At 41.3% G+C, this 113,498-nt stretch overlaps 2 protein-coding genes across 2 annotated transcripts; one reads left to right on the plus strand and one right to left on the minus strand.

Annotated features, from left to right (window-relative positions):
* Positions 1-3,522: 3,522 nt before the first annotated feature.
* GLCAK (glucuronokinase G) lies at positions 3,523-13,477 on the plus strand. Its single transcript, XM_087389605.1, has 6 exons — positions 3,523-3,757; positions 3,859-4,008; positions 12,173-12,361; positions 12,467-12,583; positions 12,672-12,832; positions 12,929-13,477. The coding sequence occupies exons 1-6, from the start codon at positions 3,548-3,550 to the stop codon at positions 13,218-13,220; spliced, it is 1,119 nt and encodes a 372-aa protein (XP_087245731.1). The 5' UTR covers positions 3,523-3,547; the 3' UTR covers positions 13,221-13,477.
* A 30,045-nt stretch (positions 13,478-43,522) lies between these two features.
* On the minus strand, positions 43,523-79,439 carry LOC147891448 (protein phosphatase inhibitor 2-like). The gene is made up of 4 exons (XM_087389778.1): positions 79,218-79,439; positions 62,453-62,568; positions 62,177-62,356; positions 43,523-44,308 (listed from the first exon to the last, which is right to left on the minus strand). Exons 1-4 carry the CDS (start codon positions 79,244-79,246, stop codon positions 44,052-44,054), a joined length of 582 nt encoding a protein of 193 aa, XP_087245904.1. The 5' UTR covers positions 79,247-79,439; the 3' UTR covers positions 43,523-44,051.
* Between the last annotated feature and the right edge of the window lie 34,059 nt (positions 79,440-113,498).

Consider the following 113,498-nt stretch of genomic DNA (forward strand, 5'->3'; position numbering starts at 1 on the left):
GGGCACCAGTGCCATTCTCCCCATGCAATGTCCTGATTTAAAATTTATGCGTCACAAAAGGGAGATCCCATTGCAATGTCACGATTCAAAATCTTGGCTTTGCAAAGGGAAAATGGCACCAATGCCATTCTCCCATTGCAATATCTTGATTCAAAATTTGGCTTCACAAAGGGTCCCATTGCAATGTCCTGATATTAAATTTTGGGTTTGCAAAGGGAGCATGGCACTAGTGGCATTCTTCCAATGCAAAGTCCCGAGTCAAAATTTTGACTTCACAAAGGAATAACGGCACCAGACTGTTCTCCCCTTATGAAGCCAAATTTTTTTTCTCAAGTCGATGCATGGGGAGAATGGCACTAGTGCCATTCCCCTTTGCAAAGAGAAAATTTTGAATCAGGACATCGCAATGCTAGAATGGCACTAGTGCGATTCTCCCATCTCAAAGACAAAAGTTTGAATTGTGACATTACAGTGGGAGAATGGCACCAATGCCATTCTCCGATTGCAAAGCAAAAATTTAGGACATTGTAATAACGGGAGAATGGCACTAGTGCCACTCTCCCTTTGAAAATTTGGAATTTTGAGAGATTTATAATGGGAGAATGGCACCTAGGTCCATTCTCCCATTGCATTGTTGTAATTCAAAAGATTGGCTCCCTCATTTTATGAAGCTAGAATTTGCACACTTGAACGTCATTAGACTAGGCTTGTGAATCCCTTTGGCTATAATCTATCACTTTCTTATTTTCCATAATTGAAATGACATGGAATGGCTACTGGATGTGGGGATAAGGGTAAGATGTTGGTGGGGAATGAAGTGGTTGCAACAAGTTCAGTTTGTGTAATCGATGCAAATGGGTACTTTAGTGGTGTGAAGATCGGGGTAGATAATGTATCAGTGATAGCGGAGAAGGGATATGCCTCACAAGAGTTGCACGATGGTTCTAGAGAGACACAACAAGTGATATTGGAAGTGTATAAGAAGATGGAAATCCTGTGTGAGGTCAACATTACACTTAATCAACGTGTTTATCAGACCCTATCCACATCCACATTTGGTAGGATTTAAAAATCAAACTTAAAAAATGTAGCGCTTGCTAAGACAAGTCACAAGGAACTTTTGACCAATCTCTATATAGCCAAAAAAAAGGATTTGCTAGATTATTTACTAGAAAGAAATACACATATCAAGTAAAATTCTATACTAGAGAAAGTGAGAGTGTCTCTTTATAGTTTACTTAGAGAATATTTCACTATATTAGGATAAAAAATTTATCTACATAGGGATTTCTTAAGAGAATGTTGCTATATGGAGAAAATTTCACTATATGGGAAAGACAATCACTATATAGAGAGTCCTTATGAGAATTTTACTATATAGATATAGTTTCACTATATAGAGACAAAATTTATGAGAAATTTTCACTATATGATAGAATTTACAAGAACGTTTCACTATTTGCAAATAAATCTATAACGACCCTTTGGAACTTTATATGCCAAAAACATGTAATGACAGGAACCTAGCCAAATGCCTCCTCTTGCAATCTTTCTATAACAACCCTCAATGTCTATGATTTGTGAACAAAACATGCGAAAAACTTGTATCCCCAAGTGCTCATTGAATAAGATTATCCCTAGTAGGAATATGGAGCCTTGAAACAAAATGATATGTTAATGCCAACTTCACGAAATGAAAAATAGGTTGATGGTATTCTTGGTTAGACCAATTTATCTATGAGATGAATTGTAGAAACTATCATCAATTGATGCACTATGCCTGCACTCTGTTTTCTATTTTAGGCATGTCCATAAGTTGGTACTTCTTCAACTCATTCAATGAGCTTTCTCCCATCCTCCTTTGGGAAAACAAATTATTAAAAACAACACCTTGATAAGAGAGAGCCTTCCAACCGCCTCAAAGAATTACATGGATGATTGTGAGTTATTATTATTGCTGCTTCCTTGTATTGTGAAATCCACTTATCATACCATTTTTTCAACTCTACTGTCAAATCATTATTTCCACATTGTGTAGAATTGTTTGATAGACAACTATTCCCAAGGATCAATGTCCATGCTACCCCACATCCTTGCATCATTTATTTTTTCATTAGAAGCCAAAGCTATCGAACATTGTAGTACATTACCCATAGCCATTGTCAAGCACACTTAGAATTAGTGAAAGGAGAGGATATTACGAGCAAATTCCTATTGATCCAATTCTTTCAAAAATGAGCCATCATATTTTTCCGTATAAAAAATTTCACAAACCTCTAGCTCGATACTTTTTTGAATATTGTTTGTAGGGCCTCCTAGCTACCTCTCTCTCATTACTTTGAATGTGAAGAATCAAACCAGGAGAGAAATTACAAGGCAAACACTGATCCTCTCCTTTTCCCAGTTCTAATTCATGTTACAATATGATGCCTAGGGTATATACGGAGCTCAAGTTTTGGAAGAGGCTATGGGTGATGCATTGCAATGTTGACAGCTTAATTCGGCTTCTAATGAAGAAATAAATGAATGTAGGGATGATGGTAGTAAGGAAATTGATCCTAAGGGATAGTTTTGTATCAACTAATTCTTCACAATGTGGATATAATGATCTGATTGGAGAATTGAAAAAATGGTATGATATGTGGATTTTACAATATAAGGAAGCAACAATAATAATAATTCACAACCATCCATTGAACTCTTTCTTGGAGAGCTCTTTCTTTCCAATGGTATGATACGTGGATTTTACATTACAAGGAAGCAAATGGCTTCTTACTAGGAGAAGGGAAGGGGATGACTCGAAGATCTATGAAGATGCTTAGATCTCTCCCTCTTGCTCTTATCTTCATGGCGAGGCTTCTTACTTTTCTTGACAGATTCACCACGAGAAAGGGATGAGAAATAGGAAGATCTCTTTCTATTGAACTCCTTATGAGCTGATGGGGAAAAATGCCGGTCATGATCTCCCTCACTTTGAGGATTCTCTAGCTTGTAAAATAGCAAATCCTTCGTGTCACGAGGGCGTGATTTTTGGAGCATGCATGTTGCCTTGCATGCGGGCAAGGCCTCGAGAAAGCAAGGAGCAAGGCCTGGGCTACTAGGTGTGCTAGAACCCCTACCCCTTGTGCCTTGGGGTAAAATTTTGTGGTTTGGACCAAGAGGGGGGGCAAAGAACCCTTAGGATCCAAAGTTGGTCATTAAGTTGGTCATTGGTGATGACCAACTAGGGGCAAATTTGAAGGTTCAAAGTGCAAATAAATCTTGGGTTGCCACGTGGCTAGCCCATGCATTTGATACAATGACATTACAAGATGTATGGAACACAATTGGATCACATCTTGGAGTAACATCCCAAACATAAACAATCGCTAGAACAACATTTGCATATTGGCGAGACCACTCCATTCTCGCCTAACACCAACCAACATTTTAACAAGCCTTAACGAGTCGAGATCATCTAGCATTCATATTTGAATATTAGTCGTCCATGGAATGATTTCCCTGAGGGGTGTTACGCTTATTATTATTATTTTTTGGGGGAGGAGCTATGGCGCAGCCGCAGGGCATCGTCATCCAGCACCGTGCCTTCGCTCGTGTTGGGCTTCTCGGCAACCCCAGCGATGCCTATTTCGGCAAGACCATCTCCTTCACGCTTGCAAATTTCTGGGCTTCCGTCACTCTCACCCCTTCCGAATTCCTTGTCATCCTCCCTCATCCCCGACACGATCCCATGCACTTCAGCTCCCTTCAGCACCTGGTGAGCTGCCTTTGTGGTTTCGCTCACGATCTGCGCATCCATTTGTTTTGCAACCCTTCGCGTGGATCTGCACGTGAACAACATTTTTTGTGGATCCCCAGGTGAATAGGGTGCGCGACGAGGGTTATTATGGTGGCATACGCTTGCTTATGGCTACTTGCAAGATGTTTTATCAATATTGTTTGTCCCATAATATCGCCCTGCATGCAGGCAATTTTAGTCTATCTTACGACACAAATATTCCTCGCCAGGTACGTAGTTGTCGCATTCCGTAGGATGGGGTTTTCTTCAAAGGTCTGGTTTAAATTCTCTTTATCAAGTAGCTTTAACATCATCGCGTGCAACTTTATTCTATGCGAAGACACAACTTCCTGCTCTTGTAAAATGTAAAACTGTTCTCATTTTCTGTCTGGGGTCTCCGTGCAACGTGGAACACCTCTCTTGCATTTTTCCTCCTATTTCCATTAAGCAATTATCCTTGCTTTCAATTTCTGTGCATATTAAAAAAGGCTGAACAAGCTGGTGTTGAAGAGCAGAGCTCTTTGTTTGGGGAAGACTTGTTATCTTGACGGTAAAAACATGATTACACCTTAATGTGGCGGCCTAATTGCAAGGACTCGCAATGTGACCCTTTTAGAGGCTCTAGGTAACAAGTTGGGCGTGCTCCTTCCTTGAAAGAGGGGGTTTGTGAAGCAATCCTAAAGGGTCTAGCGACTTTAAGAGGAAGACTAATAGTCTCGGGTGACAGATTCTAATCGTCTTGGAAAACAGGCAAGAACATTTGTAAATCAACTTTTGAAACATTTAGAGAGCTTGCCGCTCATCTGCCAGCCATAGGCTTTATACTTCTAGTCACTGGGTATAGACCATTCGGAGGTAGATAGCTCCTTATAGTAAGAACTTATGTCCCATACCATACCACAACCCGTCACCTGTGAATGTGACTTCATAAGCAGTTCCTAACTAATGTAGTGCATCCATGTATGGTAATATTCAAGCATTAATAGAAGTTTCCTTTTTCTGAAAAAAAAAGTAGTGCATCCAAGGCACATCCCATACCCCACCGAGCCTGGGCTTTTCTTGTCGCAACAGCAAGGAAGACTTCGATCAGATATGCAAGGAGCAGATGCTGTCCTTCATGTCCCCGAAGGAAGTATGTCAACCAAGGGTGACCCTGTTGAGTCCGTGGCCTGTAATTGTGAGCCAAGGTATCATTAGCTCAATATGCATTCTTTGAGCGACTGCCAACTTGTGACACATGGCATTAGGTGGGTGCATTTTTTGGTCATGTGATGGTTGCCATTCTAGCTTAGAGGTCACAGTAGACAGTCTCTGTGCAGGACAGTCTCATCGGTTCCTATGCTAGCTCAGGTCTCATCGTAGGTTATCAGCCTACCCTCCTGTTAGACCCAAGTTATGTCCATCTGGACGTAACATCGTTGCCCCCTCAAACAAAAGAATGTCGAAAGATAAACTGTTGAAATTGCTTTTATAGGGTTTCACTACCATTACCGGCATCAAACAGATATTCCTCTCAATTAATTTTAATCTTTTAGGTTCAAAAGATTGCAACAGCAGCAGGTGTAGGTGCACGACAGGCTTGCACAGCAGCAGCAGTATGGCAGCTGATGTCAGCATCCATAGGTAGGCAGAGTTGGCAGGTTGACTGACAGCAGACCCAGTCGGGCCAGTGTGTGGCAGATCTGCATTCCACAGACCCAATTGGCTAGAATCTGTTCGAAAGGCCTATAAAGGGGCCATTTTCCTCATGACAGGTGTCAGCCTCTGCATCTATCAGTTAAGCTCCAGCAGCCTCAGCCTCCAGAACAGCAGGAGGACCAGCAGCCCCCTTGGCATCAAATAAGGAGAGGGAGAAGAGGAAGAGTCTGCCTCTTCCCATTAAAACTACAGGACGGGGTAGCCCTTCATCTACAGTTGTCCTCACAGCCATTTGGGCAATTGTATCTTGGCCTATTGGCAAAAGAGTAATACAATTGTAAATACTCTCTATGGAGGGGGAGCGGTTGCAACCCAATCCTGCATTCATTGACTCACATATGCAAGCACAGGTGTTTGTATGTCTTTCAGTTCCATACATGCTTCCACACTGATAGTTAGATAACATGCTAGAGAGAGAGTTAGCTCCCTTGCCTGTTACATTGGTATTAGAGCTTCAAATTTTTTATCCTGAGTGTGAAGTACAGATCTGGGAGGGTTTATCACCACATGCTCCGACAAGTCAACCATGAGCAACAAGTCACCTTCCAACCATCCACACCAAGTGCAGCCCCACAAGAAAACCTCTCCCGTTGGAGGCAGTGGTGATTCCATCTGCCATGATGCTGCTGCCGGCACAATAGTTTGAGAACCAAAAGCATAGAGGTCAGGCTCTCACTGCCCAAGCTGGTTGCCAGCACGTGAGGTACTTTTGCAAGGCAAACTTGGCTTGCTCTAGCTCCCCCAGCTTTTACATCGCTTCCTTTCCCCCACTGCGTTTTCCTTCTCCTTGCTAGCAGAAGCAACTTTTGTTTTGATTCTGAAGACAGCAATCTTAGTGGTGAAGTTATTTCTAGGGGCTTGTGGGGTGGCTCCCTCGACTCCAATGGCCGTCTGGATCTTCGCCTACCCAAAGGATAAGCAGTAGGTGAAGATTGTCGTTGAGTCCCTTCAAGATAGAGTAGTGGTGGGCAGTACTGTCGGCATCATGCCCACCTAGAGCCAGCTTCGTGATTGGGTCAGATCACCATCTATGAGAGAGGTGTCTTTCTTCTCTAGTTGAGTTCCCGCGACACCACTTAAGCCCTTGTGGAGTAGAGTCCCATTTTCTTAACCCACGTTTGGTGTTCTTTGTACCTTGGTACCATGGTTTCACAATGGAGGATATGTTAGAAATCACGGTACAGCAGAAGCAAAAGAGATGAATACTTGCTAGAAAACAACTCAACAAAAGTGCAGCAACAAAGTAACAAAGGAGATGGCAAAACTGAACAAGTTCTTCCTTCTAGAATGAAGGGCAAAAGGCTGCAAGAGGAGCAGCTACAAAGTGCAGCAGTTGCTGCAATCTTCTTCCACCAACGGTGGGCTAGACAAGTCGCCTTCTCCCTGCTAAGTGCGCACTGTTGGAGCAGCTTTAGTGCTGAGAGGTTGAAGGCTTGAGTGCTATATGATAGTGCGGGGGAAGGGGGCTTTATATAATATAGGGGAGAGGCCACAGAGGGGTGGTGGATTGACCACCGACCATTGACCTTGGCCACCGACCATTGACCATGACCACCGACCATTGACATTGGCCACCGACCATTGACCTTGACCATTGATCATTGACCTTGACCACCGGCCATTGACCTTGGCCGTCGGCCATTGACCTTGACCACCGGCCATTGACCTTGACCACCGACCATTGACTTCAACCTTGGCCACCGACCATTGACTTTGACCGATCGGCGACCCCCTCTCAATCACTCCCCCTTCTAACTGCCTAAGCCCCTTGCCCTTCTCATAAATGGGGGGGCAAAACATGTGGGGCATTAACCACGAATTCTAATAGGATATGGATACAATACATCATTGACTTTGATCAGTCGGCGACCCCCTCTCAATCACTCCCCCTTCTAACTGCCTAAGCCCCTTGCCCTTCTCATAAATGGGGGGGCAAAACATGTGGGACATTAACCACGAATTCTAATAGGATATGGATACAATACATCATGTGCTGAGGTTCCCAATAACGCTTTGCTTCTCGAGAATTTCAAAGGAACATTAGGCCATTTTGTCCTCCATTGAAGACTGTTTTGGTATTTTGCTAGAGTCCTTGCCTATTGTTGTCTTAGTCCTTATGTTCTATGGCTGCGGGTGATTGTGGAGTATCCAAAGTCCTTGCCTGAGGAGATCCTTCTAAAGACCTTGGACTGGGACAAAGGGTTTGAGGTTTTCAAGCCTCCCAGCGCAACCCCTTATGTGTAGACAGATGGGACCCATGGCAAGAGCCTGCCCACGCGAGTGCCCATTAGGTCCCCTTCCACCAACAACCGTGTTTAGATCAACAGCAAGAATCGAGATGCCCCAGTCTGATAGATCGCTAGCAGTATCAGCTGTCGACCCCTTGGGTTTGAGCTATTCAATGGGGTTTGGCTCCCAGCGGACGAAAAAGACGAGACAAATGAGCTGCAAAAAAACTGTAGACTTCGAGCATGCCATCGGCATGTCGCATGATACCCCCTTGAGCCTTTGTTAGAGCAAATTGAAAAATATTGATTTGGGTTGCCCAAGGAAATCAGAGACTATTGCACCAAGACAAGGGTAACCAACTTGTCTCGGCTAATTGAAAATGATACCGCAGTTGATGCATTGTTGCTTGGAAAGACCAGCGGGTACAAGAGCAATAAATTTGATAGCTTTAAGAAAGCAGGGAAGCATTCCCGGTACAAGAGCAATAAATCTGATAGCTTTAAGAAAGCAGGGAAGCCAGGGAATGCTTCCAAGGTTCCATTCAATAAAGGGAAGACGTGTGATAGGCCCGTTTCTAAGACAGCCAAATCTAATTTTTGGAAACTCAAAAGGCCAGCGGTGCGCAGGTCTGAAGAGACGACTGTTGGTCTTGAGCTGGAACGGGAACTGCTGCTGTCTATCCTATCAATCATGCGATTTAGGTTGCACAAAGGAGCCGAGCCAATTCTGATTCAAGAAACGAAACATTGAGCTTATCCTCTCATGATGGGTGCGTCAAAAGCTTGCAGCCAAATGCATACGTTGCCGAATGCTTGTGATCAAGCTTCATCAAGCATGGAAGGAACTAAATTAATCAAACTCTCATGATGCTGTCGTTCAAGATGCAGCAAACAATCCGATGGGTCACGAGAATTTTCTTCAAAAAATTACGAGCAATTCCCAATTGACTGGAGTTGAAATGGATTGGCGGTTTGGTAGCTTCGAATTTTTGAAATCAGGCGACCCATTTACTGCATGGAAGAGGGGCACGTGGCAGGGGAATGCCCAAAACACAAGCTTAAAGGGAAAATGGTAGGGATGAGCTAAAAGGCAAGAAGCCTAAGCCTTTTGCAGGATTGATGCCTGATGTGATCAGCGACGAGCAGCCTAATGGTGATGCTACGGAGCTTTGCAAGGCATGGGGCAAAGTGAGAGATTAGATGTCATGATCTTCTTTGACCTAGGGGCTTGTGCAAACTTTCTCTCTCCAGGGTTGGGAGGCAAACCTGAAATCAGATGGGGCCTATGAGTGAGGCAAGCTTGGCTTGTCTTGGATTTAGCACTCCGGTCACCCCTAGTATTGGAAAGCTCCGCTTGCACATCCAAAGTAGGAAATTTATACTATGCATCTGAGATGATTTGCTGGGTATGCCTTGGTTTCACAAAGTTCATGCTTTGATGGATACATATAATTGGAAAATTACTCTGGAGCAAGACATGTGTACTTAAGGAAGAGTCAGTCCTTGTTGTATTTGTTTCAGCTATATGCTCAATAATGAAACATCGTATTTTTGCGTATTTAGTTTTTGCAAAGGATACCAAGTCTGACGATCGTAATCAGTTTGGAGAGTGTTTTTCCGACTCAATGCCAAGGTAATATTGTTGGCTGGTTACTTGTTAGTTTATTACCCTTTAATTTTATTGAAGGCCGGTTTCATGGTTCTGTTGTCGGGACATCGCCCACTTCCTCAAGGGGTTGAGTCTGTGGTTGCTTTGGTGAGGAGACATTACCATCGTCTTTAAGGAGGTGAGCAAGTATTGGTCGCTGCAATTGAATTTGCAGCAAGGAGAATTCAGCAAGTATGTCACTCAGTGACGAGGATTGGGATAGGGGACATGAGTCCTCTCAAGATGGGCAAGGGAGCTTCTGTTGATGATGATCAGAATGTTGATAGGCAGCCATATGGACCTATGCCATTGAATGGACAGCCATTAGTTGTGTCAAATGGACAGGGGGCACCAATGCAATAGTTTATTCATGGTCCTGATGTTGATTTGCATGGCCAAGGCAATGGTTTTTAGCATGCAAATCAGGGACAGCAAGTTCTTCCGCACCCCACAGTGCATCCATGATATTTTGGAGGTGGTTCAGTGTTTCAAGCAATGGATGGCTAAGTTGGGAATGGCCAAGGAATGCTTGGAAATTGCCCAACAGGTTTTCAGCCTGGAATGCAAGGTATGCAAGGGATTGTACTTGGGGCTATGTAGGCCTGAATGCAGAGAGTTATGAATGGACACACTGGCATGCAGCCATGAATGCAAAAGGGAATCCATGGCATTATGGGAGCTCCTGTAGGCATGCTTGGTATGCAGGGTATTGGGGCTGGTATAGCAAACCCTGCTATGGGTAATGGCAATGTTGATCATGCTTTTGTTGTCCATTGTGATGTATGTGGGAACAGCATTGGTGCAGTTCTCATGCAGAATGGACGGGTTGTTGAGAGGCAAGGAAACCTGATGCTGAAATATGTGCTTGAATGCAAGAGGGGATTCACTGCTACAATCCTGCCTTTGGCAAGCTGTTCATAGAAAGGAGAGATATGGTTAAGACATCCAAGGAAACGCTGCAGTTGCGTTCTATCTTTAATTTCATCAGGAAAAGCAAGCAAAGCTTTCAAAGCATGGTCCTGCATTTGCAAGGCGCCCTTGTGAATCTGGACACCAAGAAACTCAATAGTAGGTTGGCCTACCATGATCTTCTTCGCTGACAGGGCTAAACCTTTAGATTTGAGTAGATCATACACAACTTGCAGATGCTGAAGGTGAGAGGCTTCATCCTTACTGTACACAAGTATATCATCTATGTACACTAGATAGAATGAGTGATATGGACTGAAAACAGAGTCCATGAACTTTTGGAATTCTACAGGAGCAGTCTTCAGGCCAAAAGGTAACACATTCCATTCATAAAAGCCTTGAGGGACTACAAACACAGTACATGAAAAGAGTTGCTGGCTGTGGCTCTTGCTCTTTCTGCGTGGGAGCATTACTTGCTAGGGGCTGATTTCACTGTGCAGATAGATCACCAGAATTTGAGATATTTTCCTCACTCAGACTAGGTTGTTTGAGAAGCATATGCGTTGAGGATGCAATGAAGGACTAGTATGCAGCAAGGCTCTATGATCACTTGTTTGATGGATAGCAGCATTTGCATTATACTCTCAGAGATGGATTGCTTAAGATGCATGGCCATCTCTGGTGCTACAAGCAGGTGCAGCTGCATGGACTGCTTGAGATACCTGCATAGACCCTATAATCTGCAGAAAAGTTGCAGCAGCAGGCCTGAAAGCTTAAAATGGGTCAAAAACAGCTGCAAACTGTGGGAAAACCTCTAGCTACAGTTCAAAACTGTAGCAGAGGGAAGCTTTTGTACAGTTTTCAATGCCAGATTTCTGCAGATAGCAAAGCCCTCCCGAACGGCAGCAGCAATGCTCGAAAAGCTCAAATCTGCAAAAAGTCTACAAAAAATCCTATGAAATTTTCAAAGATAGAGGCGGTCTGCTTAGAGAAGGATGCAGCAGGTCCAGAACAGCAGGATTACCTCAGAAACAGGATGACCAGCTCCAAAAGGAGGCTAACTGATTCAGAACTGAGGCAGCCTGCCCTAGAGTAGCTTTCGGAGCTGCCCTGATGCAAAAAATGTAGGTGGGATATAAAAAACGGGCTGGGAACTGAGGTTCTTTGTGTCAAAATCAAAGATTCTCACAAAAGAAGTTGGCTTGGATGCTTGGGCAAGCACATGAAGGTGTGGGGAAGCAAGGGAAAACTGCTCTGATACCAAATGTGATAAGTGGAGATGGAGAGCGCCCAACAACGTGGTGCAAAAATGAAGTACACAAGGGCTGTCAACATGACAAAACTCTAAAACCCTAGGTAAACCCTAGGGTGACTTAAAACTCACTCAACCACTAATTGTGTTTAGGGGAAAAAACCTTAGAAGGAAAAAGTGCTTGGAACCATAGATCCACATGCTGTATAACTGTATATGGAATATATGTTCAAGGGTACTCATGACAATCAATGGGTCCACTTGCATATAAGTATCATTACAGATATCGTAATCAATCATATTGTTTATCACCTCTGAGCCCTAAGTAGATGTAATATCAGCTTTGGACAACTAGGCAATAAGCCTCTTTACATATTTCAAGACGGAAAATTGTAATTTGGTTTCATGTGAGTTAAGACCCTCAGAGTTAACATAAACAATTGGTTTGCAAAAATGTGAACTTGGTCTTTTTATAAAAATGTATTCTGAGCTGCGCTTTTTCCATGCTACAATAACTGCAATGCTAACTTTCCTTTGTAAATTTTAATTTTTGAAAAGCATAGCACCCCCATAACAAATTTGGCACAAGCACACTCTCCCTTAAAGAACATAAGAAACACCTTATTGTAGAATTTATAGGACGTAAATTGTCTTGGCAGGCTGGACTGTCTGGATCTAGTGCCATAGTATGTGCTGCTCTGAATTGTATATTGGAGTTTTACAACGTGGGCCACTTGGTGAAAGTGGATGACCGACCTACTTTAATACTAAGTACTGAGGAGGAGATTGGCATTACAGCAGGCTTGCAGGATCGGGTCGTGCAAGTTTATGGAGGTCTAGTTTACATGGTTTGTGTGCTGTCCTGTTTTCTTGAGATTTAATTTTTTTACTGTCAGCAATGCGCTTTAAAGGAATTGAACTGATCGTGATTTTTTATTTTTTTCGTTAAGCAGGACTTTGACAAAGACTACATGGAAAGTAGAGGGCACGGGATATACACACCAATGGATCCAGGATTACTTCCTGAGCTATATATTATCTATGCTGAGAATCCTAGCGACTCTGGCAAGGCTCGTGTGCACTGCATATCTTTGCCAAATCAAGATAGAAGATTTGCATTGAAGTTCCAACTCTCATCTGTGGATGCCAACCTTTCAGGTGCACAGTACAGTAAGGAAACGATGGATGGATGGGGATGATTCAATAAGGTCATGGATCAAAGAAGTGGCTGAATTGGCTGTTCGAGGTCGATTAGCTCTGGAAACTTCTGACCATTTGGCTCTTGCTCAATTGATGAAACGGAACTTTGAGTTGCGCAGGTACGGGGTTTTCTGTAGTTTTTTTGTTCAATATGCTTTATTCAATTGTGCTCTAATCATCATTTGTTGTCTTTTTTTTTCTGTTGCTTGTTATAGGCTTATGTTTGGAGATGAAGCTCTTGGAGAGGTTAATATCAAGATGGTTGAAGTGGCAGAGAGTGTTGGGGCAGCTTGCAAGTTCACTGGAAGTGGTGGTGCTGCAGTAGCTTTCTGCCCGGAGGGACCAGGTCAGGTGAGACAACTGGAAGAAGCATGCAAGGTAGCTGGTTTCACTATGGAGCTCGTTGATGTGGCTCCAGCTTCTATAAAGTTCTCTGATATATTACAATCAGATCCCTTGAAAAAAAATTCAAGGATGGACGTTAGTGATGAGGATGGAGCTGCATAAATGCTGGTCAGTCAAAGAGTTGACCTTGTAAAGAGTAGTCAACTTCATTTACTAATGAACTTCATTTACATTAGAAGAGACTGCTGAGCTCCTTTTTGCTGTCTAGTTGCTGGCGTGGTTGGCCTGGCAAGCTCTATTCCACTGCTACTTATTGTAACACATTACAGAATTTACAGAGTTCATTTTTTGTCTTGAAGTTGATATCTGACGATCACATTCAGTGACCATATCTTTTTTTCGGTGTGGGGCTGGCTGGCGGAGCCCATAGTTGGAACATGAAGCTGTTTATCATTTCCCTGGAAGAAAGGCTTTCTGCTTACACGTCTATAATAACTAAGACTAGCATGTCCTCAACTTTCTATAATGAAACAAACGAGTCGTCATATTTTGAGGAGTTGCCTGTGCAAGCAAAAAGGGATGATGCTATAGGCAAAGATGCACCAAGCAGCAGCAGCCCAGCTGGCTTGGGCGCTGGCCCTCCTGCAGGGCTTCTGCATTCAGGGCTGTTTCTTGGGCTATGCTGCACCCCTTCCTTGTATGTTCGAGTTTGGTGTGAGATTTTTCAATTATTAAAAAACCAAGCAGCTGCACTGGCCCTCCTGAGCGCCCCCCTGCTTCCTCTTGTGTGAGTGTGGTTGTGTGTGTGTGAGAAGAGAAAAGTATCTGCAAAAAGCATGCCCCTCGAGTAACAGCCTCCGACAGTCCCCAACACTAGAACAGGGCTTGCAAAAGCATTCAAGAAGGAACAATTGGAGGAAGGCCAAAATGTCGAGAAACCTTCCCATTCAGGTGGCCTTCTACAAGCAACCTTATAACACCTTATGATGCCCTCAAGTTTCTCTTATTAGGATTTAGTCACTAGACTTGTTAATAGTTACTTGTACTCTTATGTACATGCCACTCTTATGTTAGTCTTACGTCATACATAGAGGGTATGGCTGGTTTGTACTAACTATCTTGTACCAGGATAGAGTTTGCACTAACTTGAAATGTTATTAGGCACACACGAGTTGCACATAAAATGAAATTAAAAATATGTAAGGCTAAAAAACAATAAGCTCTCCACTTACGCATTTGAGTACTTCTACTAACAACACACAATAGGTACTTGTGACTGGGATACTTTTCATAGAAATCCACCCATACTTTTGAAATCCACTTGCATGACCTTAATCAAAAGTAAGTAGCTATGGCCAAACGAATGAGATGGGGTCTTAGTCAACACACAATACGTACTTGTGACTGGGATACTTTTCATAGAAATACACCCATACTTTTGAAATCCACTTGCATGACCTTAATCAAAAGTAGGTAGCTATGGCCAAACGAATGAGATGGGGTCTTAGTATTTCTATAGACTAAATGAGATGGTGACCTTAATCAAGAGTAGGAATTCCAATTAATGAAATGGTGACCTTAATCAAGAGTAGAGTATTTCTACTTAACAAAATGGTGACCTTATAGAGTCACACTATCACAATCTCTCGTGAAGGAGGAGCATTCTCACAACTCTTGACAAAGATCCGACAATTGCAATCCCTCACAAGTTTTATTCACTAGAGGTTGTAGGCATCCTTCATGATGTCAAAGTGTGGATTAGCAAATTAAATTTGACCAGACTCCTTTCCAATTAAAGAATTTTGGTAAGCTAAGATGTAGTAGTATCATCCTTTGAACCAAATCTTGAGGCATCACTAGAGCCCAATTAACTTCCTCCTCTTTGCCCTTTGAAAGTAAGGAAAAGTCCAACGTGCTCCTTCATAGAGCCTTGCATTCGATGACCTTTTTTGAGGTATGTCACTTAGCTTGATACCATTAAAGGTAACTTCTACCTTTGTCGAATTTTCACATCCTTGAGTTTTTTGGTGTTCTCTATGTCGCTATTCAAGATTAATACATTGGTAGTGAGCGGTCCATGTATATAGAAAAAGGAAACATTCGGTTACTTTTAAACTCCCCAAAAGGAACATTTAGGGCTTTTGCTATTCAGGATTAATACACTCAGCACCAGCTAGTGAGCGCTCCATGGATAGAAAAAGGAAACATCCAGTTACTTTTGAACTCCCCAAAAGGAATAAAAGGAAAGCTCAAAGGGTTTGATAGCACAATAGTCCAACCCCTAGATATAAAATTCAAGGCCAATGAAGAGGCATAACAAGTGTGGAGCCTTATATAAAGAAAGATCAAGGATATATATGAGAAGATTGTGCTAGAACGCCCAACAATTGTGGAGGCATTCCATGATGCCGAAAGCCTTACTGGGGATCTAGCTCTCAAAGTTCGAGCCTTTCTTTGTTTTCCCTTTGTTTGGATTAGGAATCTCATAGAGAAGATTGAGAGAGGAAGTTGCATGAGGAATGATATGATTTTAGAGAACTTAGAAAGAAGCTCATAGATTTGGAAACTACAAGAAGCAAGAAATGTTTTAAAAAAAACTAAGAAAGAAGAAAAAGGCACTCCCAAGTAGTTGTGTCTTCTTGTGTTGTCCATGATAAGAAGCTTTCCAAGCAATGGTTTTCCAAAAGAGTCAACTATGGTAAAAACTTCAAATTTGGTAGATCTCCTTTTCACAACTCTTGTGTTTAACATCCAAGATGTAAATGGACAACAATCCTTCCTGTCTCCTCTTTTCGCAAATTGTTTTGTCCAAGAAAATGACATTGTAGGTTTTTTGATGCATTTTAGTCGTCTTTTAATTGATGCCTTTGATAGTGGAAGGTTTTCTTAGGCTCCATACATGGGCTACAAGAAACTTTGGATACCTATATCGACTTTTGTTGGGTGCCTTTGCATTGAATCTTATTGCATTCCATTGCATCCATTTTTCCATGGCATCCATTTTTGTTTTACATTTGCTCTTGAACTTTGCCCTTGTTCATCTTTTTTACGTTCTCTCCATGAAAGATAGTAGATTGGGGGTAAATTCTCCATCCTTGTTGCCGAATTTTATTCTCTTGTTGATGGGGAAAAGGTCAAGCATATGTAAGCAACCCTACATGATAAATTGGTTAGAGAGAGAAATTGAAGTGATGTGGAATCTAACATGATAAGGCTAGTGGGTGTGCTACGAAATCATGTACTGGATGGGCTATCATAAAAGTCCTCCAAGAATTGATATCATGTAGCAAGTCCATGTAAGGTTGATTGAGATAATGCAAAGTTGTTAGTTTGCATCTCTATCTCTTTGCCATCTTGGTCTCATGAGACTCATCTGCCTTTGCATAGTCTTATAGTTTGGATTGATCTTATCCTCTATTTCATGCTTAGTTAAATGTTTGTCATTTCTCTCTTCTCTATTTGTTTTAGACCTCTCTATTTCACATGATCTCAAGCTATGCTTTTGCATGTCTTCTTTATCTAGCTATTCGTAGTCCTACAATAGAGTATCATAGTCTCTTTCACCTACATGACTTGTCTTGTAATTACTCGTTCTATATCTAGTTGAGGAGATTGCCTAAGAGTTAGTATGTCTTCAAGTTCTAGTACCAATGAGGTGTCTTCATAATCTCTTACTACAATAGTGAATTTTTTATAGATGAGGTATTGGGGTTGAATGCTCCATCCTGTCTCTCTCTAGAGTGTAACTTGTTTTACCATTGTTGGATTTATTAGACATGTCTTGCTTTGTCCCAAACTTAATTGAGATTATTAGACCCCTGACAAGTGATCAAGATTACCTTTTATTCAAGTTTCACTATAGGGACTTTGCCCTTAAGGTTTATTGTTATCTTGGCCACATTTTCTATCTGGTCTTCTAGTTTATGTGTTGTGCCTTCTTCTTCTATTGTGTGTGTCCTTTGGAATGAGTCCCCACGTTTGCAGTGGTTATCACATCAAGGTACTTCTATGCGCATCACATGAAACTTCACATTGGGGTCCACTTATCTCCTTTCAAAGTTGTTGTAGAGTAGCTTGATATGTCCTACTAGAGCTTGCACTTGGTCTTGACATGGACCTCCTCTTCACTAAAGAAACATGTAACCCTTACTTTTTCTTTGTCTTGGTCTCCATGTGGCCCTTGGTCCTAATCACCATGGTTCATGGAGCCTTGTTCCCTTCCTCAACCTTGGTTGGGGTATGGTCTCTTGTTCTAGCTTTCCATGCCACTTGATTAGCATCGATCATCCACAATGGTACCAACACTCCACGCTATCATGGCCATGTTTCACACACACTTTGCAATATTTTGTATGGCATTCCACTTAATGTGGGCGCACCATGTGAACATTTGTTGCACCATTTCTTACTCGTTCTTGGTCTTCCTCAAATGCCTATCTCTTGCAATGCTTTTTGAGTTGCATGGTTAATGTTTTTTTCTTTGCTTTAGGAGGCGGGTTGTCTTCTTCCTTGCTCTCCTCATTTCCTCTTATTTTGATTTTGTTTGACTATGCCACTCTTCTATAGGGTAATTTCTAAGAGGTTGTTCATAGTCCTTATTGGATTCACAATCTCTAGTGATCAAAGATCCATGAGTGTCTCGCTCAACAACCAAGTACGCATGGTCTTGTTGTTAGGTTACTTGCTTAGAGCTCTCATTCATAAAAAATATTCTTGGGTTGACACCCTTACTTTTCCCAGAAGTGGCCAATGGAGAATTGTTCGAACCATCTCTGCACCATTCTTACCAACGTGCAACGAAAGTAGTTCATATATTCTTAATTTGTCATACACCCCTTAATGGTGCACACTTGGAGGAAACTTTGCAAATGACTGTAAGAGTCTTCCTTTGCCTTGAAGTCCTAGAAAGTCACTTTGATGGGTTGATATGTGCCTTGGTATCTCGATCATAGTTTCTCCATATTTATGCCCTTCGTTCTTAATGGTTCCATCCTCCAATGTCTTGAGAGGCTTCATGAGGGTCTCAAACTTCTTGGTCTTGAAAGCCTATGCTAATGATCTAAGGCCTATTTTGAATTTGGACTATTATATTTGTCATCATTTACCCAATAAATTACCTTGTGACTAATATTTGCATGTCTATTGATGAGGAGATTTCCTAAGTTAAGTATGTCATCAAGATCATGCTAGCAAGGTCGTGTCCAGTGAGGTGTCTTCATAGCCGCTTACTATGTCATTGAATTAGTTTAAGTCAAGGAAATTTCCCAAGTATGTATTCATGTTCTTGTACCCACAAGGTATCTTCACAATCTCTTACTGTATAAATGAATTCTTTAGAGTTGATGTTAGTGGTGATACATTGTCCTCACACCATACCGACCTTATTAGCAAAGGCCTAGGGCAATGAGGACCATGAGCTACGTTAGGAGGTGCCACATTAAACTACTTTTCTAAGACTAGATGCGAGCCAATCCTAATCCTCTTTTTATTAAAGGCAGGCCAGGGATCATAGAAAAAGACAAGTAGCCTTAGAGCAACTGCAAGAAGAAAATGATGCTGAGACATCATTAGAAGGTGAAGTCTCTACTGTCGAGCACTTGAACCATAAGAGTTGGAGTATGCACCAAGCTAAGAATCATGTGAGATAAGAAAAATCGAGGCAAGACACGTATTTGACAAAGAGCATCATGCAAGATAAAATAACCAAGATAAGATGTGCAATTGACCAAGAGCGTCGTCAAGATAGGACAACAAAGATACATTTTTGAGTCAAGACACACATTTGATCAAGAGCCACGTGCAAAACCGAGCAACTACAGAAAAATTTGAAAGTTGACATGCAAGACTCGGCAACCAAACACAAAGTTTGAGGTCGAGCATGCACTTGACTAGAAGCATAGGCGCGTGAGACAATACAACTAAAGGTGTAGTCCAAATTCAAAATAGGCCTTAGATCATTAGCATAGGCTTTCAAGACCAAGAAGTTTGAGACCCTCATGAAGCCTCTCAAGACATTGGAGGATGGAACCATTAAGAACGAAGGGCATAAATATGGAGAAACTATGATCGAGATACCAAGGCACATATCAACCCATCAAAGTGACTTTCTAGGACTTCAAGGCAAAGGAAGACTCTTACAGTCATTTGCAAAGTTTCCTCCAAGTGTGCACCATTAAGGGGTGTATGACAAATTAAGAATATATGAACTACTTTCGTTGCACGTTGGTAAGAATGGTGCAGAGATGGTTCGAACAATTCTCCATTGGCCACTTCTGGGAAAAGTAAGGGTGTCAACCCAAGAATATTTTTTATGAATGAGAGCTCTAAGCAAGTAACCTAACAACAAGACCATGCGTACTTGGTTGTTGAGCGAGACACTCATGGATCTTTGATCACTAGAGATTGTGAATCCAATAAGGACTATGAACAACCTCTTAGAAATTACCCTATAGAAGAGTGGCATAGTCAAACAAAATCAAAATAAGAGGAAATGAGGAGAGCAAGGAAGAAGACAACCTGCCTCCTAAAGCAAAGAAAAAAACATTAACCATGCAACTCAAAAAGCATTGCAAGAGATAGGCATTTGAGGAAGACCAAGAACGAGTAAGAAATGGTGCAACAAATGTTCACATGGTGCGCCCACATTAAGTGGAATGCCATACAAAATATTGCAAAGTGTGTGTGAAACATGGCCATGATAGCATGGAGTGTTGGTACCATTGTGGATGATCGATGCTAATCAAGTGGCATGGAAAGCTAGAACAAGAGACCATACCCCAACCAAGGTTGAGGAAGGGAACAAGGCTCCATGAACCATGGTGATTAGGACCAAGGGCCACATGGAGACCAAGACAAAGAAAAAGTAAGGGTTACATGTTTCTTTAGTGAAGAGGAGGTCCATGTCAAGACCAAGTGCAAGCTCTAGTAGGACATATCAAGCTACTCTACAACAACTTTGAAAGGAGATAAGTGGACCCCAATGTGAAGTTTCATGTGATGCTCATAGAAGTACCTTGATGTGATAATCACTGCAAACGTGGGGACTCATTCCAAAGGACACACACAATAGAAGAAGAAGGCACAACACATAAACTAGAAGACCAGATAGAAAATGTGGCCAAGATAACAATAAACCTTAAGGGCAAAGTCCCTATAGTGAAACTTGAATAGAAGGTAATCTTGATCACTTGTCAGGGGTCTAATAATCTCAATTAAGTTTGGGACAAAGCAAGACATGTCTTACCAAGCTTTGTGCAAATCCCAAAACCAAGTCAAGGGAAAGGAGCCAAGCAAAGAGGCAACATAATTATGGGAAAGCTTCATAGACTTGAAGATCAACATAATACTAGAGGATCTATTACAACAACTAGCCCCTTATTGCTCTTGAGTTGTGATCCACACACACTAGTGATTGATTTACTTGTAAGCATGCTAGTATTGACACCCCATTGGTAGAGGATGCGATGCCGATTATCACGGATAGTTTGTGTGGTTCAGCTGAAGTGGAGGTAATTCCTTGTTGATACTAATGTTTCTATAGTTGTCGGTGTTATGTTTGATTATTCTATGTTAAGCACAATGATTTTGGGATTGATTGGTTTAATGATTCATTCAATTGATTTTCACTAATGTGATTGCGCAAGTGATGGAACATATGATAAGGATTGGAGACAATATAAGGATATCAATTGTGGTGTCACATGACACACATTATGTGGGAGCCACCTATCTAGAGGGAGGAGATTGTACCCAATCAATGGTCCCATCTTCTTACTATGATTTTGGCACTTCTATTTAACTAATGGTGTTTTTCAACTCAATGAGTTGAAAAAGACAAGAGTATAAGAGGCAAGACTACATGGGCACAAACTACAAGCTCTAAGCATTGCTACTCGTGTACTAAATGTGAAACTGTTACATAAATGCCATATTAGAGATACCATTTGGTGCCCAAACTCATAGTCTATAGACCACCAAATCCAATACATTGGCCCAAACCTATAATTCAGGTGTAAATTGTAGAGCTATCTAGTCTATTAGCCTTAATGCAAATATTGGCCATGCAATGCCTTCTTCATTTAATAGACATCAATCTAGTATGTTAGACCTATCTCTAACTGCCATAAAGATGTCGTTCAAGATCCAAACTTTGTGCATAAGTTTAAAGAGCTTCCCATAATTGATCCAAAATAAGTGTAAATTATATTTTACATAAAGGCTTGGCATAGAGCCTTGATGATGACCATATAGAAGGATAAATCAGAGAAGGGATTTGAAGAAAAGAGAGGCAAAGAAAAGTTGCTTACAAGGGCAAAGGAGCTTTTTTAGAGAGATCTGTCTTCACAAATGGTTGAAAAGCATAGTTTCATCCCTAAAAACAAGTAGAATTTGAGGGACATTTTGGAGCTACAAAGCCATCAAGAAAAAGTTCGGAAAAATATCAACATGAAGGCAAATGGATGTTGAAGAGGAGATTATAACTCTAGCTCAAATTCCACATTTTTGAGAGTGGGATAAGTCATGTCTTTTGGATGAATCAATCTACTTGCTACCTTCAAGAGAAATTTGCACACTTTGAGCCACTTTTAAAGGAATAGTTTAAGGTCTTCATGGATGATGTGTGTACAAATGTGCACACTCCATATAGACAAGCACCTGTATTACTTAATGAGGTGTTTGAACATTGTTTTTGTATAGTATATTCCTTAACTACCTCAAATGTAAATTCATAGTCACACACATAGTAGTCCTAGGTCACATAGTGTCCTAGATCACATATTATCTAGATATAACATCTCCATAGAGAAGTCCTAGGCCACATAATATTAATAAAAATTCTCCATATATGAATTTAAAACAAGGTTAGTGTAGAACTATCACCCTTGTAATTACAAATGTGTGTAAGTTTTCCTAGGTCACATAGAGAATGACAAGACTTTGTTACTATAGTTTGCTAATGTATCCAAAACTTTGTATGGATTTATAATTCAACTTGCGTGGACAAGTAAATATAAGTTGCATAAATTTTTAGAGTTGCAAAGTGGGACATCAAGTTCACATTCATATAAATGCCTTAGTTTGTGCCATTGGTACAATTTCTACCCATCCTAGAGATTAATTATGTGAGTAATAAAATAGAAGGCCTTGGGTGTGTATGTATACCTTAAAAATACTAGACATTATCTCCTTCCCAACCATTTCACATCCTATGTTGATCACCAATTGCTTCTCTACTTTGTGAATAAGCAATGTATTACACCTTTGTTTGTAATTCAATTTTAGGTGGCTATTTAAAGACAAAAGTAACATTATATAGCCAATCATATTTCCAGATTAGTCCAAGTGAAGCTCTTAAAGATGAACATGTGGCTGCCTATTCATGATGAGAATGCCTTGCTTTGGTTTAGGATATTGTATAACCTTTAAGTGAAGTTTGGCCCCCATTAGAATGTCCAAGACAAAAAAGTTTAATAAAAATCTAGGTTGTACTAGATTATAGCATGACCATCGTATGTATGGAGATTCTCCAGCATTTGAGGCCGTAGAAGAAGCGGTAGGAGTAGGTTTGACAAGTCCCCATAAGTTCTCCCGCATCAATGCAAATTTTACCTTCATTTGCCATGTATGGAAGCCCTTTCCATTGAACTTCTCAAGATTATATATGGTAGCCATGAGAGGGTCTAACCCAGATATTGGGCAGTGTCTATCTCTCTTACAAGGCAAAAATAACTGAAAGACTTCCAAAATATGAGCACTTAATGTAGCAAATAGTAGTGACTAGATTTCAAACAATGATGCTTCTTCTTACATGCTTCATAGAAGTGGATGAAATAAACATTTTCCAATCAAAACCAGGTCTAGCAAGTCAAAACAAAACTGAATCCACACTTGTACTGAAGTTATTGAAAGCTTCAAAAAACCAAAAATGCTAGAGTAGCATTTTATGTAGCATCATCTTCAAAAACTTGTCCAAAACTGTCAAAACTGAAATGCTGAACTTGGAGGGCTTGTAGCTCACTCTTCAAAGCAAGGAAAAGAGGGCTTTCTGAAGCAAAAGAAAGCTCATATACCAGAGAAGGTCCAGCACAGAGGTTGGACGAAATGGTGCGCACTTTTGCCCGGGAGAGTTGCTACAGGCTGAAACTGAATTTTGACGATTTCTCCCTCGTTACTGAACCAAATGACCTGAAAAATGGCTCAAAATCTTCGTCTTGAGGTCGCCCATCTACTCCTAAGAGGGCTCAGGCAATGGCGGAGTAGGCAGGGAGTATTGAGCAACAGAAGAAATTCGCTATTTGGAGAATGGCAGCCACCACAGACGTTTTTTTTTCAATTGCTTGCAGGTGGAAGTTCGCCCATACTAGAGGAGTTTCCAGCTCAGAGGGTTTGGGCAATGGCTGTTTGTAGATGGAGAACCAAGCTCTCAAAGATTTTGGGAAGAAAGAGGAAAATGGAGAAGAAGAAGATGAAGAAGAAGATGATGATGTGGCAGAAATGGGCTCAAGGGGGATCAAAGGGCTCTGATACCATGTTGGAATACTGAAAGGAAAGAGTAGAGTGGACACAAAATCAGAATACTTGCTTATAGAATGAAGAAGAAAGAGGTCCTTAAGTAGGCACCTCATACAAGGTCACTGACATCACTGATGACCTCAAAGCTCCACAATCATCTCCTCAATCTGCTCCTAGATTCTCTCAATCATCCTATGTGGCTCTCCACCACCTAACTGTGCTTGTGGGCACCTAACTGTGCCTCTAGCACTCACACATAAAAACATAAGGTGTGCCTGAGGCATACACCTTGAGATATCGCAACAGCTAATCGAAGCCATGCCCAAAAATTCCCAAATAGTTCTACTCAAAGTTAGCCCCTACGCTCACATGCAGTTTCACATCATCACATGTTTTGAAACCCGATCTTCCACAATTTTGTGAGCAAATTTTAGAGGCATTGGTTGGTTGTTGAGTGGGTATATTGCACATCATAGCATTTTTTGCACTCACATGCCACCATTGTAAAGCCTTATAGGCTATTTTTTTGGCATTTGTGCATGTCATTTTTATCCTTGTAAAGCCTTTTGGCTATTCCTAGCATCATTTTCCACACAAGCCTTGTAACATATTGGATAGATATATATTGTAGTTCTATCTTCACTGATAGTCAAATTTTAGTTGATACACATAGTGTTTTGCAGTTGATTCAGATAGTGATTTTCACAACACTTTGAATACATTTCTTGCATCATGTCTACCACTAGCAACCTCAATTTGGAGGCATCTGCTAAGTTAGACAACTCAAATTATGGCACATGGAAATATCAAATGGATACCATTCTTTTACTTCAAGACAAATGAGAGTATGTCGATGGGTCTACACACCTACACCAACGGTGTGCACACTTGGAATAGATCCTCCCATTGCCTATTGAGCATAGGCAAAATGAGACAAGAAAGACAATATGCATATCATTTGATCAAATAAAATGTGCAAGATGTCATGCTTGGACAACTTAACATAGTAAAGACATCAAAAGAAGCATGGGATATGTCTGCAACTCTTTACTAGTCTAAGAACACTTCCAAGATTCTCACACTCAGAAAACAAATCTACAAGAGTTTCCATAACAGTAATGAAACTGGTCATGCTTATGTACTCATGAGTGATCAAGGATTACAAACAATCAACTTATAGTAGCAGCAATAGGCAGGAGAGACTATGAATCCCACAGAAATGGTTCAAGGCATCTTGAATGGACTAGGAGAGGGATACAAGAATCTAGTCCAGAGTATTGCCATTCAAAGGCAAATTCATACACTAGAAGAGATGCAGTCAGTGTTACTTGGTGAAGAACTCAAAGGAGCTCAGGCCATTCAACCACAAAAAGGTCATTATAATGTGTAAGAATTCATTGTTCCAGATAGAGGTAAAGAAAGAGGTAGAGGCAAAGGAAGAGCATCTCAGAGAAGTGGTCAACATCATCATCATCAAAATCAGCATTAGCATCAGCATCAACATCCACATCAGCATCATCAACAACATCCAAGAGGAAATTATTCCAACAGAGGAAGATTTCAAGGAAGAAGAAATGCATCCACCAACATGTCAAGCATTTAGTGCAACTATTGTCATAAGTTTAGACACTATTAAAGAGATTGCCACAAGAAGCACTACAGCCAAGGAGTTTAACAATCAAGGGAATTTCCATGGAAGAGAAAAATCACCGCAGTGGAAATTCAAGTCACAGTCATTATGCTAATGAACCTCAGAATATGTACCTTGCAAGTGAGGATATGCATAATATTGAAACAGTATATTTTGACATTGTAAAAGGAGAATGCAGTTACCAAGTTAATCAAGCAGATCAAGATCCTTGGTATATCGACTGTGGTGCATCATCTCATATGACAAAGCATTAGGAATGGTTCACAGTGATGAAACCAGTAGAAGGACAAAAGAACATTATCTACACTGGAGATAACGCATTGAATCCAGTTCAAGGGAAAGGCATTGTCCCTATGAACAATTTCATTGGTATAAAGAATTCCTCAACTACAGTTTCTTGGAAAAGCTTGTGAAGTATGTTGCTTCGGTAAACAAAATAGAACCAACTCAAGAAGAGGTATTCTTGATTTGATACATACAGATGTATGTACTACCTTACTTTCATCAACGACTATAACAAATATTGTTGGGTCTACTTTTTGAAAGAGAAATCTGAAGTCTTTTCCATATTTCAAGAATTTAAAGCCATGGTTGAGAACTAGACATGCAAAAAGATCAAGCCATGAGGTCAGATAGAGGAGGACAATACATGTCTTTAGCATTCATGAAGTTTTGCAAACATACTGGCATTCAAAGACAATTCACATGTGGAGATACTCCTCAGCAGAATGCAATAGCTGAAAGGAAGAATGGGACTTTAGTAGATAGTGCTAGATCAATTCTTAACAAGAAGCATCTTTTTATTTAATATTGGATAGAAGCAATTGCTACTACAAATTACTTAATCGGCTTTTGACCGAACCGATTCAGGGTATGACACCTTATGAAGCATTCACTGGATACAAGCCACAGATTGGGGTTCTCCACATATTTGGTTGCATACCATATGCTCAGATACATGATGATCATTGTAAAAAGTTGGATGTGAAGTCACGTAAATGGGGTGTGTCATTTGTATGAGCAGAAACCTATTAGCAATTTTACCTGAGCGTGTTTTTCAAGATATTTTAAAAATGGTATTTCTTTAGGAAACATGGTTTTTACACTTTTATTTTCATAAGAACTAGATGATCGTTTTATCATAAATATATACAGAATAGTCACTTATTCACTTTCATATAACATAAATTTTCTTGTTCATAGACATCCTTTGTACCCATTTTATTACCCAAAAAGAGTGTTGAAAAATAATTTCTTTAAGAAACATCCCTCACAATCACTCTCAATGTAGTAGTATTATACATATATAATTACTTATTAAACACGCTTATGTCAATATGGCAAGATCTTTCTAGTGTTTTTATAGCATAAATAACAAGACATTTATGGATATGTTCTAAAAAAGTTAAAATTACTATAAATAAGTAGTAACAATTGGGCTTCTGTATCTACTCTCATAAGATATATGCAAGATTTTGTAAAATATTACCCCCTAGATGTGCTCAAAAGGATTTTTTTGGTCAATTCAAGTGGCTGAATGACTATATTTGGACATTGGATGTGAAAGTTATGTCACTTTTAAAGTGCTATCTAAGGTAGTTCTGCTAGCAAAATTATCTTAGTATACCTACTTTAAGGAGGTTTGCTAGTGAAACTACCTTAGATGGTTGGCTTCAATGAGGTTTCTTTGGAGTAATATGAACATAGGTTGAGAGAGGATTTTCAAAGTGAGCCCCCTATTAAGTAAAGTTATAAGAATGATCGTAAGGGAATATTCATAGAGAAATCTACTCTAAATGTGGGTTTCTTCAAAAGCCATCCCATTATGTTTTCACCATCCCCAAAGATTTATGTAAAGATTTGTGTATGAAATAGGCATTCCTATAATGCTTTGCATATTTCTAAGTGAAACTATGACTTCTTTCGATCCATTTTTACCATACTTTTATTTCCTTCGCTCAGATGCTCAAGATTTTGCTCGAAAAATGGTCATCCCCATGTAAATGCATCATGGTTGGCTACGGTGAAGGGAGTAAAGCATACAAGTTGTATGATCCCATCACCAGAAAGCTCATTATCTCCAAAGATATAATTTTTAATGAAGAATCAGAATGGAAAACATCAAATACAAAGGAGATAGTCACACCGATTACTCAGCCACCTACAGAAATGGTTGATGAAGAAGAGTAAGAATTGCTAGAGACACCTTGAGTAGAGCAACAACTCAGATGGTCTACTAGGGAAAGCAGACCACTAGCCAAATTGACATGCTCAGAAAGGCAAAGCAATTTAGATTGAAACCACTAACTATGCTCTTATGGCTACCATCATGGCTATAGAAGAGCCACTGTACTTTGAAAATGCAGTTGACAAATCAAAATGGCAAACTCCTATGAATGAGGAAATGGAAGATTTGTACAAAGACAATACTTGGGAATTATGTGACCTTCCACCAGGAAAGAAGGCAATTGCAAACAAATGGGTTCACGAAGTGAAGTATGATCTAGATGGAAGCATTAAAAGATACAAAGCTAGACTACTTTTGCAAAAGGATTTGCACATCAATATGGTCAAGACTATGATGAGACTTATGCTCTAGTATAGCAAAGATGGACTCCATAAGATTTTGATATCACTAGCGCTACACTCAGCAGATGGAATGTGTACCAGCTAGATGTCAAAAATTCTTTTCTCAATGGTTACCTAGACGAGGAAGTCTACATGCAGCAGCAACCAGCACGTTGTGTTGATGAACCACAAAAAGAGCATTAGGTTTTCCATCTCAACAAAAGTCTCTACGACTTAAAGCAAGCACCCAAAATTTGGTATAACAAAATCAACAAGTATTTTGCTAGTTTGGGATACATGAAGTCCAATGCAGATCATACTCTCTACTACAAAGTTCAAGGGGAAGACATCACTATTTCACTTTTGTATTTAGATGATTTGATTGTCAGGAAGCAACGATAGCTTCATCAGCAAGCTAAAACAAGAGTTCAACATGAAAGATCTTGGACTTATGCACTATTGTCTTGCAATTGAGTTCTGGAGAGACTCAAACAACACCTTCATGAGCCAGCAGAATATGTGGATAGTCTCCTGAAAAGGTTTCTTATGGCAGATTGCAGCCATTCCCATGGAATAAAGTTTGAAACTTACAAAAGATCCAGAAAAGCCTACAGTCAATGATAATTAATATCGACATAGCTCATTGGATCTTTATATATTTGACTATCACAAGGCCAGATATTTGTTATGCAGTAAGTTCACTTGCAGATTTTATGACAAATCTCATTGGAATGCAGCCAAAAGACTCTTGAGATACATTAGAGGTATAAGACAGTTTGGAATAGAATACAGAGGAAGTCATCTAAGGTTGCATGGATACTGTGATAGTGACTATGCCGGAGATCATGAGACTAGAAGATCCACACAAGGATATGCATTTTTCCTTGGTAAAGGTGCTAAATCATGGTTGTCAAACAAGAATCTGACTGTTTCTTTATCTTCAATAGAAGCAGAATATAGAGCACTCACAATAGGTGCATGTGAGGCTATATGGCTCAGAAGACTATTGTCAGAAATAGATTACTTTGATGAATCAAAGCCAACAACAATATATTATGATAACCAATTAGCTCAAGCCAAGAATCCAGTATATAACTCTAGGACAAAGCACTTTGATGTTAAAGAGTACTTCATTAGAGAAAGAGTGTTACTTGGTGACATCACATTGCAACATTGTGATAGCAAGAGAATGTTCCAGACATCTTTACCAAACCACTTGGGAAAGAGCTTTTTGAGAAGCACCGACAAGCTCTTGGCTTGACACAAAGGAAGGACAATCCCATTAAAGGGCTATGATGTAATGTAATGTTCATTCCTTCTTGGATTCCCCATAATCATCATATTGAGGGAAGGCCTACTTCATGATGTTGATCTTAAGGGAAGGTGCTGAGGATTCATCTCAACATCAGTTTGATATGTGCATATCACTAACCCAAAAGAGTGCTAAAAAGAAAAGGTTTGGAAATCCTAGCTATAAAGGGGCTTGTATATATTCTTTATTTTCAACGAAATCTAGTGTAGAGTTAGTCAATCAGCTCGTGCCTGCCTTAGGCTAGTTGTGTGCACCTCGTCATCTCCTCCCAGTACCGTGTTGGAATAAACAACAAGTTATGGTCCAATACCTAAGGATTGACTAGGTAATCTAGGGCCTGGGAAGGGTGAACCATATTCTCCCTAAGAATCTGCCACAACAACTCGATGGCACTCCTATCCTGGTGATCATCTTGCAGTTTGAAGAGGAGATAAGTTCAAAGAGTTATAGGAGTTGTAGGGAATGTGGTCATGCTTGTCGGAGGTACTGCTATAACTCCACCAAATTTTTGCTCTTATTTGGGCCTCTTATTTCAGTTGGCATCTCTCGAGGTCACTCGATGTTGGCCTTGTCACTTGTACGCACATTTTGCCTATGATGCTTGGTACCCAATTCATGTGTGGATGTCTTCTCAGTGTCTTCCCTAACTTTGATTGTTCCTAGGAGGTGCCCTTGCCACTCTCCCCCTTTAAAATCTCTAGACACTGGTTACTATGCTCCTCAGAGCTTGGTACTCATCTCAGAATGTTGCTCGTTGTCCTTGGTTCTAGGTGTTCTGACTCATCTAGTGGGTGCCAGAATGGAGTTTGGAAACTATCCCTCATCGAATGTGAGTCTGTGGTGTAGCATGCACAATTGGGCCAGAGCTTGTAGTGGGTTTGGCCTTTGATGACATCATTCAGGTACAATTCAAAGGTCTTGTCAAAGGTGGAGAACCAATCTACTTTGTGGCCATCTTCTAAGCCACATACTATCATGGCAAGTACCCCACACTCTTCTTCAACCTGGCAAACTCTAAAAGAAACCTACAGACTACTCAAAGGCCTTCATCAAATGGCTTGTTATAGCTACTGTTATTGAAGTAAGCTTCGCAACATTCGCTAGCTACAATGAACGAACTTGGGGCTACTAGCATCCTCATTTGAAACACTTCTTCCAATAGGCCAAAGCTTAGATGGACATGAACATCTTGAATGATCATGCTGTGATCTTCATTGTTGTAGGAGTCGAGAATCTCTTCTTCTAAGGTTTCATTCCAAATTTGCTCCCACGGTAGCTTCACAAACTTCAGGAGCTTATTGCTCCTCAAAATCCCTCTAACAATGTCGTTGCTAAAATCTATGATCGAGTGCAAAGGTGAGATATGGGAAGGTGCTCTGCACCTTTTTAGACAATCGTTGCCCAACACTCCTCCATAATCACCAACATTGTATAGGTCACAACAAATGAAAGTGGCGATGGAAGTGGTAAGAAGGCAATAAAAAATGAAGATGATGAGAGTAAGCAAATAGTAAGGGAGTGTAAGAGTAATTGATAGAGATGATGGAAAGGCAAAGTTAAGTGTAGATGACAATTAGCTAAAAATGGGCATCCCATTACTTGAGTGGTCGCATGATTCAATAGAAAAGCCCCTTTTTAGATATGACCAACAAAAATTAATGTCCCCATAATGTTCAAACTACCATGTGGTTGGTTGCAACGCTTCCCTTCTACTATCACCAAACAACTAACTGGCATTTGTGTCACAATCAACCAAGGCATTCACAATCAAGTGAATTGTACCTGAGTTTTGTGTGATTGAGGAACTTGTTTCTCGGTAAGGCTTTACTTTGCCCCCATTATACAACTCGGGGAATAGATTTCCTTTTGCAAATCCTCAAGCTGTACCTTCCCATTGGGAAAGACTTTAGTCAACTTGTAGGGCCTATTCCATCCAAGTTTAAAATTGGTTTTAAGGGATCTCAGCTGATCATTATACAATAATAAGAGCATACCTTTTTCCAAGTGCTTAGGCACAATATGCCTATCATGCCATGCTTTCCTTCTATGCTAAATCACTTATTGTGGCATAGGCATAGTTCATCCAAGTGGCTTAGTTGATGTAATCTCCCCTTTGATTGCCTCAAATTCATCTAAATTATTTTTGGTGGCCATGTGGAGACTTAAAACAATAAATTCAAAGGGAACTACAGCTTTCAATCTAAAAGCCATTCAAAAAGGTATTAGGGTAGTAATTACCTTATAGGCAATCCGGTAAGCCCAAAGCATAGCATGAAGTTTAGCATCCCAATCACTCTTGCGAGAGTGCTTTGTCACCATTACTACGAGCATAATAAGTGGTTGAAATTGTATGCATAATCTTGAATTCATCCTTCAGTAAATGCATAACTTCATTGAGAAAATGCGAGCCTTGATCACTGACAACCTATATGGGGCATCCATATCTACAAATTATATTCTTAAAGACAAACTTCATAGTGCTCTGACCCAAGTTATTATGGAGTGTCTTAGCTTCAACCCACTTAGTGGCATAATTAGTAGTAGCCACGATGGTATACTTATTCTATATAAATCTGGCACATTTGAAAGGACCAACAAAATCCAAAACCCATATTTGGAAGGCTTTCCATGAACGTGTAGGTTGTAATGGCATAGACTAATTTGGCAAACAGATGTCTAGTACGTTGGCAAATGTCACACTGTATACAATTAGTTTGAGCATCCTTAAATAAGGTTTCACACCATAAACCTGCCTGCAATACTTTTTTGGTGGTCAGTTCTCCTTGAAAATGTCCACCAATGGACCCGGGTGAGATTCTTGTAGAACTATAGCTCACTCATGTGGCAGCACCCATCGATAGAAAAGTCCATATACATATTGGTGGTGTAAATGCCCGCCAAATAAAGTGAATTTCCAAGCCTTCAAGGCTAATTGCCGGCTTGTCTCATGGCATATTGTAATCAACTACAAAGAGTTTGGCATGTAGAAGTTTAGTAATGACTCGTTAAGTATCTTCTAGATAGGGAGCCTAGACAAGCAGTCAACTCCTACATGAGTTTTCTCTTAAAATTGAATCCCTATAAAAGAAGCATTCAACACATGGGGAGTCCTCGAATGATAGTTTTCTTGATTAAATAAAGCAACGCCTGATGATCAACATAAAAAACAAAAGGGTTCCTAAGTAAATAATGCCTTAGCTTTTGCATGCTGAATATCTTGCCCAAAGCTTCTCCTTGGTGGTCCTGCAATTAGACTCACTGGAAGTCATGACATAACCAACTAGCATAATACATTAGATAATACAACCGACCATCTAGTTGAGATAAAATAATGCCTAATGCATATCCAAAAGCATCCACATGCACATGGAAAATGGCATCCCATCTAGGTTGCCTCGAAATGGATCTAGCTACTAAGCTTGTCTTTTCAAGTCATGAAAGACCACAGACAATTGAGTAGTCCATTCAAATTTGGCATTCTTTTTAGTCAATTCATGCAATGGAGTTGTTATCTTGGCAAAATCTTTAATTAAATGCCTGTAAAAACTAATGAAGCCAACAAATGAATGTAATCGAGTGAGATTCTTAGGCTCTCGCATTTGGTGAATAGCATGAAGTTTACCTGGTTCGGTGTATATACTATCTTGTGAAATGACATCCCAAGCAAAATACCAACTCAGACACAAAACACACTTTTAGCCGGATTGAGTGAAATACCATCTTATCTACATCTTTGAAATTCCTTTCCAAGTAGCAAAGATGATCTTTATTTGAAGAATAGACACAAAAATCATCAATAAATGGCAATGAATACACTTAGGTAGTCTCGAAAAGTTAATGGTGCATTTTTCAAATGAAAAGGCATCTCTCGGGTTGTATAAGCACCTCATTCTATAATAAAGGTAATTTTAGATTGATCTTCTAGAGCTACAGTAATCTACTTGTAGCCATTGTAACCATCCATAATAGAGTATATCTCATGGCCTGTAACTTGATCCAAGATCCCATCAATGAAAGGTATCGGAAATGAGTTGAGAACAGTGTGTGCATTTACACATACTCAGAGTTTACCAATTTTTTTCAGGGAAATAACCAATCACTACAGTCACAATAGCATAAATTAATCCATCATAAAGGAGTTGATCTAACTCATCTTTTACCTATTTAGCATATTTTGGATTCATTATGTACCCCTTTTGCCGAATTAGTTTAGCATCTGGCACCAAAGGTATTCTATGTTAATACAACTTACAAGGAACTCCCTGAAGCTCAATAGGGTTTCTGGAAAAAACATCCTTATACCTGGTGAATAGGTCTTTGACAAACTTAAGTTGCTCAAAACCATTGGTAGGATTGTCTTCTGTTCCAAGATTGAGTTCTTGGGTTAGTTCTAGCAGTAATTGCTCAGTTTTGAGTCATGTAATAGTCATTGGTATCTCAGCTAGCTCCCTTTCTCCTTCAATGTCTTTACTAGAGTTACTTGGAAATAAATCTTTTTGTTTAGAAATTATCTCGGCCTTCAATTTTTGCTTGATGTCAGTAGCCACGTGGAAAATATCAATCTTACCAATAGGAAGTATCTATAGCTCCATCAATCATGACTCCACATCTTGAGAGAATGGGTTTGTAACTTCTAAATTCTTAGGCCGATAACTGCTCAAAATCTTTTTAGGATTTTCAAGAATGCAAACATCTTGATTATTAATTTTGATTATCATTCTTATGTACCCCAATCATGTAGTACCTTTGCACTTTTAAGCCAAGGTCTCCCCAACAAAATAGGGTAGGCATGTTGCTCCATGGCGATTATAATAAAACCAACTATCTAATTAATGCCACCTATAGAAATGACTGAATACCTTTTGGCTCAACTGGTCTTTGATCTACCATCTGTACTTGGAAAGGAGATGGCTTGAATGACTTCAACTTTAGCCTCAACAATTTCTTCGAAAATAATGTTTACTCATGAATCACCATCTATGTCACACTTGGTATGGTCTATTGATCAATGATACTTCTTCATGCACCATGAGGGTGTTAATTACTGGTATAGTGAGTAAAGAGTCAACCTCCTTTGGTTGCTCTTCAGATTCTTTAATCTGCTGAGTGAAGAAATCACAAAAATACGGAGCTATCCAATCAATTCAACAAATGTTAAACTGGTTTTCATATTCTTGAATATTTCCCATACTCGGCTAGCTCTGTGCTAGAATCTGATGAAATGCTTGGTTCTTGTGCACTATTCTTAAACTTTGAAGATTCAAAGATTCGCCTGGTGCTTTGCCCTTCAAATCTTGGGTAAGTTTAGCAGCAAATTCCTTTTATGCCTTCCAATTAATGTCTTAAGCTGAGGGACCAATATCTGCAGAGGTTACAACAGGACCTTTCGGCCTTTCAACACTTGGGCATCAATTGCATTTGGTAGCTCGGGTTAACTGCTAAAAAATTTTGGATTCGCTTCTTTTTGTTCCATATCAGTTTTGAGGAACTTCAAATGTTCAACCCAAATTTGATAGTCAGAACGGAGATGATTTTCTCCACATCAAAAACATTTGATCTTGGATGGTTCTGTCTTCCCCCTACCATTCTTAGTCTTTTATTTTCTAGCTCAAGGCATGGTGGTTATCAATGGTGGTCACCTGGTTTGCTAATACTTGACAATTTTTACCATTGAACCAAAATTCGGATTCGTCATGCCCAAACTTGGCGCAAGTGTTGTAGTACTTCATTTTACATTCTTTCTCTAAGTGTCCATTCCTAGAACACTGATTACACCACTATTTATTATTGCTTGGTTTCCCTTGAATGCCCAATTCCTTTAGGGCCTTCTTTAGCTTGGTCTTGAGCTTATCTTTCTTTGACGGTGTTTCTTTCGTATCATTTCTAGCTTCTTTCTTCTTCGTCTTGCCTTTCAAGCCTTCACTATTTTCAAGAGCAATAGCTCAGTCAAGTAGTTCTTCATATGTCTTAGTCGCGTTAGCTATTTTTGGCTGATGCAAGTCCACCTGGGTGCATCTCATAATCAACCAAGCTCTCATAGACTTTGATCTGACACTGTAGTCAACCGAGCTTGCATGCTAGGTACGAAGTCCTGGATGGACTCTCATTTGTTTTGTTTTAGCTCGCTTAGCTTTGTGCGAACATCTTCTTCATTGATTTTCCTATCTGAGCCTCTATTGGTGGAAAGCTTCTAATATAGCATACCAATCAAGAAAATACCTAATTATTCTTCATCTATCATAGCACCATTTATATGGAAAACCCCACAAGAAACTTTAAAGATGACTATATGGGTCTACCTTTGAAATTTTGAAAATTTACCTTGATGTTGGAACTATTCTTGGACTTCTCTGTTCATTCCACAGGTGATTCCACTCTGTTTGCTCCATACCTAGAGTGAACAAGTCATCCACTCAAAAGAACAGGATCATTAAAACTCCATCTATCAAACCCACCTTCATGTGTGTGAGGTCGTTGTTGACCAACACGTAATCGGTATGGCCATAGGAATATTTTTAGGCCTTACAGGAACAGGTCTACTTACGCTAGTAGGCTGAATAGAATTTATGTCCACGGTGATAGGAACTCAAGAAAATTGCCTTAGCTGTTCACATTTACTCCTTAGGTACTCTTTGGCATCTTTCTCCATCTAAAGATGCTCGCTGTTGCAATCCATTAAGTGCAAAATGTGCGTGCTTGGGGTACAAACAGTGTCAAAAAGAAAACTGAGAGGTCGGGATTGCTATTGAAGGGGAAATTGTATGATGATGGGAGAATCAAGTTACTACAATTGGGATCTTAATACCACATTGAGTATATCATAGACAAATAGAAAAGGAAACCACACTTGTATATCAACGAAGCTGCCTCGGCTTGCCATGCACAGTCTGTAATAACAAGCTTCCTAAACTAGCTAGCTAGATGAGAGGGAGAGCGTGAAACACACAATGACATTCTCTATTCCCTTTTGTTACAACACTTTTCTAAACTACTACATAAGCGCCTTTTCTAAAGTTGGTGCGTCAGCCCATTGCTCATCATTGGTCAATTGTCCTTAGTCATGTACTTTTTGGAAATCATCCCGGTACTCGCCATTCATAACTTAACTAAGGTCGTAAATCCTATGACTGCTTGCCACAAGAGTTAACCAATGAGATCCTTTAACATCCTATGGTTGCCATGCTTGCTCATCTATTGGTAATTTCCTTTGTTGGCCTTAACTCGAGGGCCAAACAATGTGTGAATTGGAAATATTATTTTCACTATGGATGTTATATGTTACAATGCATAGTGTATGTAGGCTTATGTGTCATGTGAGCATGTTGTGATGCTGTATGCTTCGATTGGAAAGATTGTTTTTATTATACATAATATTTTTCACAATGCATGAAATGATGTTAAGTGTACAAATGCTTGTTTTTTGCATCCATAATTTTGAAATTTGTTTCCTATAATTTTTGGCATTTATGAATTTAAAACGCCAAAGCTTATGAATTTAATACACCAAAATTGATCTTATCATGAATCATACGTTATGTAAGCCATGATTCATGAATGAAATTCTTTACTATTTTTTTTCTCATGAGCTTGCAGAGAGACAAAAGTACTTGAGAGTTGAGAGATTGGCCATATTAAAAATGCCTAGAGTAATCGATTAGATGTATGAATGTCACCTCATTGTGTAAAAATTTTAGATTCAAAATTACATGAATCAAGGTGTCACACGTAACATGTGATTCATGAATATGAATGGTGTTCTAGAGGCGATTGTGGATATTGCGTCAACTGCATGAGAAAAAACTAATTGCATGTAAGGTGTGATTCAAGAATGAATAATCACAGGAGGAATTGGTAACTTTTGCAGAAAAGGAAATGTATCTTTATTGTATGTGTATGTCCCACAAATATTAGTCATGAAATTTAGTACAATTATGAATAATAATTGTAATGAAAGGAAGTGCATGTTATATTAATTCAAAGGAATTTGGCCATGTGAAAATGTAATGCATGAGGATAAATATCACCCATCAATGGTCCATTTTAAATGGAATTATATTATATGAATTTGTGACATAAGTGGAAGTGCCTTTGTGTATGCATATGAATCTCTAGTTTTTAAATATATAAGTTAATTGCCAATTTGGTGATTTGCCTGTGCTTCAAATGCAAGAGTGCAAAGCGCATGTCTCATTGGTAGAATCAAGCTAGCACTCCAACATCAACTAAGAAGGCAATTTTTTTCACAAAGAGGATAGAATGTTGCTGAATAAATCAATAAGGGATTGCATAGTAGCTTTATAAACATCTTGTTATTTAGCAAGATGGAAAGCATCACACAAATGGATGTTTCACTCTAGCAATTGAAGGTAGATATGGCCATAGAGATGCAAAGAAAGTTAAAGGAGATGGAGATACGGGATCTTTCATCATCACTTGGAGTATGTTGTTCATGCAAGCCCATAAATAAATGCCTCTAGCAATGAGCAATCGCTCAATCCTAATGGCTTACAGACATTCTAAATATTTTCCAACATCAATCAAGGCCCTATTATGCGTGCTTCATGTGGCTTCAATTCAACGAGTAGTAGATCCACAAAGGTATTTCCCTAGAGTTAGCTAAAAGGCTTGATGACCTTGAGTTCTATACTTCCTCCATTAATGTTGGTTTCATGAGCACTTAGGAGAATAACCAAAGGGATTATCCAAGCAAGGATCACAATCATACTTTTTGTATTTGCAATTTATTAATTGACGAGGGGGGAAAGAGAAGTTGGCCATTCATCATAACTTGGTTTAGAATATATATTGCTTGGACACCACTAGTATAGAGTAATATAATTATAGTTGAATCTTTTTCTATTTTCAAAGCCCAAAGCAATCCATCTGTTTAAGGCCAAAGGATTTGATACCTAGCTTAGTGTGATTTTTATCTCCTATGTTCTTTTTAAGTAGGACCATCGGTGTTTTCCCTTGGGAAGTTTAAGTTTTTAATAAAGGTTGCCTTTGGTACATGCATTTGTGAAGTACAATACATGTGCACATGTGTGGGATTGTGTATGCATGTATATGCATCCACACATGCTCATGCATGTGCACATATGTGTGTTCTCATTCGTGGATGTGCCACTTGTCTCTCTGACTTAGTGTGTATGTGTGTGTGTGTGCACGCATGCAACAACTCTCTCTCTCTCTCTCTCTCTCTCTCTCTCTCTCTCTCTCTCTCTCTCTCTCTCTCTCTCTCTCTCTCTCTCTTTCTCTCTCTCCACACACCCCCTACGTTCACATGAGTTTGTCTTATGATTGGTTGAAAATTTTTGATATAGTGTTTCTAATTTCATTGTGTGCATGATGATGTAGATGTAGAGTATCTCATGTAATATAAGAGGATACTTTTTTTTTATTGGTGTACATACGTACGTACGTATGTATGTATGTATGTAGAAAAAGTAGGAGTAAGAATCTTTGTGCCAGCGCTCCACTTTTCCATCTAGTTGCCATTTGTCTATTTTAAAAGGGGAGAGGTCAAGCCTATAAGTTTTGGGCCTTTGATTTGTATGGAGGCGGAGGCCTTACAAGGGTTGTCACACCCAACTGAATAGTTTTTCCCTTATGCTAGTTGTTGTGAAAAACACTTTTGATATAGAAAATACATTCCATGGTGTCTCTTGTTAGTTGTATGATTTGAGCTAACAACTGCATGTTCAACTATACAAAAAAATATTAGAAAATCATTTCTTTTGTTAAATGTATTGATAAGACTAATTATGCTTCTTTTTTTAACCATACGATTTGAGTGTATGTCCATTTAGACAAAAAGTGTAGCAACTTATGTATTTATCAAGTGTATTGATCAAAAGAGAGTGGTAACAAAGCCCAACTGGATTGGTTTCAAGCATTGCATTTGTTGTATAAGCCTCTATAGCATTTTTGTTAGATGTTTTTATGTTTTATATTGAAGTGATACATGAGTAAATAGCAATCCAATAGTGGACATATTTAAGTATAGAAATGGATCTTGCAAGATACTTATGTTGGAGGATCTAGGGGAGAGTGGAGTGCACACGACAGCGAACTGTACACTATGTTGAATTGAACATAAAGATTAATATAACATGGACACCTTCAGGTTAGGGTTAAGGTCTTACCCTATGTATTTATGATATGGTGATCTAGGGGCTATATGAAAGTAGGGGCTAAAGGTGCAACTATAATACTATGCTTTGTCGAAGACTCCCAACAATTTGACAAGGCATGGATGGTAACCTATATGCTCAATTATCATGAGATGATGGTTATTTGTTGTGTCCATGGCTAAACATCCATCAACATATTATAGAGCATGGTTATAGTAAGAACGCCTCAAAGCCTTGAAATACAATTGAAAATGCATAAGATGTCTCAAAGGTATGTGAGTTGCTAACTCCTATTTTGACAAGATAGATCTAAAGTCTTGGATCCAACCATTAATTTGCATCAAGTATGGACAATATAATACATCCATAAATTTTTTCTAGTGGTTATACGTCACTAGAATCAATTTGAGCTCACAAAGATGAAAGTATCTTTTTGTGATAACATTGACAACTACCATTAGTCCTTATTAAAGGAGGAGTCACCACTCTCTTTCCTTTTTCTAGATATGACTAGCATAGGGGAAACAATTCGGATGGAGGGCATGAACAAGATTCAACATCCATGCTAATCCCTAAGGAATGTTACTTAATGCGAGTAGAACCACCAGTAGTAAACTTATGTCCACAAAATTTACCTTGTACAAAGGAGACTGAAGCATGCACTACGTATGACCATATCATAGCGTGCACCATACTTACAAAAGTTATGTCATGTATGACCATTTCTTATCACGCACCATACTTATAAAGTTGCAAAAAAAAATCATAAGTTTTAAAGTTGTGTAAGAATGCAAAATACATTCATTCATTGACTATTTAAAGAGAATATATATTCAAATGGATATGTAAGAATGCAAATTCATAAAAGCTTATAATCTTGAAATAATATAAAATATATTCATCCAAGAAAGAGTGTGAGTAGCTACACTGTCATTGGAGTACTGAAGAATTCTATGAACCAAGTCATGATAAAAGAACATGTTGCTTACAAAAGTGTACTTGTGTGGCACTATGTGCTTAGGTGGCATATGATGACATAACATGATGAAAATGGCATGATGATGTTACATAATGGCATGGCTCTTACAACTAGGCATGCTGACATGGAATGTGATAACAAGGCAATTGCTAATTTAGTTGCTGACATGGCTGTCGAAGTGGTAGCATGATGATGTTGCACTATAGTGGCTTGCCATGTGTTACCTAATTGTGCTTGTGATGATGTGGAAATTTGGCCATGTGGCCTAAGCTTGACCAAGGCTATCCTATCTAAACCTATCTACTACATGAGGCAATACGCCACATGGCCTAGGTCCATGCAAGAAGGCACATGAGGATTCTAGAAAACGATGACATCAACTATTAAAGACAAGGAACCTGTCGACATTTTGATACTTGGATAGTTGTTTTGCCATTGCCACTAGCCCATGCATTGATGCTCTTCTTCATTTGACTTTGCTTGCCATGGTGGTCACTTGTTGAAGAAGCTTGCTTTGACTTTATTATTGTTTGCATTATGCCTGTGTTTGCTTTTGCAATTTCATTATTTGTTGTAGCTTGTTGCTTGTGTGCAATGTTCTTTTGTTGCTTCTATGTTGCGCCAAAGTTGAGTCGCGACAATTTGCACAACCGTTGCTTTCCCTTGAGTCGTTATTCTACTATCATGTTGACTGTATCTTTTGTTGTTGAAGTCTATAATTCATCATTGTGTAGCCTATCTATTTTACCTGCTCAGCACCTATTGGTTGCGTGTGTTGTCAAGCGATGTAGTCACACAACACTCTACTGATGTAGTAATCTTTGTGTCACACACACTTTTTTTAAAAGTGAAATTCCTCTCTCTCTCGCTCTCACTCACACACACGCACACACACACCCGAGTCATTTACTTCTCAAAGTTGCCAAATCTACCTTGGAGAGAAAATTAGAGACATGTGAAACTGCTCTTTTAGAAACAACTAAGGACCAAGGTGGTAAAATCTTTCACAAAGCCTTAAAAGACGCTCAGAAATGAACAGACCAACACTCCAATAAAGATAGCCAAAACTAAATAAATTGGAGTAGAGGGTAGAGCAAAAATATGAAGATAATGCCAGAAGAGGACTTACACATTAGCGAAGCAAGGACTTGTGCCTTGACAAGAGCAAGGGCTTGGACTCCCTCGCAAGAGATAGAGCACAAGTGGCGCCATTTTTGGAGGATTGAATGAGAGTGTATACAAGATAGCTAACTATACAGAACCCTTAGGGTTAGGGTTAGGGCTTAGCCCCATGCCCTTAAGTGAGATCCAGAATTTATAAGAGGAAGCAACAAATGATTTAATTTCAAAGCAAAATAAAGTCGAGATAAATCAATGCGAGCTACAATTGCTATGATGTAAAGTTTGAATCATGTGAGAAACGTTGGTGATATGCCAATAATAGATTTGCAAAAAAACCTATATCAGCTATGCAATCCATGTGAACTCCCAAATAGCTTAATTTCCAAAGTAAATATGATATACAACATAGTGATTAGCTAGAGGGTCATGCAACCATCTCCAATTGAAGGATCCTTATGTTGAAAATAATAATACTTTCATCATTTAGTGAAGGATCAAGGGTTGCATAGGATGAAGTTCAAAAACATTATTTTTTGAAGTATTGTCACTAGCTATTATAGTTATCAATGTAGAGTTGAGTCTAAAACCATTGAAGATGGTATGGTTACAATTGCATAATACTAATGCTAGTTGATATCACTAAGTCCTTCCCTATGAGATCCTAGCCAAATTTATGTCTAAAACATTAAAGCACCTCATAATCTTACTCTACACCTAGAATGAAGCTAGTATTCCATAGAAAAGTGCTATTCCACTTTTAGGCTATAGTATCAGTTTATCATAGATTCTCCACTTGTTGCTTGGGCCAATGATGTTTTTGAGTTTTAATTCGTCTATCCTATCTATATTCATGCCACCCATATAATTTGGTTGCTATATATAACATTTAAAGGGTGATATGGTATAATTAGGTTAAGACATATAATTCATATGTATTTAAGTGGACATCAAGTAGCTTACATATAACTCTTTGACTAGAGATTCAAAACCTAATGCTGAAGAGATGATGAATGCAAAAGAAGTGAACTAGCCAATCTTCTTTGGCAATCAAAGAAAGAGGCATAATATAAGATATACCAAAAGACACAACAAGTCTAGACCTTCGTGATACAATAATGTTTTCCAAACCAAACACGATGTATGCCATGTTGAAAGTCAATAAGGTTTACAAACCCACTATACTAAATGATGTCACTATTTAAAAGAAAACACTACTCGGTCCAAAAATATCACTTACCTTTTAACCCAAGGTTCTCCGTTCGTTGTTCAGTCTTCTTGCCACCCAAGAGCTTCGTAGAGATATTAATTGCGAGTCCATTTGGGGTCAAAAGATGCGATCAACTCCCTGTGCCACGACCTTTTCTCTCATAAAGAAAAATAGCACTTCAATGCACTTCATCCTCATATGAAACACAGGATCCTTTATAATGCATAAACAAAAGGTTTCATTGATTGAACTGAGGGACATCATTTATATGTGTGTGAAAGATACATGTGAGAGTATATGATCTCTCCCCGTGTGCAAAAGATACATACGGGTGTTACAAGCTAAGGCTTTGACAACCCTAGATGACATGGTAATACCACCTTGTAGGCCAAAAAATTTTACATGTCCAAGAATAGAGAACCTGCCCTAGCTAAGCTGAACTGATGACACATTTAAAACTGACGACTAGTTTGTCAAGCAATAGCATCAGAAGTACATACAACCGAGCATTGACTCCTAAGGCATCTGTCCATTAAGGTGATGTCCAAGAACTTTAAAATACTGAGTAAAGGTGAGAGAAAATGTTTTCATTCCAGTGTACAAAGCAAATCTCTCAGAGCTCAAATAGGTCAGATTTCCAGTCCACAAGTGCTTGGGATCATGTGACTGTCAGCTTTGTACTGCTGTCTTACAATCTGCAATCTGTAGACCAATATTTGATGAAAGGTCTCCACTGAGTTTTTAAAGCCTTGACTTAATATACTGTCATCAACTCACCACCTCTCAGGCTAAATAGAAGGCTACACAGACAGAACAGACGGCCTTGATGCCAATTGTGACAAGTGAAAGTCAATAACAAAGTCGACAAAAGAGGGAGTAATATAAGATGGAAAGGAAAAACTATAGGAGTGTTAGTATGTAAAGAGGGGAGAAATAGAAACACAGAGGAATCACATATATTTTTTTTGGGTGATTGTGTGTGGGTACAAAGCATTTTATTAAATTCTTTAAATGTTCGGAAACGCCGCAAGGAAGCTAAGACCTTGTGTTTGACATGCATGCATGGTTTTTCTTTTGATGACCTTGGACTCTGTTTCATGATGACAGGCTGTCCTGAATTGGAATCAAAAACCTGCAACAAGGCAGAACACCATGATAGACTAAACAACACCTCATTTTGGCCAGTTCCACAAATTTATTGACCATATGGTTACCATCAGCATATCAGCCCTGGTCCACCTTCCTAGCTTAAAGATGCTACAGTATAAACATAACATGGACCTTGTGTGACACACACTGGACTGCATCCAATGAAGGCATCTCTCTCTTAAAGAGAGACTTTTAGAAAGAAGAGATTTTTTGGAAATTAAAAATGCCGAAATTATAGGAAAATAAACGTTTACCTTTCCCCAACATATGCTGAATACTTGACAGAACCAAAGAAGTATGTATCTTCTTAGGAGTAAAGCATTGGAACCATGTGCACCAGAACCTTTTATAAATACACACTCATTCACAGAAGAATGGATTGTCCTGACATTTACTAAAGCTCAATGAGTTTTCCTGAAGGCCAAATGCACCCATGTCACCTGCTAAAGAACCCTCATGATCTTGGCTGCCTTGGGCAGAGTTTTGCATCTGAGTATCCTCTTCCTCCTCTATAGCATTCGATTCACTGCAACGGTGCGCCTTTACCTTATGAAATTCATCATAATGTGCTTTTCTATGCTCATGAAAGGTCAAAGCATGACCATTTGATTCCAAACCTGACAGCATCACCACTGTTAGAATTGCCACAGAAAGCCTGTTGAATGTGTGATGCCTCATAAGAAATTTTGATGATGTATCTAATGGAAGTTATCATGCAATCTACAAAAACACTTGTACACTGTTTTCTTGAGGAATATAACAAAGCATTCAACGTCGGAGGCGATTTCCCACTTTGAACAGGACAGACCATGTCATTCACCCCCCCAGCAATACAAACATAAGATGCAAACAGCCCAAAATTTGATCTCTGTATGTCCCAAGAACTGACATGTAGGCAGCTGCTAGACATGAGAACAAAACATGTCTCTCTTATAAAGCAATAACATAGATCCAGGTTGGTGTATACTGCACACCAAAGCTTACAGATGGCTATGAAGGTGGGATACCTACAATTTAAAAAGTACTCGATATAGAACCATAAGACATGACAAGACAAGCATTGCATTATTTAGGTACCCAAACAATACTTGAAGAATTATGATCAGATACATATGGTGTCATTGACAAGTTTGCTTTTCTGGATGCAAGGGAAAGGCACAACTAAAGCAATGAAATTTGGTTAAAAAGCTAAACTGTGTGCGTTTACCCTTGTAAGCTGCAATAATGCCACAGGATCTTTCCTGATGATTTGAGAGAGATAGGTCTTAAAGTCTGCAATAGAAGATATTAATTTGGACAAGCCTTCTTCTTTAACCTCTAGCTATGATCTTGAAATCATCAGCATTGTGTCATGGGAGACATTCCCCTTCATCAAATTCTACCTACTTATTCTGCTTAGTAATTAACACTAACAGACAAAAGATTCTTTTTAGGACCTACAACATATAAAACGTTATATATGTCCCACGTGTCTTTATTAAGCATCCATATTGGTATAATATCAATACCCCTAATTTGATGGAGTATGGAGTCTCCCAGTTCTACATGTTCATTGTTACTTCTCTCCATTACTTCATCTGTGAAAAGGTAACATCTGGTGGTGTCTTAACCATCTGAAGGCATTTCTGCAAATATTTTTACAAAGAGAGAAATTCAGCAAGTATCTTAACTATTCCAGCCGTCATGACAACTTGATCCTGAACAGGGGGATCCGAGCAGCAGTAGTATCAATTACTCAGGATTAAGTTACAATTTCCTTTTCTTTCTTTTAATCATTACAACTATTATATTGGGGGGAATGAAGCCTCATGGTTGTAATTGTGAGTCAAACATTAGGTTACTTTGGTCACTAGGGAGGAGACTTACGTAATCAATGGTCAAGGTCCCGTATCTGATTGTCTAAGGGTCAGTTCTGAAATGTATATTAATTAGGCTAACGTATCTAGGGTCCTCTAGCATGTGCTGCAATAAAACTTTGTGCACCATTTGCCACGTGTCGTCCTATGATTTAATATGGGGTCAGATTTAGGGTTTTCTAGGATTTGAAGCTTAGCTCACTACATGAGCTATACTTTCATACTTTTGGATAACAGTTTGCTGAAGTTTACTCTCATTCCTCACAGCACTTGATTGTGCTTTATGTACTAGTAGAATAAGAATGCTTTGAAAGCCTTAGTAATGAAAGATTCAAAGAATAACATCATGGTTGGCTCTGATATTGTCTCATACATGGGGTTGTGCTTTATGTACTAGTAGAATAAGAATGCCTTGAAAGCCTTAGTAATGAAAGATTCAAAGAATAACATCAAGGTTGGCTCTGATACTGTCCCATACATGGGGTAATTGCCTTTACATTGGAATATGTACTCCTGAACACAGCTATAGATCACAAACTACAACTTTTAGGAAGAATCGAAACGTCTCAAAAGCTTGACTAATTAAAGATTCAAAGAACAACATCAAGGTTGGCTCTGATACATCATACTGTCCCATCCATGGGGTAATCGCCTTACGTCAAGCCACAACAAAGAGCATTTAAACATGATAACCAAGCCCGTAGGATGTGCTAGCGAGCTCACCTCCCAACCATCAGTTCACTACCTCAAACTACCCCAAAGCCTCAGGTCTAGACCGCCAAGGATATCAAGCCCATTCCACCAAGCTACTACTCGCTAGCCACCAGATCCTTAGCTTCGAAGATGTCTCCAATAATGAGCTCTTGACATGTATTAATAAGGTATTTATAAGCCACTATCTTTAGCATCCAATTCAATTATAAGAGATGCGCCTAATACCATGCTTTCCATGAAAGGTCTACTTTTTCAGTTATAGCCTTGCCTTTTGAAAATAATTTTTTTCACAAGATCTCGAACTCAACCCTCAACCTTAAGTTGTGGCCAACCCTTGTTACTCCGCACTCTAACCCCCGAACCCATAGTTGGACCGCACCTTAACCACGGCCAATATTCATGTTGAGTTAGCCTTGTCTCAACCTTCGGCATCGCCATCTTTGGGTTAGATCATGTATACCTTCATAAGACTAGAATAAATCCAATCTTAAAAATGTTTATTAAACAAGTGAAAAAACAATATTTTGGGTTAGACCATTCCTAAACCCTAGACCTATTAGATCCACCATTTAATTACCTTAACCTACCATCTTCCAATCATGATTAAGCCATGGTTACTCCTATTGGGGACCATGGATTATTTTAACATGTGAGTTTCATTAAGAAGTGCCAAGATTTACATCTTTTCTTTCAAAATTTGAAAAAGAAAAAATATAAATCATCCTTCGTTTTGTCAATATTGTGAATTTTAAAAAACTAGCTCAATAAACTTTGGCAATATTTTATATAAATATAAGGTATGTTTTCTATTACAACATCCATGTTGGAGATTAACATCTACCTGCATATGTCGATGGCCCATTACTTTGTCCTCATCCTAATCGAAAAGGTAATGAGCCTCTGTATGGCATCCAACACGGTATATTACATAACCTCAACAAACGCTCTATCTCTCTTGGAAAAAAAGCTGGTCATGCATCTTGGATGTCGGTATGATGAAACAAGGCACATCATTAAATACCTCCTACAACGTGCAACGGAACTGCCCTCTAATTTTGTATTAGGAGGAAAATCCAACGGTCCTCAATCCATCTGTACCAAGCATGTCCTCGAGTCTACATGGACAATGCCTTGCCACATCTTCATCCTCAACCTATACAATGAAGCTCTTATCTAAACCAAGGCAATTCTCTATGCATATGTCAACTATGTTTAAAGCTATTTATAAACTTGAAATGAAACCATCCTTTGTGATTTGTGGAAAGTGATATATATAACCTATACTTTATTGCAAGCTCTATTCGAGATCAAGAGGGGTGCACTTTTAAGAGATTTCGCCTGGTCAGATCCCTCTCTTGTTTCTATAAGCGCAGGGTTGCAATGTCTAAGTTGTATCAAAATGGTGGTAATCTATCCATTGGCTACATACCCAAGCTCATGAATCACACCTTAACTCAAGCATTACCGACACCCCTCATTCTATCTCAAGCAAACGGGTCATCGCATAAGCCAAGGGGGTTACATGCACCCCTGCACTAGGGTGCATTGTGACACACTAGACTCAACATCATGTAAAAGTCAACATGACAACGAGAAGATGAACATACGATAGGATCCACATCACCGTATAAGCCAAGGGTGTCACATGCACCCTTGCACTAAGGTGTATTAGTGGATCCCTACAGGCAGCCTTTTATAGTACACCGTGGCCCCATTGTAAGCCCCAGTCTAGGGACGAGTCAAGCATGAGCTATGTACGTCAGTCTCCAAGCCTTAGGGTCAGCCAAAGCCCTTTAGTACCCATTGGAGAACTAGCTAGGCTAGTTAGAAGTAAGCCTAGATTAGTTAGGAACAATTACGCTTAGTGTAGGCCAAATGGCCAGCCTTAGGGCTGCCATTTTTCCAGCAGCCAAATGAATGGCCAGCTGGTTCACCTATGGCCGGCCACTAGGGCTGACCAGGTCAGGTCATTAGACCTGACCAAACAGGATCAGTTGACCCGACCAGCAGGTCAGTCAACCAAGACTGCAGGTCAGACAGCCAGTCGGCCACCTAGCAGCCTATATAAGGGGGCTCTCCAGCCCCTTCTTCTTCATTCAGTACCAGCCATCCTCCAGCCTACAGCTGCAGCCTGTTTGCTGCGCCAGTTCAGGTCCAGATGCAGCCCCGAATCCCCTCCAGCGGATCACGATTTGTGGCAGCACCTCCAGGCAGCAAAGCAGCAGGGTTGAACAGCAGCAAGGTTGAGGTTTGGTAGTCTGTTCAACAGTTCTATTTCAGTTTACAACTCAGCACTTTATCTCTCGGTTTCACTCAGTTCATCTCTCAGTTCGCAGGCCCATCTCTCAGCTCTCTCAGTCCATTCACATCTCAGTTCATCTCTCTCACTGACGCAGTAACCCTGCATGCCCATGGACAGGACTAGCCTCGTAGAGTGGTCTACATCAATGGAGTGGACAGCATTGAGGTCTTGGTCATTGATTGGAGCTGATTCTCAGGCCTTTGGGTCTGTTCTGGTGTTCACAATGTCTCTTCAGAGTTGCATCCTTTGCTCTCCCAAAGAGTGTCATTCAGTTCTATTTCAGTTCTCCAAGATTAAAGCAAATACTCAGGGACCCAATCGGTTGTGGACTCGCGCATCTCTTTACCCTTATCTCTCTCTCCCCTCTCTGTGGTGTATAATTGAAGACAACTAGCTGAAGGGTTAAAGAAGTTCTTGCTGTGATTACACGATCATTAACCATTGCATGTTTACATGGCTTGACTATCGTGAGTGCATGGTTGTGTTGAGGAAAGGAAAGATCACACATCCAAGTGCCATGGACCGGGAAGCAGAGAAGAGTTCACAGAGTAAACAACTTCCAAGAAGAAAAAGACTGCCAAAAACCTATGCTTACGCAAAGCACTTGAGAAATTATGGAGAAGCTTATGGAGCAGAATTGACTCCTCTTGACCCACCTAGAAGGAACCTCATGCTGGCTGGAAGAAACAAAAGACAGCTGGACCAAACTAACAAGCAGCTGGAAGAAAAGAGGTAGAAAAGACTCAAGAATCCAAGGGAGTCTCAGATTTTGAAAAAGTGCTCTTGCTGATGCAAGAGGAACACAAGAATGAGGGGGCACTTTGACGCACCGAGCTCGCTCAAACAGACAGCAGCACAGACTTGACCGAGAGGCCATGCTACTTCAGCACCAACAAATGTTAGCCACTATGTTACGCTAGCTTAAGTGTGTCGGCTTTCACACAACCAGCCTCTACACCAGCTAAAGTCACTCCACTCACCCGATCCACTCCGAACTTCACAAAATACGACGGTCACTCGGCTATTTTACAATTCATTCATCAATTTGTCGCACATTTCTCTCCTGTACGAATTTAGGATGAGCGAGACAAAGTCCACCTTGAAGCCCCTCATCTCACCGGTGAGGCAGTTACTTGGTGGCAACATTGCGCCATTAGCCATACTGACCTTGTCACAAAAGTAACCTAATTTATTTGGAATACGTTTACGTTTGTGTCCGATTGTAAGTCACATGTTTTGCCTCCCCTGTATATGCTTAATCAGGAGGATGAGTTTTCTCGTCTATCCCAGAAATGCTCACCTGTGTTGTCCTACAGTAATAGGGCCATCACACTGGCACAACAGTTGAAAGTGTCTGAAGACAAGTTAAAGCAATTCATCAGAGGTCTGGACATGCATTGCTCAACGGAATTCGGCAAACTTTGCCTTCAAGTTATAGTACACATTCCAAACTTGAACATGAGAGCAAAAACTTATGAAATAAGTATTTGGAACGAGACCGTTAAAGCATTACAAGTGCTATGTTGCATGTGAATCATGCATCCTAAAGACTATAGGATATAGCAATTTATTCAAAAACATCAAAATTTTGTTCTATACATACATGCAACCAAGTAATCATTCTAAAGTACACTACGTGAGCTTCTCCTCAACCTAAGGACACACCTAAATGAGATCATTATGCATGGGTTAATGGGCCTCCAATGTTGTGCTAAAGTGATGCATACCCATTTGAGGGCATGCTCCATAACTTTCTTTTGATTTATTAAAAACCAAAACGGATTGAAAATTTGAAACCCAAACTATTGGGACTAGTGCATGGTCGTCTTAAAACATTGATAGTTGTTGGTATTGGTATCTAGATACACCCTAAAATGGAAAAAGTTAAAAAAGTGCAATTTGTACATGTGCAAAGATATTTAAATAAATCCAACACTATTTACAATTTTGAATTGTTTCTTTTTCCATGCACTTGCTTGCTATATGGCTCATATGTTGGGGTAAAGGCCAATGGCCTAGTATATACCCCTTTGTACTATACATACATAATAAGAGCTTACCTTAATCTAGGTGAGTTAGCATCCACAATTTCGGTGTTCTCTCTTTCTTTGTTGCTCTCCGATAAGACCTCCTCTCCGAATTAGGTGCCAAGGCTTGCTAGCAGCGGCAACCCTCAACACTCGTGGGCAAAGGCATGTAGTAGGAGGACATGCAAAACCAGAAGGAAGATAGTCAGCAGTCATCTAGGTAAAGAAGGCCAACAAGCCTAAAAAGACCCCAAATGAGAAAGCAAATGAGGGCATTACGAGAGGTCACCTATAGCCTAACGAACACAAATGGCACCAATCCAAAAACCAATGTTTCTTTTGCCATCAGATTGCATGCTAGACACTAGGAAAACGATTGTCCTAAGTGGTTGGCCGAGAAGGCTGCCAAGTCATTGGCTTCAAATGTCACTTCTGCAGTGGCCAGGAGAGGAGAGCAAAGAGAAGAAGTTGGAGAGGAGACCAAGGGGGAGAGGACAGGAGAGGGCAGGGGTTGGAGAAGACGAGACGGCAAGGAGGGGAGGAGAGGAGAGAAGAGCAAGGAGAAGAGGTGAGGTTGGAGAAGACGAGACGGCAAGGAGGAGAGGAGAGGAGAGCAAGGAGAGGAGAGAGAGGAGAGGTTGGAGCCAAGGAGGAGACGGTGGAGCAAAGAAAAGCGTCACGATGGCGCGGGACGAGATGGCAGATTCGGGACAAATTTAGCCTGAAACGGTGTTTAAAGCCCGAAATGGAAAATTTTGAGCATTATGAATCTAAAGCTGAAATGAAAAGTTTAGAGCTGCTCAAAGAGGTTTTCTTACATAATTTGGTATATTTCCATATGAACTGACGATGTGTCATAAGATGTGGTGTTCTAGTTCTCGTTTCCCCTTCTCGGAACATTCTCATTCCCTGGTAACTATGCTTCTAGGACATAGCCATGGACCTCATGGGGCTCTTCCAGCATCAGCAGGGGTTAGGTTCAGCTAAGGGGTTCAATGGAAAGCAAATCATGGACTAGCCTACCCTCTTCTCCAAGTCCCCCTCAACTCCTTCAACCTCCATCAAGACTCGATACTCTACAATTGCAGCCATGACACACTCTCCTTATGCACAGAATTACCAACAAGAAGGCTCAAAACGACCCATCCTTGGGCAATAGGATCAGATTTTTTATCTGCAGCAGGCAGTGAGAGAGCTACGATTGGAACTAGTAGAAGTAAAGGCTCGACTTCACATTCTGGAAGGGCATGGTATGGAGAAGGTTGGAGAGGCATTGAAAGGGTGCACATGGCTTGATGCAACAAGGTAAATGCAAATCAGGAATCTTGACTTTTCAATTCACTGTTGGCTGCAATTAATTTTCTTATTTGCATCTTTAAGGAATTGCATGTATGATGTTACATTTATATTTAGAATCTAGAATCTAGATTCTAGGTTTGCAACAACCTAAATATATTTCATTTGCACCCTACAGAGAGCAAGAGATTATGGCCTTGTGGGAAAAAAGATGGACATGGTTCCATAGGCCTATTCATGCAGTAGCACACATTTTGCATCCTCTATGGAGGAGGGAGGACCAATCGGATGATGCTGAGTTGACTGCAAGGTGGACAGGTTTCCTTGAACGTGCATATCAAGATGCAATATTGCAAGATGCTTTGGAGGACCAACTCCTCTCATTTAGGAACTCCTTTGGGGAGTTTGGATCAGCTCGTGCATGTCTCCGTGATGGTCAATCGAGGCCTGTTACCTGGTGGGAGAAGTATGGTCGGGGCACGCCGGAGTTGAAGTGCATTGCCCTCCGAGTCCTTTCACAAGATTGCTCATCTAGCGCCTGTGAAAGGAATTGGAATGTGTTCTCACTTATACACACTAAAAAAAGGAATAGACTAGGCACCGGACAACTTGACAGGTAATTCATAATTTTGTGTGTGAGCACTCGGGCCTCGGCATATCTATTTTCTTTTATATGCACTCAGCACACAGTTCATTATTAGCATTTGAATTATAGTTATGCTACAACCTACATGTATGTACTGTTAATTCATTTGGTGTATGGTAGGCTTGTATATGTCCATGCCAATCTACGACTTATTCGACGAATGAAGACCATTGAAGGTCCACAGGAGGTGGATCCTGATAAGATACGTGTGCAAGTCCCTGAGGATGAAATGCTTCATCCTATGCATGAGGATGATGATGCATATGCATTCATTGCTGAGGAGCGGGCATCATTGGCACGTGCCACACGATCTCAGGCAGGCAAACGAGTAGGGAGAACAGAACCAACTTTAATAGCAGCTGCTCCAGAAGAACAGGAGACCTCCTCATCATCAGAAGAGGATTCATCCACTTCTACAGATTCTGATAGTGATGATGGGGAGGAGGAGGAGGGGGCTGAGGGCCAAGGAGAACATGCCCAAGCACCTACAGATCTTGATTCTTGCTGATTAACTTGCTAACTTTCTTTCAGATTTCAGTAAAGTTTGAACTTTAGTTTTGTTTGAAATTTAAAGTTGATGCCTTCACTCTTCACTCTTGAGTTATGTAATCTAGGTTCTAGTCTATAGACTAGCAGACTATTTACAAGAGTGAAACTGAGAACTTGATTTATGTCCAAACTCCATGGTTGTGATTCCTGAACTTATGAAAACTGAAATATGATAAAGTTTAAGGCTTGAGCTTGTAAATTGTACTCAACTGAAATCTAATTTCTAAAATTTAAAGGCTTAATTGAGCTTTGTAATCTAGACTCTATTCTAATTTCTAGCATTGGCCATTGTAGGCTTGTTGATAAAGTTGAAGGCTTGATTGAGCTTTCTAATCTGGAGTCTATAATCTATTCTACCATTGGCCATTATAGGCTTTCTGTCAAGTCTTTTTCTATGTTTTTAGCTAGTTTTGCACAGTTTTGGCATCCCAAATGTATGCATGCATAAATTTTATATTTTTTAGACCAAAAAAATACAATTTGGTTTTTTGAAACTTCACCTATTTTTTTTAAACGTCTTGAAACGTTTCAAAACGTTTCACGCTTCAACGTTCTGAAACGTTTCATTGAACTATGCCCTCAACATGAGCAAACTGAATGCCCAAATAATAGTGTAGCTGTCCCATGTCTGACATTTCAAAAGTTAGCTGCAAATCAGCCTTGAAAGCTGCAATATGCTGAGTATCGGGACTCGTGATCAGCATGTCATCCACATATAAGATCAGCACTAAAAAATCAGATCCACTCCCACAAACATAAAGAGTGGGCTCTGTGGGGCTATTCTGAAAACCAAGGGATAGTAAGTGTGCATGAATTTCGGCATACCATGCCCTAGGTGCCTTCTTCAAACCATAAAGGACTTTTCTAAGCCGGCATACCTTGTTTTCAGAACCAACAACCTCAAAGCCTGGAGGTTGTGTCACATAAACTTCTTCCTGCAGATCCCCATGAAGAAAGGCAGTCTTGATGTCAAGCTGGTGCACTTGCCAATGGTGATGAGCTGCAATGGCAATGACACATCTAATCGTAGTAATCCTGGAAGTGGGAGCAAAGGTCTCCTCAAAGTCAATGCCTTGTTGTTGGGCATACACTTTTGCAACAAGACGAGCTTTGTGTCGATCTATGCTGCCATCAGATTTCCTTTTTAATTTGTAGACCCACCGGGTGCCAATGGCATGCTTGCCGGGAGGGAGATCTACTGATTCCCATGTGTCATTTTTGGCAATGGATTGTAACTCAGCTCTCATTGCATGCATCCACTCTTTGCTGTCAAAAGCATCTTTATGGCACAAAGGCTCTTCATTGCAAATTGTAGCAAGGAGTGCAAACTCAAGAAAGTGACCATGCATCTGTCTATTCCCTGATCTTGTCCGGGCAGCGAGAGGTTGATCTTGTTTGCTGTCCCTCAATGTGTCAAGAAGCCATCAGAAAACTTGCCTTTACTGTCTATTACAGATCTTTCTTCAATCACTGCATCATGAATAGTGGGATCATTTTGTGCTAGAGAAACCTGCAAATCAGCATGGGGTACTGGCTGATCATTGCTTGTTGGAGGGCCTGTAGGAGGCTCATGTTGCTACAAGAGGAGAAGCCAAATGTTCAGCAAAGATGACATCTCTACTGACAATAATCTTCGTAGTATTTGGTTGGTATAACCAATACCCTCTGCTCTCCTGGCTGTAACCAATAAATATGCATTTGATTGCCTTGTCATCAAGCTTATGTCTCAGCTGAGATGGTACATGAACATATGCAAGAGACCCAAAAACTCTCATGTGTGAAAGTGAAGGCTTCCTGCCTTTCCATGCTTCATAAGGTGTAACAGTCCTCAATGCCCTTGTAGGTGATCTATTCAGCACATAGTTGGCACACATCACTGCATCAAGCCAAGGACTTGGCCTTAAGCATGCATTTGGCCATCTCCATAGTGGACCTGTTCTTCCTTTCAAGAACAGGATTATGCTGAGGAGTGTAAGGAGTAGTACATGAGTGAACAATGCCCCGTGAAGCCAAAAATGCATCAAACTCCTTTGACATATACTCTCCCTCCCTATCTGTGTTGAGGGTGACAAGCTTGCATCCTGATTCATTCTCAACCATATTCAGCCACCTCTAAAAGCATGAGAACACTTCAGATTTGGCTTTTGAAGCATATACCCAGCAATATCTTGTGAAGTCATCAATGAGAGTCATGAAATATTTGTACCCCCCAATGGCATTTGTCCTCATTGGGCCACAGACATCACTATGCACTAGCTGCAATTTCCTTTGTGAGAGTTTTCGATAATTCTTTTGAAAAGGAAACCGATGCATCTTACCCAAAAGACAACCCTCACATACATGTTTGGAAACTGTGTGAGTTTGAGGTACATGATTTGCCATGTCCTGTGAATGTAACTTGGCAAGAGCTCTATAATTGAGATGACCCATTCTCTCATGCGAAAGATGAGTTTCAGCAAGCTGTGAATCTGAAATAGAAAATGCTTCAATAGAGAGTGCAGCTGAGTGATCATCAAGGTGATAAAGCCCCTTTTTCAAAGAGCCAGTGAGAACTATGGCATTGTCACACGAAGATCATATACTAGGCATCTGTGTCCATCAAAAATCACTCTGAAACCTGAAGTGGCAATTGCTGAAACTGAAATCAAGTTGACTTCAATTCTGGGCACAAAAAGAACATTAGTCAGAGTGACAAGATGGCTTGAAATGGATGTGAGATGCACATCTCCAATTCCTTTTACAGCATAGGAGGCATTATTAGCACATGTGACAATCCCCCCTCGAGGTGCGTTAGCTAAGGAATGAAACAACTATCTGCAAGATGTGACGTGCTAGGAAGCACCACTATCAAAATACCAAGATTGAGCATCATTAGCAGTAAAGAATGCATCAACTTGGGAGGGATCAAAGGAGCAATGGACAGCCCATGCCCAATCATCCTGGAGAGGCATTTGCTGGCTCGTGGGATTCAATTGCATGTGAGGCATTAACTATCAATCCTGCTTTCTTTTTCTCCGAAGCAATGCGCTTCGTGCATTCTGAAATTTCATGCCCGGGCTTGCGACATAGTTGCATCTTTTCTTCTTTGACTAATCTGCTGCATTTTTAGATGCATTGGATGAATTGCCACTGTTAGGCGCATATTTAGGCTTGCCCATAGGTTTGGAAGCCTTGCCTTTTCCTGTCTACTATGAAGCAAATGCATGATCAGGAATAATAGCTTGTCTATTAGCACCACTTTGTTCTTCCTAAAGAAGCAAAGTGACTAGCTGATCAAAAGAGTAGTGGTCTGGATTACCCATGGCCACTAATCGAAGGGTTGTAGCAAACCCTTGATATGTATCTGGCAGTCCATTCAATGTGGTACTGACAAGCTGAGAATTTGGCACCACCTCATCAATATTGGCAAGTTGTTCCATGAGGTCCTTGACCTTTGTCAGGTATGCATCCATAGAGTCACCTTCATTCATACTGACTTCCTGCAATTGCCTTCTTAAATATGCAACACGTGCCTCATTGCAAATCTGATAAAGAAAAGCCAATTTGTCCCGAGCATCCTTTGCTGTCCTGCAAGACCGGATGTGTGGAATAATGATTCTCTTGCATGATAAAGCAATACAGGAATGTGCATTTGCATCTCTTGCATCCCATCTTGTTTGTTCCTGAGTTGGAGGAGCAACAGCAGGGGTGCTAGAGGGGATAAAGCATTAGAAGGAGTACCCTCTGCAGAGGGACCAGTAGCAGGGGCAGCCATTGTAGCATTGGCTAGCCTTAGATCAACTCCAGAAACAATATTCCAAAAATGCCTTGCAACAAGAATATGTTTCATAAGATAAGACCACATCGGATAGTTGGTGCCATCCAACTTATCATCTTCACGAAGAATGCCAAATAGATCGTGATTGTTGCCATCGATTGCAAATGAGAGACCCTGAAAAGAAAAGACCTGAAAACACAAAAGCCTCAAGGCTATCACTGCAAAGAGCTGGCTGTCCAAAAAATGATAGCAAATGTCTGCAAGTGAATGTCCTGCAAATTTCCACCCCAAATTAAAGAGCAAATGCAAATTTGACCCAAATGTGACTATGTCAGGCAATGTTCACTGCAAAAAACAGCAAATCTGGCAAAAGCCCCAAATTTAGGCAAAGAGGCCAAAAAGAGGGCAAATACATTAAAAGCCCCAAATTTTGCTGAGATTTCGCAAATGTGACCCAATGTCTGCAATCTGACCCAATGTCCTGCAAATGTGACTCAATGTCCTGCAATCTGACCCAGAAATTGCAAACCAAATCGCAAAGCTCCAATGTCTTGCAAGAAATTGCAACCAAAGAAAGTGAAAAGAACTGAAAACCCCAAATTTGCCAATGTCCTGCAAAAGCCCCAAAACTACAAATGTCTGTAGATGACTGCAATGAGACCCAAAAAGGGTTATAGCAAGCAGGAACCAAGAACCTAGTTCACAGCCAATGCCAAAACAGGTATGGAACCTGTAGGTAGATTCGCACGTGCGAGACTGTACGGAACACCCGGAGCAAGTACAAGCTGTATGGTCAGCTGTTCTATAGGTACATGTGTACAAAAAGCAGGTACAAGGTGCTGACGGCTGATCTGCAGGTATACCTGTACAGAAGATCGTGCGGAGAGCAGGCGTCTTGTACAGAATCTGTACGGCGCATGTACCTTGAACGGGGGAGTTCCTATGTAGGTACTATAGGTACGACATAGGTACCTTTGTATGATGCACATACCGTTGTATGGTGCACGTGCTGTTGTACGGAGCAAGTGCAACGGGCAGATCAGCTTGTACGTACCACTGTAGGTACGGAGCAAGTGCAACGGGCAGAACAGCTTGTACGTTGTTTGAACGGGCGTCCGTACAGTCCGTTGTTTGAACGGGCGTCCGTACAGTCGTACGGACTATACGGATGGGAATGCAAACCGAGCTGGGAGCAGGGAGCAATGCAGGTCCGAGGGCGAGGGAGCAAATCCCAAGAGCTCTGATACCATTGTAGGTACGGTGAGTGTGTGAGCAAGTACAAGAGTCGAGGCTGCTAGGCCGTCACATCAACTAGACAGAAGAAAATGAAAATACAAGGTACATAAGGATAGACCCTAGGACTAAGTGTCCTAGGTGTTACATAGGACTAAATGTCCTATGTGGCATAAAAGGCACTAAAACACTAAAGTGCCTATAACTATGCCTACAAGGTACATACCAGGGTTCATAGGGCATCACTACGACCAAGAGAAGATGGCCTACAACAGATTGGCCCCAAACCCTTGGCGCCCCTTTCATTATTCTTTTTTATTTGGAGAACCTTGCCAAAAAGATACACAGAGGAATTCAGTCCCACTTGCATTCAATGCATAACCGACTCTTGGAAGGCATCAGTGCCTCAAGCAATACTCATGCTGGGCTCAGCTCACACCATGCTTTCTAATAGGCATCCAAATCTATCCCCAGTGCCAGCATGAAGTCTGGAATTGTTACTAGCATCCCCAGGAGGGATCACACAAGTACCCTGCCGACCTCAAGCATCCAATGGACCACTGATTTGCCCAAAGAACTGAATGAAAGCAAGCACATGACCACCAACCTCGAGAGTCAGCATCCCTCACTGAAAGAATCAATCATGAATTTCTCTGCCTGCAATGGCTTTCCAAAATGACTCACAACCAAGAGCAATCTCTGGGCATTGGATTGAGACTTTCTAGCCAAACCCAGAGGCATTTTAAACTCAGTTCATACTCGAGCTTATACACACCACAAAGGGCTGTCTCCTCTACGCTGCCACGTAAGGAGTTGTTCGTACACATCAGCTGCAACGTGCTTGATCGGGAATTGCCCGTACACTTTTACTTGCTGTCCGTACAAGCTGTGTGCACTCTTCGTACAGCCTGAGTACACCCTACATCCACCCAAATACGTTGACCGTACCATCTGTGTGGCAATCTATACCGCTTGTGTACCCCATCAGCTAGACCCCACAGGCTCCTCACACCTCATACGGATGGCAAACTCAGCTGAAGCTGCCCATAGCCTGGAACACACCCGTGACCTTCAACTCCAGCCCATGGTCCCAATCCCATGCGGAAATCCATCATCACCTCCTTCCAACCCGTCCTCGATTTGACGTACTTTCATCCATGGAAGCTTCTCCAATTCCAAGCACGTAAGGCCAATGCATTTGGAAAGTGCCACATGTCACTTGCATTTCCATTTGCCCCCATGCCCCGTCTATAGAGCCTTTTTTTTAAAGACCACACCAATGGCCCAACCTTGAATCCTTAGGACTTTGCCCCCCTCTTTGGACCAAACCACAATTCTTTGGACTATTCGTACATGAATTAGAGGAATGTACAAGACAAAAGGCGGGATGAAACCGGCCTCTGATCACTCAGAGGGCAATGGAACTAAACCTTTAATCACTTCAACACTTATTTACAGCTCACAAAGCATATATCACAACCATTAACCATTGCATGATCACCATTTGGCATTTACCCATTTGTTCACAAACAAAACCACTGAAAAAGGGATGGAGGCTAGAATGGGAGACCTTCCCTGTAACTGAGCACGCAGCCCCAATTCACTAAGCCTTCGCAAGGCTTTCAAGCATAGAACATCATCACATAAGTGCACTTAACCCATAGGCTCAATCCAAAGGCATTCTCTTTTCCGAGTGCAATTCCATTGGCTGTCCAGATGCAATCACACTGCACCCCAGCTGCACTCTCTTTGAGTGGTTTCCAGATGGCATTCACAAAGCTTTTCAAAGCTCCAAAATAAAAATCAGCAAACGCCAACCAATAGCTTATGGCAAAAAGAAATTGCAGCAGCAAAATCACAACTCACCAAGCCCTGAAAACTCGGACCAAGTCCTCAATCGCCAAGAGGACATAGTAGCCAATGCCCAATTGCATTCTCAGCCAAAGAGGAGTGCAAAGGCATGAAGAAAGAGCATTTACAAGAGCCGACCAGCAAGAATTCCACTGAAAAATGTGAAAAGAAGCACTTATGTCGCGAAGAAATGGGAGTTCTTGGGCTCAAAAGAAGCGTGCTTCACAGAGGAATGCATTGAGAAGGTTTTGGAGAAGTTTCATCACCGGAAAGTCCTCCAAAACTGAGAAAAACCAGTCAACCAGCGCGTGGGACCACTCGAAATTCAACAGAAAGCTGTAGCTTTGCAAGAGAGGCCCAGAAGGCTGTAGAAGCAAAAAGGTCCAGAAAAAGCCATTTTTGCAAATTCGACCAGCAAAAGAAGTGCTCAGCTCTACCCGTTCTACCAAACGCACAAAGGGAAAAGCATATCACTGCGAAGGGGAGACAGAGGGGAAGCCATCGGGCCAAACGGAAGTCGAGAAATCCAAACGGGTGAGGAGTTATGAAGAAAAACGGAATTCAGCTGAAGGAGTCCAAAATCTCATCAAAGGGAGAAGATGAGAGAGAAAACCACACACGTGAAGTTTAGAAGGCCCAGGCAGGTCCAAGAATGGCAAAGGAGCATGTAAAAGGCACTAGAGCCACCTAGAACTCTAGGGGGGCCACTGAAGGTACATGGCCCTCTAGGGGGCCCATTAAAAATGCCACGTCATCATTTCCCAACAACCACTCTTTTAATTCCTTGGAATGTCTTTGGGCCTAGGGATTAATTACGCTTATGTGCTAGGCACCATGCCACGTTTAATTACACATTATTAAGCCCATACTTGGACTTTTAAAACCAAAGTTGTCACAGTCTTGTAGTACATTAAAGTACTTAGAATTTCACGCCCCCGTGACACGGGAGGTGGCATTCCGATTGCAGGATATGTAGTTTTCTTGCTTATCTACACAAAGGATGTGAACCTTTTTCCCAAAATGCAGCTCAGCTTCAAAAGCACCTCAATGTTCCCTTAGATTTATGCCAAAACACGGGTATGATTGTAAATACTGACAAGAACAAGGTGATGATCACTGGAAAAAAGAAAAAGTCTAATTTTATTTGTTTAATACAAACACCAAAGAAGTGGAAGAAGTGGGACACTAGGGTAAGTAAGCCTACCCAACTCGATCTAAAGTTATGAGACAGTGAAACAAAATTACAACAGATTGTTGTTGGTTTTCTTGTCCCACATAGTGTAGTGCCATTTGCAAGCAACAGAAATGATGAACAGAGGTGTTGACAGGCTGTTCCGCAGAACTAATGGTAGTTATATGTACAGAGTAAGGTGCACATGGGCGCTTCCACAAAAGGCTAGATGGGGTCAATTTGCATGTTCGTCATCTTTTTGTGAGCCCCCATGAAAAAATGTCACATATTTGCAAACATTTGGAAACGCTACTTTAAATGAGGCATTTGATTGGAACGGCTCGTTGCTCAATTTAATTGTGATATGTAGTCTGGTAATGGGTGAGCATCCGGTTCCACCCTTGGCTACCTTGGTCACTATCTAGCAAGATATCATTTACACCCTGCGCTCTTTGTAAGAGCGTGGGACCCCGAGCTCTAGGGCGACTCTTGCGAGGCGCGCATGTTTCTGCAAGGCTTGGGCTGTAGGAGTTTAATACACATTCACTCCGCGAGGGATTCGCTGGTTGTTAGTCCCCCTACTTGGCTGTTAGCCCTTGTACCAGAGGTTCCCTAGGCAGTGAGTTGGGTTTCTCTAGAATAGGCTGCTTTCTTCTTTCAGCCTTTATCCGGTTTTTTCCATACTCAGCACCTTCGGGGCCGCTGTTTTGTATGGGTTTTTTTTTTTTCAAGCATTTAGAAAGGTTCCATTCTTTGCCCAAAAAAATGTGTAATTGCAATAGAAAGACACTAGATGCTAATTTCTCTTGTCAACAAAAAGATCAGCATGTATGAGATATCCTACAATTTGATTACCCAAGCAGACAATCTAGTACCTACATAGAGAATTTCCCGTCAATTTGCCTTCTAAAAAATCCCTCCAAAGATTGTCTAACCACTCTCTCCCATAAGAATATAGAGTTACAGAGTTAGAGTTACAAAGTTATCATGTGAACTTGTATGGGTTCGCTTGTATATAAATATATCTGTATAAATATTGTTTTAGAATTTTCAGCTTCAAGGAGATTAGTGCTGAAAATAAACCTTCACAATCTTGATCCATTTCATCTGCCTCATCCTCAGAGGATGTCCAGCCTCCACCTCTTGGCCTTCTTTGGTGGCTGCTTGTTGTAGCAACCTCACGCAAAGCACTTCGGATTTGTTCTGCCTGGACAGCATTGTCAACAGAAGCTACGTCTGCGTCTGCGATGGGAGAGACAGTTCCTGCAAAGTGATTAACACTTTACCTTCAATATTATGCTAAGACAAGCAACTTGATAGAAAGATGTGGCTTCAGGTTAATTACAGAAGCTGTTTTACCATCGTCACTTTCTGGAGCATGATAGGGGGTCTTCGGCTCTGTGATTTTTTTTTTCGGTGACTTGTTAGCCTCTAAATAGTCCAGATTCGTTTCATCCCATACAACTCGAGCATTTCTGAAAGCAGAAAATTCAATGCCAATGCTTCCACTTTATGTTCAAGCATTATAATCAAAGATTCCTTGCAAGCTAACATTAACCACATGATTCCCAATGAACCTGTTTGCAACCTTTTGTCATACAACTTGCGTCAACTCCTTGCAGAAAAATAAACTAAGGCTCAATTGAACAAAGGAAAATCTTTGAGCAAGAATGACATAAAAATAATGAATTCTTTCATGGCAAAAGCAGATTAACCCAAACATCCTCGGGATATATTGCAACTTCTACCCTTCAACAACAAGGTACTGATGTATCTTTCCATACTCAGAGTGGCTATTTATAACTTTCTGCTAAAGGCCCACTAGAAAAGATCAGGGTGTATACACACTGAACCCGACAGTGCAGCACGTATTGCTGTTCTCAGAACTTAGGAATATCAAAACCCTCTTCAAACATAAATTAACAGTTCATAAAACTTGCTATCATCAATCCAATACAACAAGGAATCAGCTGATGCAAAGTTTGCTTGCAAAGATTGTTAGTTTACCTTCAGGGGAATAAAGTGTTCCCTTGTCACCATCAATCTTGCAGAAATTTGAAATCCCATTTCAAAGCTGGCATTTGTCTTTTGCATCTGCTCTCCAATAGAGACATTCTCTCAAAGCAATGTATAAAGACGAAGCAAGGAATGTGCTCAGAATCGCCCCCAAACAAATCAAAAAGCACAGTTTTACCCTCATGATTCTCACCAAAAGTCTGAAAATTATCAGCTGCATCGTACATATGGGGACTAGCTATTATGACATCACTAAAATAAGAAAGTATAAGGTGAAGGTACTTTCTAGATTACAATCATAGACAAAAGAGTAGGCTGCTTTTTAATTTTTACATCACATGAATTATTGGACTCAAGAAAACTGCCCATATTGATCAAAGCCTCCACATCAAATATGCCTTCAAAAGTCGTGTGCCCAAACAAACCATTGTAACATGCACTCAAAACACAACCATATCATCAACGTGGACACAGATTTACAAGAAGACGAAGGAACTTTACCTAAGATGGACTGTAGCTTTCAGGCGATAGGTTTGGCCCATCAAGAAGAAGCTAGATTTTATTCCAGTCAGGTATACCCACTTGAACATCAAGCACATGATGAAAAGGAACATATAAGAAGAACGATCAACGAAGTCATTCAAGAGGCCACCACAAAGGTTTCCCAGATGCAAGAGAGTGGAGACTCATGGAATACAAGATTTTGTGTCGGAGACCAGGGAGCCATCTGCAAAGGAGGCTGCTATAAAGACCTGAGAAATTTGCAACATTCCTCAGTTCAGAAGTCTATAAGATGACTATGTGTTGAGTTCTTCAAAAGAGAGCTATTATACCTTGGCCACATTATTCCTGTCGACAGTATCTGTATTGACCCTAACAAGGTTTGAGTGACTGATTTTACATAATGTCGCAAAAGTGACAGCCTTTTTCTAGACCTTCATCCGTGAGAATGCGTGTATTGCGCTACCTCTCTCCAATCTTTTGAAGGGAGGAGAAAAAGGACTCCCTATAGCTGATCAAATACAAACATGTTGTTTGGACAGATGCTCTAGATGCATGCTTGAAGGAAGTGAAGCATGCTGAGTACCCCACTCTTGTTGCATATAGTGGAACCAAGTACACCATTTGTGGTTAAACCAAATGCCAATGACACTACTATTGGTGCAGTCTTGTTCAAAGATGTTCAACCTGTGGCTTTTATCACTTAGAAGTGCACTCCAGTATAAGTCAAATTTCCTATGCATGAAAAAGAGCTATTTGTTGCAGTCCATGAATTGAAGAAGTGGGGTCTGTGTGGATAACACATCCCTTAAGTACTTCTGTACTGCTTCAGACTTCGTGGTCGTAAGGCAAGATGGTTTGAGCTTATGCAAGATTTCGACTCTCAAATCTGATGCAGAAGGGATGCCACTAATGTGGTGGCTGATGTATTAAGATCCAGAACTTTGTAAGTTCCACAAAGATCCAGACTGATCTCTTTCTATCCCTTAAAGGCATATAGGAGCCTATGAGCATGAGGTCCAGGTTGGGGCATGCCCAGATGAACCAAGAGTGATTCAAATTTAAGGGAAAGGGAATTCGAGATCAGTACTCCATTTGGAATGGTCTTTTGTTCCAAAAAGGTAAAGTTTCATACCAGACGTCCAGGACACAAGAAAGAAAGGCATCCAGGTCTCATGTACCGAAAGGTAAAGTTTTCATACCACACCTCCAGGAAAGTCCTCTTCAAGTGTCATGACACCCTTATCCTAGACATCCTAGTATCCAACGAACGTTGGCTTTGCTCAAACAGAGATATTATTGGCCAAAGATGCAGACTGATGTCGAACGATCTGCTGAGTGCCAGCAATGCCAAGTCATTTTCCATGGACTTTACTGTAGGTTTGCTGCGAAGTAAATATGGACATGACACCATATGGGTGGTTGTGGTTGACTAACCAAGATGGCCAGGTTTATTCCAACCAACAAAACAATCTCGGCTCCACAACCACAAGTATTTGTGGAGAAATTGTTTATCCTTTAAGGGCGCTCAGCTCAAATTTTCAGTGGTCGTGATCCTAAATTTTGGCAACAAGTATTCAAGAAGTTGGACACTAAGCTTAGCAAGATGTGCTCATCCGAACATCCAAGTCAGATGGACCGACGAGTGAGTTAAGAAAAAGCTTGGGACTGGCGAGAAGCGTCCAGCCAGCCAATCCTTTCGATTACTTTGCCAGCCGTTCGTGTGCAACCCGCTCAAATATAGCTGCGACAGTGCCATGCTCGCCACCCTCCAATCAGCCCGCAACCTCCTTGTTGTACTGAGCATGATTGATTCCTTATGTATCTTGCCCAATCCTCCTGCTTCGGGACTGGCAAGAAGCGTCCAGCCAGCCCCTTTCGATTACTTTGCCAGTCCCATGAAGCTCAGCTCAGTTATTGAAGGAAGAGCCCCAAGCAGATTAGCAGTTCCTTGAATACTCCTTTCCCATCCTTGATTGTGAGCTTGCTTGTACAAACACCTCGGTTGGGCTCCCATTCCTTCTCCTCAACTGAATCACCTTCAAGCTTCTCCTTTCCAAAGGTTCAGTTAGAGCCCCTTTCTAATAGTGACGCGATTGTGGCACTCTTGGCGGGCTTTTCCACACGAGCATTTTCTCTCCTTCTTCCTTTCCTCAAGGGCGCTTCCTGCCGTCTCCTTTCACCCTCTTCTTCCTAGTTCCCACCTTTCAGCGGGAGGTGCAGTTTATTGCTTATCCCAATGATATGGTTCTTTGGTGGCGTCCTTTGGTCTAGTCAGAGGGGCTCCATGGCAGCACCCTCGATCCCCACAGCTTTCAAAGTGCTTCTTTCACCCTCGGATAAGCAACAGCTACAACAGGCAGTGAATCTTCTTCAGGACAGGGCACTGATAGGTAGGATCATTGGCCTCACTCCTTCGAGGAGACAGATCAGAAATTGGATCCAGGCCAGCCTGGCACTAGATGGTGACCACATTCAGGGGGTCACTATCTATGGACGCGGAGTCTTCCCGCTACAGCTTGGCTCCCCGGATACTGCTACGGCTCTCGTGGAGAGGAGCCCTATTTTCCTAGGCCCTCACTTGGTCTATTTCATCCTTTGGTACATGGCTTCACGATGGAGGACATGGACTCGACTAACCAAGTCCCCCGTTTTCATGTGATGCTTCGCTTCCCGGGGCTTCCAAGGGAATAGAGATCCATCCTCCCTTCCATAGGGCGGGCCTTTGGCACAATTTTAGAGTACCCCTCAAAGTCAGAGTCGGAAGTGGTGACGGATGATGGAGGCCCTTGCCTTGGAGGGACGTATGCTTCGCTAGCGTGTGGAGGTCTCCGGTCTACCAAGGCATGTTAGAAACATGGTGAAGAGAGAGAGAGAGAGAGAGAGAGAGAGAGAGAGAGAGAAGGTTAGGGTGTGAGAAAATAATACTCAAAATGAAGACATGAAGAAGGCTTTCATTCATTCATCAAGTATGACAAGATAAGTGAAGTACAAGCCATACATAGGCTACTCACTCACATACTAGCACCTAGTGCATATGGGATAAGTCCCATGATGACACGTGGCACTCAAACGTGACACACACATAGACTAGTACTAGATCACCTAGTACTACACACCAACACACTATGGCTATGATATCTCCAACACCCCCCTTCAGAGCAAAGATTGTGAGACCCAACATGCAAAGAGTAGACCGATCCCTCCTCCACCGCAATACTGCAAAGAGCAAGTCCAACTATCCAACACCTCCCGTGTGATAGTGACTTCTCAATCAGCTTGCGACTAGCAAGGGCAAACCATCACTCGTCATCCCCCCTTACTCTGAACTGGGTGGTCAATACCATCAACCAAAGTAAAAGAAAATACATTCATTTTTGGGGGACAACCCAGGGCAGAGTACCTCTTATTGACTCCAAATACATTCGATTTAGAGGGACACCTCAAGGCTGAGAATCTTTATGTGGCTCAACACAAACACACATAGCATAGGGGCCTAGAAAGCCCAAACCTGGTCAAATGGATCCTCGTCGTCAAGAGAGAGGCCGTGAACCTCTGCTGTAGCTGCATATTTCTCCTTCGAGGGCTCTTCAGGTTCAGTTGGTTCTTCAGCAAAAAGATTGGCATGATGCTTCTTTTGTTCATGTGCTTTCTTCTTGAAGCAATGGGCTTCAATGTGTCCTTTCCTCTTGCAAAACCTGCAAATAATGTTCTTGTTGGTCTTCCATTTGCTTGTGGAAGCAAATGAATGATCAACAAGAAAGGCAAGAGCGGCTTCCTTATTGTGACGGTCCTTCTTAATGAGGAGTGCCACCATATCATCAAACGTGGTAGTGGCAAGACGAAGGATTTCAAGAGTGTGCTCAAAGCGAGATTCCATGCATACTCTTCATAAGGACAGCCATCTTATTTTCATCATCAGGTACACTTTTCAAACTTGAGAGTTGTTGAACAAGAGATTGAAACCGGGCTAGATGATCACTCAACTCATCACTCTCTTCCATTTTGAGATCATAAAATTTGAGCTTCGAAAAGACTTTAGAGTTGGTGATTTTAGTACCAAAGAAGGTCTCGAGGCGATTCCAAATCTGCTTAGTTGTTGACTTGAAATCCACATGATGGATGAGAGAGTAGGCTAAGCAAAGACCAAAGAGGGCAATGGCCTTAGCATTCTGTTGCTTCCAAATCCTTTGGTGTTGTTGATCAAGAAACTCAACCTTGTCATCCTCAACAACATCCCAAACTCATTCACCCATAAGCAACAATTGCATCTTGGTTTGCCACGTGGGAAAGCCTTCCCCCTTGAACTTCTCCACGAGGAGGGAGCTTGAAGACAAGGAAGTCATGATTGAAGAGGACATGAAGGCAGGCAGCAGCCTGAGAAATGCTTAAATAAATGAGACGAGCAACTTGTGAATGACCTCGGAGGCTTCAAAATGCAATAGCAGCCTCCAGGTGTGGAAGACAACTGAAGAGGTGCTCCAGTAGATAGTTGCAGCACTCGAAATCTGCAAAGCGGCTCAGCAAGGCACTCCAAAGTGCTGCAGCAGGTCACCACTGTAAAACTCGGCTGGTCTATATATGCTGGAGTGCTGGAAATAGCTGGGAAGTGGCTCTGTTGGAGGCGGTTATGCAGCAGCAGCACATAAGACATCGATTTTGGCAATGGAAAGCTCCGAAACGGCCCTGAAGGTCCACCTGTGCAGGCACAATGAACCGACGAGCAAGTAAGGAGGCCGCCTAGACAATGTAGAGCACTCAGGACAGCTCCTAGGCAATCCGGATGGGGGCGGCAGGCTGTGAATACTCTAAGCTGATGCAAACGGGTGCAAGGAGGAGGTGAATAGAGGCAAAATATAGCTAGAGGCGGAAATGATCAGGGGGTCTAATCGGGTGAAAACAGCAACAAAATGGAGGTAAAAACAGGGCAAAATGGAGCAGGGCTGAGGCGGCTGCAGGCTGCAGGAAGAAGGGCTGAAGCAGAATGAAGGTTAGGGCTAGGGTGACGTGGCTAGCTATGGAAGGTGGCTCTGATACCATGTTAGAAACATGGTGAAGAGAGAGAGAGAGAGAGAGAGAGAGAGAGAGAGAGAGAGAGGGTTAGGGTGTGAGGAAATAATGCTCAAATGAAGACATGAAGAAGGCTTTCATTCATTCATCAAGTATGACAAGATAAGGAAGTACAAGCCTTATATAGGCTACTCACTCACACACTAGCACCTAGTGCATATCGGATAAGTCCCATGATGACACGTGGCACTCACACACAGACTAGTACTAGATCACCTAGTACTACACACCAACACACTCTTTGGCTATGATATCTCCAACAAGGCAGTGTTTGAGGTGTAGGCAGAAGGGACACCTAGCCAGAGATTGTACGAGAGGACTAAGGAGGGCGAATCCCTCCTCGCAGGAGACACAGGGGCAGCAGAGTGTCACGAAAAAGGGCAGGACTCGAATCCACCAAAGCAGGCACAACAGCAATTTCAAACAGGTGGAGTCCCAGATCCCTTGGGTGGAGCCCTCAAAGGGAAGATGGACCAAGGCAGGGAAAAAGAAGATGAGCAAATGGGCCAAAAAGAATCAAAGGCATTGTGCCAACCACAAGAGGAGAGCACAGGCAGCGGCTCAAGCACACAGAGATTCATGATGGTGACCCGCAGACAGGAGTATCACATGACCCAGAGAGAGTGCCTTCCCCTTCGAGACGTTCTTCAGGCCCCCGGCCCCCCTCAGCGACTGGATAGGGTGTCACAGGGACCACAAGTACACCATCGCAACAACCTTCTACACCTTCGACTATGACAGCAGCTGACCCCACCCAATTGCCTTCCCCAAACCCCAGGATCCACTTGCCCCCTCTCCGCCACCCCCTTCTGTGCCTTCCCCACCTCAGTCTTCTTCACCAACCCCTCCTACGATGGTTACCCTCATCACCCGCCCTCCCTTGCCAATCCCCTCTCCCTCTTTACAGACAACAGCAGCCTCGCCCGGGGCCTCCTCCTTGAGCACCCCGCCAAGCCCGACGATGGGCTCCTCTTCTGTGGGTAAGGGGAAGGCACCAACTTCTATGCCGACCTTTCCCAGGCTACAGTCCACTCAAGATATAGCTTCTTCTCATTCGTCCAGGGGGAGGGGCTCAGAGACTGAGCCCTCAGACCTTCACATGCGAACAAGCCGGCCGTTGCCGAGGGAGTTTTGGTGACTGAATTCCTAGAATTATGTGGAGATCCCGGATACGTACCCTATGCCCCTGGAGCTAAGCATTCTAATCTTGCAGCCCCAAAAAAGGGCATCAACGCAGTGGGATCCCACACCCATCTTGTTCGGATCCTCATTTCGCCTCCATAAGGAGAAGTGGACCCCATAGCTTTTTGATGCAATGATGGAGCATCAAGTATACCAAATGATGGACGAGTGGATGGAACCTTAGGATATGGATCTTTGGTTGGCCCATGGTAGCTTTGCATATTTTCAGCTGGGCTTGTTCCCAATAAAGCCAGGATCGGGCTTGGTTGTAGCCGTGTACCTGCACTGTGCAGAGAGATTTTTCACACCTTCACTATTGGACACTCTAGCAATGCGTCGACCTGTTTGGCGTAGATGTTTCTTTCATGCAGTTTTGGGCTCGAAGAGTGGGGATTGAGCCAGTGGCAACGCCAGTTCGTCGGCCATCACTGAAATTCGGCTTCCTAGAGCCAGCTCCCATGAACCAACGAGCCTTGTTCACTATCGTCCCATCTCCATGAGTTTAACAGTGGTGAGTTGGAATGTGCACAAGCTTCATGACCGTTCGCACAACCAACCGCAACACCTGATTTTACGCCAAGAATTGCAACGGACTCTAGTGGCAGGTCAATTGATTTTCTCTTGATTCAGGAGCATATGTTCTCAGCAACAGACGTGGCACGCCGTCACCGCCTCCTCCCTAGGAGAGGTCCGGAGATCTGGTCCCAAGCAGTTGGTAGGAGCAGTGGGGTTTGCGTTTCAGCATCTCAGGTGCTGGCCTCGGAGATTTTTGCACAGGGTGAGCTTATTCGAGGCCACGCAGTTTGGATGGGCCTTCAAGCAGGAGAGGCCCAGATTGGTATCCTGAACGTGTAAGCACTTGCTTGCAAGCAACACCGCCCGGCTTTCTGGCGGCGGCTCACAAATTGCCTCCCAGTGGTGGACTCATGGATAGTTGGGGGACATTTCAATAACCTTGAGTTCATGGAGGATTAGCAGGGAGGAGCCTCTTTCGCAGAGATGCCAGCGGGAGAGAGGAGTACATGGGAGCAGTTCATCTTTGCGATCAGTGGTAGGGATCCTTGGCATGAGTCTAACTTCCGGGCAGCCTGCGCTTTTCCTTTGGCCAGAGACGGCATGATGGATTGCTAGAGCATCTTAACAGATTCTATATTGGCGACTGGGCTTTACTCTCTAACGGATCCACCGGCATTCTAGCATGTACCATGATGTCGGACCACTCGCCAACAGTTCTCCTCAAATATGTAGCTCCTCGATCAAATAAGATCAACGCAATCTGGTCTCTTCCGTTACCCCATAAGAGGCAAAGTTCTCGAGCTTCTTGATCAATTCTCTATTTGCTCTAGAGAAAACTTGTGTTGCATACATGGCAGTCTTTCTCACCAGGGTGTCAAAAAGCCAACCCTTCGTTTGGGGATCCCGAAAGTGTGCCTAGAAGCCGGGCCAGCGCACCCCGCCCTTGTGTGAGTCATGATGTAGTTGCATGGGTCATCATGAAGAGTGGTCCTGTGAACACTGCCGCCAAATACATGTAAGATTGCACTAGCTTACCTTGGTAAGTGAAACTATGTCGATGGAGCACTGCTCGTGAAGTGTAGAAGATCATAACCTTGGTCTTCCCAAGGTTAACTGTCAAGTCTCTCTCTATGCAGAATAGCTCCAGAGCCTCTAGATGTTTCTGCAATCCCTCTGCTGAGGATAATATGAGGACTATATCATATGCGTACAACAATATCTACACCATCAAGTCAACCAGAAGTGAACCCTCTCCACCTAAGTGGTCTACAAAGGATGTAATCTCAGCGATATAGAGCATGCAGCCTTGCTTCACTCCGATAGTGTTCTCAACCCAATCTGATAGACCTCCTAGGGAATGTACTCTCCCTCTGACGGACTCATGTAGGCTCATCACCCCCCAAATCATGGCCTCTCGGAGTTGCAACTCCTGTAATCTCCTGATCAAGCGGGAACGTGGAATAGTGTCAAAGGCCTTTCGAATGTCTACAAAGCAAGTGTAGACCTTCTCACACCTCGCCTTCGCCTCCTCAATGATAGCCCTCAAGATGAAGATGTGGTCTAAGGTAGAGTGATGTCTCTTGAAGCCTACCTGTCCAAGAGCCCACTGCCCATGACCCTATGTGTGACTGCTAATCTCCCTCTCTAGTACTGACCCATAGATCTTAGCGAGAGTATGGCCAATCATAAGAGTGTGGTAGTTCCCAGTGTCCATGGGATCTCTTGCCTTGTGTATTGCTCCAATGGTGGTAGTGCTCCAGGTAGGGGGGAACCCGTGGCATACAGCATAGTTGAACATCTGCGATAGAACCGAAGCCAAGACCTCCTGCCCATGTGCAAAGTGCTCAGTGCGTAGCCCCTCATACTCTGGTGATCTCCGGTTATGAAGTCGGAGAAGGGCAGCCCGCACATTCTGTGCATTGAACACATGACACGTGGTGGGTCTGGGCATAGAGGACATATCTAGTGGTGTTTGACTTGGGACATCATAGAAAGGACTATATTGCATCTAGGTGTCTCTGGAGACCCTCTGCTGAGGAAGATAAGAGTGCCACATCATCTAACAAGATCTGAATCAGAGTGCCAGCGAGAGAGCATCCATCCCCCCCCAGTGTCTGCATAACTATCTCAAGATCATCAATATATAGGCCAAACTATTGGAATAGTCACCTCCCCATCTGTAAGCCCCCATATGAGGAGAGCATGAGGGAGGTAGACCTAGGCATGTATAGACTGCCACATGGGCAGCACATGAGCTGTCATGTTGACAGCACAAGAGTCCTTGTACACGAGGGCATGAAGCCCTGGATCTGACCTGGCAAGACAGAACTGCAAAACAGGTGTACGGGCTGGATCAGGCCCCAAATAGAGGTGCACAGGTGGCGCTGACATCAGCAAGTGTACGGAACAGGGTACAAGGGTAAGCAGACCTGGAACAGGTGGCGCAACTGTACAGAGCAGGGTACAAGGCTGTACGGGGCTGGATGAGGCCTGTTGGAGCAGCAAAGGAGGCTGCCATGAGGCAGGGACCTGCCTTTTTATAGGCTGGGCCCTTGCCTTGATTGGAGGGCCAAGGCCCTGGAAGAGTGGGCCCAAGAGGCCACGGTTTGTGAGCCCTAATAGGGCTGGACCAGCCACAGACTGGTCGGCCAGGTTGGGGCAGGCTGGTCGGTTTTTGCCAGCCCCCTTGGAGGCCAATAGAAGGAGAGGCCGAGGCATTTGGCCTCATAACAAAATCATCTGGAGCAGCTTTTGAGGAGCAGAAAGGAGCAGCACCAGCAGCAACAGTTGGGCCTCATCCTGGAGGTGAACTTGGCTGAAGACCTGCAGACTTAGCTCACTCAGAGGGCTGCCCACCTAGGCTGGTTTCCAGACAGCTTTTGAGGAGCAGAAAGGAGCAGCACCAGCAGCAACAGTTGGGCCTCATCCTGGAGGTGAACTTGGTTGAAGACCTGCAGACTTAGCTCACTCAGAGGGCTGCCCACCTAGGCTGGTTTCCAGACAGCTTTTGAGGAGCAGAAAGGAGCAGCACCAGCAACAACAGTTGGGCCTCATCCTGGAGGTGAACTTGGCTGAAGACCTGCAGACTTAGCTCACTCAAAGGGCTGCAGGCTGGTTTCCAGAAAGCAAGGTGGAGAGGATCACTCTAGACAGAGAGTCTACATTTGCTCGAGGTGGAGCACGCAAGATCAAAGATCTAGAAGTGCTTGACATTTAGTAGGAGAACCTTTTGGTATTGTATCCTATCCTACTTTGTGGACGGACGGAAATATAAAGAGTTGCTTCTGTATTTGTTTCTGAGCATTGTCTATTTGCTAGCTTGCACATCTATGCACATAAGTTAAGAAGTTTGTGATTCCAGACCCCACACGCACACTGTGTGAGCTCCTTGGGCATTACTATCAGTCTTTTGTTGTGCGTACCCTCTCTTCAGTCATTTCTAACACAAACAAGGTTGGTGATAAAGAACACCCTTGTTTGACCCCAATAGTACTCGTGATCTCATCTGTCCATCTAGACCCTATCCAAACTCTGCCTGAGACTCTCTCGTAAAGTGCCATGACAGCCCAAATGATCTCCTCGTCATAACCCAAGTCTTGTAGACGCCTGATGAGGCGGGCTCTCGGAACCGTATCAAAGGCTTTACAGAAGTCCACAAAGCAGCAATAATCCCTCTGTTTCCGTGCCCTCGCCTCCTCAGTGATACACCTAAGTGTGAGAATGTGATCCATGGTCCCATGATCACGTCGGAATCCAGCCTGTCCATCTACTCTAAGTCCCTGCATCTCTACGAAGCGACTAACCTCAGAATCAGAGAGAGAGAGAGAGAGAGAGAGAGAGAGAGAGAGAGAGAGAGTTTATTAAAGTCTATTAAAGGCCGATGGGTCTATGAGACGATAGAAAACCTGATACAATGAGCAAAAGGGTGGAGCTACTAAGCCACCATCCTAACCCATGCTAGAAAACTGTGTAGGCATAGTCAATGCCATCATCATACATATCGCCATATTCATCATCATCATGTTAGAAATCAACCAACAGAGGGTACAAACAACAGAAGACTGATAGAATAGACCATCTACTCTAAGTCCCTGCATATCTACGAAGCGACTAACCTCAGAATCAGAGAGAGAGAGAGAGAGAGAGAGAGAGTTTATTAAAGTCTATTGAAGGCCAATGGGTCTATGAGACGATAGAAAACCTGATACAATGAGCAAAAGGGTGGAGCTACTAAGCGACCATCCTAACCCACGCTAGAAAACTGTGTAGGCATAGTCAATGCCATCATCATACATATCGCCATATTCATCATCATCATGTTAGAAATCAACCAACAGAGGGTACAAACAACAGAAGACTGATAGAATAGCCTAGGAACTCACACAATGTGTGTGGGGAGTGGAATCACAAACTTCTTAAACTTACGTGCATCAAATAGATGTGCAGACTCATCAATAGACAATGATTTAGCCAGATATAGAAGCTACCAAAAGAATATATATTTCCGTCCAAAGCTATGGACACAATATAAAAGAGAGATAGATCCAAAGGCCCACCAGAGCGTGGTCCTTTGATCTTACCACCACGTACTTCTACTAACTGGCGGATATCTCTAGACTTGAGCCCGTGTGCTCCACCTCGAGCGTATGTAGACTCTCTGTCCAGATCTCAGCTCCTTGCTGCCCTAGAAGACAGCCAAAGTCCCAGCCCTCTGTGAACTCAGTCTGCAGCTCTTCTTGAACTCCTCTGCCTCCTGAATGTAGGCCTGAGGGAGTGTGTGCTGCTGCTCCTGCTGCTCCCAAGCATGCTCGCTGCTGGATAATTTAGGCCCCTCCAAAGGGCTCTTTATATAGGCCTCAAGGGCCCTTGAAAAAACCCCACTGGTCAGCCCCTTGCTGGCCGACTCAGTCTGCCAAAAAAACCAACCTGGTTGGCTGCCCCTACCAGCCCAAACAAGGCCCTACATAAGCTTAGGCTTTCACTTGCCTTTGTTCCAGGGCATAAAGCCCTCCATATTATGTGGGATCCAGCCCCCCTTGGCCCTGCCATCTTGTAGGCTTGGTAGGCTGGCTCTGACCAGCCCCAATACTGGCCGACCAAGCCTGTTGGCTCCCTCTGCTTGCTGCGCCATCTCCAGGGACTGTTGCAGCCTATGAGCTTGCCCACAGCCCAATGCTAGACTTCCCTTTGTAAGGCTTCAATGGACCCCTGGGCTTCTGAAACTGGAGTTGTCTTTGTCCCTGAACTATCGGGGCCATGTATCTTTTGAAGGTGTCTCCATCTTTGCCTTTTGAGGCAGCCATCATCCGTAGCAAATCTTCTTCGTTTCTTCAACCACTAGGACTGAGCGCATCAGATATCGCAGCTGTCTTGGGTTCAATGCTCACTTGGGTGCGAATACTTGGATGCAGACCAACCCAAAACTTCCGCATCCTTGTCTTTTCTGAAATTTGGAGATATGCTGAAAAGAACTTCTGATTGTGAGTCTCGACTGATTGTAAGTCTCCCCACCATGCTCTGGCATTGCTTGAGATGGAGGCTTACAATCTTCAATTTTCACTTCTCATGATAACTTCCTGTCTAGAAAGCTATGTTGAATTGTCGAATGAAGTCCAAGGCTCTCTCACTTGCCCCATATTTCCCATCAAAAGTAGTAAATTTGATGGACTTGCCTCCTTTGAAATCGTCTCGTCTTGATTTGGCCTTCCTCCTTTTGCGCACAAGAGATGTATGCTCTCAGGATGACGAGGAGGAGGAGGAGAAGGAGAAGGAGAAGAAGGGCTGGAGCGGGGAAGTCTCCGTAGGTGCTTTCTGCTTCGTCTTCCATGAGGCTTTTGACTCCCTCTTTTCTTCGAATCTGAATATCTTTGAACTGAAGGAGAACTTTGGGAACGCTTTCTTGAGGCAAGATGCTGCCTAGGAGATTCTTTAGAAACTGAGGGAGATTAATGATCAATTCCTTCTCTGTGGGAAGGTGGAACATGCTAAGGCATCATCTCCTCAAACAAGTGCTGAAATCGATGAATCTTCTCAAGAACTAGAACTCCTCCATTCTTCCCTTTATGAATTCTTCATCTAGATCTTCATCAGGTGCAATAGGGCGTGGGTGTCTCTTAACTGGGCCGTCTTATAGTTGAGCTGCCTCGTTCTGAAACCATGATATGGGAGATGGAAAATTGGACCCACTGAATCAAGCTTGGCTAGGCCTAAAGCAATCAACTGCAAAACCCCTACTCCTTCCAAGAAGGTAAACGCTTATGGGTGAAGATGGGAGCCGGCCCGATGCATGATGAAGTATGGGTGGGTGTGGCTTTTGGTTGAATGGTTCAACCACTAGTCCGGGGTATGGGCCAAATAATATAAATAATATAAAGGATTATGACCCCAGCTGGGTTGCAATGAGGCTGCTTCAAGCTCGCAGTTGTCCTACTCCAAACGGAAGTCTCTTCGGATCATTGTGGGGACTCTTTGGATTGTTGCCACCAAGGGAAGTAGCAAAACCGCGCTCTGATACCACTGAAAACAGATCCAATAAATCCTAAACACCCTTCTGTAATCAGATCATAACAATTTAAGGCTTTGGGGCATTGCACAGCAGAGAAAACCCCTCCCAGAGCACTTCACAGCAAGTCCAGGGCTGAATGGAGGGCAGGAAATCCAAATCGCAATAAGTATATTGGCCCAGGTAGCTGGAAAACAGTTTACAGAGTAGGTTCTTGCCCTCAAAACAGGTCCCGCATGCCAAGAACTAGTACATATGTGGAATCAGCTGTACAACACCTCAAGAAGTGTGCAAGAGTAGAGGAAGTGATTCACAGCAAGAAAAAGGTGCTGGAAGAGAGAGTAGAAGACATTACATGACACTAGGGCTCAGAATAAGGGCTGGAGCCCCCCCCCGAAGGTCTTTATTGCAATAGAATAAACTTTGTACAACTAGCTCTGAGAAGAGCATGAAGCTGAGTACAACCTTGAATTAATCTAGGAGCTCTGAGGCCCCTTCTTTTATAGACTTGGCCTAGCTAAAAGCAAGATCTATTTTTCTAAAGCTAAAGCTAAGCTTTCCTATTTTTAGCCCACTTTGGGCCGCTTTTATGCTCTTTTTAGAACCTCGTGGGTCCTCCTTTAATGGCACCATCTCCCGGGTACTTTTTGCCTTGTTGAACCTACCTTTTACCACTTGCTCCAACCTTTTAGCACTCTTCCAAGTCCTACACAAACTCCAATGCTTAAACCCATTAAAGGTTAGCGAAATGCATGCATTCCTAGTTCTTGGACTAATCCTAGTCCCTTGTGGGCGTGCCCACAGTTCTCTTTTACCAATGCAAAGCAAAAGTAAAGCAATAAGACTTGTTCTTAGTTAACCAAAGTCCACATTCTCTGACCAAAGCCAATTCTAATAAAGTTTCTACTTCATTTCCAGAGAGAAGTACCAAATGGGGTGATAGCAGGTCTTTTGCCCAACATTAGCTACCACCTCCAGCATGCTCGTGAGGACTCTTCCCAAAGAGCAGATAGAGCAAGTCATACGGCACATGTATGAGGGCCCACATCCAATAAATGAGAGGGTTTGTCGAAAATAGGGGTCAATGTCCTCGGTGCGAGGGACAATGGCTTGAAAATGGTAAGTTTTCATTGGAAACAACATGTGCAATTCGCACATGAGGTCTTGGTGCTCATTTTAGGGCAAATCTGCCCAGTCCACTTGGGACTGGTGTAAAGCCATGTTCAGACTGTCTGGTCCATAAAGGACCTGTTGACCAGCCTGAAAGGGCTGGCAATAGCCAGCAGTTATAGGTAGCCAATGGCTGTGTAAGACCCAACTACAGGGCTGACTTCGGGGTTCGTGTTAGCTAGGGACATAGGCCAGACCTGGTCACCCCATGTTAGGTGATGGTCAGCTGTATAAGACAGCTTACTCAGCTAGTTTGTGAAGGGGGCAGACTGCCCTCACTCCCTATAAAAGGAGAGCTCTTAGCTCTCTTCTTACTTCCCACTCAAGCCCTTTGACAGGCAAACAAAAGAAGAGGAGTACCAGCAATGTTTGCAGGCATCTTAGATAGACAGGAACAATTGGCTGCACGTGTTGGCAGTGTTTGAGCCTGTGGAGCAAAAGGATTATACTCTGGCTGTTATTTCAGATTGCATTGTGCGTTTGTGGGTTGTTAGATTGAAGACAGTAGTGAGTCCTTTAACACCCAGCTCCGCTGGTAGGGTTAACTTGAGCTTGCTGTCTCATTCTCTGACAGCCTCTTAATTCTAAAGTATCTAAGAAAGCTTGTGTTTTGATCCATACAGTATCAAAGACCAACGGACAACTTATACTTTGTGTGTCCTATTTAGATGCTATACTAAGGTGAAAGAGCCAATTCCACTACAAAGTCCAAATTCTTCTCAATCGCCAGTCTGATGGATTCGTTTTCATCTCAACCCATGTTGACTTGTAGCTCCTCCATATACGATGTGCGAAAAAAGCAGCTCTCGAATTGCCAAAACAAGAGATCTTTCATGGCGGCAACCAAAATGTGGCATCTGCCTTCCCGTTCAGAAGCTTCAAGGTAGAAAATAATATGTGCCTTCTCCAGGGTCACCAAGACATGCACGAATCTGAGCCGCTTCAGTACCAAATGAAACATAAATGCTGGTATCATGATCAGAGAGCATACACAGAAATACAGCCTAAAATATACAATACACAGAAAAGAATGACAACGACCTCCAATAAACACAGTTTGCAAGGAACTAGAGGACGTTCAGGTCTTATGCCGACACTCTGGCTGGAAAGCACGGCGCCCAGGAAATGTGCCCATAGTAGGCCTGCACAAGGCGACGCTGCATGTACCTGGATCTCCCGCTCTCCGTCCGTTTCATTTTTGCCGAAGTCAAGAGGGAGCGAATCGATAGGTGCTGAGACTGGAGTAGCCAAATCAACGTTACAATTGGGCCACTGGAGCGATCCGCAGAAGCAAATGTCCCAGTGTACCTAAGTAGGACTCTTTACGGAGTTGGAGTGAATCACTTCTCTGAAGTGAAGCTACTTGAGTTAACAGTGAGCAACTTAGAACTAGAACTACAGTTAAAAGGTCCTCGGTTGGCTGAGATCAAAGCCGTCCGATTGATCTGAGCCATCCGATCGGGCCACCCTCCCCTAGGCCCTAACTTGACGTACAACTATCACTATGAACTTGACCACCGTTACAAATTTGCCTCATGTCATCGACTGGAACCCCTCTTGCCGGCCCTTCACACAGGGGAATAAGCCGGAGTCGGGGATTCCGAGCTGGAAAGTGCTTGGAATTCGGCTCGAAGCCGTCAACCTCTCACAAGATTTTAGGCACTGTCCAAGCTGAAATACTCTCCCTTGACCCATTCCCCACTACAACATGGGTACTTGTTTGAAAGGCTTGAAAAGAAGAATCCATTGTGACCTTAAGTTTAAAGAGCGGACTTTGGATTGATGAAATAAACCATTTTGTATCCCAAAAGTTTCAGCCAACACCACTTAATGCATAACATTGTGGGTACAATGGTAACCCAATTCCCTTTTTAAGGAATCTTTAACTTAACGGAGTTTGTTATGTTAAGCTCACTAATATAACATAACAGTAGCCCCATAATATGCTAACTCCTTTAAGGATGCTTGGAAATTTAACCCTCTTCACATGTCGAAATATGGAAAATAGAGGATTAATTTAATATGCCCTCCCTTACAACTTGAAGTAGGCTAATATTTTGGTTAGGTATTTTGCAAAGGAGAGATAAAATCGATATTTCATATCCCAAGAAAGAAGAAGCCGTTGTGATTATAAACTCAAAGTAAAGATGGACCATTTTATGCAAAAAATCATCCAAAATTTTTGTTGCGACCGCATTGAGTGTAACATAATGGTACCAATGGAAATGGTATTGTGTTGTCATGATTAATTTTAGTAAAACTTAGCTAGTTTTGTTAAGTTTAGATAATAATAATAGGTGGGAAAAGGCCCACCATCCTTAAATTTCCAAATGATACATTGTTAGAAGTGCTTGAAAAGTAAGGTACTTTACTATAAAGAAATAAGCTAAAGTAAAAATAATATAAGCTTTCACCTTAACGATAAAAAATGGGAACAGTGTTTTAAGCAAGTTTAAGAGTCGATATAATTTCAAAATTATACATGGATACTCCTTCAAAAGCCACTGAAAGGAAGAAGTCGTTGCCATCTTAAAATGAATCAAATTTACAATGTAAATATAAATTGTTTCAGCTGTTCAATCTCATTCTAATGGTAAGGGGAGGAATGTGAGGAGAAGCAAATGAGCAGGAACTGAGAGTTTGGTTATGTGTACATGCAAACTAAGAGTTTGAGGCATGGATACGAGGTAAGGGAAGGGAGAGGTTTAAAGCGTGTCAGGGAGATGGTCAATGTGGATTCTGAGGAGGGTGTGAGTGTTTAGATTGGGAGTGGGTGTATTGAGACGAGTCTTGAGCATGTGGAAAGGACAAGTGAGGGGAAGTAGGTTCCTCCCTCGTATGTCGAAATTGTTGAAGAAACGGAGACCTCGTTTAGACTAAAAATAAGAACTACCTCGTCCAAAATCCTTGATAACCTACAAAACAAAAAAAGACTGTATAAGATAGAGACTATATAGCAATTGAAGAGCCTAGTACCAACAGCAAAAAGAAATATAAGAATGGTAAGTAAACATGTGTGTTGTATCACCCCGAATGTGTGGGTCAATGGGTCTGTTAAGGGGCATAGGAGTTATCTTGGCGGCTTAGAGCTAATGCACTTTATCTTACATTATTGACATCTATAGAGAGGAGAAGAGGGTGTTTTTGCCCACAAATCATGAAGAAGACTAAGGTGGAACGACAATATAAGGAATACTTTTTTATTCTAAAAATGGAATCTCTAGGGCATGGAGTGACACAGATTCCAAATGGGTTTTCCTTTTGTATAACATAAAGGATGTATAGATTACTCTTGTTTCAATATATGCTCCTGCTAGGGTACACAATAGGGTATAGACATGTGAATCTCTATTAACAATGGGGGAAATTTACTTTAACCTAGTGATTTCAACATGGTAGACGAAAGATTGATAGATGTAGGAGTAAAGGATCTAAATTAAGAGGAAACCAACTATAGACTTGGGAGAATGACCATTCCGTGGATGTGTACATTCTTGGCCAATTCACATGGTCTAATTACACGCAAATTGGAGAGCATAGAAGACACGATAGACTGGATAGATTCTACCTTTCCAAATCTTTTATGTCCAAAGCAATCAGGATCACAACACAAGCCTTGTCCTCCCTTACTCTTTCTAATCGGAAGCTAATGCTTGTTACTTGTGACCTTGGGCTAGCTTATTAGCTCTATCTTGGTTTAAAATTGACCCAAAACTTGTCCAATTGAAAACCATTCAAGATCAGTGCACTAATGTGTGAAGAGTAGCCTCTAAAGAAAGAAAATTGGCAAAATTTTATTGGTAGGAGGCTATTGAAAATACTCAAAAGGTGTCAAAAGGGCAAGGAAGAATATAACTAAAATAAGAGCCAAGAGAATGGAAGATTTGAACATAAACAATTAAATGTTAGAAGCGGGGACAAACAAGGAGGCATTCAAGCTCAACAACAATTGGGTATAGTTACAAAGGTGCTGAGTATACAAGAGCAAGTCAAGATTAAGAAGGTATGAGGCTATTGCATGAGGAGGTGCATAGAAGTGACAAAATATGAAGAGGGGAGAGGAGAAGAGTGGAGATGAGGAGAGAGGGCACAGCTAGAGAGCACACCACAAATGACTAACTGTACACTAGAATTAGTTGAAAAAATAGAATATATACAAACCCTTTTAGGGTTAGGGTTAGGGGATCTAACCCTTTCCTTTATAGCACTCTATAAGGTTAGTGCTATGCACATATGATCACGTGATGGTGCTATGCACACATGATCACATGATGTTGAGCATGAACTCTCAACACCTTCCCTCAAGATCAACATCATGAAGTAGGCCTTCCCTCAAGATGATGATTCTGGGGAATAGAAGAAGGACTGAGCATTACATTCCATCACACCCCTTTAATGGGAATGTCCTTCCTCTGCATCAAACCAAGAGCTAGTCGGTGTTTCTCGAATAGCTCTTTACCGAGTGGTTTGGTAAAGATGTCTGCAACATTTTCTTTGCTATCACAATGCTGCAGTGTGATGTCACCAAGTAACACTCTTTCTCTGATGAAGTGCTCTCTGACATCAATGTGCTTTGTTCTGGAGTGATATACTGGATTTTTGGCTAATGCTTGAGCCGATTGATTATCACAGTATATTGTTGTTGGCTTTGACTCATCAAAGTAATCTGTTTCTGACAATAGTCTTCTGAGCCATATAGCCTCACATGCACCTGTAGTGAGTGCTCTATATTCTACTTCAGTCGAAGACAAAGAAACAGTTGGCTGTTTGTTTGACAACCATGATATAGCACCTTGACCAAGGAAAAATGCATATCCTTGTGTCGATCTCCTGGTCTCATGATCTCCAGCATAGTCACTGTCACAGTATCCATGCAACCGTGGATGACTTCCTCTGTATTCTATCCCAAATTGTCTTGTACCTCTGATGTATCTCAAGACTCTTTTGGCTGCATTCCAGTGAGACTGTTTTGGATTTGCCATAAACTGTGCTAGTGAGCTTACTGCATAACAAATATCTGGCCGTGTGATTGTCAGATATATAAGAGATCCAATGAGTTGCCTGTAGTATCTGTCATTGACTGTAGGCTTTTCTGAATCTTTAGTAAGTTTCAAACTCTGTTCCATGGGAGTGGCTGCAATCTTGCAATCTGCCATATGAAACTTCTTCAGGAGACTGTCAACATATTTGAGCTGACTCATGAATGTGCTATCTAAATCTCTCCAGAACTCAATTCCAAGACAATAGTGCATAAGTCCAAGATCTTTCATGTCGAACTCTGCAGATAAGTCTTGTTTTAATTTTTTGATGAAGCTATCCTTACTTCCTGTCACAATCAGATCATCTACGTACAAAAGTGCAATAGTAATATCTTCCCCTTGAACTTTGTAGTAGAGAGTATGATCTGCATTGGACTTCATGTATCCCAGATCAGCAAAATACTTGTCAATTCTGCTGTACCAACTTCTGGGTGCTTGCTTTAAGCCGTAGAGACTTTTCTTGAGATGGCAAACCTTGTTCTCTTGTCCTGGTTCAACATAACCTGCTGGTTGTTGCATGTAGACTTCCTCGTCTAGATAACCATTGAGAAATGCATTCTTGACATCGAGTTGATACACATTCCATTTACTGAGTGTCGCTAGTGATATCAAGAACCGTATGGAATCCATCTTTGCTACTGGAGCATAAGTCTCATCATAATCTTGACCATATTGTTGTGCAAATCCTTTTGCAACTAATCTGGCTTTGTATCTTTGAATACTGCCATCTGGATTGTACTTCACTTTGTATACCCATTTGTTGGCTATGGCCTTCTTTCCTGGTGGAAGGTCGCATAATTCCCAAGTGTTGTTTTTATACAAAGCATCCATTTCTTCATTCATAGCAGTTTGCCATTCTGGCTTATCTACTGCGTCTTCGAAGTACACTGGCTCTTCTATAGCCATGATGGTAGTCATAAGAGCATAGTTGGTGGTTTCCACTTGAATTGCTTTGCCTTTCTGAGCATATGTCAATCTGGCTGGTGGTCTGCTTTCCCTAGTAGACCGTCTGAGCTGCTGTGACGCTGATTGGGGTGTTGCTGGCAATTCTTGCTCTTCTTCATCAACCTGTTCTGTAGATGACTGTGAAGTCGATGCTTCTATCTCCTGTGTAGGTGAGGTTTTCCATTCTGATTCCTCATCGAAGATTACATCTCTGGAGATAATGACTTTGTGGTTGATGGGATCATACAACTTGTATGCTTTACTTTCTTCACTGTAGCCAACCATGATGCATTTGCGTGACTTCGCATCCAATTTCCTGCGATGATCATCATGTATGTGGGCATATGCTATGCAACCAAATATGCGGAGATGCCCAATGCGTGGCTTGTGTCCAGTGAATGCTTCATAAGGAGTCATACCTTGTATCGGTTCGGTAGGAAGCCGATTAAGCAAGTAGTTAGCTGTAGCTATTGCTTCTGCCCAATACTGATTCGGAAGATGCTTTTCACTAAGCATTGCTCTAGCACTGTCTGCTAAAGTCCCATTCTTCCTTTCAGCTATTGCATTTTGCTGAGGAGTATCTGCACATGTGAATTGTCTTCGAATGCCGTGAGTTTTGCAAAAGTTCATGAAGGCTGAAGACATGTATTCACCTCCTCTGTCTGATCTCATGACCTTGATCTTTCTGCCTGTTTGGTTTTCTACCATGGCTTTGAATTCTTGAAATCTGACAAACACTTCAAATTTTTCTTTCAAAAAATAGACCCAACAATATCTGCTGTAGTCGTCGATGAAGGTCAAGTAATAAAGTGAACCATTGATGCTACGGGTCTGGGCATAACCCCATACATCTGTATGAATTAAATCAAGAATACCTCGTGCACGAGAGGTACTTCTGACAAAGTTGGTTCGCTTTTGTTTGCCAAAGCAGCATGCTTCACAAACCTTTCCAAGAAACTGTAGCTTTGGAATCCCAATTGCCATATTTTGATTCCTGAGATCTAACAAGTACTTGAAGTTGACATGACCATATCTTTTGTGCCATTTTGCGGATAGTGGCATCTGTTGCATTTGAGCTGACATGGCATGCTTATCTGGTACTGTAGCTAGCATCCTGTATAAGCGTCCTTCCTTGACACCTTTTGCTACTAGCTGACCTCTTTTGGATTTGTCTCTAATAGTGCATTCATCACCGTCGAAGATGACTTTGTAGTTGTGTTCCGTCATTTGACCTACTGACAAAAGGTTCTTGCTGAGCTTCGGAACATAGAGCACATCTTTGACTAATCCTTTTGTACCAGTGAAATTGTTCATAGGGATAACACCTGTCCCTTGAACCGGATTCGGTGTATTGTCTGCTGTATAGATGACATTCTTTTGACCTTCTAATGGCTTCATTTCTGTGAACCATTCCTGATGATTTGTCATATGAGATGATGCACCGCTGTCGATGTACCAAGGATCCTGTTCCACTTGGTCGACTTGATAACTGAAATCTTCTTTGGGATTGAAATCAGTGTCTAGGTGCATTGTATCAGTCTGATGCAATTCCTCACTTGCAAGAAACATATTGCCATGTTCATTTGCAAAATGACTGTGACTAGAATGTCCACCACGATGATTTCCTCTTCCTCGGGAATTCCCTCTATTATTGCTGGATTGACCGCCTTGGTCATACTGCTTCTTGCGACAATCTCTTTCATAGTGTCCAAACTTGTGACAATAGTTGCATTGAATGTTTGACACATTGGTGGATGCATTCCCTCGTCCTTGGAATCTTCCTCGGTTGGAATGATTTCCTCTTTGCTGATTTTGATGTTGCTGAGGATGCTGCTGATGCTGATTCTGACTTTGATTTTGACCACTTTTCTGATATGATCTACCTCTGTTTCTGCCTTTGCCTCTGCTTCTGTCTGAAGCGGTGAATGCCTGATCATTAGAATGACCTTTACGTGCTTGAATGGCTTGAGTCCTGAGTTCTTCACCAAGTAGAACTGACTGAAGTTCTTCTAGTGTTGGAATTTGCCGTTGGATGGCAATACTCTGGACTAGATTCTCATATCCTTCTCCTAGTCCATTCAGGATTACTTGAACCATTTCTGCGGGATTCATAGTCTCTCCTGCTGCTGCAAGTTGATTGTTGTAGTCTTTGATGCGGAGTACATTAGCATGACCGGTTTCATTGCTATTGCGGAAACTCTGGTTGATCTGGTTTCTCAAGGTGAGAATCCTGGATGTGTTCTTGGACTCGTAGAGAGCTGTGAACATATCCCATGCTTCTTTTGATGTCTTGACTGTGTTGAGCTGTCCTAGCATGACATCTTGCACATTCTGCTTGATCAGGTGATAGGCATACTTGTCTTTCTTATCCCATTCTGCTTGAGCTCGGGCAATGGCAGGATCTGCTAATGATGCGGAAACTGTTTGTGTAGATGTAGATCCCGATGTAGATCCCGTTGCTGGTGCTGTGACAACAGATGGAGTAGAGCTACTAGTGGCTGGATCGGCCAATGGTCTAGGTATGGATCCATCGACATACTCCCATTTGTCCTGAAGCACAAGAATGGTCTCCATTCGGTATTTCCATGTACCGTAATTGGAGTTGTCTAACTTAGCAGATGCCTCCAGATTGAGGTTGCTAGTCGACATGGTGCAAACAATGTACTCAAAAAGTGTCCTGGAAAACTCTGTATGAATCAACTGCAAATACACTGAAGATGCCAAGTGAAATCTCTGTACCGTCGGTGAAGATAGAACTGTAGTAAATAAGATCTGACTTGTGTTACAAGGCTTGTGGCAATGATGCCGGGAATAGCCAAGAGGCTTTACAAGGTTGAAAAAATGTTGTGCACGATGCCGTGAGATAGCCAAATAGGCTTTACAATGGTGGCATGTGTGTGTGAAATTAAGTGCTATCTGCCCACTGAATCAATCTGCAATGCCTCTGAACTCTGAAGTCTGCTCACTGAACTGATGAACGTAAGGTTTCAGGTAATGTAATGATGTGAAATCGGATGTGAGCGTATGGACTGACTTCGAGTAGGTACTAGTCGGGAATTTCGGGCATGGCTTAGATTGGCAACTTGGGGAATTCAAAGCGTCCCCTCTATGGCGATCTAGTCTACTCTGATCTAGATCTAAACCAACCGTCGATCGATGAAAGAGCAGCAAATAATTCCTTTTCCTTTGTTCTTTTTAAGTGCTGGGTCAGATGCGTCGATGTAGAGGCAAATGTGCGTGAAGGAAGTGGTTTTGTCGGCGAGGCTCAAATGTGAGTGTAACTTGCGCCGAAATGTGCGCGTGATGTAACGAGCACGTAGAGCATAAAAAATCGAGCGACTTTCCTTTTTGGAGCACCCTCAAATTCTTCCTGGATCAAGAGATATGACTTGATCTAGGTGGAGGGGCAAAAGGAGTGCAAATGGTGCTCAATGATGATGTGTCACTGTGAGTCACATGCAGTGATGATGTGGCACTGTGCTTAGCAAGAGGTGTGCCAGTGAAGCTCTGTGCTGAGGTGGCAGTGCTGAGGTGTCACTGATGATGTGGCACTGATGACGTGGTAATGATGACGTGGCACAGATGATGTGGCACAAGTGACGTGGCAAATGACGTGGTAGATGACGTGGCACTGATGACGTGGCCAGATGACGTGGCAGATGACATGGCCTGATGACGTGTCACTGATGATGTGGCAGGTGACGTGGCTGATGACGTGTCAGGTGACGTGGCTGATGACGTGTCACTGATGACGTGGCAGGTGATGTGGCAGTCAATGCTGACGTGGCAGTCGGTGCTGACGTGGTAGAGGTGACGTGGCAGCTGACGTGGCAGTGATGATGTGGCAGTGATGACGTGGCACGTGGGTAGGATAAGGTTGCCACGTGGCACAAATTTGGCCAATCAAACCTAACCCAAGTAAACTTGACTGTACCAACCTAACATGGTTATCTGAACCTAATCGTAGGTATATGTTATCCGCCACGTGTCGATTTCTGGAGGACCGGAATCTACGAAAGATTCTGATGGAATCTTGGAGATTCCGTCTCCCTGCGGATTCCTGTCGATGGGCTGGAGGCGTTGAAGCCGTCGGTTGGCTTGCTGAAGGCTTTCGTTGGAGGTCGCCCTGCTTGTGGGCTGTTGAGCGTTGAAGCTTGTGTTTGTAGATGGAGCAGTGGAGACCGTGGAGGGCGGCTGCCACTACTATATTGGCGTTGCGGATGGAGGTCGGCTGTAGGCCTTCGTTAGTCGTTGAGGCCTAGGCGCAGTTGCTGCTGCGGTGCTTGCTTCCGGCTGTATGGCGCTTAAGGTAGTTCGTTGGGGCTTGTGGAGGACGCCGGAGGGCCAGAAGGCGGTCGCAGCCTTGAAGGTGCCAGAAGATCGCATTATCACCATGAACCTTTGGTCTGCCGAGCTCTCCAAGCTGGCCGCTAACGCGATATTGGCCCAGCGGATCTCGTTTGTCAATGCAATGTCTGGCTCTGCGAAGCTACCGGTGCAGATGTCTCAGAAGTTGCCTATGCCGTGGGCAAAGATTCAAGAATTGGTCCCCGTTTCCTCAACGCGAGCATTGGATTCGGCGGATCTTGCTTTCAGAAGGACATCTTGAACCTCGTGTACATCTGCGAATGCAATGGCTTAACCGAGGTCGCAAACTACTGGAAGCAGGTTGTGCAAATTAATGACTATCAGAAATCACGATCGATAATGTGAAGTCCAAGATCCAGGATAAGGAGGGCATCCCCCCCCGACCAGCAGAGGCTGATATTTAGCCCGTGAGCGAGTCTTGCAGTTAGTCGATCGTGGGGCACGGGTTGGCGCTGTTGAAGCTTGGGCTTCGCTGCTGCAGGGGTGCTTTGCTTGCAGAGCTGTGAAGAGCAAAGAATCTACTCAAAGAACTAAACAAAACATGGATTCTCACAATGGATTTCTTCACTCTCAATGAACTCTCTCAAAGGAATGAGCACTCAAAGGACTCTCCCTATCTTTCTCACAAAGATAATGGATGGACAATCTCTCTCTCACTCATAATGGAAGTCCTCACAAAGAATGAACGGAATGAATAACTCTCAAAGGTGATGACGGAAATCTTCTTTCAATGGACGGAAATTCTCTCAACGGAAGTGAACGGAAGAATCTCACAATCACTCAAGAGAACTCTCAATCTCACAATCTCTCTCACACTCTCAAGAAACTCAATGTCTCAACGGAAGACAAGGGAGCTCTGATACCATGACAAAATATGAAGAGGGGAGAGGAGAAGAGTGGAGATGAGGAGAGAGGGCACAGCTAGAGAGCACACCACAAATGACTAACTGTACACTAGAATTAGTTGAAAAAATAGAATATATACAAACCCTTTTAGGGTTAGGGTTAGGGGATCTAACCCTTTCCTTTATAGCACTCTATAAGGTTAGTGCTATGCACATATGATCACGTGATGGTGCTATGCACACATGATCACATGATGTTGAGCATGAACTCTCAACAAGAAGGAACAAGGAGGCTAAGAGGAAAGGGTGGTTTGATGCTGGCAAGTGTCACACAGTGGAGTGTGAGCTCTCAATGGATGTCATCGAGCCAAAACTCGAAAAGCTTGTGTGTGACTCCACCTTTACCTCTTCTTCATGGGTAGAGTCATGTTCATGGTTCCACCGGGTTAGCTCTAGTCATACGAGTTTGACGTTCCACCAAGCTCGTATGTTGCTAAGTTCCTCGAGAGGTGTTTCTTCCTACTTCGATGTTTCTCTAAGGAGATCCATAATGAATTGGCTAGCCGGGTGGGCTCTTATGCTAGTGTTGTGGTTATGCCAATTCCTTCAAGTCATGCCTTAAACATCGATGGCATGGCTACGTGGAGCCTTCAATAGGATCGATGGATCGTTGGGTAGGGTGCTTCATATCCCTCCTTCGGCCTTCTCTGAGTTTGGAGCGAAACGTATGTGGATCAGGATCGGAGTTAAGGTACCTCCCGAATCTCAGTGAGTTCACCTCCCTGATGGGATCTCAACGAAAGTCAAGGTCAGATTTGACCTATTTTTTGGACTCGTGCTTCATATGGAGGATGAAAAGATTAAGGAGGTGCTTTCTCACGAGTGGGAGGACGGATAAAAGGTGGCTCTAGAGGTGTTGCATCATGAAGCACTGGACGGGGTCCTCAAGACAAGAACTATGATAAGGATCCTCAAATAGTATGCAAACAAACTTGAGTCGGCTCCTCTAAAGGTTCTCAAGAATAGACTTGGAAGGTAGTTGAGAAAAAGGGTCGCATCCTCTAGTCATACAACGGTGGTGCTCCTTCCCATGAGGATGGTACTTCAATTCAAGGTCCCGCTGGCCAAGTGCATGTTGTTCAGCCACCATAGCCTCCAATGATTGTTGCCACCAATGAGGGTAAGGAAGGCAGACTATCTCATATGCATAGTCTTGAGCCTAACATTCCTTGGAATGAAGTCAGAGATGAGAACCACTCATTACCACAAGATGAAGATATCCTACATGCAAATCATAAAAAAAGGCTTCTTGAATATAAATCCAAGGATCAAGCGGTGCTACAAGACATCTCATCGAAGGGCAATAGCAAGATTCCAAAAATTAAGGATATGGCTAGAGGTCCAAGTGGAGGAACATAAAATACTTTCAATTCTTTTGGAGATGCATATAGAGTCTTTTGCAACTTGACTCCTAGTAAGTGCGGCCGTGTGGAGGCGCTTAAGAGTGTAAAGCTATTGTCGTGGAATTTGAGAGGTTGTTGTGGGAAATCCAAGCAAGTTGGATGTGTCAAGTTAATTGGGAAGCTCAATCTTGATATTGTTCTATTGCAAGAGCTAAAAGGTGGGGAAAATGATACATTGTGGTTTACTCTTAGTATAAATGGGTATATGGTGTTTACTAAAACTATCCTTATAAGAGGGGAAGGTGGTTCTGCAGTTCTAGTCAAGTGTTCCCTAAACACCAAATTCATATGCAAAGAAAGTGACGGTTGGTTCATTGGTGTAGAGATAGTTTGTGGATTATTTAAGTTCCATGTTGCAAGTATCCATGCTCCCAATACCATGGCCAAGAGGGGTAGATTTGGTTGGCTTTAAAGAATGCATTAAGTACCCTCTTGTTGGTGATTGGAACATGACAAAAATGAGACGAAAACGTGTGAGACAGACCTCATGATGGGCAATCATGAAGAGTCCGAGTTGAATGTGTTCTCTTAGAACAATAGGAGCATAGGGAGTGAGTTCAGAGCTTGCAGGGTTGATAGATTCTATGTGTCTAATGATGGGTGGTGATTAAGGTCTACATTTGGTGGGTCTTACATTGCCTTGTCTTGTTTATCATATCATTTTCATCTAGAATGGTATTTTTCCATCCCTTACATGTCTAGCAGGTCCTATGATATCCCTTCAAGTTTGATAATTGGCTATTGAAGAATAATCCCTACTGCAGGTCAATTAGGAAGACCTAGATAGACCTGCTAAAAGTAAGGAATCTGATCCATGTGTTCGCTGGGACAAGGCTATTTGGGCTATACATTTGAAGACCAAGTCATGGTGTGCCCTAGAGAAAGTTGGGAATAATTGTTGATAGGTTGGTGTGCAGACATGCTACCCTAAAGTCGGCTACAGATGCTTGTCCCAGAGATCAAATGATTAGGACTCTTTTAACAAAAGTAGAAGATGCCATTTAGGGTATTGAATTGAAGAAGGCCGAAGATGCTCGAATCAAAAGTAGGCTACTATGGCTTACGAAACAAAGAGGGAAATATTATCATGGACTTTTGACAGATTGCATAAATTTTCCCTCAAAGCTGAGTAACATTGTTGGTACTTGAAGGGGACAAGGATGCATCATGGTAGGAAAAAGTTCATTCTATGCTTTTGGCTTGTTCTAATAAAATCTTTGATGAGCAGAGGCAGTTGTTAGCTAGGTCACTTTTTGTAGAAGATCTATGGAATGCAGTTACCTATATGGGTAAAGAGAAATCTCTTGGTCCAAATGGCTTCACCACCAAAAAAATCATTTTCTTATGGAATATGCTTAAAGTGGATCTAGTTGAGATGGCTAATGAGGCGATGAAGAGGAGTGTTATTTCAGATGATGTGAATGCAAGACTACTTAAACTGTTTCCCAAGAGGCACGTTAGATTGGGGGTTGAGGACAGGCCCCCAATAACCATGTTCAATTCATCTTATAAAAGAGTTGCCAAGGCTCTTGCCATAAGAATTATGGAAACTTGCTCCTTCGTTGTGGATAAGGAACAGAAGTCTAGGGACATTTTTGAAAATATTCTCAATGTGTCTACTGCCTTGGATTATGTATAATGACCACAGGGAAAAGGTGTCTCTTTTTTGGAATTGATCTCGACAAAGCGTATGATCAAATTTGATGGAATTTTATTTCTGAATAGTAAACATAATCACAAATTTGATGTGTTCAATTTTTTCTCCTTTGCAACTAGACACATACCTATCTAATTACTTCCTAGCTCTCCTACCTAGGCTTGAGAGTGGCAATTTAGTATCTCATTCCACCTGGCATGTAGGTTGCACCCTTGTAACCTTTTTTTTTTAAACTTTCCCTAATAATGCCATTGGTCTTGGTTGTAGCAATCACCCATACAAACCACCACACAAATTATTGTTTTGTTTCCTAATCTTACAAATCATGAAATGATTAGTAAAGCATGAAGCGTAATATTGAATATGTAATTTGTCGGTGACTATGACCTATATATGGAAGATCTATCTCATAGGCACACCACTCTATGACTTCTTTTGGTTCTCCATAGCATTGCAAGGGAGCCTCACTCAAATTTGTTGTGGTCTCTAATCTTTGTACTTGTTGCTACATTGTTTTGGTATTGCTACTTGAACTTTTATGGACCAAAACGTTGTCGTAATCCCCCATCTTTTTCCTTTGATCCTTCCACATACACATCAAGAATTTGCTCAATGGACTACTTCCACGGCTCCTACTAGCCATACTCTTTGATTTACAATTGCACATTGTGAACATTGTCACTTGGACTAATGTGAAGTAGTAACATAGCTATTTTTAATCTTCCCCTTCCATTCCTATCTCTTATAGGTTTGGGGTGACATCCCTTTAATCAAGTATCCTCAAAGTGAAGAGATATGATTAGAGTGTACATTGTCACTTAGACTAATGTGAAGTAGTAACATATATGTTTTTTATCTCCCGTTCCTTTTCTCTCTCTTATGGGATTGGGGGGACATCCCTTATAATCGTTTCTCCTTAGAGTCAGGAGATATGATTGGACTGAACATTGTCATTCGGTATAAGGTGAAGTGCTAGCATTACTATTTTATTATCCTTGTTCCTTTCATATCTCTTATGGATTTGGGGTGACATCCCTTTAACCATGTCACTTTTGGTTGTGGGATGACATCCTTTTCATCGAGTTTCCTCAAAGCATTGGAGGCATATCCCTTTCATTCTTTTATTCCATTTCCAATTGAGGGTTTTAATAGTACGTACAATGTGTCCTCCTATGTCCTCTCCTTATATAGATGGTATATGTTTTAGTTATAGTTTCTCAATGGTCTCTTTCCCTCAAACTCTCTTGATCATAATAATTTGTAATCAATAATTTGCTTGGAATTTATGTCACAAGATTATGTAATAGTATGATTATCCTCGAATACTATATGTTTGATAGTAGATGGAATTTTCTTACTAATGCATTGAAAGATGTGGGAGGTATATTTTATCTATCTTCCATGGCTAAAGTAGGGTGCACCATTGCTACTCAAAAGTAGTAAAAAATACATCTTGTTATATTATTATCTATACCAAGGGTTTACTTTGGCATTAGAGGACATTAACTATGGGAGAGTGGGGTCATTACTCACCTTCATGTACTTTTGTATCATGCTTGGATTGCCTATTTATTCTTTTGCTGAACATCGTCTATATTGTCTCTTCTATAATACGTCTTACATCTACTCAATTGTTATAAGATTAGTGGACACTTTCTAATGTAGACTTACCAAAAATTGAGTTAGCATGATTTTCTTAAAACTAAACTTATCTAATAGAACTAGAGAATTCATTATACAAGCTTCATATGAGTAAAATATATTTATAAATAGCAAAAAAAGTATTTGTGCTAAAGTCTTGAAGTGAGATGACCAAAATTGTATCAATCCCTAGTGTTATGTGATGGAGGTCACTATACATATGATACATCTATTTAGATATTGTTATCGGTGCTTAAACATTTGAGGAATGCATATAGCCTTTTATTTCTTATAAGACATAAGCTCTTTGCTTGTTCATAGATTATGGTCTATATCTATTAGAAGACATTCTTTGCTCATGAGAAGATTGATTCTGTCATGGCTCCATCATGAATTGGATTGTGTTACCACTTCAAGATGCTAGATTTACCTCAGTATTGTTCTCCCCTTGGACTACTTGGAGGAGATTGATATGCAAAACTAATTATTTCCATTAGCTTATCATTTATTATTGGAATTGCTTGTTGGATAGCTTTATAGTGTTTATTCCCATCCACAAATTTAAAGACTCATCATCCTAATAACACATGCACATATGGCATCCGAATCTACTACCTCACCATCTATTTCTATGAGAGCTAGACAATTTCATTTCTTTGTGAGTGCACCTCGAGTGACAAACCCATTTGTGAGTCTAACTACAACATAATGGCCATCATACTAGAATGCATTTGTCTACAACTTGTGAATATATCTTGTTGGGTTAGTTCTTGTTCCTATGTGGAGGCTCTTGTTCTTATAACTTGATAGCAATTTGTGAAGAGTTCGTTGTAATCCTATAGCAAAGTATGCTAATCAAAACACATAAGTGGATATAATTTAAATACATGGAACGCATAAAATTGTAAGTTTTAGTTTGGAACACATATTTGAAATTCAACTTTCAAAACATGGTATGATGCAACATGGTAGATGTAACCTAATATGCAGCATGATATGATGCAAGACCTTGAATCATGGTATTATGCAATAATTCAAGAGATAAGTGGAAGTGATTTTTGAGGCCAAAAAATGCATGATGATTACGAATTTTTACATATAATTAAGATTTATAGAAAACTATGTAGAATTTGATTGTGTATATAGTACATCATTAGAGACCATCGCCCCAATACATATTAGAATGTATGGGAAAATATATTTACATTTTGATTGTGTACATAGTCCATCATTAGATATCCTCACCCCTGTATCAATACAAATTTGAAGTATGACTAAATCTATAGACCACTCTACAACCTTTAAGGCAGGGTCCATCCCTTCAAAGGGCTTCGTGGATTTCCACTACACCCAAACATGTTGAGAACTTCCATTGCTACCTATGGTGATTTTCTATCCTTGGGGTTATTAGCTATCATCTTCTTTGCAATATTACTCTTGATCGAGCTCAAAAGCAAAGGATCAAACATGCAAAGATAGCTTTGAAAATATCCACAGGTACCAAATAAAATTACCATTCCACAAATTATTCAACCAAGTTTATATATGTAGTATTATATGCTACATCTATTGGCACTAGAAAAACTTGCAACTTAGGTGTAAACTAATGTTTTTTTAGTATGTCCTTGCTTTTACTTATGGATCAGATTTGCTCAGTCCTCCTAGGATCACACAGCTTCAATTTTCGGAAGACCTTCTTATGGTCCTTTGAAATGTACTTTGCCATTCTCCAAACAATTATTCCTAATTGGCATGTACTATTTGCCATATAATCTAGAATTTTTTCCATTATTCATTGTGGATGTGGTCTAACAAAGGATTGGGGGATTTTAAAGCTGAGAGCATGGTGTGTGATCTTTTCCAAGGTGAAATTTTGATGACAAAGAACTTACCCTCTATATGAAGAGAAGATGTTGGCAATCTTGCAAGCCTGTAAAAAGTGGTATCATACCTACCTTCATGGAAGGAAGGCTAAGTTCAATAAAAACCATAGGAAGCTAGATACTAATACACTTAAGTCCACCAAGCAAGTAAAATAGGCGGCTGCTTCATTATGAGACTTTGACATTAAATACAATAACGAACAAGAAAATGTTGTTATAGATACTTGGCTAAAAATGCTATTTAAACCCATCTGTTGGAGGTCTAGAAACATTCTTTAAACCAAATATTAGAGGTCAAGAAGGTCGTATGGAAACTTACACTAGATATGCAGTATTCTGAAGATCTAGAGAATTATATCAACTTTTTAAATTAGTTATTGATAAATGTATAATTAACTTTGTCTAGATGCAGGCCTTTGTTTTGGAACCCTATCTTGCTACATGAATATCTAGAGATTTATATCAACATTTTAAATAAGTCTCACAGTTAAATCTATAATTGATTTTGTTCAATGGACTTGGCCAATGTTAAACACAATATTGAGGAAGTGTAGAAGGTTTATGCATCAAATACCTTTCGAAATACTCATATTTTGAGTGACAGTTTTGGATTCATCTAAAGGACTTATAGTCTCAGAGGAGGATAATTTTCTACATATTCCATACTCATTATTTGGTGGATTTTTTATGAGGATTTGATAGGATAATTTTTCTACATAGTCCACGACTAGTATTAGGAGGATTGGATAGGATAATTTTCTATATATGCCATAGCTAGTCCATATTACGTAGTCCACACAATCCTCCAATAAAATTAGTGGTGGATGATTACTGATGCTATTTGGGTGCTCCCTCCTCTTTGATAGTCTTCAATATGTAGCTTGTCATGTGACAAGCATTTATGTCACTCTAGTGGTCTATCTCCCCACATCAAATAGTAGAGAGATGATGTATACAATTCTCATGTGGATGTCCACTAGAGGTCAAGTTATGCACTCTAGGTCTCTACTATGTCTAGCCTCATGTTTCCTTAGCTCAAGTCACTAGAGAAAAAGTCTATGTTAACCCCTTTGATTGGTCTTTGATGTTCCCTATGGTGCTCTCCTATTGATTGAATGAGTTGATCTCTCTATCTGTAGGCCTAGAGGTGGAAAATGGTTAAGCATCACTGACTAAGATGTGCCACAATCTCTCTAAGTGGAAAAAATTTTCTCCTAAATAGATAGTGGTGCTATCCACGAATCTCATCGTACATAAGGCCTTTGAATGAAAACTTCTCCTCAGTCTAAGTCTTCTGCATATCACATAAAATGAACATATGTCTCTCTAGTGGGATGCCATTTTCTCATTCCATCTCAATCCATAACCTATGAGACGATACCCAAAACTACCCTATAAAGATCCTCAGTGCATATGAGAGATGAATTTGATTGTGACCTAATGATTTAGTACTTTGAGATACACCTACAAACTATTAGCATATTTAAGCATACTAGCTCCTCTAATCCCTCTCTTCCTCCAATGCAATACATGTGGAGTTGTAATAAATCATCTCTGACGAGTTGATTAAACTCATAGTAGGTGAGTAAAATGGATGGAGCCTCAAGGCTATACTAAAAGGTGGGAGTCGATCCACATGTTGACGAAATATGAAGAGGGGAGAAGAGAAGAGTAGAGATGAGGAGAGAGGGCACAACTAGAGAGCACACCACAAATGACTACCTGTACACTAGATTTAATTGAAAATGTAGAATATATACAAACCCATTTAGGGTTAGGGTAAGGGCATCTAACCCTTTCCTTTATAGCACTCTATTGGGTTAGTGCTCACATGATGATGCTATGCACATATGATCACATGATGTTGAGTGTGATCTCTCATCACCTTCCCTCAAGATCAACATCATGAAGTAGGCCTTCCCTCAAGATGATGATTCTGGGGAATCAAAGAAGGATTGGACATTACATTCCATCACACCCCTTTAATGGGAATGTCTTTCCTCTGTGTCAAAACCAAGAGCTAGTCGGTGTTTCTCGAAAAGCTTTTTACCAAGTGGTTTGACAAAGATGTCTCCAAAATTCTCTTTGCTATCATAATGTTGCAGTGTGATGCCACCAAGTAACACTCATTCTCTGAAGAAGTGCCCTCTGACATCAATGTGCTTTGTCCTGGAGTGATATACTAGATTCTTGGCCAATGCTTGAGCCGATTGATTATCACAGTATATTGTTGTTGGCTTTGACTCATCAAAGTAATTTGTTTCTGATAATAGTCTTCTCAGCCATATAGCCTCACATGCACCTGTAGTGAGTGCTCTATATTTTGCTTCAGTCAAAGACAAAGAAATAGTTGGCTATTTGTTTGACAACCATGATATAGCACCTTGATCAAGGAGAAATGCATATCCCTGTGTTGATCTCCTGGTCTCATGATCTTTGGCATAGTCACTGTCACAGTATCCATGCAATCATGGATGACTTCCAGTGTATTCTATCCCAAAGTGCCTTGTATCTCTGATGTATCTCAAGACTCTTTTGGCTGCATTCCAGTGAGACTATTTTGGATTTGCCATGAACTATGCAAGTGAGCTTACTGCATAACAAATATCTGGCCATGTGATAGTCAGATATATATAAGAGATCTGATGAGCTACCTATAGTACCTATCATTGATTGTAGGCTTTTTTGAATCTTTAGTAAGTTTCAAACTCTGTTCATGGGAGTGGCTGCAATCTTGCAATCTGCCATATGAAACTTCTTCAAGAGATTATCAACATACTTGAGCTAACTCATAAAAATGCTGCCTGAATCTCTCCAAAACTCAATTCCAAGAAATAGTGCATAAGTCCAAGATCTTTCATATCGAACTCAGTGAGATAAGTCTTGTTTTAGCTTTCTGATGAAGCTATCCTTCTGGTCACAATCAGATCATCTACATACAAAAGTGCAATAGTAATGTCTTCCCCTTGAACTTTGTAGTAGAGAGTATGATCTGCATTGGACTTTATGTATCCCATATCAGAAAAAAACTTGTCGATTCTGTTGTACCATCTTTTGGGTGCTTGCTTTAAGCTGTAGAGACTTTTGTTTAGATGGCAAACCTTATTCTCCTTTTTTGATTCAACATAACCTGCTGGTTGTTGCATGTAGACTTCCTCGTCTAGATTACTATTGAGAAATGTATTCTTGACATCGAGCTGGCACACATTCCATCTTCTGAGTGTTTGTAGTGATATCAAGAACCATATGGAATCCATCTTTGCTATTGAAGCATAAGTCTCATGGTAGGCCTAGCCATCTTGCTGTGCAAATCCTTTTGCAACTAGTCTGGCTTTTATATCTTTGAATACTTCCATCTGGACTGTACTTCACTTTGTATACCCATTTTTCTGTTATGGCCTCCTTTCCTGGTGGAAGGTCGCATAATTCCCAAGATTATTCTTATACAAAGCATCCATTTCTTCATTCATAGCAATTTGCCATTTTGCTTGTCCACTCCATCTTCAAAGTACACTGGCTCTTCTATAGCCATGATGGTAGTCATAAGAGCATCGTTGGTAGTTTCTACCTGAATTGCTTTGCCTTTCTGAGCATATGTCAATCTGGCTGGAGGTTTGCTTTCCCTAGTAGACCATTTGAGCTGCTGTGGCTCTGCTTGGGGTGTTACTGGCAATTCTTACTCTTTTTCATTAACCTTTTGTGTAGATGAGTGTGAAATCGGTGCGTCTATCTCATCTGTGTTTGAGGTTTTCCATTCTGACTCCCCATCAAAAATTACATCTTTGTAGATAACGACCTTGCGGTTGATGGGATCATACAACTTGTATGCTTTGCTTTCTTCACTGTAGCCAACCATGATGTATTTATGTGACTTTGCATTTAATTTCATGCCGATGATCATCATGTATGTGGGCATATGCTATGCAACCAAATATGCGAAGATGCCCAATGTGTGGCTTGTGTCGAGTGAATGCTTCATAAGGTGTCATACCCTGAATCGGTTTGGTAGGAAGCCAATTAAGCAAATAGTTTGCGATGGCTATTGCTTTTGCCCAATACTAATTTGGAAGATGCTTTTCACTAAGCATTGCTCTAGCACTATCTGCTAAAGTACCATTCTTCCTTTCTGCTCTTGCATTCTGCTGAGGAGTATCTACACAAGTGAATTGTCTTCGAATGCCGTGACTTCTACAAAAGTTCATGAACATTGAAGACATTTATTTTTCCTCCTCTATCTATTCTCATGTCTTTGATCTTTCAGCCTCTCTGGTTTTCTACCATGGTTTGAATTCTTGAAATCTGGAAAACACTTCAGATTTCTCTTTCAAAAAGTAAACCCAAGAATATTTGCTGTAGTTGTCGATGAAAGTCAAGTAGTAAAGTGAACCATTGATGCTGCAGGTCTAGGCAGAACCCCATACATCTATATGAATCAAATCAAGAATACCTCATGCTTGAGAGTTACTTCTGTTGAAATTGGCTCACTTTTGTTTGCCAAAGCAGCATGTTTCCCATGCTTTTTCAAGAAATCGTAGCTTAGGAATCCCGATTGCCATAGTTTGACTCCTGAGATCTAACAAATACTTGAAATTAACAGGGCCGTATCTCTAATGCCATTTTGCAGATAGTGGCATCTGTTGCAGTTAACCTGACATGGTATGCTTATCTGGTACTGTAGCTAGCATTCTGTACAAGCGTCCTTCCTTGACACCTTTTCCTACTAGTAGTTGAAATCTTCTGGAATTTTTCTTTGATTGTGCATTCATGTCCATCGAAGATGACTCGGTAGTTGTGTTTCGTCATTTGACCTAATGGCAAGAGATTCTTGTTGAGCTTCGGAACATAAAGCACATCTTTCACCAATCCTTTCGTACCAGTGAAATTGTTCATAGGGATAACACATGTCCCTTGAACTGGATTCAGTGTATTATCTGCTGTGTAGATGACATTCTTTTGACCTTTTAATGGTTTCATCTCTATGAACCATTCCTGATGATTTGTCATGTGAGATGATGCAACGCTCTTGATGTACCAAGGATCTTGATCTGCTTGGTTGACTTGATAGCTGAAATCCTCTTTTGAATTGTAATCCATGTCTAGGTACACTGTATCAGTTTGTCGCATTTCCTCATTTGCAAGAAACATATTCCCATTCTCATTTGTAAAATGATTGTGACTAGAATGTCCACCACGATGATTTCCTCTCCCGTGAAAATTCCCTCGATTGCTGCTGGATTGACCACCTTGGTCGTACTGCTTCTTGCGACAATCTCTTTCATAGTGTCCAAACTTATGACAGTAGTTGCACTAAATGTTTGACCTATTGGTGGATGCATTTCCTCGTCCTTGGAATCTTCCTCAGTTGGAATGATTTCCTCTTTGCTGATTCTGATGTTGCTGAGGATGATGCTGATGTTGATTTTGACTTTGCTGATGATGCCCACTTCTCAGAAATGATCTACCTCTTCCTCTGCTTTAGTCTGAAGCTGTGAATGCCTGATCATTAGAATGACCTTTGTGTGCATGAATGGCTTGAGTCCTGAGCTCTTCACTAAAAGTAAGAATGACTAGAGCTCTTCCAGTGCCGAAATTTGCCGTTGAATGGCAATACTCTGGACTAGATTCTCGTATCCCTCTCCTAGTCCATTCAGGATGACTTGAACCATTTCTTCTAGATTCATGGTCTCTCATGCTGCTGCGAGCTGACTGTTGTAGTCTTTGATTTTTAGTACATAAGCATGACCGGTTTCGCTGCTATTGCGAAAACTTTGGTTGATTTGGTTTCTCAGTGTAAGAATCCTAGAAGTGTTCTTTGACTCGTAGAGAGCTGTAATAATAGCCCATGCTTCTTTGGATGTCTTAACGGTGTTGAGCTATCCTAGCATGACATCTTGCACATTCTGCTAAATCAAATGATACGAGTACTTATCTTTCTTATTCCATTTTGCCTGTACTCGGGCAATGGCAAGATCTGCTATAGGTGCAAAAATTGATTGTGTAGCTAGAGTTCCCAGTGTAGATCCCGATGCTGGTGCTATGACAACAAATAGAGTAGAGCTACTACTGGCTCGATTGTCCAATGGTCTAGGTGTAGATCTATTGACATACTCCCATTTGTCATCAAGTATGAGAATGTTCTTCGTTTGATATTTCCATGTGCCATAATTGGAGTTGTTGAACTTAGCAGATGCCTCCAGATTGATGTTGCTAGTCGTAGACATGGTGCAAGAAATGTACTCAAAGTGTTGTGAAAATTACAGTATGAATCAACTACAAAGCACTGACTATGGCAAGTGAAATCTAAACTATCAGTGAAGATAGAACTGTAATATATAATCCGATTTGAATTACAAGGCTTGTGGTAAATGATGCCGAGAATAGCCAAGAGGCTTTACAAGGCTAAAATGATGTACACAATGCTGTGAAATAGCCGAATAGGCTTTACAATGATGGCTTGTGTGTGTGAAATCAAATCATGTGCTATCTACCTACTGATCAATCCGCAATGCCTCCTTTGAACACTCTAAACTTTGCTCACTGAACTGATGAACATCAACTTTCAGAGGTAATGTAATGATGTGAAACCATATGTGAGCATATGAACTGGCTCTAAGTAGGAACTAGTTGGGAATTTCGGGCATGGCTTAGATTGGCAACTTGGGGAGATTCAAAGTGTCCTCTTTATGGGTGATCTAGTCTACTTTGACCTACATTTGTACCAACCATCGATCGATGAAAGAACAACAAATATTTTTTTTTCTTTGGTTCTTTTTATGTTTGATCTAAGTGGAGGGACAAAAGGAGTGCAAATGTACTCAATGATGATGTGGCAGTCAAGGGTCACATGCAGTGACTGTGCCTAGTAGGGACTGGTCCCTGTTGAGCCCTGTGGTGATGTGGCAAACAAGTGCACATGTAGTGACTGTGTGTGCCTCCAGAGGGGTAACTGTGCCTATAGAGGGTCAGAGTGCCACATAGTTAGAGACTGCTTGTTGTGTTGTAGTTATTGATTGAATGACTTGATCTCTCTGTCTGTAGGCCTAGAGGAGGAAAATGGTCAAGCATCACTGGCTAACATGTGCCACAATCTCTCTAAGTGGAATAAAAGACAGTGGTGCTATCCACGAATCTCATCGTACATAAGGCATTTGAATGAAAACTTCTCCTTAGTCTCAGTCTCCTGCATATCACATAAAATGAACATATGTCTCTCTAGTAGGATGCCATTTTATCATCCCATCTCAATCCATAACCTATGAGACGATACCCAAAACTACCCTATCAAGATCCTCAGTGCATATGAGAGATGAATTTGATTGTAGCCTAATGATTTAGTAAACCCCTTCTTTGAGATACACCTATAAACTATCAGCATATTTGAGCATACTAGCTCCTTTAATCCCACTCTTCCTCCAATACAATACATGTGGAGTTGTAATAAATCATCTCTGACGAGTTGATTCAACTCATAGTAGGTGAGCAAAATCGACGGAGCCTCAAGGCTATACTAAAATGTGGGAGTCGATCCATATGTTGACAAAATATGAAGAGGGGAGAGGAGAAGAGTGGAGATGAGGAGAGAGAGCACGACTAGAGAGCATACCACAAATGACTAATTGTACACTAGATTTAATTGAAAATGTAGAATATATACAAACCCATTTAGGGTTAGGGTTCGGGCATCTAACCCTTTCCTTTATAGAACTCTATTGGGTTAGTGCTATGCACATATGATCACATGATGCTACCAAAAACTACCCTATCAAGATCCTCAGTGCATATGAGAGATGAATTTGATTGTAGCCTAATGACTTAGTAAACCCCTTCTTTGAGATACACCTATAAACTATCAGCATATTTGAGCATACTAGCTTCTCTAATCCCACTCTTCCTCTAATGCAATACATGTGGAGTTGTAATAAATCATCTCTACGAGTTGATTCAACTCATAGCAGGTGAGCCAAATGGACAGAGCCTCAAGGCTATACTAAAAAGTGGGAGTCAATCCATATGTTGAAAATATGAAGAGGGGAGAGGAGAAGAGTGGAGATGAGGAGACAGGGCACAACTAGAGAGCCCACCACAAATGACTAACTGTACACTAGATTTAATTGAAAATGTAGTGCAAATGTGCTCAATGATGATGTGGCAATCAGGGGTCACATGCAGTGACTGTGCCTAGCAGGGACTGTGCCTCTAGAACCCTATGGTTATGTGGCAAACAAGTGCACATGTAGTGAATGTGTGTGCCTCCAGAGGGGTAACTATGCCTGTAGAGGGCAGAGTGCCACATAGTTAGAGACTGCTTGTTGTGTGGTAGTTATTGATTGAATGAGTTGATCTCTCTGTCTGTAGGCCTAGAGGAGGAAAATGGTGAAGCATCGCTGACTAAGATGTGCCACAATCTCTCTAAGTGGAACAAAATTTATCCTAAATAGACAGTGGTGCTATCCACGAATCTCATAGACATAAGGCATTTGAATGAAAACTTCTCCTCAGTCTCAGTCTACTGCATATCACATAAAATGAACATATGTCTCTCTAGTGAGATGCCATTTTCTCATCCCATCTCAATCCATAACCTATGAGATGATACCCAAAATTACCCTATCAAGATCATCAGTGCATATGAGAGATGAAGTTGATTGTAGCCTAATGATTTAGTAAACCCCTTCTTTGAGATACACCTACAAACTATCAGCATATTTGAGCATACTAGCTTCTCTAATCCCCCTCTTCCTCCAATGCAATACATGTGGAGTTGTAATAAATCATCTCTGATGAGTTGATTCAACTCCTAGTAGGTGAGCAAAATGGACGGAGCCTCAAGGCTATACTAAAAAGTGGAAGTCGATCCATATGTTGACAAAATATGAAGAGGGGAGAGGAGAAGAGTGGAGATGAGGAGAGAGAGCACAACTAATGAACACACCACTAATGAGTAATTGTACACTAGATTTAATTCAAAATGTAGAATATGTACAAACCCATTTAGGGTTAGGGTTAGGGCAACTAACCCTTCCTTTATAGCACTCTATTGGGTTAGTGCTATGCACATATGATCACATGATGATGCTATGCACATATGATCACATGGTGTTGAGTGTGATCTCTCAACACCTTCCCTCAAGATCAACATCATGAAGTAGGCCTTCCCTCAAGCTGATGATTATGGGGAATCGAAGAAGGATTGGACATTACATTCCATCACACCCCTTTAATGGGAATGTCTTTCCTCTGTATCAAAACCAAGAGCTAGTCGGTGTTTCTCGAAAAGCTCTTTACCGAGTGGTAATTATATTGATCATTTGGCTGGATAGAGTTTTATAAATACATCATTTGTCCTTTTTATAGTTCATCAATCTGAGATATAGTTTGAGAGTTATGACCATCATCACGTCTCCATGAAACCTCTTGCTAGTGAAAGGGTCCTAGAAAGATGCCAAAATTTATTTTTGAGTACACAGTCAGAGACAACACAAAAAGTACATCACATTTTATTTTTACATCTCATCAATCCAAGCTATGGTTAGAGAGTTATGAGCACTTTTGTTAACCATCATCATGATAACTTTCCATGGTTTTTGAAAGGTCACCTCCATTTATCATACCTCCCCTTAATGGAGGGGAGATGATGAGGTGAAGGTCAAAAGGGGGGGTGAAGTGGATACACTAAAAAAGAAGCGGCGCAAGTTGCAATAATCTAGTAATACATAGAGAGTTGATCTTAAATTAAGGTCTTAAACACCCATAGGATCCTTTTGTTGACCCAAGGGTCTCTTAAACTTTTTCAGGGAGGGGCATGTTGGGTTGGGGGGGGATTAAATCAAGTTCGGTTTGAAAAAATACCATAGGGCCATTTGGTCGACGAAAGGTCCTTGGAGCTTTTTTATTGTATTATGCCTCAAATTATTAGAAAGGAATTGCTCATAGGACCCTTCCACTGGTAAAGATTCACTTGGACCATTTTAAGAACTAAATTTATTGACTTCTTTTTTATTCGAATGCAATAAAAAAATGCTCATAGGGCCCTTTCATCCAATCTCATGGGCTTTTTAAAGACCAAAATTCATTTATTTATTTTCAATTTGAATGCATCCGAAATTTGAATACTTATTTTTCACTAAAGAGCCTAGAAAACTTATGAAATTTTGGTTTATTCACTCTTTGGGCGATCCAAGGATTATTTTTTCTTAGCCAAGATGTAGTCAAAAGTAGTATTTTGCATCCTTCTAGGACCCTTTCACTGGTGAAAGGGTCCATGGATATGTGACGAGCCTCAAACTGTAGCTCAAATTTGGTGAGATATAAAAAGAAAAATTTGTGATCCATTTAACAATGCAATCAAATATAATATTTCTTCAAGACCACCAGAGAAAGGGTTCATGGAGACATGATAGTGGTGAAAAAATGGTCATAACTTTGAAACCATAGCTTAAAATGATGAGATATGACTTTTGTGCTCCATCTAACCATGCAGTTAAAAATAATATTTTTCATCCTTCTAAGGACCTTTCGCCAGAGAAAGGGTCCATGGAGATGTGATCATGGTGAAAAAATGGTCATAACTCTCAAACCGTAGCTCGAATAAATGAGCTGTAGAAAGATAAAAGATTTTTGTGCTCTATCTAGCCATGCAATCAAAAGTAGTTTTTGCTTCCTTTTAGGCCCTTTCTTTGGCAAAAGGGTCCATAGAGATGTGATGAACGTAAAAAATGTGTCATAACTCTCAAACTGTAGCTCAGATTGCTGATCTCTAAAAACAAAAAGTGATGTAATTTTTGTGCTCCATCTAACCATGTGGTTGAAAATTATACTTTTAATCCTTCGAAGACCCTTTTGTGAAAGAAAGTGTCCATGGAGATGTGATGATGGTGAAAAAATGGTCATGACTCTCAAACCGTAGCTTGGATTGATGAGCTATAAAAAGAAAAAAAGATGAAATTTTTGTGCTCTATCTAACCATGCAATCAAAAGTAAGTATTTGCATCCTCCTAGGACCCTTTCTCTGGCAAAAGTGTCCATAGAGATGTGATGAATGTAAAAAATGGGTCATAGCTCTCAAATCGTAGCTCGGATTGCTGAGCTGTAAAAAGAAAAAGTGATGTAATTTTTGTGCTCCATCTAACCATGCAGTTAAAAATAATACTTTTCATTCTTCCAAGACCCTTTTGCCAAAGATCTCAAACCATAGCTCAGATTGAAAATCTATTTAAAGATGGAAATTTTGTGCTCTATCTAACCATACAATCAAAAGTAAGTTTTTGAATAAATAAAAAGTATGTTTTTTTTTTTGTTCTATCTAGCCATGAAATAAAAATTAATTCTTTCCATCCTTCTAGTATCCTTTTGCCAATGAAAGGGTCAATGGAGATGTGATGAGAATTAAAAATGGTGATAACTCTCAAACTGTAGCTCGGATTGATGAGATGTGAAAAGATATATTTATAAAAATCTATCCAACCTAGCAATGAAAATAATATTATAGGGAAAAAATTACCTCCCAACATAAAGAAAGGGCTAGAGAGGGTTACATTCCAAATATGAGTCTATGCATGGTGCGCTAAGTACATACATAATGAAAAAGATAGATAGTATATACATGGTGCATTGCACCCTTTTGTTAGTGTGAAAGGTGTCATGGTGGCATCCATCTAAGAGCACACAGTGATAATTTCGAGACTTTTTGGGTTTCTCTTATTCCTTTTCTTGGCTATACAAACCCCTCCATTCCAAGTCCATGTTTTGTTTCTTTTATTGTTTTTGTAGTTCATATCAATACAATGTGAATAGTGTCCCTCATTTGATTCTAGACTCCCTTATCATGTCGTGATGATTCCAAGTCCCTACTGTTTACATCAATACAATCCCTTCCTTTCCCTTATAGTTACCCTCTTATTCTATATATGGATCGAATCACAATGCTATTAGGGTACCTTTGTTTGATTCTAAAGTCTCATATCACATTGTGATGATTCTAAGTCCTTGTTGATTTTCTCCGATGATGTTATGTCACTTTATAAAGAAAGGTGAATAGATATAAGGGATGTTAGAGGTTTCTCTAAGTTGAGAGGTGGACCTCTCAACTTGATTAGGAGGAATCTATGATTTTTCTGTAATAGTTACCGATTGAGAATCGGCTAGCTTAGTTATGGCTTCAGCTAGGTTTTTCAATATATCACTGATAACTCCTAGCTGTGTCTCTATATTTTGCATTCGAGTATCAAGTTTAGTGAATTCTGTATACGAAATTCCAAAATCACCATACTCTATGTCCTCCATTTCCACACATTATTCTCTTGAGTTTCAATTTGTACCTCCTCATGTGTTTCCTCTCCAGCTACAGCTTTTCCTTTCCTAGCCCTTTCCTTGCCTCTCTAACCATATCGTCCCTCTCTGGAGTTGTCATTTTAAAGATGTGTATTTTCTAAAAATTATAAAGCAAAGCGCTTTATGTCAGAGAGAAAAATATGATGCACACTTCCGTGGTATTTGCTTGATGGTCTTGAGTTTGTCTTTAAACTTTCTTCGATCCACGACTGCTCGCTTTCTTGTAATTCACAATCCTTTCGATCTTACCTCTTCTTCCATTTCCCTTGATCTCAAACTTTGAAATCCCGCATTCTTTTTTTTATTATGACAAGGTTCAAGAGATTGGAGAAAGGGGTGAAGAGGATCTTAGAAGCTTGGGAGAAAGAGGGGGTGAGAAACAAAATTTTTGGACCTTGGGAAGAGGGGTAGAAAAGGTATTCATTAGGTGGCTTTTTTCAAGGTTGTAAACCTTTGTATGACATGGCTCTATCAAAAGCTTTGATGCAGATTGTCGATTTCGCATGGGATTTCTCTTCAACTTCTTGCCTGCTTCATATGGAAGTAAATAAGCTCATAGGAACAATTTCTAGGAATCTAAGCCAATGTGAAAGTCAACGGCTAGTAAAGCATCGTTTGGCTAGTCGAAAATCAAGCCTAATAGCAAGGTATCCTTGTGGTCTGCAGTGTTTTGAGGACTATCGAAAGTGCCTCCCTACGATTCTTGTATGCAAGTCTAGACTTTAGAGAGTCGCATTGCAACATTGCCAGACAGTTTCTTTTTTTTTTGTCTGTGAACTTGGGAGGAGCAACCCTTCAACCAACTCATTTGGCCTGATCCAATGGGGAGTAAATATGCATCCTGCAACAGCTACAACTTGTCTCTCTGCTCGTTTTTTGTGCCATCACCATGCTTCATTGCACATGTAACTCCCTTGGCTGTGACTTTGTGAAGAACAAAGGATACACTACATAGAGCGTGCAACCAATAAGGCTATTAGAATATCAAGCACTGTGCGAACTTCGAAGGCCGAATACTCCATGCTTTCACTACGCATCTCTAATTGGCCACGAGTAGCCAATCGCCTTACAAAGGCTAGGCCTTGTGGGCACCCCTGTAGTCACCAAGGCTGAAGCCTTGCAATTAGGCCATTGTCCAGGAGCAGAACAACCATATCCATTGTGCGAAGGCCAGTAGCCCTCAAGTCTTTACAAAGTTCATGCTCATGGTGATCTAGACATCAAAAGAAGCATGGGATATGTTCGCAACTCTCTATAAGTCCAAGAACACATCTAGGATTCTCACACTAAGAAACCAAATCAACTAGAGTTTCCACAACAGTAGCGAAACCGGTCATGCTTACGTACTTCGAATCAAAGACTACAACAATCAACTCACAGCAGTAGGAGAGACTATGAATCCAGTAGAAATGGTTCAATTCACCCTAAATGGACTAGGAGAGGGATATGAGAATCTAGTCCAGAGTATTGCCATCCAATGGCAAATTCTGACACTAGAAGAACTTCAGTTTAGTCCTACTTGGTGAAGAACTCAGGATGCAAGCCATTTAAGTACGCAAAGGTCATTCTAATGATCAGAAATTCATAGCTTCAGACAAAAGCAGAGGCGGTTGTGTATTTGGAGTTTTTAGTTCAAAGTTTTAGTGTCATCATATTGAGCCACCAACTCATAAAAAACAAAATACATCAAGCCTATTACAAAAAATTTGGACTAAAAAAGGGGCCCTTTGGTGAATTACTAAAATATTAGAGGCTTGGATAAGGGAATATGGTATCCATGAAGGAGATTATGCCATGTGGACTTCTATGTAAAACAGAGGCTCCCCAAATCTAGGGCAAATTTTAGTTTTTTTTCAAAATACCCCAAAAAACGTCATTTGTGCTTCACAATAAAAAATTATCTTTAGCAGGCCTGCCTTGATCATGTCAGGTCTCCTTGTTTTCCTCCCATGGCAAACTATCCCCTAGCTAGAACTATGGTCACGTTTTCCATTTGGCCCAAACTTTGACTTCCTAACCAACTCTCTCCCTATTCTCTCTCTTCCAAAACGTTTCAAACATTCATTCTCGCCACTTTCTAGCAGCTGGTTCAAAATATCTTCATTCCACTCTTGATTAGTCATTCTCTCTCCTCTTTTCTCACGTTTTTCTCCCACATTCAAAAATCTATCAGAGAAACTTCTGCCCAAGGTCTGTTCATCCCTATTCTCTTCCATTCATCCTCTACTTATTTCACTATCTCTTAGAAAAAACCAAAGTTGCGAACTAAATCTGCTTGGAAGGAGTAAGAAAATGGGTGTTCTCTCATTTTCAATTCTTTCCCTACCTTTTTGGAGTATAGAGAGTCAACTCGTGAAGTTGTGACCTAAATCTGCTTGGAAGGAGTGAGAAAAATAGGTGTTCTATCATTTTCAGCTCTTTCTCTACCTTTTTGGAGTATAGAAAGTCAACTCCAGAAGAAGGAACACATACTTTCTAGGTAATGAAGTGATTTCACCTTCAAAGTTTTATTTGAATTAAGTAGATATGTTTTTGTATCACACTTTGTCTATATGTTTGTTACAAAAGACAGGGAAGAGGGAGAGATTGAGGTAGATGATGTTTAAAACTACAAGATAATTTTCGACATTTTTTTCTTCCAATTTCAAGTGAAGGAATAAAAAATATAATGTAGGGTGCAAACCCCAACCAAGTCTTTTTATTTTAAACCCAGGCTATCATGCATGCATACCAGGCATGTACATGGATTTTCAGCCCAAAATATGCCCTGGAAGCATGATATCTGATATCGTGTGACTAGGGCCTTGTTTTTGAAGATATCATGCTTCCAGGGTATATTTTGGGCTGAAAATCCATGTATGAAAAACCAGGGCCCTAGTCGCCCGCAATGTAAGATATCATGTTCCAGGGCATATTTTGGGTTGAAAGTCCATGTACATGCCTGGTATACATGCAGGATAGCTTGGGTTTAAAATCAAAAAATTTGGTTGGGTTTTGTATCCTAAACCCTAAACCCTATTTTTTATTCCCTACCCGTTGAAGACAAAGTAATGATTTTTATTGATAAAATGGAACCTAGAATTATACTGATGATTTTGAATCACATATTGAAGCTAGAAAAGCTACATACCTTTTCTACCTCATCACAGACTGCGTCAACTACTACACTGTCCAACTAGACTCCCTTTTGTGGTTAGTCTTGGACTTCATGTTGGCTTGAGGTGCTAGCTTCTTCATGTCTCTCCCCAAACAATTTCCTCTACAAATTCATGAACTTCTCATCAGACATGTCGTTCTTTATTGCCTTCTGTGTTCATTGGATTGCCTCCAGATCAGTGAGGCTTGAGTCATCGAAGTGTGCAATCTCATCGATTGTTGGATTAACTAGAGCTTCAAAGTCAATGACATCATCAAAGGTGTCATTCGAGAGATGACATAGCACCTCATCCTCTCGGAGATTGGTTTCTTCCATCACTTCCAATAGGGTAAGGTATTCCTCATCTTGCATCCTAATTGGATCAATCAAAGCGAGGTTGGCTTGGTTGCTACCTCATCTGGATTATAGGTGGAGGATGGATATGCACGAGTCAGATATGATGATAAGGTGACCTCGCTTTCAACTTTCTCCATAGCTAGGTTAATAGTATGCTCCTCAGGCTCCAGGTCTAGGTTATGTCATCTCCTCCACCACTTGTTGATGGACCTGCTCCACCACTTGTGGATGCAGAAGGACCCTTGGGCTGCTCGCCCAACATCCTCATAAAACTTGCTAGTTGCAAGGAAAACAGTAAGGGCTACATCTCTCTTGATCAAATGAATTGGGGAAGATGGATTATTCTCAATGAGAATAGCATACTCATGGAGAGAGATAGGGACATTATCCATGGCCCTACCTAGTGTCTTCTTGAAGTTAGAACTTGTTAAATCTGGGGATCGAGCTCTCCTAGTCACTGAGACAACATCTTAATACAACACTAATCTAAGGAGGATGCAACCTAAGTGCAAACATGATGAAGAGAGTGCTCATGACGTGTACCTCAAGTCAATTAGGTTCCAAGATAGATTAGCTTGGACTCATAAAGAGAATCTTGAGATAGTGCAAAGTGCTTGATTGATATTACTTCAAATAAACCTCCCTTTTATAGGTGAGGGTACTTACATCCATATGCTTGCTCACATGTGGGATATCTCCACCATGCCATGTGGTAGCTTGCCCTTTACTCATACCTTTGCTCTACATGTGCTCATGGCACCACAACTCTCAACACCTCCCCTTGGTGCCATGATCCTTTGGCTACTGCAAGGTGGTTGGATGTGAATTACAAGATCAAATCCTCCCCTGGGTTCTTACATAGCTACTCTCAAGTGGTCAGGTTTTGATTTACAAAATATAGGCAAGGTTGGCAAGGTTTTTGTTCCTCAATACATTCCATTGATGTCACCTTTTGGCTCATGACTTGATGATGATGGCGTTCGGTTCTTTACTTGGTGTAGCTTCATGCATGATGCTTTGTTCTTCCATGTGCCTTGATGCTTTATGTGTGGATGCCATGCTCTGTGCTATGGTCATCTCATGCACTTGTGCTTTCGGCTTGCTTTTTACGTTCATACGTTAGTTTTCCATTTGTTGCAAAGGTCTTACCAATTGATTTCTTTCAATATTGGCAGTGTCTAATAGCTAACAATGATTCTAACTTTACAAACATGTAGAGCTTAAAAAGATGATCACTTTTCCTTTTTGGAGCGAGTGCAAATTCTTTTTGGATTGGAAGTTATGGCTTGTTGAAGTTTTTGTGAAGAAGAGGGGGCCTTGATGATGTGGCACATGGATTCATATGCTGAATTCCAAACTGTGCTTGGCAGGGGCAATGTGCTTAAGTGGTACTGCTGACTATGCATGCTTATGTGGCAATTAACCAACCCTAACTCTAACCATGGTGGGTTAAGTTAACCAGATCATGATTGAGTCTTATCTGCCACTTGGCAAAATTTTGACCAAACATCATTAAACTAAACCTAGAATTAACCACGGTTTGGTCCTACCACGTGGCTCTTCCATGGAGCTGCCATGTGTCCTAAAGTTGAACCTTAGAGAAGAAAGAGGAAAGAGATGTGCAGCTTCTCTGAAGCGATGATGTGATGGAGAGCTGGGAAGATCTGAAGCGACGACGCAGTGAAGAGGTCGCTGTGGATGAAGTCGAGTCATGGAGAGTCTTCGTTGTGTAGCAGCTGCCCGTTGATGAAAGAGCCTATGTTGTTTGAAGGAGCCGTTTGGCA

This window comes from Dipteris shenzhenensis, chromosome 18, assembly GCF_047967505.1.
Source record: "Dipteris shenzhenensis isolate YYH24624 ecotype China chromosome 18, Dip_SZ_1.0, whole genome shotgun sequence".
Taxonomy (NCBI): Eukaryota; Viridiplantae; Streptophyta; class Polypodiopsida; order Gleicheniales; family Dipteridaceae; genus Dipteris; species Dipteris shenzhenensis.

Coding starts and splice junctions, on each gene's coding strand:
- LOC147891448 (XM_087389778.1), bottom strand. CDS start 79,246: ATGAAACGGACGGAGAGCGGGAGATCCAG. Junction 62,357..62,452: donor TGCTCCAGAAAGTGACGATG/GTAAAACAGCTT, acceptor ATCACTTTGCAG/GAACTGTCTCTCCCATCGCA. Junction 44,309..62,176: donor AATGGATCAAGATTGTGAAG/GTTTATTTTCAG, acceptor TGATGCTGTCAG/GTTTGGAATCAAATGGTCAT.
- GLCAK (XM_087389605.1), top strand. CDS start 3,548: ATGGCGCAGCCGCAGGGCATCGTCATCCAGCACCGTGCCTTCGCTCGT. Junction 4,009..12,172: donor ACACAAATATTCCTCGCCAG/GTACGTAGTTGT, acceptor TTGTCTTGGCAG/GCTGGACTGTCTGGATCTAG. Junction 12,584..12,671: donor ATCCTAGCGACTCTGGCAAG/GCTCGTGTGCAC, acceptor CCAACCTTTCAG/GTGCACAGTACAGTAAGGAA.